Here is a 144,179-nt window from a genome sequence, read left to right as displayed (position 1 = left end):
TATTAATGTTCAGTCCCAGTGGTGTAAAGAAAGAAGTAGGCTTACTCGTTTTTATTTACTTAAACTTACAGTATCAGCTACTGCACTGCACTGTAGAAATACGTTATAGGCTACTTTCCAAGTAAAAGTCCCAAATTCAAAATGTAGGCTACTTTTTGAGTAAAAGTATAGGCAATTTACAAAAGTATTGTTATCAAAATATAGGCTACTTAAATATATATGCCTACATAATAAATATACTATAAGTTTTCAAATGTAAAATGTGTACAAATATTTTGACAATAGCAGATCTACAAGCTCACAATGCATGCCTCAGAAATGTAGGCCAAGGCTATGACAATTGATTAGATCCTTTTATTTTGGAGGCAAAATATCGATAGGTAGCAGGTGACATTTCATGAGTGACAGATCCGACACATACAACCATATCGCCCTATATAGGCCTAGCCTACCTAATTATGCACAAAATTAAGTTGACCATCTAATTTAGGGATTTGAAGAGAAAGAGTCAAGTAATTCTTTAAAATAACAAAGCCTTTGGTCGATTTGCTTTATTTCATATAGTCTGCCTCCACCTAGTGGTCGTAATAAATTACTACTACACACTGCAGTTGATGAGAACCGTGGCTTCTGAACTTAAACCATGTCAAAACCGCCAAAGGTTGCTATATATTCATGGGTTGCATTAGTAGTCCTAAACCTAAACCGGCCATATTGAGGACCAACACAGGTCCTGCATCCCCTCATCCCTATTTTGGGCTTTACATTAATTTCTTCTATATTTCTTCGCTTTTTACCCACTTTTTATTCCCAATTTAGTTATTTAGTAGTTATGCAAACTGATTCCTTCCCACACACATTTCTGTGTTGTCACTGCTGGACTCACCAAGGAGCCCCCACCGGGAGGATGTAAAGCCTTCATCCTCTTCCAATCCCATGTCAACAATATTACCAAAACAGCCTTTTTCCACCTCTGAAACATTGCCTGCCTCCATCCCACAGACCCACACTATCCCAAACTGCTGCAGAGACACTCTCCACTCAACAACGCCTTCATCACATCCAGACTCAACTACTGCAATAGCCTTCTTTACGGTGCCACCTCCAAAGTACTCAACAAAAACGTCAATATGTGCTAAACTCTGAAGCCCGCCTCCTCACAAAAACCCGATCAAGAGACCACATCACCCCAGTTCTCCATGACCTCCCAGTAAAACATAATTGATTTCAAAATACTGATCACCACCTACAAGGCCCTCAACAACCAGGCCTGCTATCTCTCTGAACTGGTCATAGGGCCTACCTCATGTTCCCTCCCACCCCCTCAGGTCTGGCAATGCCAACCTCCTGGAATTCACCCAAAACACACCTGGGGTGACAGGGCTTTCTCAGTTGCAGCCCCCACCCTTTAGAATCCACTCCCAACTCACATAAAAGCCGCCCCCACCCTTGCTGTGTTCCAAGCCTCCCTCAAAACCCACCCTTTTAGACTTGCTTTCTCCACCTAACTCTACTCTCCCTCTCTGACATTTTATTTTGTTCTGTGTCCCTGCTAATTTTCTTTTTTTCTTTTTTTTCCTTTTTTACTTTTAGCCTTTTACATTTTTCTCTTAATAAAGTTGTTTCTTTTTTACTTCTGTTTTGTAAAGCGACTTTGGGTACCTTGAAAAGCGCTATATAAGTCTGATGTACCATTATTATTAGTGTAATTATAATTTTAATTATCCTACTCCTCCCACCCAACACTCCCTGCTGACAGGTGCCACCACAGCCTGTATGAGGTTGAGGATGTATGCTGTTCATTCCGACCCTGGTTTAGTTGATGATTATTCTAACTTAACCTGGTTGAGTGAAATTATAGAGATGCACTGAGATGCAACATTTTTGGAAAATAACAGGAACAACATTTTTTCCATTTACAATTCATTTTATTTATGGTTTAAATTACTGTATAGTCTATCTAAATGACTACCGCACTGGTCGTCTGTTGCCAATACAAAGACAAAGGACTGTACTTGTTTAATATTTTATTCACAACTTAAACTGACAACCAGCATAAAAAAAAGTTCACGCACTGTAGATTTTACTGCAATCAAAGTTTCAACATGAAACACATAACATGTAAAAATAGCAGCACATCATTTGAAACAATGAACTATGGCTTTTGCTCATGCACTACTACTGTATGTTTGGAAAACTTAAAGCCTGATTTGTACTTAGTTGGTGTGTCAGTGCCAAGCATTGAAAATAACAGATCTACATGTGCGGCTGAGCTTGTCCATGACACTGGCACACGGCACAACTAAGTCTAAGTGTAAACCAGGATGCTGGAAATGCTCCTGTCTCTGACTTCCAGGCCTCAGCCAACTTTTTCAATATAGCATATGCTCGGAACGTTAAAGGACAATAAAGAACCTAAACCCCTCTATTATGGACGGGATGCTGAGGCTGAGGCCTAACGAAAGTGACAAGCAGAAGATGATCGAAAGAGGAATAGACTACCACACTGTACTGAGCTGTGTAGAGAGCCTTCAAAAAAAAGTTCAAGTTGAATGGAAGAATGAAGTTTACAGCGGTATTGTTGGGGGGGGGCAATACAGCATCCTGGGATGTGGAGACTTTGCGGCTTTCTCTGCTGCTATTGAGTATTATACATTTGATGAGCCATAATTTCTATGGACATTTACCACTTAAACCCTTGCATGGGGCAAACGGACCACAACGCCATATGTTCAGACTTCAGAGCATGTATACTGGTTATTCGGTGAAGATATATAGTGCAGCCCAAGGGAAACAGAAGAAAACTATGGAGGAGAAAAACAGACTTTTGTACCTAATCAAACTTAGCTACATCATGTTATCAGTGAAGGTCACATACTATCAGCAAAATGTTATCATTCAGAGGTGACTGCACATGAGCTAGCACAGTGGTTCTCAGTGGGGGGGCAGATGACACTGAAGTGACATGGTCTTTTAAGACCTTTTCAAGAATTTGGAAAATAAATAAAGAACGAACATTACTGTGTTAAAGGTAATGAACTATACTATAAGAACTGGTCAAACATTGGCCAAATATTTTAATAACATAACAGGCAACCTTTTTAAATGTGAGGCATTGTGAGCATGTAGATCGGCTATTTTCACAAAATGTATATGTTGAACCGAGTCAAACAAAATGTAATGGCTTGCCTCCTACAATTCCAAGTGCTTGTCAGGGTGGGGTGGGGTCCCCAGTTCAAATCTGATTATTTTGGGAGGTCGCAACCTGAAAAGGTTGAGAACCATTGAGCTAGGACAGAAAATAAATGGATGCTCTGTCTGAGAGCTTCAGTACAGCGTTACCCGCTGTATCACAGTATATAAGCGCAGGTGACAATAAAGGAATTGACATGATTCTTTTCGCCAGGTTTGTGAGATGCTACACAAGCAGAACAGAATAAAGAAAGAAAGAAAAAGAAACACATCTTTATGGTACACTGGGGGATCTCACACACTGGTCCATCACTGTCATTTGTACGTGTACTGTACACTGTTTGGCATTTGGCATGCATTAGGGATGATATGAAAATGTCATGTCACGATTATTGTGACAAAAAGAAATGCTATTTACGATATTATCGCGATAATCAAAATATCCCCAACATCCATTGTCCTGGGGCCGAAACATAAATCTTTGACAAAAAATAGCCGATCTACAAGCGCGTTGTGAGCTTGTAGGTCGGCTATTTTTGGCAAAGAGATTTGGTAGAGAGTGGGGAAAAAATAGCTGTATCAAGTTAAGTACGTAATTTACCTGTCCGTTTGACCAACTATAGAGGGTTTAAGTGGTACCGGATATGCAGCTCGGCAAATAAAAGGTGAATTGATCCCAGTGCATGATGGAGGACGATTCCACGATAAATTAAATCTCCACGATACGATTATCGTGAGTGTTTTTCATTGCGATAAACAAAAATAGGGATTATCGTCCCATCCCTCGCATGCGTAACACACAATGTGGTAATAGTGTGCACTCAACTAACTCCATGCAGGTCCTCCATGGTAACATACGCCACCTGGTAACAGAGATACAGCCACGTGTGAACATAATGACATGAATAGGGAAGAAAAAATTACGAAAAGAATTCCTTACGTGGATAATAAGGAAAATTACTCAAAAAGTTCACTCCAAATGACTCGATCAGTTATCGCCAATTCATCCGATCCTGAGAAACCAATCTTTTATGACCGAGTGGCACAATTTAAGTGGTATAAAAGTCAATTATATAGTATAGATATAGTATAATATCACTTTGCATTTTTGTGACAGGCTTAGACACGCTGAAAAACCAAGTAAACCAATAAAGTGTGTTTGGTGAACTGAATGATTGATCAACTTATTTGTCTTTTGGGCTGAAATTTATATTGGTGACTCATACTGTATATCTTTGTTTGTTTATTGGCTTTAAATACATTTTAGTTGTGTTCATCTGGTTGATTTTTGTGTTCATCTGGTTGAGATCTTTATTTTGACCATATAGATGAGGAAGAGCTCACTATTAAAATGGTGGTTAGTCTGGTAGATAAAGGCACCTGGCACCCCTAATAAAAAATAAACAAACTCTGTTAATACTGCTATAAAGTATCTCCTTAGACTGTCCAATTTACCGTCATAACTAGCTCTATACATACAGTAGGCTAATGTATGTGTGGCAGGGTATTGTAATCTGTTCTTTCTTTCTTTCTTTGGTCTGTGTCTGGCTGGCTCTCTGTCTGGTTCTCTTTCTGTCTGACAAAAACACCATCAACTTTGATGTTTTGTGAGCTGACCTGTACATGGCAGGGATCAGGGTAGTCACACAGATCATCTGGGAATGCGGTGCGGATCAACTCCTTCAGCTCTGCAGGGTAAACATAAGTGGGATGGCCAGTGCGCCCCTCCGTGACACCAACGCTGCGAAGCACCTATAACACAATGGAAATCACAAGTCCTTATTGAAGCACCTATAACACAATGGAAATCACAAGTCCTTATTGAAGCACCTATAACACAATGGAAATCACAAGTCCTTATTGAAGCACCTATAACACAATGGAAATCACAAGTCCTTATTGAAGCACCTATAACACAATGGAAATCACAAGTCCTTATTGAAGCACCTATAACACAATGGAAATCACAAGTCCTTATTGTAGGAGCTATAGAAGCACCTATAACACAATGGAAATCACAAGTCCTTATTGTAGGAGCTATAGAAGCACCTTATAACACAATGGAAATCACAAGTCCTTATTGTAGGAGCTATAGAAGCACCTATAACACAATGGAAATCACAAGTCCTTATTGAAGCACCTATAACACAATGGAAATCACAAGTCCTTATTGAAGCACCTATAACACAATGGAAATCACAAGTCCTTATTGAAGCACCTATAACACAATGGAAATCACAAGTCCTTATTGAAGCACCTATAACACAATGGAAATCACAAGTCCTTATTGTAGGAGCTATAGAAGCACCTTATAACACAATGGAAATCACAAGTCCTTATTGTAGGAGCTAGGAGCAGCCATACTTAGGGCTGTCACGATATGACATTTTACATGACGATTAATTGTCACTCAAATAATTGCCGATTAACGATTTAATTGTGTTTTTGTCGTTGATAATTACATTTCTGTTTGGCTTTTAGGCTTTGAAGTTGTACATGGTAGATATGACACATAACCTAAATATACAAAGAAATTACTGACATATTTGACAACTTACTACTTAAAAAATAACCTTGATAGTGGAAATAGCCGATCTACAAGCTCACAACGCGTCGCGATGCGACGCATTGTGAGCTTGTAGATCTGCTATTTCCACTATTTCGGACATTTTTCAACATTCACGATTATGACGATTATGACAAAATAATTGCGATAATGTCAAATAATCACGATTAGACGATTATGTAATAATTGTGACAGCCCTAGCCATACTGGTTTCAAACCAGCTGAAGAGCTACACAGTACAACACATTGTGATTGTACGTTGGCTATTTTTGCGAATCACCCTATGATTAAGTATAAAGGGCATAAGTGGTTAATAACATGAAGTCCTATGAGTGCCCATTCTGTGTTTGTCATAACAGAATATTTGGCAGGAATTGGCAAACATTTGTTCGAAATAGAAAAAGGTAAAGTTTGAGTAAAGATATTTGGTGAGAAGGGGACCAAGTATAGACCCCTTGACCCTTGGGTACCGTTCCCAAGGGGTTTATCTAAAAGCTAGTAGACATGCCATTTTCACCAAATCTTTCCCTATTTTGCCAAAATATGACATGACTATATTAGGGACGCTGGTGTTCATGTGGTTAATGGCAGTATTATTAGCCAGTCAATCAATAAAGCACATCATCATCATTATCATAGTCACTAGTGTCTCATCATTCCTCCCTCTTTCTCTCTCATAACATTTGTGGAAAAGCACAGATTTACATCTACTGTAGGCCTATATTAAAGTCATTGGATATTACTAACCAGCTTCCGCTGGATGATTCTGTAGGCTTTCTTGCGACGGGCGTGGTCGGTCCTCAGACGGCTGGCAGCATGGAGCACCGATGCTATCCACACAGGTAATCTGAAACACATCACGGTACTATCGTTAATCGCAATTATTTCCCCCACAATATTGTGACATGTCATTTTCAGAGATAATATGGACTAGTTTGTAAACATCTGAAGTTGCTCCTGTATCTGTTTGCCCGACCCTTGAGTCGTAGCAATACAGTAGCCTATATGTTGTACTTTGTTATGTTGTTATGTATGTCAGTGGTTCTCAAAGTGGGGTCTGGGGATTCATGTTATTTGTTTTCACATTTTTTTACATAAATCTTCTCTTCTGGGGATCCCGGTCACAAACTCTTTGCAGGTATACGGTCCATGGCCAAATACATACATTATCAATTTGGGCGACATGAAAAAGTTTGAGCCACCGTTATATGTTGTATTAGAGTGTTATACATGTTAGCCACTTATATATAACAAATACTTCGTTGACCAGGATTTGAGTTCTACGGAGATACGCATCCAGACAAATTTCAATGATTTCCTTTAACGTTTAACCTACCCAAATGAATGGCAGAGATCAATAAAGGCATCCATAGTTAAAGTTGAGAGCAGGCAATGGCAGGGTCAACTACAGGGGTCAAATCATAGAGTAAACATTGGTTAATTAAGCTGTTATGGCATACATGAACATCCTATAGGGAAAACTATATACGGTACCAGCAAGCAGGTGGGCAAACAAACAGACAAAAACATCTAGAAGAAAAGGTATTGCTGTACCTAGCAGCTTTTTTGTTGCAGTTTGTAGAGATTTAACTGGTATGAGAATGGAGACTCTTTAGACCAGTGGTTCTCAAAGTGGATTTCAGGGACTCTCTAGGTTCCTTACAAGTCTGTAACTTTGACAGTGTACAAATGGAACCAAATGTACCCTAACAGGTTCATTTGGTTCCATTTGTACACTGCAAAAAACCTTCCAATGTCAAAGTTTGAGAACCACTGCTTTAGACCACAGTCTGGTACTGCAGCACTGTTGCTTCAACACTAGAATGACTTTGGGGTAAAAATAAATTCTGCAGGGGCACTCGCGCTGGCCTACCGGTCCAGGCGCATACATACCACATAGGCTATGATGCCTGACAGCGTGTCGCGGGTTCGAGTCCCGATCCCGACGACCTTTGCTGCGTGTCACTCCCCATCTCCCCATTTCCTGTCCAGTCTACTCCTGTCCTATCAATAAAAGGCACACAAGCCCAAAAACAAAATCTAAAAAAGAAAGAAATCCTGCTCCCCAAAGATGCAAATAGTCAGAGAGACACATAGGCTATTGTGTGGCCTATATGTGTGTATATAGCTATTAATAGGCTACACTATATACCATATTAGCCTTACATTAAGACAATGCTTGCCGAGACGTTGGGGCGACGGGCTATGCGGAAGTCTCGGCAGGAATATCTTAACGTAAGGATAACACCATGTGTCTCTGACTGTTTTATTAGATTGAGTAGGCACTGAAACAGAGGGCACCTCAATGTAACTTTTCCCAAAATGTAAACAACTAAAGAATGTATGATTTGGAACATGGTCAGAAATAATGTAAAGTAGTCTACACATGATTTGAACCTGGTACAGTAGGCTATCAAACCTACATTTCCCTCTAAACTTTTGTTCTGTACGCAATTTGGCCAAGACAATTCACCTAGGTAAAACTGAATGTATCCTCTTTGGATCTAGTCAGAAACTTAGCCTAGTTGAGAACTTCACAATAGGTGACACTCTGATAGAAAGAAAAAAACAAATCTGCTACCTGGGTTGCATCCTGGAGGCTAACCTATCCAGTGAAAAAACTACAACAAAGGTAATCAAAAAAGTCAACCAACGAATTCGTTTCTTGCAAAGGGTTGCCCCGCTGATCAATATTAAATCCCGAAAGACACTAGGATGTGCTCTTATTGGGCCCCTCATTGATTACGGAGTCCTTGTCTGGTATCGCGACGCCCCAGCTGCCTTAAAGTTAAAGCTCCAAACAGCCCAGAACAAACTAATTAGGGTTGTGCTTGGTCTCCCTCCTCAGACCCACCTTACCGATCATCACCACGAAAGCGTGGGGTGGCTCAAAGTAGCTGACAGAGTACAGCATCTTGCAATGGGCCTGGTGTACAAGATACACTACACCTCCAAGATACAAACTACTTCTTAAAGGTCAAGGATGTTCACGATCACAACACCAGACCAGAGGCAGCTCCACTAATCATCATCAACGTAGATTTAACACTAAACAAGGCTCTAACTCGTTCTCCTGCTATACCATCAACATGTGGAACGCCCTTCCACAAGCCTTAAAGGAGAGCAAATCCCTAGCCTCCTTCAAAATTGGTCACCTTCAGACAGCTGCTACCCGTGACTTGTAAATAGACTAAGCCCCCAGCCCCCCCCCCCCCCCTTTTTCTTTTTTCTGCCTTTGTATTTGATGTTATGCTTTTAAAACTGATATTATCCTAGATAAAGTATGTTCTATCCGTCTGTCTTTCAATGTTATATGAGATACTTAAATTAAAGTAGTAGTTCCTGTGGAAATAAGCCTCGGCTTTCTAGGATCTCCTTTTAGTTGACCTTGTACCAGTGATTTGTACTGTCATGAAACTGTACATTTTTCTATTGCAAACTTCTAATAAATTATTCAATCAATCAATCAAAGACATGCAAATTATAAACTGTTTTTTTTTTCTTTTTTTTGTTTATTTGATCACTCACATACATTTATCAGGCCATACATCCACTTATTCTTATTCTATTGTTACAGGTGATCAAAAGGAAAAGGCCGAAGCTGAAAGCTTATGAATGCCTATCCTAGTATACATGGAGTAATTACAATGATTGGTTGTTGTAGAAATAGGCAAGTGAATTATGGCTGCACAGTGCACACACAAACACAAGCACGCACACACACACACGCACGCACGCACGCACGCACGTACGCACGCACGCACACACACACACACACACACACACACACACACACACACACACACACACACACACACACACACACACTGATGATTTAGAGCTGTAACTGCTCCAATAGTTTGCTGGACAAACCAGCCTATACTTTTAGTGAAACAAAAATTAGCTTAAACAGGGCGAATCTTCTATGTGAACTTTTGAGGCTAATTGATCATGCTAGCAGCAGAGAACAAGAAGGTTCATTATTGCTGCGTGTTAGCTTCAATTCCAAACTCCAGTAACATAGGCTAAAGCTAAGTAAAAGCATTAGTCTACTTTGTTTTTGTGTGATATTAGAGCCCGTTCTTACCTGGTGGGGTGACGTAGGACATTTAGTGCTGCTGGTACAGCCTGGTGGTAATTCCCCTACTCAGCCAACAGGTGGCTTTGTAGACTGATTGCTTTATTAGAAGCTTGCATGGGAAAAGCCAAAGGTAGGCGGGCAGGCAAGTACAGTTCAGTTCACGATACAAGGTCAACTAAAAGGATAAAGACCACAAGAAAGCTTTTGTGCTTTTTTGAATTTGGGTCCCGTTTTACAACTCATAGGTCTACTCATACTGTACAACATTAAATGACAGACAGCTGCCATACTGCGCCTGCCTACTGCTGTAAACATATCTAATCTCAGATTTCACACTTTGTCTACATGCACCTCCTATATATAGGCTTTATATATGTGTGTGTGTGTGTGTGTGTGTGTGTGTGTGTGTGTGTGTGTGTGTGTGTGTGTGTGTGTGTGTGTGTGTGTGTGTGTGCATATATACATATACATATACATATAGGCCTATACATAATACATGTATATATATATATATATATATATATATATATATATATATATATATATATATATATATATATATATATATATATATATTGATAAAGCAAAAAATGGAAAAGCAGCTGGAATAGAGGGCCTTTATAATGAAGTTCTTAAAGCTCCCAAGATATTGCCTGTTTTGTTTAGTTTATTTCAGACATGTTTTAAATATAGTATTATTCCTTCTCTTTGGTATAAGTCTATCATTAAACCAATTCCCAAATCTGCCAAGAATGATCCAACGGTCCCTCTAAATTATAGGGGCATTAGTCTCATGAGTACTGTTTACAAACTATATTCTAGTATTCTAAACAGTAGGCTCTCTTATTATTTGGAGGAATTTGATATATTGGCTGATGAGCAGAATGGATTCAGGAAGCACAGGGCCTGTATTGATCATATCTATACAGTATCCACAGTGATTAAAGGAAGAATTGAAGAGGGGAAATCTACCTATGCATGTTTTATAGACTTTCAAAAGGCTTTTGATTGGGTTAATAGAGATTTGCTTTTCTTTAAATTACTCCAGAGTGGTGTCGATGGTAGATTTTACAAAGCTATTAAAGTATTATATGAGGTTCCTGTAGCATCTGTTCAATTGAATGACTTCACTACTGGTTGGTTTTCAACACCATTTGGAGTGAAGCAGGGAGATGTTTTATCTCCATCTTTATTTGCTATCTTTGTTAATGATCTAGTCCAGGAGATTAAAGACTCCGGTCTAGGGGTCATGTTGGATGATGTTGTTGTAAGCTGTTTACTTTATGCGGATGATATAGTCCTCCTGGCAGAGTCTGGAGATGCTTTACAGAAGATGCTGAATATTGTTCAATTCTGGTGCTCAAAATGGAGGCTTATGATTAGGGTCAGTGACGTGACGCCCCAAAAAACATGTTTTTTAAAAAACTTTAAATAGCAGGCATAAAAATTATTTACTTTTGTTCTACTCACTCTCAACTTTATGGAAACACATTTTGTTTTTAGATATTTTATTGGAATCAGACTTTATTGAGCAGTTTGTTGTACTTGTGCCTAAAACCGTCATCTGGTGTGACATGACAATAATTGTTCATAAAATGAAAATGGAGTACACCTTTCTTAAGTTACTCACTTTATCAAAGTCCTTTATCATAACTAACCTGTGATCCACTATAGTTTTGTGAAAATTAATTGAATCTGTATATTTTTTTCATAATCAACACTCTGTGTGAGGCCCATGTTGTCGATCTTTCAACATATTTTAATTTTATTCTGACAAAAACTTTCTTTAAAATTACACAAATATTTGTGACTCTTCCTGATACTATTTTCTATGTAAACCATACACATTTTTTCGGTTTCATCATTAATAAAGGTATGATTTCTCACTATTTGGAATGTCACACCAGATGACTTAGTGTCACACCAGATGACCATATCTTCATGTGTCAAAGCAAACTGTGTTTTAACCTACCTATTAGTGAGTACTGAACTTTACTGATTGATTAAACAATTACCCAGGAAAAACAGCAACAGTAAAATTGCTTTAACATTAAATAACATGGCCTTAATATTTCTGAACAGGATAGTATTGTTGGGCCTTAACATAGGATAACAAAGAATTGTAGTAGTAGATGGATGATGAGGATGTGCACAGGAATGCTACGCACACCTAAGTCTTCTGCCGGCCCACGGCAGAAGGATCTTAAAGAGACAATAAGGTGCATAGCCACACTGGGAGCCAAGGCAACATTTTATTAACACCAATTATTGGAAACAACTCAGCATTCAGGTGTATTACTTTTTTCCGAAGTCTCCTGAACTTGAACACAGCATTTTGAGTTGAACAAATTTATTTACGAATCATGTCGTTACACCACATCTCCACTAGCTAAAGAGTGCTGGTTTGTGCAACTCCGAAAATAGCTGATCTACAAGCTCTCGCAGCACAATGCGTTGAGAGCTTGTAGATCAGCTATTTTCGCTATGTTTGTCTCGGGTCCTACCTTACCTCATTGTCCAGTCCAGTGAGTGAAAGTACAAAAGTATTAGATTAGATTAGAATAGACATTTAGACTGCATTGTACATCAGCCAGTCACATTTGGTGAGGGTATCTAGACATTTAGACTGTATTGTACATCAGCCAGTCACATTTGGTGAGGGTAGCAAACCGTTTGCCCTGTTGCGGTTCTGCTATGCCACAGACAACTTCCTGCTCTTTGTAGAAAATGCAGTCTCGCCCCTTTGGCCAGACAAAACCATTTTTCATTTTTCCAAGTTGATTCATGCAGTTTATCTCTAGCCCCTCCTTATTAATGGTAACAATCTGCCCCACATATGGCTTTCCCTCATATTTGATTATGACAAACTGTCCTTGTGTGTATTCATCTGAGGAGGTGTCTGAATCCTCAGCTTGGGCCTCTCCAATAGATGCACTTGTGTCCAGCACCTGAGTAGAAGACCTTCAGGAGGAGACATTTAAATGTAATTTATTTGTCAGGTAGATTGTTTTTAGTAGTAAAATGTAATTACTAGCAAGTCCTCAAGTTTGCCAAGTATGTTATACTCACTGAGCTCCGGAAGCTGTTTTGGGCCTGCAGCTGACCTGGGAAGGGGGCAGTTCCGCAGATGGGCCACCACTTAGTTAAGGAAGAAAAGGAATGAATGGATGACATAAGTTACTTTATTGTCATTAAACAGGTACAATTACAGGTATCATAAAATTGGCAAAGAGAATGATTTAGTTATACTTACTCATCACTTGTCTTGTCACCTGGCACCTCAGCCCTGGAGACTTGGTCGAACTGTAATTTCCGTGGGTTGTGACAGGTGCAGATCTGAGGAAACTGGCAGAAACAACTCAGGTCTCTGTAAACTATCTTTCCCGGGAAGATAGAAAGAACCTGGTGCGTAGTGCTGATGCCAGTCACTGGACGCACTGATGGAGGGACCATTTCATCCATGTTGGATATCTTCTCTTCTTCGATCCACATGACAGTGACTTTTTCAGAGGACTTCTGTAAATACTCACACAGATCCCTCGGTGTTTGTAGGTCACTGCCTCCGAGGACATACATGTCTGCCTTACGCTTCAGCACCCCTCCCACACCATCAGGTGCGCCCTTTCCATGGGAACGCTCTGAAAAGTTCCAGGTGACCCTCTTGAATCCCCATGTATAAGGAATGCTGCTCATGAGGAAGCAGTTTGTGCGATTCCGGTACTGGGTTGCTGGCCCATCACTGAGGACATGCAGGGTGTCAATTGCATTGTCTTGTTTTCCTCGGAAATCATCAATAACTGGCTTGATGTGTGCCCACACAGCACGCTCATCATGGCGTAAGGACTGTGAAATGGTGGCATAACACTGGGAGCCACTGACTGAGTAGGCAACTCCGGTATGCACTGTTGCCTGCTGCCTATTGCCACCAAAATGAAACGCCTGAATCTCTGTGTTTAGTTTACATGCATAGTTCTCAGAAAAGTCTATATGCAAGACCATTTCCTGGGTTGGATGCTCTCCTTGATGTGTCTGAACTGCTTCACCTGATGAAGCCAGTTGAGCTGATGACTTGCAATCGCACTGAGCCTCTGGTTGAACACATCAGTGAGTCCAAATTAATCAATTTATTTGAATTGTGCTAAATCTATAACTAGTAGTCCTACTTTTTTTCCTTCTTTTTTTTTTGTTTTGCTGTATCCAAGTAAGGATAAGAACAGCTATGGTTTTGTTTAAATGCCCTTCCTCCATATCCATTCATTCATCACTATACAGTATGTTTGTGTATTTTGGAAATAATAAAATCACATTTTCTGTACCACCCATTTTCTGTTGTCAAGTGTCTTATATTAACTGCTTATAACGGATAGTTATTATAAAGTGTTACCACAATATAAGGTTTAGGTTTCTGTGAAGGGGTTTCTGCTCTGTCTGATGAATTTGCTGTATCACCGAATGAAGCTAAATTAAATTATGTAAAAATGTTTAAAACGTTGTTTTAAACATGTTAAAATGTTTTAAATGGACAAAAGAAACATGGGACTTGTTATTTATTGTTATGTCTGTAGGAAAATACAGTATATATCATCTGGTGTGACAATCAAGTCATCTGGCGTGACAAGCAGATATGTCACACCAGATGACGAAGTGTCACACCAGATGACGTTTTCTGCATTTAGGACTACCTTGAGGCTACCAGGTACACATTAGCATGCTAACAACATGCTAGCTATAACAAAACAACCTAGATTTACATGTAATTATGACCAAAGTTTCAAATAACTTTTGCTTTATTAATGAAAAAGGTGTCACACCAGATGACATCCAGAAGTGCCACACTTGTCAAAGTTTCAACAAGATGGCATTTCATGAAAATGTTAAAATCATAACTCACCTCAGACACCTGTCTTGCAGTTGTGCTGGGAGTGCTGAATAGCCTTACAGAAGAAGGACCTCTCTAGCCCAGTAGGTGTCCAAATTATTGCCTGTTTAATTTTTCCAAACTAGTGTCACACCAGATGATTTTGGTTTGGGGGACAAAATCTTTTTGATCAGAAATGACTGAAAACATTATGCTTGGACTTTGAAAAGATATAGGCTCACAAATAGACATTTTTTTTTGCCTAAATTCATTTTTAAATGAATTTTAGCAATTCTTTTTCTTAGTTTTATTCAAGTTCCCACTTTGAGAAACAAGGTCGGGACAGTCACACCAGATGACATTTACCATGTTTGGTTGAAGATTCTGAAGAAATGAGGAATGAAATGTTTTAATCTTGAGTAAGTTCACATAAAGCTTAATGTCCTGCACAATATTCAGAAGGTTTTTGACAAATATATATTTTTTATTTATACATGTTTGACACCGAGGACAGCGAAAACGCTACGTCACGTCACCCACCCACTAATCAAAGTAAAACTCAGATTATGCACTTTAGAAAAAAAGGCACAGTAAGATCTCTTCAGAACTTCTCATTTGGTACCCTGTCTTTGGACTATACTGAAGCATATAAGTACTTGGGCTTTACACTAGATGAATTCATGTCTTATGATTCTGGAATTGCAATATTGGCAGACTCTGCGGGTAGAGCTGTTGGGTCAATAATTAGTAAAATGAAATTTTGTAAAGATATTGGTTATTCCACATACTCACAGCTCTATGATGCATGTGTTTGTCCTATACTCGTTTATGCTGCAGGTGTTTGGGGTTTTAAGGACGTCAAACAGGTACATTCTATCCAGAATAGAGCCATAAGGTGTTTCCTTGGGGTACATGCATTTGCCCCATCTCTTGCGATCCAGGGAGATATGGGTTGGGAACCGATGGAGATCAGGCAAAAGGGAGAAGTGATTCGGTTGTGGAACCGCCTCGTTAATATGTCAGAGAGTAGGTTAACAAAAAAGGTCTTCAACTGGGATAAGGCACACAATGGGCCATGGACGAAGGGAGTTTTTTCTATTCTCAGAGAGGCAGATCTGGCGTATGTTTTTCTTAATATGCTTTGTTGTAACATTAACTTGTTGAAACAAAAAATATTTTGTAATCACAAAGAGAAATGGTCAAACGACATATGGTCTAAGCCAAAACTTAGATCATATGTCCAGATTAAGCATTGTTTTGGTACTGAGCCCTATGTCAAATCCTTTTTAACCAGAAACCAACGGTCATTGTGTGCTCAGCTGAGAGCTGGTATCCTACCTCTAGCTATTGAGGTGGGGAGGTTCTCAGCTGTACCAGAAGAGAATAGGATATGTAATGTATGTGACCTGAAAGATGTTGAGAATGAATTTCATTTCATGTTTTATTGTACTCTATATGATGATTTGAGGGTCCCTTTGTTTGATGTAATGCAAAAACGAAAACCTGAGCTGTTCTGGGAAGATGATGGACAGAAGTTAGAATGGTTGTTTAATTATGAAGTCTTTAAGACGGCACATTTTGTTTCCCTAGCCTGGAGTAGAAGACAGTCTCAGCTCTTCAAATAGTAGCTTGAGTGTTAAAGTTGGTTATTTGTTTGATCATTGTTTGTGTGAATTGTTATGTCGGTGAATTGTTTTTGTTAAATGAAATGTAAAGTGTCCTGTAAGTCCATATGGGCTGGGCTTCCTTGGAAGCATGACACTAAAATAAAGAAAAATCAATCAATCATATACAGTTCTTACGTTGTTCCTTGGGGTCATATTAGCCAAGAACAGTTGAGATATTCTCTCCTAAATGAAGCGCATACATATCTTAGCCAGGTCCTATAGACCAGGGGTCTTCAACGTTTTCAGGCTAAGGACCCCTTAGTTGAGAGAGAGATGAAGCAGGGACCCCCACAACCCTTTCAGAGATTCCATATAGTTTCATGGTTTGACAGCACAATCATCAGCGTGTTTTGGATTCATGTCAGTTTGTGTTTTCAGATATTTAACCACTTGAACCGTCAACACTTAATACACTTGACCTTTCACTCTGTACTTAGTCTGCTCTTTTTCCCCTCTACACCAAAGCTTTTTGCCAAAAATAGCCAATCTACAAGCTCACAACGCCTTGCAGCGCGAGGCGTTGTGAGCTTGTAGATCTGCTATTTTTGGCTAAAGTTCTCAGAATATGGACGCTACAAAAACAATTTCTATCACACAAAGATTTGAGGACCCCTATAGTAACTCTGAGGACCCCCTAGGGGTCCCGGACCCCCTGTTGAAGACCCCTGCTATAGACTAAAAAGGATTTAACGTAGAGGTGGCGTTCCACAGCTTAGGGGCCCGGACTGCAAAAAGCCCAGCACATCCTTTGTGATAAGCTGGGCTGTGGGAGCCTCCAGGAGGACCAGGTCTGAGGACCTGAAGCTGCACACAGGCTTGTAAGGTTCGTCAGAGATATAACTGGGAGCCTGAGTGTCCATTCACATGCAGCTTTAAAAGTCAATCATAAAATCAATTCTGAAACTAACGGGTAACCAGTGAAGAGCAGCTAAGCTGGGGGTGATATGGTCATTAGAGTTGGTCAGCAGTCTGGCAGCTGTATTAATTGAAGAAGGGATATTGCTTTTTTGCAGAAGCCATAATGTGCACACCTTTGTGAGTGTTAGGTCAGCTGACACAAACAAAAACAAACACAAAGGATGACCACAGAATCTAAATAATCAAATGGACATGTGTGTAATGTATACTGAAATGCAAAAAGGAAAATGCAGAAAAAGTTGGTGGACAATGTTTTGTGTCCCTGTCAACTGATTTATGTAAATTAATGAAAGGCAAATGCTTCAACCTAGCTGGGAGATGTGTAACATCTGAACATTCAGATCTATACAGATCATCATTATTATTACATGTGTATACAGTATATGTAATATCTTTAAACTTATTTACTCTTTTGAATAACTTTTTTGAATACTTTTCAGTGATAGTGCTATGCATTCAAATACTGACATGGGTGAACTTGAAACTTTGTGCATGCATTTGTGTGCATGCCATCATCATTGCATGTCAATGAGTGTGTTTGTTCATCCTCTGCTAGGAAGGTAACGCTCTACGTGCCTGACGCCTGATTATGGATCCCACTGGAGAAGATGGATGGAAACAGTAGGCTATATAGCGCTCGTTTTCACCAGCGTCGGCAGATTAGCTACTCACCAGCGTCGGCAGATTAGCTACTCACCAGCGTCGGCAGGTTAGCATTTCACCAGGTTAGCATTCACCAGCGTTAGTTTTACTGAGGTTAAGGTTAGGGTTAGGGTTAGGGTTAGATTTAGGGTTAGGGTTAAGGTTATAAGGTTAAGGTTAAGGTTAAGATTAAGGTTAAGGTTAAGGTTAGGGTTAGGGTTAGTGTTAGGGTTAAGGATAGGTTTAGGTTTTGGTGCACCTCTGCCGCGGTCCAAGTGACAACAATGGAGCGCTGCGGCTCCCTACATCTGGTTCAGCCAATCACAAGCTTCAAAAATTAGTCCGGCGGGGCGTGGTTATCCATCTTTCCCAGTGGGATCCATAATCACTGACACACACACACACACGCACGCACGCACACACGCACGCATGCACACATTTCACCTTGTGTTTTTGATGATGGCTGGATATTCATGTTCATCCATCATGAGAACTGTCAGAATATGAGAACTATTTGCATGTCCAGCCACCACTGAACATTAAAAGGTGCTATACTGCATGTGTGGACAGCAGAGCACACAGAGAAGACGACTCCACAGCAGGGCAAAAAGGTTTGATTGCAAAAGGTACAACATTATGTATTTTGAGTTATATTATGAAGTTGATTTAGTATTATGTTGTAGTGTAATTTTCATTAGAATGTATGTTTTAGAGGTGATCTGATTATCATTATGTTAGAGATGTCTTGCTATTCAAAGTGTAACTTATCACTATATGTGCCTCTCTCTGTCTCTGTCTGTTTATTGTTACTTTTCATTTGTCCGTCTCTCTATAAGACTTTACTGAATTGTGAAAAGACAGAGGGTGCAAAGCTGCCAGGAAGATGAACACATCAAATGAGTCTGTCATCTACAGCAACGTGGACATTGTACAAATCTCCAGCACAACAGTCAGCCTGGTCCTGGGAGTCCCCATCAACAGCTGGGTTCTGTGGCTGGTATTAACCGGACCAGCTGGTACAATGGCCTCAGACATTTTCACACTCAATCTGAGTGTATGTGAGATCATCTTCAGCTTGTTATTTCTTTCCCTTTTTATCAAGCCAATTTCCCTGTTTGAAACATTCGTTTATGCTTTCCTGTTAACTGGACGTCCTGTCTTCCAGAGCTGTATGTGTGTAGAGAGATTCATGGCAGTGGTTCACCCAGTGCTCTTCCTCAAGTTCAAACCCCTCAGGTACAGGGTGGCTTGCTCTGCGTTGGCCTGGTTGGTCATCATTGTGGTTCCACTAGTGTACATGCTAATATGCATGCTTTTGGGTTTTAACAAGGTAATAATGTATTTTTATGTGGGTCAATGCCTATTTTTCATGTCAGTGATGCTAGTGTGCAGCCTTGCCGTTCTCAGGGTTCTGAAACAGCCCATGCCAGGGGAGATGGGGAGGGAGAGGGAGAGGGACAACAGCATGAAGAAGAGAGCCTTCATTATCATCTGCCTGATCATGGTGTCATTTTTAGGAAGTTTCTTAATTTGGTGCATTATTCTCATTTTTGTCATGCAAGGAAGTGACCTTGATTTTCTTTATATTATATCTATGTTTATTACTGTGGTCGCTGGGTTGGTTCAGCCACTGCTGTACCTCTGCCAAAAGACTGGCAAACTGCCCTGTGTTAAACCTATACAAGGTACGTAGATACTGTAATCACATAGTGGACTCCCAATAATTGTCTCCACCAGCCGAAGGCTGAGGGAGAGTATGTTTTCCCCTCCGTCCGTCCGTCCGTGCGTGCGTGCGTCCGTGCGTCCGTCCGTGTGTCCTCGCAGTTTGTGTGCAGCTAATCTCAGTCGCCGTTGGCCCGATCGCTGCCAAACTGAGCACACACACTCCCTGGATGCCAATCTAGAACCTCTGCCCCACATTTTTCAAATCAACCTCATGGTGGCGCTATAACAGGCCGATTTGTGTGGCCTGGTTGTTACCAGCTAATCTCCGGCGCCGTTGGCCCGATCGCTGCCAAACTGAGCACACACACTCCCTGGATGCTAATTCAGAACCTCTGCCCCCCATTTTTAAATCAGCCTCATGGTGGCGCTATAACAGGCCGATTTGTGTGGCCTGGTGGAGACCTGTGCTCGGAAGAGCACTGCTTCTAGTTATATCTGCAGTTATACTAATGAATCAAGTATAGTGAGGGGTCATGGCTAGTAGTTGTTCAATGATTAATGTAATTGTATATTGTGTTATTTTATTTTATATGTATATACTTTTATCTCTTTGCAATGTTTCTTAGCTTGTTTTGCTGTAACCTTTTAAGCACTTATTATTTTGTGTAACAGTGTAACCACAGTGTACAATAAATAAAGTTTATTACTGTTGTAGTGGGTAGACAGATATAATCCACATACTATCATTGTGAACACTCATAAGTATGTAATGATGTGTGTTTTAGCTGCACCAGTTAGTTGTTTCACTAAAGTCAGACTCACACACAGGTTTTTTTTTGTTTTAATTGTCTCCACCAGCCGAAGGCTGAGGGAGAGTATGTTTTCCCCTCCGTCCGTCCGTCCGTGCGTGCGTCCGTGCGTGCGTGCGTGCGTCCGTCCGTGCGTCCTCGCAGTTTGTGAGCAGCTAATCTCAGTCACCGTTGGCCCGATCGCTGCCAAACTGAGCACACACACTCCCTGGATGCCAATCTAGAACCTCTGCCCCACATTTTTCAAATCAGCCTCATGGTGGCGCTATAACAGGCCGATTTGTGTGGCCTGGTTGTGAACACTCATAAGTATGTAATGATGTGTGTTTTAGCTGCACCAGTTAGTTGTTTCACTAAAGTCAGACTCACACACAGGTTTTTTTTTGTTTTAATTGTCTCCACCAGCTGAAGGCTGAGGGAGAGTATGTTTTCCCCTCCGTCCGTCCGTCCGTGCGTGCGTCCGTGCGTGCGTGCGTGCGTCCGTCCGTGCGTCCTCGCAGTTTGTGAGCAGCTAATCTCAGTCACCGTTGGCCCGATCGCTGCCAAACTGAGCACACACACTCCCTGGATGCCAATCTAGAACCTCTGCCCCACATTTTTCAAATCAGCCTCATGGTGGCGCTATAACAGGCCGATTTGTGTGGCCTGGTTGTTACCAGCTAATCTCCGGCGCCGTTGGCCCGATCGCTGCCAAACTGAGCACACACACTCCCTGGATGCTAATTCAGAACCTCTGCCCCACATTTTTTAAATCAGCCTCATGGTGGCGCTATAACAGGCCGATTTGTGTGGCCTGGTGGAGACCTGTGCTCGGAAGAGCACTGCTTCTAGTCTTAAATTATTTTGAAAACTGGTTGCATCACAGACTACAGGATAATCTGATAATATTCTCTTACCATGTTATTGTCTCCACCAGCCGAAGGCTGAGGGAGAGTATGTTTTCCCCTCCGTCCGTGTGTCCGTCCGTCCGTGCGTCCGTCCGTGCGTCCGTGCGTCCTCGCAGTTTGTGAGCACCTAATCTCAGTCGCCGTTGGCCCGGACGCTGCCAAAGTGAGCACACACACTCCCTGGATGCCAATCTAGAACCTCTGCCCTAAATTTTTCAAATGGGCCTTTTCTAGCGCCACCTAGTGGCCGATGTTTCGCGTCCGTGCGTCCTCGCAGTTTGTGAGCAGCTAATCTCAGTCGCCGTTGGCCCGGTCGCTGCCAAAGTGAGCACACACATTCCCTGGATGCCAATCTAGAACCTCTGCCCTAAATTTTTCAAATGGGCCTTTTCTAGCGCCACCTAGTGGCCGATGTTTGCAAAACACATTTCTGTGCACTATTCTTACAGATTTTGTCCAAAAATCCTACAAATCGGTAGGCAGTATCTCGACAGTCATGTGATCGACACAGATCTGTCCGATTTGGCATATTCCATCCTGATTGGCTAAGATTGGCTTCCAAAGTTTGTAGGATTGAGCCGTTTTGAACAAAATGCCTCAAATCACAAACGCAAAGTGCAATTATCATGAAATCGCGCACACACGTTCACACTAGACCGAGGAAGAAATGCCACGTATTTTTTTTTAAATTCTTCTCTTTTTTTTATCTTACTTAGTCTTGTGTATCCGCCCCGTACAGGAAGTAATGTCACAACTCGCTGACATCACACTGACATCACTTCCTGTACAGAAAGATTACAGAAGGTCACTCAAGCGACAAGGTTTTCCAGGGTAAATGCGACCTTTGGTCGCAATAATAGAGAGCGGACAGCCCAGCCCCCAGCCATTCACTTCAATGCAAGTGCTCAGTGGCGTTTTGAAGCATGCGGAAGTAGCTGAATCCAGGTGCATTGTGGGTGAATCCAGGTGCATTCTGGGGGAAATTGGAACCAAATTTAGTTCCAAAATGTTTGACGTCGAGACGTAATGAGGTCACAATCGACGTCGACGTCCATTGAACCCTATTGTAGACCCCAGCGGCGCGCTCTTATGCTCGTGCATGTATGTTCCACCCCACCTGAAATTCCAGCTTTGGCCAGTAGGGCGGCCGCTTCAACATTTACAAGCCGTTCTGGGGGCTTGGTACAAAAATGCTCACTATACATTCGGACACTAGTTCAAAATGGCGGAGCCCCATTTTAGTACACTACATTAGAGAACTAGAAGCAGTGCTCTTCCGAGCACAGGTCTCCACCAGACCGTGCGTCCTGGTGAACTGATCGGTGGAGTTATAGGTAAAACCACAAATCAGCCTGTTATAGCGCCACCATGAGGCTGATAAAAAAAAAAAAATATGTGGCATTTCTTCCTTGGCCTAGTGGGAACATTTTGTTCAAAACATTTTGTTCAAAACGGCTCAATCCTACAAACTTTGGAAGCCAATCTTAGCCAATCAGGATGGAATATGCCAAATCGGCCAGATCCGTGTCGATCACATGACTGTCGAGATACTGCCTACCGATTTGTAGGATTTTTGGACAAAATCTGTAAGAATAGTGCACAGAAATGTGTTTTGCAAACATGGGCCACTAGGTGGCGCTAGAAAAGGCCCATTTGAAAAATTTAGGGCAGAGGTTCTAGATTGGCATCCAGGGAATGTGTGTGCTCACTTTGGCAGCGACCGGGCCAACGGCGACTGAGATTAGCTGCTCACAAACTGCGAGGACGCACGCAATCCTACAAACTTTGGAAGCCAATCTTAGCCAATCAGGATGGAATATGCGAAATCGGACAGATCCGTGTCGATCACATGACTGTCGAGATACTGCCTACCGATTTGTAGGATTTTTGGGCAAAATCTGTAAGAATAGTGCCCAGAAATGTGTTTTGCAAACATCGGCCACTAGGTGGCGCTAGAAAAGGCCCATTTGAAAAATTTAGGGCAGAGGTTCTAGATTGGCATCCAGGGAATGTGTGTGCTCACTTTGGCAGCGACCGGGCCAACGGCGACTGAGATTAGCTGCTCACAAACTGCGAGGACGCACGGACGCGAAACATCGGCCACTAGGTGGCGCTAGAAAAGGCCCATTTGAAAAATTTAGGGCAGAGGTTCTAGATTGGCATCCAGGGAGTGTGTGTGCTCACTTTGGCAGCGTCCGGGCCAGCGGCGACTGAGATTAGGTGCTCACAAAGTGCGAGGACGCACGGACGGACGCACGCACGCACGCACGGACGCACGCACGGACACACGGACGGAGGGGAAAACATACTCTCCCTCAGCCTTCGGCTGGTGGAGACAATGAGTGGCGTAGACAGAAATTTAATTTTAGTAGGCAAAATGCCAGCCGAAATGCCAGTCAAAATGCCATGGGGTACATTTCTTGCAATCAAATTTTTGTCTTAGGACTGCAACAAAAACAAAAAAAAATATTGTTGAACTCAAGTCTCCATGGTGTGAGTAATCAATAGAAGAAAAGTCATTTTGAGGGTGAACTACTCCTTTAATGAAATACATTTTATTTTGTATTTGTTAAACTTATGGACGAGGCTTGCTTAACAAGTTTTAATATGCTACAGCTGGAGAGACAACAAGACGTCAATTCTTAATCCAGCAGTGCTGGATTTAAACAACACAATGATCACGTATTGTGTTTGGAAGCTGTTTACTTACTACATTAAGGACTTTATTGATTTGGAACAGAGGATATCCTACAGGTAGGAGGAAAGCAGAGTGGACTTTGTTCAGTGTGTTATTGTCTCTGTTGTTGCGACTTGAGTTAAATGGCCCGGCAGCCCAAATTTACATTTCTAAAAGGGTAACACTTTCTCAATGGCCCGGCCGCCTACTAGTCAATGAATGGAACTGGTTGAGCGACATTCTATAGGCCTATGGTCCTCTCCACACTGTACTGTCCAGTCAGGTCTTTAAACAATGGAAATAGAGATTTATTTATTTTTAAATTTAGGCGAGATCAGCTCTCAGTTAGTAGGTGGGCGCCTTGTTCGCCTAATGTTCCCTACGCTTCTGTAGAGAATAGGGTGGATTTTGGCCGCAGCCCATGTATGGGTGTAGGTACTGTGGAAGCTCCATAAAAGGACACATGTGGACATAGTGACATCACAAGCGGCATGATGTAGACATCAGCAAAGGGATATAAGGCAACGTGTCAGTTGGCTGTGTGTCTGTGAGTCAAGTTAATAGCTGTAGATGAAAACCAAAATACAAGTCCAAAGGAAAGATGTACCACCCTAAACCCTTTACATGGTTTATTAAAAATCGCTGGATCATCCTTAGTACTTTACTAGGGCTTGGCTTTGTTTACTACCTATCTGTAAACTACCAAACGTCTCCCACCTGCTGCAAGACCAAGGAATTTGATCCACTACTGTTGCATCCGATAGATCCTGCCTCTGGCACCAGCAATGGACATGCCACCAGCACCGGACACGGATCCACAAGACCCATTCTTCACCGAAGACCGAAGCTCACCCCCAGGACTGTTGATGCCCCATGGCCCGTTTATCGCCCCAGCGACCCTAACATGAGGTATGAGTTGTCCTCAATGACTGGCCAAAGAATATCAAAAGAATACATTGAGGACCTGCCAGTGTGCTCTGCCATCATCCAGGGAGACATGGCGACCACCAAGAAGGATGAGATTTCTCGACTTCTGGGATCGAGGGAGAGACTGTCAAATGATTTCTACCTTAGCATGGCAAGGGACTGTGACGCTTACATAGAAAACAGAGGGTTTATCACGGTGCCGCTCAGTGCAGAGGAGAGGGACTTTCCGATCGCCTTCTCCATGGTCGTCCACAAAGATGTAGAAATGTTCGAAAGACTGTTGCGAGCGGTGTACCAGCCTCAAAATGTGTATTGTGTTCACGTGGATCAAAAATCAAAGGAGGAATTCCAGGAAGCTGTGAGGGCCATCGTTTCCTGTTTCCCAAATGTGTTCATAGCTAGCAAACTCGAAAGTGTGGTTTACGCTTCATGGTCTAGGGTTCAAGCGGATCTGAACTGCATGAAAGATCTGATGCGGTCTCCTGTCCAGTGGAGATATTTGATCAACACTTGCGGCACAGACCTGCCCATTAGGACTAATGCAGAGATGGTTCAGACACTGAAGCTTCTCAATGGAAGGAACGCAATGGAGTCTGAAGCCATGCCAGAACGCAAGAAGCCACGCTGGCAGTACCATCACACCGTATACCATGGCACCGGTACTGAGCAGTTTGAATATTCTAATGTTGTACATAAAAATACAGGAATCAGGAAGACACCTCCACCAATCAACATCCCCATGTTCTCAGGAAAAGCTTACTTTGCGGTCACCAGAGATTTTGTAGAACATGTGCTGGGGGACTTAGAGGTTCAGAATTTTATGGAATGGTGTCAGGATACCTATTCGCCAGATGAACATCTGTGGGCGACTCTCAACAGGATGAGCTCTGTGCCCGGGTCACAGCCTGCCCACAGAATTTCCGACCTGTCTGACATGAATTCCATTGCTCGCCTGGTGCATTGGAGTGATCTTGCTGGTGATATAACAAAAGACACCGCCTACTCTCCATGCACTTCGACGGTTAGAAGAGGGGTTTGTGTCTATGGGATTGGTGAGCTCCACTGGATATTTCAACACCATCACCTCATGGCAAACAAATTTGATCTAGAAGTTGATGACATTGCAATTAGATGCGTTGAGGCAATTCTCCGTTTCAAAGCATTCAGACACCTGCCCGTTGGGGCCAGTTGAAAATACCAACAATAGTTTGAAGTTGAACGTCTCTAGGCTCAACAAACGTCTTTGTCAAGGTTGCCATGCATCAGACCTTTCTTTATGCAGAGTGAGGAGTAGACATACGCGACGGCGTGTCTTCTCTGCTCAAAGGGAAAATCCTTGAAAAAAACTGACCCAAAAAACGGCCCCACAAGACTATGGTTTAGTGATGTCATCACTTTTCACACATTTGTGGGGGGCCGTTTTAGCCCAAGGAATGTTTTTCGGTGCAAAACAAATGCTTGCAATGGATTCAGAATCATGAAAAACCCCTAGTTTGACCCCTCATATGCTACTTAAAGCAAAAGTGCTTTTTTCTTGTATAAAGTTAATCAACTCTAGCGGCTGATAACAGCAACTAGGTTATCATACAAAAATATAATCTGCAGATATAGAGCTTTTCAAAAATGCATGGTAACCTTTGCCACCTTTTGGATACCGACATCTCGTATGGCCGGCTGCAACATATTCTCACCTTTAAAGCGTCATACAACCGACGCCTTGTCAAGTACTGTACTGCGTCGGACGAGGGGACGCATTGGGTATGCCTACTGTATCAAGGGTTGGACGAATTGGGTATGGCCAGTGGTCTAAGAAGAAAGAAAAAAAAAGTTGTTCCAGAAGCGAGATTTGATACCCCTATGAAGGGTTACCAGCCACCCGACGCTACCGTTCACGCCACTATAAACGACGTCTCAGGCGCCGATGAGCCCCGAGAGCCGCCGCCGAGGGAGCGGTAGCGACCGAGTCGCCGCGGGGAACAGTGCGAACTGTTGTCTCCTTAGCTCAGTCGGTAGAGCATGATGACAGCTAAAATCGAGACCCGGGTTCGATTCCCTGAGACTGGAAAAAATTCCAGTAAACATATGTCGGTGCATGCGCACAAGACTCTCCCTTCTTGTTCCGTTCTCTTCTGACCGTAAACGTTCCAAAGCGTTGCACGGGTGAAGCAGAAAGCAAGTTGGGAACGCGTCGGGTGGGTGCCCAAAACCCATGGACTATAAGGCACAGCTTGTGACGTGTCCTGCTATAATGCCATGTGCAGGCATTCACAAGGCCAGGTTTCTGTCTGGTAGAAATGAGGCCTTATCTACTGCCATGGAGCCTGTAACCTAAACAATGAGAATTGTTTTGGTTTATAAGGCTCAGCCTTATAAACGGTCCCCTCACTATGAGGATTATTAGTCCGGGAAAAAAACGGTGATTTTTGGCTGAACGTGGTTTCGTCGGTAAAAGTTTTTTTCTCAACTGATTCTTGTAGCTTGGGGTCACCTCTTAAGGATTCAAGAGGATGACCAGTGATATCCATTGAGCATTTTTTATTATTAATAATAAAAAATGCTCAATGGATATCACTGGTCATCCTCTTGAATCCTTAAGAGGTGACCCCAAGCTACAAGAATCAGTTGAGAAAAAAACTTTTACAGGCGAATCCACGTTCAGCCCCATTTTTCCCGGACTATATAGGTAGTATGGTGAGGTTCTATGTCTTTGCTTTGGGTACTAATTTGGTGTTCTCCTTTTCTTCACACAGGACTTGGGGAGCCGTTCATTGGTGGCCGTTAACTAAATTGGCAGGCACCTGGGCCCGGGTGCCAACGCCCTATAAAGCTCTGCTCCCCAGTCCTGTGACAGATCCCCTCTTGCTTTCTCCCCTGCACACCTCTCAACACTTTGGCTAACACATACGACACTACACGATCCACGCATCCATGCAGCATTTCACTACTGACTTTACTGATTACACACCTCATCTGTTTAGGTATAGTTTGGTTATATTGACTTTATTCTTAAATAAATATTATTTAAACTTTGTTTGACTGTGTCTCCCCCTTTTTTGTTGTGGTCTTTGGCACCCCTAGGCCAAGATCATAACAAGTGGGGGCTCGTCTCGTGCTAAACTTTGATTTGATATGCAGTAAGTTTGGTGAATCAAGTGATTTGTCCTTCTGCATTTGTTTGGTAGTGCTGCCCTGCAGTGGGTAGTCAACTGGCCAATTTGGGTGTCGGTTAATTGCTCGTTGGTCTGTAGTTTGGTGAATTGGAGTGAGGTCGTTTGGGAATCATGCCTGGGGATTCCCTTGTTCCCTGTTTGATCAACAGTCCGGTGAGTACAGAAAGCGCTGCTACAGTATGCTTTTTGGTCTGGACTTTAAAGTGGGAGATGCAGTTAACGTTTTGGGTTAAATTTGATGAGTTGTTGGTTAAAGTTTGATTAAAGTATTTGCTTAAGTTATAGTGTTTGGATAAGTTGGTATAGTGGGGAGGATTTTTTCCTGGTTTTTGGCTGTTAAGTTAAAGGGTTCCTGGCTGGTTTTGTATTTTGTATGCAAAGTTGGTTTGCCAGCTGGGGGACTGTTAAAGTTCACATTAGCCAGAATGGTTACTCTAGAGGAGTTCATAGACTCTCTCCCTCAGAGGAACCGATAGGTAGTATAGGCCATTTTTGTTAAATAAGTTCGCTTGGTGTTTTTGTCAGTCGGCATTGTTTTTATTGTTAAATACATTTTTGCCCATTTTCTGTGTGGTTCTGCTCTGTGTCAATATTGACTCGTAACTTAAAGGATAATAGTAAAAAGGACTTATTGTCAGTTTCTAAGTAAATGAATACATCTCCAACAGGTGGCAGGAAAAACTGAGTTGATTTGGTCGGTGGTTTGTAGCATGATGGTTACACAAAGCAGGGTCAGACAGAGGTTGGTTCCTCAGACGGTTGGTTCCTCAGACGGTTGGTTCCTCAGACGGTTGGTTCCTCAGACGGTTGGTTCCTCCAGACGGATGTGGTCCACCAGACGGATGCGGTCCACCAGACGGTGTGACCCTCCAGACGGTGCGACCCTCCAGACGGTGCGGTCCACCAGACGAGTGGTCCACCAGACGAGTGGTCCACCAGACTGAAGCTGGGAGGGGTTATGGGTGGCCGTAGTTCTGGCCCGTCTCAGAGAGGCGGCGCTGAGGCGCATCGGTTGCAGGCTCGGTGCACTTCCCCCCAGCAGGCCCTGCTAAAATGGCTGCACAGAGACTCATACAAACCCTGTACCAGGACATCATATTGATGCCACCATTCAACACCGTTCACACTAGGTGAGATGAAGTCTTATTTTAACACTAGTATGTGTATGGCTATTATAGAGATGGCCAAAGAAGAAATGTGGAGCTTGTTTGTGTATAGTAAGTTATGTACCAGCTGATGTATTGACCGGAGCATGAATTGACAGTTTGTTAAAGTTAATGTTTTAAGCATACGATTTGGTGCCAGTGGCATTTCGCCAAAAAGAAAATGTGGTTGGCTGACAAAAGCACTCACCAAGTATATGTAGTTTTGTTAAGTGGGATTGATATATATGGGTAAAACAGGATTTTAATTCTATGGAAGTGTAATTTGTAACTCAACTGGTGGGTGACATGGGTGCGTTTGTTTTAATGTACAGTAAAACAACGTGGCACAGTTCTTTTTTTTTTGTCATGGCAGAAGATGTTTTGTGCACGGCTGAAAATGGCTGCCCATAGGGTTGAGCTATGATAATTGGTCAGCTGTTTTGGGTGAAAGGCAGGTCTGTATGTGAGTACGATAAGTCCTGTTGGTGTAATTAGATATATAGTTTACATCACTGCTGATCCTATAGTGTGTAGTCCCGTAAATGGTTGCATTACCTGTGTTGCTTTTGTACCTAAGATGTCTCCTGTTTTCTTTGTTTTCTCCATTATAGGCCAGGCTGTTTTCGGTCTCTTAAATTGCTCCTGTGCACGAGGTTGCTGAGATTGTGGGCAGGATGGTGTGGCGAGGTGGAGTTAAGGTTAAAGTAGATGTTGGGTGGTATTTTGGTATACAGGTGTGATTTGTTAGTAATGCTATTTTCTAATAATCTGACCATTCCCGACGTTCGAGAGAGCGTTGTTTTTCTAAAACCTATTCTGGAGGATTTCTCCTCATTCCCCTCCTGTGTTAGGTGCTGCATGGGTGCCTCCTGCACCTAGGGTGTTGGCCCCTGCAGGGTTAACGTTTGAGATAATGAAATAATTAATTATGGTGCAAGCTAAGTTTCAAGCTGATCTGGAAAAAGTGAGGCTAGATACTCAATAGGCAATTGAAAAACTGACACTTAAAAACTGAAGTGGACACTGAAACTAAATTGCAGGTACAGCAGCACAGATTGGGTGTTATACCGATCTTTGTGTTAAGGCATTCATTTGTGAAATGGGTATACAGCCCATCCGCCGGGCTGAACGGCTGGGAGGTGGGGACGGAGGTATCCGGAGATGTCCACCAGGTACGTCAGTTTTCGAGGCGGGGAATGCTTTGACATGGTCAGGGTGGGCTTCGTTATACTTACCGGTAGTTATAACCCCACTTTGATGTATGGATTTCGGGTGGGCTTAACCCTACTTTGATTTCTAAATTTCTATAGGGACCAAACCAGACTGGGTTGGTACTCTTTGTTGGGCATGATGCGATGCCTGAATTTCTACAGGGTCCATGCCAGACGTGGTTGGTACTCTTTGTTGGGCATGATGCGATGCCTGAATTTCTTTGTTGGGCATGATGCGATGCCTGAATTTCTACAGGGACCAAGCCAGACATGGTTGGTACTCTTTGTTGGACATGATGCGATGTCTAAATTTCTACAGGGGCCAGGCCAGATTTGGGTGGTACTCTTTAAAAAAAATAATGGAGATAGGCTCCAGTGGCCCTCTTGGCCAGTCACGCAGCCCTTAGATGCATCAGTTGCTGGGGTGGTGGCTGGTGATAGGGGGGTTAGCCATTGGAGGGACAGTTTTTGTGGCCTGTTATATGTTGTTTCTACTGATCAGTGACCTGTTCTGTGTTCTCCCTATGCAGTGCTCAAACGTGAGGTTCGTGGCCTTGCGCAGTGGACGTTCTCTCTGGGGTCCTGCCGTGGTCTTTAAGCTCTTAAATGCTTCTTGCTTTTGTATCCAGTTGCTGGGATGAAGGCCTACGACAGGGCGGGAGGTTGGCCATTGGTAGAGTGGGTATGGGTAGTATACAGGAGGTAGTATATTCAGTATTTATATTTAGTATTTCATCTATTTAATATTTAAAGCTTGTTCCGGCGATCCCTTTGGGACCCCGTCTTTATGGGGGGGGGGGGTGTGACGGTCCCCTCACTATGAGGATTATAGGTAGTATGGTGAGGTTCTATGTCTTTGCTTTGGGTACTAATTTGGTGTTCTCCTTTTCTTCACACAGGACTTGGGGAGCCGTTCATTGGTGGCCGTTAACTAAATTGGCAGGCACCTGGGCCCGGGTGCCAACGCCCTATAATGCTCTGCTCCCCAGTCCTGTGACAGATCCCCTCTTGCTTTCTCCCCTGCACACCTCTCAACACTTTGGCTAACACATACGACACTACACGATCCACGCATCCATGCAGCATCACTACTGACTTTACTGATCACACACCTCATCTGTTTAGGTATAGTTTGGTTATATTGACTTTATTCTTAAATAAATATTATTTAAACTTTGTTTGACTGTGTCTCCCCCTTTTTTGTTGTGGTCTTTGGCACCCCTAGGCCAAGATCATAACATTGTAGTTAAGTGTAGCATATGCTTTGTAGAGGAAAAGTATAAATTGCTAGTGGACCAGTTGTTGCAGAAGAAGGTGTTGGTTGGAGGAATTACATTGACAACATTAAATAAAACTCAAGAGACCAAACTGTATTGCGAGAGATTGTATTGAAAAAGCAAAAGGAAAACTAGAAGCAGTGCTCTTCCGAGCACAGGTCTCCACCAGGCCAGGCGTCCTGGTGGTGCTACTGTATAATAGGCCAGTGTAAAAAGGGTGGCATATGTTCTTCACATTAGACCTTTCATGGCAAGCGGACGCTGCATGCATGATTTGAAGCATTGTGTTCAAAAAATGTGTTTTGCTAAAGTCTACCTGCTGGTGGCGCTATAACAGGCCAATGTGGCAATATAACAGGCCAAGGGTAGCATTTGTTCCTTCACATAGTGGGAATATGTGTGGCAAATTTCACGGTAATTGTCTCCACCAGCCGAAGGCAAGGGGGAGAGTATGCTTTCCCCTCCGTCCGTCCGTCCGGCCTTTTATAGCGCCACCTTTGGGCCGACTTATGTAAAACACATTTTTGGATATTACTCCTTGAGATTTTATCCAAAAGTCACGCAAATCGGTACACAGTATCTCTATAGTCATGTGATCAAGTCCGATCCGTCTGATATTTCATATTCGATCCGGATTGGCTAATATTAGCTTCCAAAGTTTGCAGGATTGCTCAGTTTTTGAACAAAATGCCTCAAATCATCAACGCAGCTTGCGATTACCGTGAAATTTGCCACACTTATTCCCACTAGGTCAAGGAACAAATGCTACATTTTTCACATTGGCCTGTTATAGCACCACCAGCAGGTAGACTTTAGCAAAACACATTTTTGGAATACAATGCTTCAAATCATGCATGCAGCGTCCGATTGCCATGAAAGATCTAAGGTGAAGAACATATGCCACCCTTTTTACACTGGCCTATTATACAGTAGCACCACCAGGACGCACGGACTGGTGGAGACCTGTGCTCGGAAGAGCACTGCTTCTAGTCTTAAACATGCACACAGTACAAAATGTTAAAACAATGATGCATCACACACTTCTATTCAGACTGTTGGGTTTACCAGTTGTTGGTTGTTCACTGTGAGGGTCCTTCACACTTGTAGATGTGCTATTTTTGAAAAACCTTGAAAATGTGTGCAAGTCTTTGAATATCTTTGACACGACTTCTAAATCCTTCCTCTAAATCAGTGGTTCTCAAACTTTTTCACGTCAAGGACCCCCAAAATCTAATTTATTTGGCCGCAGACCCCCATCTCAAAATATGTTGTTCCAGGGACCCCCCAGAAGCAGAGATTTGAGTTACAAAAGTTTGCTTTGAAAAATATATAATTGAAAGATTTGCACACATTTTCACGGATATCTGATATTTTTCAACAGTTAAAGCATTCAATAATTCTAGGCCTAAATGGGTTAAAATGTTTGAGTATAATAGTATTATGACTGCAAGTGCCTTCCTCTGTCTAACCTCCCCTTTATCAATTGTTTGTCCAGTTGCTAAATGTTATACACTGCTATGCATGCCACTGCTATACCCTGTGCCAACTTACCGGTATGCCACTACATAATCTACACATCACCCATCTGGGCATTGGCAGACGTAGGGACAGAGCTCAACATATCGTACATTAACAATGCTTTCATATCAAAATAATGTTGTGTCCTGTAATGTGTCAACAACACTATCTCACCTGGGATAAATAGGCAGCTACTTGTATATTGTTTGTGGAAACCAACACATACAACATTCTTCTTTCACAAGAGACAACAGCCGTAGCCACTTTACGTGTGAAGGTTAGCAACACAATGGTACAGTTAGTGAAACAACACAACTGTTGCAGCGACAATCATCGCACATCTAGTGTTCACATTCACAATAACAGTATGGGTAGGTCTTTCTACCCACTGCTACAATGAAAACATTATTCATTTTTGTAACAAAGTACTTTACAAAACAAGATGATTATTAAAATGAACAAGGCAAGAAACAGATAGATAAAACAAGAAAAATAGACAATAAAATAGTATACATAATTGTTAAGGATACGTAACATTAAATAGGGTCACCTTCTACGTGACCTCTCCCTGTACTTGAATGAATATAACTACAGATACAATATAATTCTTGGGAATTCACTGTGGGAGAATCTATGTGCCTTGTATAGGTTTAACAGAGGGTAGTTTACCAGTCTTTAGGCAGAGGTACAGCAGTGGCTGAACCAACCCAGTGACCACAGTAATGAACATACATATTGCTCCAACCAATAAATCCATTTTATCTAAGAGGCCATGAACACCTAACAGTTCAACAATGCACCAGAGAAAGAAAGTTACCACAAATGACAACATGATCATGCAGATGATAATGAAGGCTCTCCTCTTCATGCTGTTGTCCCTCTCCCTCCCCATCTCCCCTGGCATGGGCTGTTTCAGAACCCTGAGAACGGCGAGGCTGCAGAACAGCATCACTGACGTGTACAATAGGCATTTACCCAAAAAAACACAATTTAATATCTTGTTAAAACCCACCAGCATGTACAATAGTGAAAACCCAATGATGACCAACCAGGCCAACGCAGAGCAAGCCACCCTGTACCTGAGGGGTTTGAACTTGAGGAAGAGCACTGGGTGAACCACTGCCATGAATCTCTCTACGCAGATACAGGTCTGGAAGACGGGACGTCCAGTTAACAGGAAACCACCGGTGAACAATCTAAAGCGGAGAATGTCCTTGAAAGCAAGGGGAAGATATAACAAGCTGAAGATGATCTCACATACACTCAGGTTGAGTGTGAAGAAGTCTGAGGCCATTGTACCAGCTGGTCTGGTTAATACCAGCCACAGAACCCAGCTGTTGATGGGGACTCCCAGGACCAGGTTGATTGTTGTGGTGGTGATGCGTAAAATGTCCACGTTGCTGTAGATGGAGGACTCATTTGATGTGTTCATCTTCCCGGCAGCTCTTTTGTACAATTCAGTAAAGTCTTTCGGGGAGACGGACAAATGAACATACAAATAATAAACAGAAAGAGAGAGGAACATAGTGATCACTCAGAGTCGGACACACTTTGAATAGCAAAACATAATACTAATCAAAAGATATCTACAATATAATACTAATCAAAAGACATCTATAACATACTGTAATTCTAATCAAAACACACATGTTAGATATAATAATTGCAATCATACCTTGACCAGTGATGTCCTCTTGTCTGTGTGCTCTGCTCTCCACACATGCAGTGTACCACTTTTTAATGTGCTTTGGTGGCTGGATTACTGGATATGCAAATAGTTCTCATATTCTGACAGGGCATCCTGCTGTCAGTCAAGGCCATGTAGCAGACAGCCACCCCATGACAGCCACCCATGATGATGAGTTGATTGCGACCGTCAGGGAGCAGTTTACTATGAAAACCTCCACCGGCCGTCCGTCCGTCCGTCCGTCCGTCACACCTTTGTGACCATCAACAAACGTCACACCTTTGTTGATGTTTAAATCGAAGAGTCTTGGTCAAATACTTCTGTTGGTTTCTGCACTGATCATTTATACAATTCAGCTGTGTTTGCTTGTGTCATCATGATGAGGTCATAAATCAGCCATGCCCAAATATAGATTTTACGGGTTTACATGCTTACTCAGTTATTCGTTATGTGAAAGTCCTATGACGTCTATGATATCTGACATCATCATACATACATTCCCTTTTATGCCCATAAATGGAGATCCCCTCTGTAGAACCAGCCACTGACATCACTGTAATGTCAGGGGAACCAAATCCCTTTTATGCCCATATATGGAGATCCCTGTGATGCCAGGGGAACCAAATCCCTTTTATGCCCATATATGGAGATATGGAGATCCCCGTGTTGCCAGGGTAACCAAATCCATTTTATGCCCATATATGGAGATCCCTGTGATGCCAGGGGAACCAAATCCCTTTTACGCCCATATATGGAGATCCCTTATGTCATCAATATTAAGCCCATATCTGTGAATATCTTTGGGTACCAGATGTCTCCATATATGGTTAAATGGTCCGATATACATCACTGGCCAGAAGACCAAGAAATGGTGCAACCTCGCCCTTTGCTTTTCTCCCTATAGGCATCTTACTGGTAGGTAGTTTAATGAGGAATGCAGTATGGTGGTAGGTAGGTAGTTATGGCCTTTGATGTAAGATTTTCACTTTCTAGGATAACTATATTTGCTATTCCCAGATGATGCCCTTTTAGGGTACCCCTCATGCCCATATATGGAGATCCCCAGGCTTTACTAATTAACATAAGTTTTATGCCCATATATGGAGATCATTGTCCCAATGTCATCAGATATATGGGCATAAATGGACACAGGCAAACTAGATGGGCTGTATGGATATCCAGATGTGTGATGTAAGTGTTTTATTCCAAATGTGGCACCCCACAGACATATTTCCAGAAACAAAATCCCTTTCATGCCCATATATGGAGATTTCTGATGTCATCAATCCCAGGCCCTGTAAAAAACATGGTTGCTATGGTATGAGCAACTTATGTCTCCATATATGGAGATTCAACTTCAATGAGTAACCATGGCAAACTGTCAACTGCCCGTATGTCTTGATAATTGGTAAAACAAACTTTTGGCCTATTTGTGGAGATAAGCGACCAACGGTCGCTTATCTCCCGATTAGGGAGTCTTACTGGTATATATATATATATATATATATATATATATATATATATATATATATATATATATATAAATATATAAATATATATATAATACATACAATACACCATGGAACGTATGGCACATTTCAACAACAAGTAAATTCACAGTGCTGTTAAGTAAAGGAAACACATCATAAAAGGACATTCAACACGGTCATGTTGAAAGAGAAGATCTCTGAGAACACAGACCTGTTCCTGTCAATGCCAACCCAACGTCACGCCTTTGTCTGCAGAATTCAGCTTGATCTTTTACATGTCTAGTTGGCGACCTGGCCAACTCGGGAACGATGTAAATAGGGAATGAATGCCCCGCCCTTTAATGCAAACCCCATTATACCTGTTGTTATAGGACCCGTTTTGACCATCTGTCTGCCTGTGTCCATTTATGCCCATATATGGAGATATCTGTATCTGTCTGTCTGTCGGCGTCCATTTTATGTCCATATATGGAGATCACTGCAGATATAGTTCTGGGTCCATTTTATGCCCATATATGCCCATATATGGAGATATCTGTCTATTTGCGTCCATTTCATGCCCATATATGGAGATCTCTGTATCTGTCTGTCTGTGTCCCTTTATGCCCGTATATGGAGATCTTTGTGATTCTGCGTAAATTTTATGCCCATATATGCCATTTGCGTCCATTTTATGCCCATTTATGGAGATCTCTGTATCCGTCTGTCTGTGTCCCTTTATGCCCGTATGATCTTTGTGATTCTGTGTCCATTTATGCCCATATATGGAGATATCTGTATCTGTCTGTCTGCGTCCATTTTATGCCCATATATGGAGATCTTTGACCATCTGTTTGCCTCTGTCCATTTATGTCCATATATGGAGATATCTGTATCTGTCTGTCTGCAATCCATTTTATGCCCATATATGGGGGCATTCATTTTATGCCCATATATGGAGAACGCGCGTGCCCGTGGGACGAACGGTTCTCGAGATACGCGGATTACATACATACATACACACTCACAGAGATTTTTTGTTGACTCATGTGGCGTACGTGATGTCAGAGCCTTTTATGAAGTGATGTCACAATGAGTCAGAGCTTTCGCCGATTTCCTCCGGAACAGCCTGATGTCAACAATCAACCCCGCATAAGGATATTCCGAACGTTTCGCGCCGGTTCGGGAAAACCGCGCGTCGGGTCGGGTCGAGACCCGGCACTGCACTCCGTGCCGCGGCGGGGAACGCGCGTGCCGAATCTGAAGCCGGTGGGACGAACGGTTCTTGAGATACGCGGATTACAGACACACAGACAGACACGCAGAGACTTCTCGCATTTATAGATAGATACCAGTAAGACGCCCTAAGGACGAGAGGCGGCCTCACCCTAAAGGGCGAGGTCACGCACATGAGTGTGTGCACACTGCTGGGCGAGCGCTGACGCTTTGGCCTTTTTACCAAAAAAGAAAAAAAAAACAGACATCACAAGCTCTTTAAGTTGGACAAAATGTGGCCATATTTTCCCAAATATGGAGAGGACTGAAGTCTGACATAGACAGAATTTATTTGCACAGACCTGTTCTGACATCCAGGGCTGCTGAACGGCCAATGAATGGCCAAGACAGAATTAATTTACAATGACCTGTTCTGATATCAAGTAGCAACCTACGGTTGCAATAACACTCATTTTTCCGGTCAAATGTTCATTGGGTTAATACAACAGAGGTAAAGCAGCAACTGTGTTTGAATCTGTTCATAGCTTCCTTTGCCTGTTTTAATGTTTCACTATATTTATTATGGGAGAGACTACCCCAGTTTTAGCCCTGTACAACTTTGTGAGTATTTACTTACTGTAGGGCAGCTGACACAAACAAACACAAAGGACCACAGAATCAAAATAATCAAATGGAGATGTGTGTAATGAATACCGAAATGCAAAAAGGGGGGGAAGGCTGGTGGACAGTGTTTTGTGCCACTGTCAACTGATTTATGTAAAGCGATGAAAACCAAATGATGCTTCAACCTGGGAATTATGTAGCTGAGATCACTCTATTCGGGACATTATTACATTATGTTCATGTGACCTCTTGTCTTCAAAGTAACCAATGTATTTTTTGAATAAGTAAGTGATAGTGCTGCCATGCATTCAAATACTGAAGTAGGTTCACTTGAAAATGTGTGCATGCATTTGTATGTTTGTAGCCTGCAGCTTGCTACAAACAAAGCCAAACCTTTTTTTGTGCGTGCGTGCGTGCGTGCGTGCGTGTGCATGCATGCGTACGTGCGCGCGCGTGTGTGTGTGTGTCACCATACCAACTTTGATGAGGCAGTATTGGGGTGTTTTAAAAACATAGGCCTATACTGTATATATTCTTTAATTTCCGCTTAAGTTAATTATCTATGACAAAAGTTTTATTTTGGACATTGTTGGTTTCTGCCCAACAGCAGAGATATACTGTATGATTATTGTGCATTACATCTACAAGTTCACTGTTTCAGTTTATCTATGTTTTTCTCCAATTGCACACTGTTGTTGATGATGGATGGACTGTCAGAAAAATGAGAACTATTTGCATTTCCAGCCACCGAAGAACTTTAAAAGGTGCTACACTACATGTGTGGACAGCAGAGCACACAGAAAAGACGACTCCACTTGCAAAAGCCTTAAGGTATACCATTATGTGTTTTGAGTAATATTATGTACCGGTAGTTGATTTAGTATTATGTTGTAGCCTAGATGTCTTTTCATTACTTTATGTTGTAGCGGAATTTTCATTAGCATTACTGTATGTTTTAGAAGTGTTTTGAAGTATTACTGTATGTTAGAGATGTTTTGCTATTCAAAGTGTATCTAATCACTATGTTCCTCTCTCTGTTTATTATTTGTCTGTTCATTTGTCCATCTCCCCAAAAGACTTTACTGAATTGTGAAGACAGAGTGCATTCAAAGCTGCCGGGAAGATGAACGTGTCAAATGAGTCCTCCTCGACCTATAGCAGTGCAGACATTTTACAAATCTCCAGCACAACAATCAACCTGGTCCTGGGAGTCCCCATCAACAGCTGGGTTCTGTGGTTGGTATTAACCGGACCAGCTGGTACAATGGCCTCGGACTTCTTCACACTCAGTCTGAGTGTATGTGAGATCATCTTCAGCTTGTTGCATTTTCCAGCTGTTATCGGGGATATTCTCCCCTTACAATTATTCACTGCTGGTTTTATGTTAATTGGACGTCCTGTCTTCCAGAGCTGTATCTGCGTAGAGAGATTCATGGCAGTGGTTCACCCAGTGCTCTTCCTCAAGTTCAAACCCCTCAGGTACAGGGTGGCTTGCTCTGCGTTGGCCTGGTCGGTCATCAGTGGGGTTTCACTATTGTACATGTTAGTGGGTTTTACCAAAATATTGCGTTATTTTAATTTTGGTACATGCCTATTTTTCATGTCAGTGATGCTGTTCTGCAGCCTCGCCGTTCTCAGGGTTCTGAAACAGCCCATGCCAGGGGAGATGGGGAGGGAGAGGGAGAGGGACAACAGCATGAAGAGGAGAGCCTTCATTATCATCTGCCTGATCATGGGGTCATTTGTGGTAACTTTCTTTATTTGGAGCATTTTTTCCATTTTAGCTTTACACGGCCTCTTGTTAGATAAGTACCCTTTAGTTATAGGTATATGTATGTCTATTACTGTGGTCACTGGGTTTGTTCAGCCACTGCTGTACCTCTGCCAAAAGACGGGCAAACTTCCCTGTTAAACCTATACAAGGCACGTAGATACTGTAATCACAGTTGGAGGAGGAAACCGGCCACTCTACCCCAGAGCCACTGCCGCCCGTGAACTCACAATAATTATAGGCCTATCTGTAGTTATATTAATTCATCAAATATAGTGAGAGGTCATGGCTAGTAGGTGTTCAATGATTGATGTCTCTTTGCCATGTTTCTTTGCTGTCAGTATGTTGTAACCTTTGGTTTGTGTTCAACAGTGTAACAACAGTGTACAGTAAATGTTTACAGATATAATCCAGATGAGATTTATTTTAATTTTAATTTTAAATGATTTTGAGAACTGGACTGATAGCATCCCCCACTACAGGATAATCTGATAATATTATCTTACCATATTATTTTAAACATGCACACACTACAAAATGTAAAACAATGAGTCATCATACTCCTTCTTAGGGGATCCTATTCAGGTTTGCCAGTTGTTGGTTGTTCAGTTTGAGGGTCCTTCACATTAAAATGTTTGAGAAACGCATCTCACTGCAAGCGGTTCAATGCTCGCTCGCTTCCACGATAGGCGCATGTTCATTTAGAGCAAGGCAGTCTCTCAGAATAGCCTTTTCCTCTCATCCTTTGACCTTTCTATTCATCTACAAAATGTTTTTAAACCCACCAGTATGCAGTGAAACGCCAGGTAACGTTGCTAAATGTTATACACTGCTATGGCACAGCTACACCCTGTGCCAACGTATGCCACTACTCTACACATCACCCATCTGGGCATTGGCAGACGTAGGGACAGGGCTTAACATATCGTACATTAACAATGCTTTCATACCAAGATAATGTTGTGTCCTGTAATGTGTCAACAACACTATCTCTCACCTGGGATACATTGGCAAGCATATTCATCCACTGTAGGACAGGAAATACATTATGGATAGGAGAAAATAATGTATACCAGGGCAGGAATTTCAGGGAGGCCATGAAGGCCAAGGCCTTCATTGCCCCTCAGTTTGGCCTTGTGCCCCTCCAAAAAATGGCATGCCCTGAGGCCACAGTGGCCTTAATGCCCCAGCTGACTGTACCACTTTCTTCTCTGTCTCTTTCTTGTCAATATGTAGACGCCAGTGTCTCTTTCATGTCATGTAGACAACGGTATCTTTTTTTTTATTCTCGTCCACAGTATATCTTTATCCATGCCTTACCTCTTATCGCTATACACGTCTTTGCATTTTTTTTTACTATTTTGAAAAACATTTTAAAATACTTCAAATAGCCTATGTAAATCGGCACATTGTGAGCTTGTAGATCAGCTATTTGAAATATTCAAAAATGTGTTTTTTCTTATTTTATTTTTTTTAATGGTTAAAAATGCCAAAAAGGTTTAGGGATAAGGGGTACTTCTGGAGCTCATTGGAATGAGTCCTTAGGGTGCCCTCACACCAAAATACCTATGAGAGTGGAATCCGCGTTCCGCCAATGCATTTCAATGAGAAGGGAGCGTTTTTTGCAGAAATCCTCTGCTGGCATGAAACCGCTTCACTCTCATTGAAATGCATTGGCGGAACGCGGATTCCACTCTCATAGGTACTTTGGTGTGAGGGCACCCTTAAACATTTTTAGGTCAATTCAAGACAATGGTTTCACACTTTTGTTTTAGATTGTATGTAACTGCTTTAATTAATATCTGTTTTAGTCTCTTGAATATTTATTTTTTCTTGTATTCTGTCTTCTGATTTATATTTTAATATTGCTCTATGTAAATGTATATTGCTGTTGAATATTGTATTGTATCTTGGCTATATTGCAAATGAGGGCCTGACCCTCAATTATGCTCAGAGTTTAAATGAATGAATGAATGAATGAATGAATGAATGAACTTTTACTTCAATACATTTAAAATAAGAAAATATTATGTTATTCAACTGGATTATCATTGGACACCTCTTTACTCAAATCAAATATAGAATATAATTGCAAGTCACACATCATGATATTGGTAATATCCACAGATTCCACACTGTTCATATTCAAAATAGGCACTCAAAATGCCTGCTGTCCATTGTTGTATGCTGATGTATAATAAAATAGGTTTAAGGTTGTTAAACTGATTTTGCTATATCCATCTGGATGTGCTTCATATTGCTCAAGACTTTCTCTTGTTTGATCTGGTGGGCTTTATCCTTTATTTCAGTTTGGTTCCTTTTGTTAAATGTCTTGACCCATAGATTGAATTGATTGAATTTCATTGGAATTAAGACATTTTGCTTAATATCCTCTTAATACCCGCTCAAAGACCCCTGGACTTTTGAGAACCACTGGCGCCAGTACACCTAGAAACGCCATTGCAGAGAACCATAAAATAAAATGTCTTCCAATCCAATGAATAATGTGATTTTAACTTAACAGTTTAAGAGCTGCATTTCTCAAATGCCCTTTGACATTAACACTCTTATAAATAGCCCAGGTTTTTTTTTTTGTGCAAAAGTCTAAACTTCTTTGCCAAGAATAGCAGATTGGATGGCCCACTTGCAGCGCGAGGCGTTGTGAGCTTGTAGATCGTCTATTTTTGGCTAATGTTACACACAGAATAGGGATACTATAGGGTTCAAGTGGTTTGTGTTGGAAAAATAAAGTTCCTATCACACAAAGATTTGGAGGACGAGCTGTAGTAACTCTGAGGACACCCTAAGGGTCCCGGCCAGACCCCCTGTTGAAGACCCCTGTACTAAGCTCTACCCTTCAAGCAAGTATATGTTAAATCATCTGACATTTTTTTTTTTTTGCATTCGAGACATTGGCATTTGACTAGGTGCCGTTTCGATCGATTATTCGAGGTCAGTTCTAACACACACACACACACACACACACACACACACACACACACACACACACACACACACACACACACACACACACACACACACACACACACACACACACACACACACACACACACACACACACACACACACACACACACACACACACACACCCCTGCCTATAACCATTATTATAGCCTAAACATCAAATTTAATTTTATTAGATTAATTTAAAACACACCATCCTTGGTTCTGATGACTGGTACTCCTTCCTGGCACTAGACAGATGGAACTAACCCAAGCAGAGCTGAGGAGACAGTCAAGAGAAACTCCCTGGCTGGAAGAGTTAGCAATCAGAAATGTAAAAATGTAGTTTTCAGAACTCTAGCATAGTGGTTCTCAGGGGGGTCCCCAAATTATTTCGGGGGGTCCCCAGATGATTACCTTAATGTGCAACATTGTTTTCTCCCTCAACAGTAAACAAACCAACATAAAGTTTAAGCGTGTAGACTGTAGACTATAGAGGGTATCTGCACATTTCGAACATTGGCCAAATTGTCAAATATTAGAAGCAGAAATTGTGAGAATAGCCGATCTACATGTTATACAAAACGCGAAAAAAGAGAAATGCTTCTGGGAACCCAGATGATACAAAACGTAATGCCTCAACTCCAAGTAGAGAACCACTGCTCTAGCAGGCTAGTGGTACTCATAGTAGTCTCAGAGGTCCTTGAGGGGATTCCACGGGGTCCCCAAGGCTATTTGAAAATAGACAATTTACAAGCTCATAATGTGATAAAAAAAAAACTAAAATTAAGCATTTTTGAAACATTGTCAAGGGCTTGTCCCTGGCACCAAATATTTTCAGATGGGGGACCGTGGCCAAATGTAATTATTTGGGGGTCCTTGAGATGAAAACATTTGTGAACCACTGCTACAGCACAGCTGAATCTCAGACATGTGCAAACAGAACACATTTGGGGACAGTGTTTTCTTTCCTTTCTATTCTGCACCCAAACGATGTCTTGTCCAAACCATTTTTTTAAAGAACAAGGTCAAATCATCCTGGAAGAACCGGGATGGAAACACCTTAGTGACATCATAACTCTGAAGGCCTTTCACCTTGTCCAGGACCAGAATGTTCCATTAGGGAAAACAGTGATTCCTGGCCAGCCAACCACTGGACAGCATTCAATTCAAGACATGTGGAAAAATACAGCATTCTAGATTAATAACTTCAAACCCAGTGAGCCATAGAAACCGTTTTGATGTTGACAATGTCAACTTGTGACATTTTTAATATCATAATCCATGTAAGTGCATTCAGTTACCAATCATCACGTAAAGTACAGGCAAAGGACTTAAGGCAGTGCAATGAACAATACAGAGCATGTGTGTCTGCTAAAACCCAGTTTCCACTGGAAAACCAGTATATTTCAGGTCAAATATTGTACATTAATTGCCAGTATAGGCAGGGAGACATTGGCACATCAGTCAAAGTTATTTGGATGTGACTATATCCACAAGAGATGAATTAGTGTTAGGTATGGACACGTCATCGATACTGAAGATATGGATGCGTGCAACACTGCAATTTCCTTTTGAGAATCGTTCCCCACATTATAATACTTAAGGTTTATTTACTTTTATATTTTTTCTTATGAAACTGAATGTGCATCTATAGCCCTCTCCTCATAGACACACATGCATGGTGGTCACCATATCACACACAATCAGCCTCACAAGGTAGGAGAACAGATCGAAAGTGTACTGCGTATGCGTGTTTGTTAGATTTTATTTTACTAAAAGAAATATTGGGGTATTTGATTATCCCATGTTTTCAGCTGATGTGATGCATCCTAAAGAATGTCCGCTTAAAAGTTAAATCATAAATTGCAGGCATTACAAGCAAGTGGGAACTGGGGTTTATTTGGGCAAGACAAGTCTTTAACTCCAGCAATGCGCTCTCTGACCCCTCAGGTGCGTTATCCATATAACTATTCAACAAATAAAACCATGGAGGGTCAGAAATAAAAGTCCATATTTTATTGTACCATAATATACCTCACACTGACAAGACGACAGACGTTTCAACTATCCAGCCTTCATCAGCCGAAAGACAACTCCTGGTATTGGCGTACAAATACAAGAGGTAATGCAATGTTGTAGAGGCACCATAGTTTGCTGGCATTTCTCCTGGCCATGCCAGTCATTTTGGATCATTGCGTCCACGGCAGACGGTTCAGTATGGCTTCCCTCCCATAGCAGAAAGCATTTCCCTCCTTTCCTCTGCCGTGGGCATATCCGGTTTTATACCACTTCTTCTTCTGTCCAACATTATGTCATGCTGCGTGGACAGAAACACACAGAGGGGTTTAAAAGTACAGCACTCCACACTCCTGCTATGCTGCTTGTGCAAGGAAACAAACTACGGTAGATATTTGCTTGAAACAAATCCTCTGCTAAATTGTGTGAGTCAACAATCTGTTTGGAGAGACCATAGGGGTGATAGCAAAAGATGATGCCTTAGTCCAATACGTTCAGTGGAAGGGGGGCGCCATCTTGTGACAACCGCCACTATTACAATAAAAAACAACGAAGTTCATTTCCAAGAATGACGTTTTATTTCATCTCTTATTGATTTTTGCAATGTTGCCATCTTTCCTCTTACTGATGTTCGGTTTGTATGTTGTAAATGCATGTAAACATTTGCCTGATGATGACCTTGAAACATTGTGCCATTAATCCGATTGTTTTAACCTCCTTTATGTTTTCCCTCAATGTACCCTAAGGCAGCGGTTCTCACTGTGGCTCAGAGAGGTCCCCAAATTACTCCTACAACTAGGTACCCCTGGCCCATTCAATTAGGATTATTTTGGGGGTCGTGGCCTGAAAAGTTTACAAAACGCTGCTTTAAGGGACTGTATCTGTGGCATTTCTTCCTGACTGTAGTATTAATGGTTTCCGATGGGAACGCTTTGTATTTACACATTAGAAGTACCAGCAGCATGAAGAGCATCTAATCTGCACTAAGCCATGCAGGTTTGGCATTTTTATCCGTATGCAAAATTGGTGCTTATTTTCACTAAACCTCAGGCAACAGTGCAGTAACTGAACAAACATGGCGTCTTCCCTAGACCTATATTTTGAGGGTCAATGATCATAATGAAACTATTCTTAAAGTTATCACATGTACCTGTGCCATGCCGAAGGGCAAATGAGTGTTGCCAGTGTTTTTTTGTTCTTTCTTTTTTCTTTACTGACTATATCTACTGCATAGTACTGTGTTCTATTCGTCTGTCATTCAATGTTATATGAGATACTTAAATGGTTTCCTGCTGAAATAAGCTTAGTCTTTTCTAGGATCTCCTTTTAGTAGACCTTGTACCAGTGAACTGTACGGTCATGAAACTGTACCTTTTCCTATGCAAACTCCTAATAAAGTCTTCAATCGATCAATCAATCAAGCCAATATAATAAACATTTTACAAATTATGCCAACTTATTTTAGCCATTTGCAAAATAATTGTTTCCACAACAACATAAAGGTATGCTATACACTCAATTAGTTCCAACCTGAGAAGGCCTGGTGTGAAAACCTGAAAAAAGAAGGAAAAAAAGGGGGGGCCAGTAGGCCGGAACGAGGCTCGAACAGTAACCATACTTTAGGCTCATACTTTGGTCATCAAATATTTTATGTGCACTATCCAGTGCACATAAATGTGATGGTAAAAATGTTATTATATTGTAATGGCAGCACTTATTTACACACCAGTATGCCACAGGTACATGCAGGGGTGAAATGCTGCGGGCTCGGTTAGGCTCGGCGAGCCCAGACTTATCAAGCTGCACGCACGCAGTCAAGATGTGTGACGGCGTGGTCAACACTTCAATCAACTACCTAGCTGCTTTGCATAACAATACTCGGGTAGGCAGGCCTCACCTACGTCCTCATTTACACTGTATACAGCCAGCAGGACGTTCGCCTAGCATTCTTTGCAGACTTTACTGTGTGTGGGTGAGTCTATGTAAAGTTATTTTATATAAAACTTGAAAGGAAAATACATTAATTCAAACTAAAATAAAAACAACAAATTAACAATGTAACTAAATAATAAGAAATATAATTACATTAAAATGCCTTGTGTTGAATACAGTATTTCAACTAGCACCAAGTGGCAGGCGCGTGCACGTGACGTGCACATGCGCGCGCACGTGACGTCATGTCATCCATATCACACCACTGGGTACATGTGATCACAAGAGTAGTTTCATTATGATCCTTGACCCTCAAAACATAGGTCTAGACGCCTTATTTGGCTGATCGTGAAAATAGATGTTTTGATAATGGCACACATTTCTCTATGCTGTTTCTCACAGCTTTTTAAAACATGCGCCTCTCATATTGTAAACATTGTCATGCTTCCTCCAGCGGGCATTTGAAGCTGTCACGAGCAGCTGTGCAGTGTGCACCAACGTTGTCACGTTCCGAAGAAAAAAAGAAACCAAGACTTTATTTATTCAGGGAAGTTTTGCTGGGAGACTTTGGTTATGGCTGCAGTGCATGTTGCGTCAGCAGTAACGTACCATGCTCCTCTTTTTCTGAGAACAAAAAAAACTCAGTGTTACTGAGCCTCTACAACTATGAAACTGTGATGTTTAAAATCACGGTTGATAGTAAAACAGAGCTCATGTACAAAAGTAAGTAATAATAGTAAAAGCAGTTAATAGTCCCACCTGTAGTCGCATCCCCCAGGTTGAGGTCTACTGCTACAGTACAGACCAGGCCTAGAATTTCATCGTTTTAGGGGCACGGCCATTTGGCGGTGGTGTCAATTCTTTTACGGCACAAAGGCCAAATGCTAGGGCAGGAAGGCCATCAAATAAAACAAAGTTTAGTCCATTTAAATAATTCATTGAATTTAAGGGTGAAGGATGATTTTGAAATGTAGACTGAAGTGAAAAAAAAAATGAAAAAAAAAAGATAGTAAGTACGAAAGCTGAGAGGGAGAAGGAGTAGATGGAGCAATTCATAACCCATTTTTCAAAATTGCTTTAAAAGTCAAGTGTAATTATTGTTATTATTTCTATGGCCATTTCTGAACTTTTGTCTACTTCCCGACCTTCTTCACTTTCTACTTTTAGCAAATGATGGCTTTGAACTTTACAAAGCACACAAGATAATTAGAGACCGTGAGAAGAATTGTCACATTGACATCATCCACCGGTCAGTATTCTTTTGCTTAATGTCAATGTTAATAGAGCTGTGAAGTTTGACGTCATTTACACATCCTACCTGGTTCCAAGCTCACAACGTGCCGATGTAAATCGTCTATTTGAAGTATTTTAAAATGTTTTTCAAAATAGTAAAGAGAACAAAGGCAAAGAAGTTTATAGCGATAAGGGATAGAGCTGATAATCTCAACGAAAGACACTGTTGTCTACATGAGAAGAAAGAGACACTGATGTCTACATATTGACAAGAAAGAGACAGAAAGGAGAAAGTGGTACAGTCACCTGGGGCATTAAGGCCACTGTGGCCTCAGGTCATGCCATTGTTTTGAGGGGCACAAGGCCAAACTGAGGGGCAATGGCGGCCATGGCCTTCATGGCCTCCCTGAAATTCCTGCCCTGGTACAGACAATAAGCTGTCTCACCATTTAGGTCAAACTGAGTCAGTACGCTTTGGGTCAAACACACTTCGAAATTGCAGCTAAGGAAGATGACACCTACTTAGGCGGCATTCTTGACAATAAATACGCAAATAAAGTGACATTCGTGGTCAGTGTGGATACTCATTAAACACGGCAGGTTAAATTAATTAAACTTTATATATAATAAACGCTCCCGGTGTCTATGGCCAACAATTGTATTAGTTGGCTTAAGCCTTGTTCATACATAATATCCAAAAATAAAAAAGAGGCGACTGATTTGAAATCTGTTTCTTCTCTTGAGTATTCATAGTTCTCAATACAGTAGGTTCCATTTTGAGAACATACCACAAAGCTGACCGTGTAAAATGCATGGAATATAGTAATTGCATTGCTGCGATGCCATTTACGGTATATTTATTATGATTATTTGCACCGTTTTCAATAATTCATAAATAAAGTAATTGACAATGATTTTCAAAATGGAATCATAAACTCATACTGAGTTGCTAAAATATTTTTCAACAGATTTCCCAATTATTATTATTTTTTATAAATATTGATTAAGAAAATAGGACACTCACCCAATATTTTCTACAGTTCTTGTATCTCTGGAAATATGCTGAACACATACTCTTGTTGTAATTGTTGACATTCATACATTTCTGAGACCCATCACTTTCCTAGAAAAGCAGTAGAAGTAAAATTATTAATAATTTAATTTAACACTGAAAAATCTTACTCATGTTGCAGACAGATTGGGAAATATTTCTCTTCAAATCGCCTTACTTCAATACATGGGTTTATGTCTTGATCACGAACTTTTCGTGCATTTTTATTATCCATTTGGATCTGTAAACAGAGATGGAAATATTAAATTAAAAGGTTTAGTAGTTGTACAAAGCGTTTGCATAGTATATAGAATTAACATGCATTACGGTTATAGCTTGAACACAACAAATATAAACAAAATTATGTGACATACATTAGAGTACATTATGATAGTAAAGCAAAGCTATTTTCCATGAAATACCAAAGACGAGTGTGGTATTATATTTACGAAACTTGACACAGGAAAACACACATGGAGACGACATGTATCTGGTCTTCCTATGTACGGTTTCCATTTTTTCTTAACCTCGGTTTAGGCCCCCCCCAAAACCCCGGTACACGGTTTTACACGGTTTTACAATCTTATAGATTTTAACGAGATAAAAAAAAAAAAAAAAAAAAAAAGATCAAAGTGCTTTATTTATAAAGCAGATACAAAAGTTACCCACAAAAATGCAGTAAATACTATTGGGCTATACTAAAATAAATTGTAAATAGCCCAAGTCAATTTAATTTGTCATAGGTTAAAAAAGTCCTTACGTTGTCACTACACTGTATGTTAAAAAAAAGCAGCTGGGTTGGGCTGCGATATCTGAATTTCCCCTGCGGGATAATATAGGTAGCTATTATTTTATTATAGTATTGTTGTTTTGTTTACAGTTGAGTGAGAAAACAATGTTGCACATTAAGTTAATCATTTGGGGACCACCCAAAATCATTTTGGGACCTCTCTGGGGTCTCGACCCACAGATTGACAAACACTGAGGCATTTGCCTGGCTGTGTGTACTGGGTCAGAGGTGTCAATTGGGTATGGCAAGCTATGGCAGCTGCCATACCCTTGGCTACAGGGGGAAATAATAAAATGTACTGTAATCGTGCCCGTTGCTAAGGTATGGCAACCTGACTGGTGTCTTGCACACGCGCGAGGGCGCGCATGCAAGACACCAGTCATGTTGCCATACCTTAGCTTTTTCTGAATTGACGCCGCTGTACTGGGTGCTGTGTCAAGCGGCAAGCGCACACACTGCATAGTAAACACTGATGGAGTAGAAGACTTCTTAAAAGTTTTTAGATTAATATTAGACAATTTGCTTGCATACAGCCGCGTGCCGTTCTGCATCGATTCACTGACGTTACATAATTGTTACTTTTAGCCTACGTTTGTTGTTGTTTTTCCTCCTGAAGGAACGTGGCTAAATCGTTAGCATGCTAGCGCTTTAGCCCCGTTCCTTTAAAAGCTGATCTACACAAGCTTGTGGCTCGTCGACCGTGCAACGTGTTGTGAGCTTGTAGATCCACCGTATTTAGCTTCAAGCTAAGCCTCGTGCATTTCTTTAGAGACCAGGTCTCCCTCCAGTCCAGCCAGCTGCTACTATTATCTGTGTCTCCTCCTTCAGGAGTGATTTCTGCTGCTTCCATAAACACGGCAGATGCGGCAGCGGCGCACATGTCACGTGACGGTTTTCGGTTTTGGCTTACGAGACCGTCAACATTTTATAACACCGTATCAAACCGAAACACCGAAAAACCGTACAACTCTTCTGGTCAAGGTGCTACTCGCAGCCAGAAAAAAAGCAATAGCATATGCACGTCCACAGGGACCCGCCCCCCTAATCTAGACACACATGCACATAATGTAGGAGGCAGCAGGATGTTGTGTTGTTGAAAATGAGCGCTTTCAAACTCTGACACTTGGAAAAATAATCACCTGCACAGAATGTCTTGACAGAAAGTAGCTCATAACATGTCTATGGTGGATTTTTATGAAACAAAAACTTTGCAGATAGAAAGAGGATAATTCAAGCTTTCAGTATGCCGCAATGTTGAGTTTAACTTTGTTTAATGCAGTTAGATAGGACTTTTCTGTTTGGATGTAAGGGCTGTCAATGGCAAAAATCTCCATGTAATGGAGAGATTTACACAGGAGGATACAGGAAGAGTTGTTCCTTGAATAATGGGAGAAATGGACTGAATACACGACCCTGAAGAATGACACCACAGAGACAGATGATTAAAAAGGACTCTAATATGATAATGAAAATGATAAATGTTGACCCTGTGAATATGTGTGCATGTGACAAAATAAAAATGTAGTTTAAAAACAAAAAAAAGCTAAGCTATTTTCCAAAAATAGCTCCTAAGAAGGTTTTGGAAGGACTGTTGTTTGATCTTTTAAATCAGGGGTCTGGGACCCTTAGGGGGTTCCCAGAGTTACTACAGGTGGGGTGCCAAATCTTTGTGTGATAGAAACTGTTTACATTAACCACTTGAACCCTAGCATCATCTTTCTGAGGGGAACATTAGCTGAAAATAGCACATCTACAAGCTCACAACTAAGGCCTCGCAGCTTGTAGATTGTCTATTTTCAGCAAAGAGGTTTAGTGTAGAGGGAAATAATAAGCAGACCAAGTACAAGCTTTCTAGAAATTCTAAGTATTGAGGGGTTAACTTGTTAACTGAAAATACACATTAACATGAATCCAGCGCAATGCTACACAAGTATATGAAATCTATGAACATTTTCATCTGCAACACAATGTTATAAAATATGTAGCGGGGGGGGGGGGGGGGGGGGGGGGGGGGGGGGGGGTCCCTGCTTCATCTCTCTCTCAGCTAAGGGGTCCTTGGCATGAAATATGTTGAAGACCCCCGTTTTAAATGTTAATTCCTACTCAATCCAACCCAATAGCCCCTGCAGACAGACCTTACCGAAGTAAAAAGTTCATATTAATGTAATCTGTTAATCCTCATTATGTTAAGGGGTCTGATATCATATTTTTTTCATGATGTGAGGCATCATATATATATATATATATATCATACATGGAGATTGCCTCTACATCTGATTCCCAGATGATGCCCTGTTAGGGCAACCACACTAATAATAGAATCCCTTTTATGCCCATCAATATTAACCCATTTAGGCCTGAACACATTATGACGCAATATTTTATGCTTTAACTATTGAAAAATAGCAGATATACAAGCTCACAGCGCGGCACCGAGTGCCGCGCTGCGAGCTTGTAGATCTGCTATTTTTGAAAAGTCGTGAACATTAGAATTTTGACCCGATTCTATAAGTGTCTTTTGAATCCTTCCCTTGGGCGTCTTACGGGTACGTTTCCAATCCGTCAACAATATGATATTTCTGTGAATGGATCACCTCAAATAAACCATCTCTTCAGGCTATGGAAGAGATTGTGTAGATTTTGGCCACCAGGTGGCCTACTGTACATATATTCCCCCATGATTTCCTTCCAACAGCACTACTAGATCAGTGGTTAATCTCAACCTTTTCAGGCCGCAACCCCCAAAATAATCATATTTTAACTGGGGACCCCCCCCCCCCCCCCCCCCCCACCCTGACGAGCACTAAGAGTTGAGGCATTACATTTTGTATAACACAGTTCTATTGTGAAAAATAACAGATCTACCTTGCAAGGTGTTGTGAGCATGTAGATCGGCTATTTTCACATTTTCTGCCTCTAATATTTGACAATTTGGCCAATATTTAATTTGTCAATTTAGAGGTCGACCCCCCAAAATGGGGACTTGTGGAAATATATACAAATTATTTTGTTATGCAAACACAGGGCAAAGTTACAGATTATTCCTTTAATGGTTTCATGACAGGTTTTAAGCCCATGCTCGGAACACTTGCTTACAGGGCCCACCTGTATTTGTGAAGCCTACCACATTTCTATTTCCATTTGGTTCTCATATATAAGGGTCATAAATAATTTCCATGAATAAATAAAAAGTTAAAGTCAGGAAAAAACATCTACAGATCTGCTATTTTTATACCTTGGGTTTAATTTCTCTTTTGGGTCTTGACTCTTGAGTCTTGAGTTAAAAAGTTTGGTAACCACTGGGATATTAGTTTAGTAGCCATCAGAAACAACTTTCATACAGAAAAAGTTAATAAAAGGCTTGTCTCAAATGTCTAAAAGCGTGAACATTGCTTGGCTAGATAGTAAACATCTTTGTCCATAAAGTCTTCACCAACACTTTTCAGAAAAGGTTTCACCATGCACATAACTTCAATCTTAACATAATTATCCTTATGCTTTGGTTATTATAATACAGTAGTTAAGTCGGTGCTCATACATTTACATGCAATGATCTTATCTGTTGTTGTTGTGTGAATGTGTGTGAATGTGAATGTCTTTGTCTTTATGTATTTTATGTAAAAACAAAACTATTAAATACAAATATATTTTAAAAAAAATATGTTGTTCACAATTCATTGTGTGAGTGTGACGTCACATAACTGTACATTTGCTATTGCTAAAACCAATAAAAGTGAAATGCAAATTAATATGCTCACAGATCAAGCATGTAGACATAAATGTAAAGCTGACAGTAACAACCCTCCCCTGCCCTTAACATAGGCACATATTATAGAAGCACAAATATAATAATTGACACACAACCCTCCTGCAACAGAACTATGCACTGATCTCCAACCACTTGCTAATTATCACAATAACAAACGTATTGCGTTGACCTTCATTGACGTTAGCAAATGCATCGGGCTAACGAAGGATATGTTGCGAGTTGAAAATAACTGCCACGGCTAAATTGAGGCTAATGACACAATGCTGCAGATAATAGCTAGGCATGCATGGATTCATACTTTTGCAATTCCCAGCCTATTCAGAAGTAGGCTAATTAGTGGAAAACGTGGTACTGGGCAACTGAAGGTTACACAACCTGCCGAAAGAACAGCATGAACAACAGAACAAACACATGATATTACTGACTCAAGTTTACTGCACAGAGTCACTTACCTTTTATGCCTCGAAAGGTTGCTTCGTTTTTGAGAAAGCCTACAGTGTAAAACCATTGCTTATGCAACCTACTACCCAATAACACTACATGATAGTGCCACTAGCACAGGTTATGCTGTACTGTGTTCTGCCTACCCACCATATTGGTTACATCGATATGTGTGACCTACCGGATCTTGCGACTCCAGAGGTCACTGTTTTGTCAGGATCGCCTGGCTTCAGCTTGATTGATTGATTGAATACTTTATTAGAAGTTCGCATAGGATTTGTATGATAGGAAAAAGTATAGGAGAAATAGGACATCACAGTTCAGATGCAAGGTCTACTAAGGATTTAAACCACAAGAAGGCACAATGGCTGGTTTACATTTGGGTCCTTTTGCAATATAATTCTTAAAGGGGTGTTTCACTTTAAAACACTGCTGGGGAAATTTTAACGTTCACTCAGGCTTTATGGGCCACAGACCGTATGTTGCTTGATATTCAATATTTAGATATTGATATTCATTTTTATCAGACACACCAGGACACCCCTCGATAATGTACGAGGGCCGTGTTTTTTAATTCGTTTTTTCATGTATATTATTATTATTATTATTATTATTATTACACTTATTATTACCCTTATTATAGCATTCTTTTTCATATAAAATATAGAATAGAATGAAGAAAGGATTACATTAATTATATATAGGCCTATCAGTGACCACAACCAAGGGCATGTAATGCGTTTTCTGTGAATCCAACATTGTTCACAGAAAACTGAGTAGAGTAGACTCAGTAGAAATAGCAAGAACACGAAACTCAAAACAACCAACCAACTAACTAACTAACTAACTAACTAATAACCGACTCTAACTAACTAACTAACTAACTAACTGACTTGTTGCTTGCTTGGGCTACTTACTTGATAGATATAGATATATAGATATATAGATAGATAGATAGATAGATAGATAGATAGATAGATAGATAGCTAATTTAGATAGATAGATAGATAGATAGATAGATAGATAGATAGATATAGGCCTACTTACTTACTTACTTACTTACTTACTTACTTACTTACTTACTAGGCTATACTTTTACATTTTATTTTAATATTTATTCATTTAATTTCACTGACAGAATTTGTCACTTTCGGTGATGATGGGGGCAGCCATGCAGGAATTATGTAAGAACGAAGCCCCAAAGATCAAACATTTTCAACCTGCCTGCGACCCTCCCCCTGCACAAAAAAGGCAGTAAACTTGACCCTGGCAACTGCAGGCCAATCTCAATCCTTAGTTCCATCTCTAAGGTAATGGAAAAAATTGTCTATGAACAGGTGGCTAAATATCTTGAAGAGAATAAACTGATCTACGAGTTCCAGTCTGGCTTCAGAGAGTCCCATTCCACAGATACATGCCTCATCTATTTGAATGATTACATCAAACGTGAAATTCACGATGGCAAATATTGCGGCATGGTCATGCTGGACCTCCAGAAGGCATTTGACACAGTCGATCATTATATTCTAATTGAAAAACTCAAAGCTATTGGTCTTGACAGCACAGCAGTGAAATGGATGCACTCTTACTTGGTGGGGAGGGAACAGATGGTGGAAGTCAACAGAACCCTGTCCCCCCCCCCTCCCTGTAAACTGTGGAGTACCTCAAGGGAGTATACTAGGACCACTGTTGTTCTTAATATACGTAAACGACATGTCATCTGCTTGTGACTGCAATCTGTTTCTGTTCGCGGTTGACTCGGCTCTCCTAGTCTCAGGCAGAGACATATTGCAGGTTGAAAAGGCCCTTAACTGCGAACTAAACATGATCTGCACCTGGCTCAATGACAACAGACTCTCAATTCACCTAGGTAAAACTGAATGTATCCTCTTTGGATCTAGTCAGAAACTTAGCCTAGTTGAGAACTTCACAATTAAAGTAGGTGACACTGTGATAGAAATAAAAAAAACACATCTGCTACCTGGGTTGCATCCTGGAGGCTAACCTATCCAGTGAAAAAATGACCACCAAGGTAATCAAAAAAGTCAACCAACGAATTCGTTTCTTGCAAAGGGTTGCCCCCGCTGATCAATAACAAATCTCGAAAGACACTAGGAGGTGCTCTTATTGGGCCCCTCATTGATTACGGAGTCCTTGTCTGGTATCGCGATGCCCCAGCTGCCTTAAAGTTAAAGCTCCAAACAGCCCAGAACAAACTAATTAGGGTTGTGCTTGGTCTTCCACCTCAGACCCACCTTACCGATCATCACCACGAAAGCGTGGGGTGGCTCAAAGTAGCTGACAGAGTACAGCATCTTGCAATGGGCCTGGTGTACAAGATTCACTACACCTCCAAGATACCCATGTACCTGGCAAACTACTTCTTAAAGGTCGAGGATGTTCACGATCACAACAGAGGCAGCTCCACTAATCATCATCAAAGTAGATTTAACACTAAGGGTCGATCCATACCGTTATAAGGAGCCTAACTAATTTCGGTTCGGCAGTAGGCGAACCCAAATATGGTTCGCATCCCCCGGTTCGGGGGGGCCGTCAACCGACTAAATTCGGCTCTACGGTGCTGACGAAATGTTGTGACCTCCCGACTTAATTTCGGTACTCAGCGGTGTCTTCTCATTCATTCATCCCGGCTTCACGTTCATATTCTCGGCTGTGAATCAAGGAAACAGCCGCCGTTTGTGTGGGAGACACGCCGACTTCCAAATGCTTGTGTGGCCGTGTATTGGGCATCAGAGAGCGGATACTGGAGACGAAGAGTGGTGGACTGGGAGGCGCGCGCGCGACACACACACACACACACACACACACACACACACACACACACACACACACACACACACACACACACACACACGCCTTTGCTGCGTGTATCGCTGCTAACGCGTCGCCGACCGTTTTAAAGAGAAAAGAAGAGCTTAAACACAACTTTGCTAATTGCTAGTGTTCCGTGTTGATATGTTTTTTTTCCACGACGAGTTGTGTGACTGCGTGATGACATGCATGCAGCAAGGGAGGCGGCACGTCTATAATGTGAGCTTGTAGATTAAATGTTTTTGACAGAGCTCGAGCCGAGCGTTTGTGAGTGTGAATGAGAGAGAGAGAAGAGACCCCGCTGGTGCTGCTGCCTGCTGGAGCTGCTACTCACTGGACCTCCAGTCATTCAGTGTGCACTGTGCAGCGCGAGGGCAAGTCAGATATGTATATCCGCCCTGCAACGCTCATTCATCGCCATCGGCCACAAACGTCGTCATGCCACGGACCTCCAATATTTACAAGCGACTTGGGCACTAGCCGTTAAGAAAGTATGGATGAACTCCCCCCGAACCTAAATAATTTCGGGTTGGGGCGTCCTCCTGAACCGAAATTAGTTAGGCTCCTTATAACGGTATGAAACGACCCTAAACAAGGCTCTAACTCGTTCTCCTGCTACACCATCAACATGTGGAACGCCCTTCCACAAGCCTTAAAGGAGAGCAAATCCCTAGCCTCCTTCAAAATTGGTATGAAAAGTCACCTTCAGACAGCTGCTACCCGTGACTTGTAAAGTCACGGGTATTATGCTCCCCCCCCCCCTTTTTTTTCTGCCTTTGTATTTGATGTTATGCTTTTGAAACTGATATTATCCTAGATAAAGTACTATGTTCTATCCGTCTGTCTTTCAATGTTATATGAGATACTTAAAGTGTGGTTCCTGTGGAAATAAGCCTCGGCTTTCTAGGATCTCCTTTTAGTTGACCTTGTACCAATGATTTGTACTACTACTGTCATGAAACTGTACTTTTTTTCTATTGCAAACTTCTAATAAATTCTTCAATCAATCAATCAATCAATCAATCAATCAATCAATCAATCAATCAATCAATCAATCTCAGCTTTCAAGCTTTGTTTGCAAAACAGTGACCCCCGGCGTCGCAGAATTCGAGAGTTGAAACATTGTGGTGTAACAGCGCTAATGTCAACCTGCGGTGGTTGTTTGCTCTGCTCTGCTCATGGACGCTCACAACAGCGCACGAGGAAAATCACACATTCGGTTACCAAGAACTGACAGCTCGCGCGGCCAATGGGACGAGCCGCACACGGACGACGACTGAAGGTCCAATAGAATGACACTTCGGCGGGCCAATGGGATTACCGTGCTGACATCTTAGCCCCACCCACTGATGTAAATAAAACTTTAAAGTGAAGTTAAAAAACGATTGACAGTATCTCTGTCGAGTCCAAAAATTGAGTTTTATTAAAAGGGACTATAAATGACACCGAAATGAAAGTGACAGCGCGTTTCACAAATCACAAATAAGAATTGGGAGGAAACAGTGGTGGAAAAAGTACTCTCTTTTTTTTACTTAAGTAAAAGTATCAATACTGCAATATAGAAATACTCTGTTAATATATATATATAGGGCTGACGTAGTTCACGTATGTTTATTAATAGCCTAATAAGTAACTATGTAACTAAGTACAATATTTGAATCCGAGATGTAGTGGAGTAGGCCTAGAAGTAAAAGTAGGCCTATTGGAAATTATTGGAACGTAAATACTTCAAAACTGTTCTTAAGTACATTATAGCTGCACAATCGTTAACTTATCGTATCGTTATCGAGGTTCCAAGGTATGACCATGCGCAATATCAGTATCGATTCGAAAAAGACAACAATCGGCGATATATCGCCCCATATCGTTGCCTTTTGCCTTTTGCTACACTTTAAATAGAATATCAAATAACAAGTGAGGAACTGGGAACCCAATAGCACAGAATCTATTGACTTGTTATTATGCTGTTTTTTGAATAATGCTTAGTTTTCACTGTTGCAACACTTCAAATATTGAATATGAATTGTGTACGGTAACATTGTAGCCTACATCATATCGATATCGAAATATTTGGCATAAATACCGAGATATGACATTTTGTCCATCTCGTGCAGCCCTATGAAGTACTTGTACTTAGTTACTTTCCACCACTGGGAGGAACTTGGAGTGGGCGTGTCTAACGCTGTAGTTCGGTTGCATCGCAGCGCATACACACAATGGCTGCTGGAAAGAGGGGAAAGCAAACAATTTTCAGGCCCGCCGCGTCCAGCGAAAAATATGAGAAAAAAATTATTAAAAATTCGGAAAACAGCTGAAAGTCGAGAAAAACCCCACGGAAAGGATGTTAAAGCGCCCGGGGTAAGTTTGGCGCGAATTAGGTAAATTGTTACCCGGTTCTTGAATTAAAATATCGGGGTTATTTAAATTATGAGAGAGAGGGGGGGTGGTGAAGCTGTGGGGGGAGAAAAAAGTTTGTGTTAATCAGTTGAACCCAGTTCGGGACCACAGAGAAACCCAACTATAAGTCCTGATATAAAAATTAAAATAAATGATGTCACTCGTCGCGGTAATGTCACACCGCGTTCCCGTGGAAGCCAACGAGCCGAGGCACCAGTAGAATGAAGAAAACTTTTGGAAAAACTTTCCTAAACTGAACTAAACTTGGTTTTAGTTTGGTTATTTGTGAATATAATAACAACGGCGCTTTGCGAGGACCGCCGACAGGAACACACACACTGACACATACATACATAGCCTACACACACGCGCACTTTCAATTCAGTAATAATGTCAATACTGTTAGCCTACACTCTGCTGGACACGTTCGGGTTTAATGGTATACCTCTTAATAATATGTAAACAGTCAACATAACCTTATCTCCTTTCCGAATCGCTGCCGCCGAAATGCGGCCAAAACATGCGGACTATTACAATTATACATTTTTATTAGGCTTTCCTATGGCAATGGTTTTCAACTCTTGTCATATCAAGGTCCATTATTTATTGTGCATTTGAGCCACGGACCACCAGCTGATGACATACAGCCCCTCAGACTCAAAACATAGAACGTTTTGTTGCCACTGGATAAGATGTTGTCCACAATTCCATCCATGCTGTATTGATGTGTGTTTGTACCATGACAGGCAAACCTTGATCAAAATAACAAATTCTTCTACATTCTCTAATTGTGTAGACTTCTTGTAAATTATTATGCAGATGTTTGACAATAATGTTACTCTTGAGAGCGTAAAATGAAACCAAATGGACCCATTTCACACTCTCAAGAGTTAAAGATCTATAAGGGTCCATTTGGTTAAGACTCCATCATTTAGTTGGGGGCCACCTGGAAGCCCCCTCAAGGACCCCCGGTGGTCCCCGGACCACTGGTTGAAAACCACTGAGCCGCTTTTTAACAGGAACCGATCAACAAGAATCGGAAAGAAAGGGTTTGCTTGTCAATAAACTACCAAAATGGAGGGAGAGAGAGAACTCAAGGCAAACTAATTGGGTAGTGCTTTAAGGTTTTGATTGAGCCACTGCAGCCTTGTTCTGTGCTGTAAACAGAACATCAGGGCTTTGTGTGCGTTTATGGCAGGTTGCAAAAAGTGTTATCATAGAGTAATAGCTTATATTATGACATTGTAGCCTACACTGTTGATGCCTGCATGCTGAGATAATTGTATACTGGGCTGCTGGTTTGTGTGAAATATTCAGAAAGTTTAGCTGGTTTGTTGTAAGAAATCTTATAATTTCTAAATGGGAATTTGTTTGTCATTGCATTGTTGTTGAGAGAAAGTGGTCGTGTTTTGAAGCTGTCAAAACATGGGATGCATGTGCTGGCAGTTTCTTTTCTTTTTTTTTGATTTTTCATTGCTGTGATTGGGCTATTCTTTTATGAATCAGCTCTTGGTGTTGCCATGATGTTGACTGACAGTTGTGGGGGACACTAGCTCTCTGTGGCCACATTTAAACTGTATAGCTACAGGTTAAATGATCATTTTCAGCATTTCATTTAATAATTTATCTGCCCTTTACATTGTGTTAAACTTGGTGTTTTTGCAGTGCAACTCTACATGTTTTCTGAGTAGCCTATGTGTGTTTGCTTGCTTGTTTGTTTTTGTCTTTACCTGCTTTAACAATTTAATTGTCTAATTTATTAAGCTATATAAAGCAACTAAAACATGGCATTGATTTTAAATGACATGGGGCTCTCAGGTACCTATAATTGTGACTGGTTAATTTATTTTTTGAAAGTGATTAAATCATTTAATTATATTTGCTTCATTAGAAAACCGAGTGGAAATATATCTGTATTCTTGATAGACCGAGGAAGTGGAAATGTTAGATTTCCCCACCCTCAAGGCTTTTGTATAATTAACATCACTGTATGTCAAATTGATATATGCTTTGACAACAATATCATTGGTTTTGAAAGCATGTCTTTCCTATGCACAGGTGACTGTCAGTTATAGTTCACTGACTCACCCTTTCATATATTGCCATTTGAGAATGTTAGCTGCTGATAAAGTAGTTGCTGGAGTAAATTTTAGAGCAATAGTCTAGTTTGAGATGTTTTTTTTTATAAACATTTTTTAAAGGTTTTATTGGATAATTAATTCATTGTGATTGTGTGTACATTTACATCATATCTGAGTAGAAATATATATTATTTTATTTACTGTACAATGAAGTACAATCACTAGTCTGAACTTCTTCTTGATTTCTGACTTGATTAGGGCTGTCACAATTATTACATAATCGTCTAATCGTGATTATTTGACATTATCGCAATTATTTTGTCATAATCGTCATAATCGTGAATGTTGAAAAATGTCAGAAATAGTGGAAATAGCAGATCTACAAGATCGGCTATTTCCACTATCAATGTTATTTTTTAAGTAGTAAGTTGTCAAATATGTCAGTAATGTATTTGTATATATAGGTTATGTGTCATATCTACCATATGCAACTTCAAAGCCTAAAAGCCAAACAGAAATGTAATTATCAACGACAAATACACAATTACATCGTTAATCGCCAATTATTTGAGTGACAATTAATCGTCATGTAAAATGTCATATCGTGACAGCCCTAGACTTGATTACAAAGCACCTCTATATACCTTTAGCTCATAATAGTCTAATTACATTTCTAATGACAACACCAAAATTGCTAACCTATTGTTAATATTGATTGAGAGAGCTATCTTTTTAAGGATTAGGATTTTGATTATTTAGTACACAATGTTTCTGTAAAAAGATTTCAGTAGGCCTACAGCAAATGTTGACACATAAATATGTTTATATATTTGATTTCACTGTGGTGGTACAGTGTAAAATGATATGTAAATAAAGTATGTATCATAATGAAATTTTAGGTGAAGCCAAACAAAACCTGAACATAAAACTATACTGTATCATAATCAAAGTTAATGTGAGTTTTACCCAAGTGTGAGTCATGAATATCTGTTAAGATAAGTAATACAATATATACTCATCCTACTGTATAAGTAGGCTACTAAATGGTACCTTCAGCACAGCATATAGTTGTCTGTCTTAGATATTTTACTTATATTTCATTATAATCTTAAAGAGACAATATTGTTGTTCAGTGCAGAGTAGCATTCTCAATCTAACTCTTACAGGAACTGTAAAAAGAAAATCTAAAAAAATAAATACTGTAAATCTAAATAAAATAATTACCCAAACCATTTCTATATTCCCAGAGGTTTGTGAATACGCACCTCCGAAAAATGTAGGGCAGTTGCACGACAAATCAAATTGAATTGAAGAGAGATACAGTATAAAAATCGGCACACTGCAAAGTAGAACTCTCTAAGTGGTTGACTCATTTGGGTGGCTCACGGCTTCTTCAGAATAAAAGTTCCAGTGCATGCCCTGTAGTCTGTCTTATGATGTTTGTCTCATGTTATCCTTTCCCTTTGCAGTGTTTCCAGCCATTGTGCACTGTATGCTTTCTAACAAAACCGACGTGTACGCATTCTGAAAAGTGGAAAATCAGAGTTTCAAAAACATGTTGGTGCTGTCGGGCAGAAACCCCTTATCTCCATATTCTCTAACCTTTTGTGTTCTCAGCGCCCTGCTTGATCGTACAACAGCATGGCACAAAAGCCTTAAAAACAAACTGCTTGCAGAGCTACGCTGACACTTTTGCTATTTCTGAATTTTGAATCCTGAAAAGTAACAGTTTTGGACATATGAGGTTTCCACCCGACAGAGACGATATTCAAGTTGATATTTCTTGTGCTTGGTCACTCTTAAATCAGGCCATATTGACAGCTTCTACAGTAAACTAGAAGAGTGTGTGTGTGTGTGTGTGTGTGTGTGTGTGTGTGTGTGTGTGTGTGTGTGTGTGTGTGTGTGTGTGTGTGTGTGTGTGTGTGTGTGTGTGTGTGTGTGTGTGTGTGTGTGTGTGTGTGTGTGTGTGGTAAATGGTGCATTTATATAGTGCTTTTATCCAAAGCGCTTTACAGAGATTGTGCATTACATTCACCCATTCACGCACACATTCATACACCGGTGGCGGAGGAAACCATGCAAGGCGTGTGTGTGTGTGTGTGTGGGTTGGTGCCTTGCATGGTTTCCTCCGCCACCGGTGTATGAATGTGTGCGTGAATGGGCAGACTCTGAACCCCACATTGCTCCCGGTGAGCAGGTTGGTGCCTTGCATGGTTTCCTCCGCCACCGGTGTATGAATGTGTGCGTGAATGGGTGAATGTAATGCACAATCTCTGTAAAGCGCTTTGGATAAAAGCGCTATATAAATGCACCATTTACTACACACACACACACACACACACACACACACACACACACACACACACACACACACACACACACACACACACACACACACACACACACACACACACACACACACACACCATTTTAAATGTCAATGTATTATGTCTTCTATATTTCTGTCAATCTCAAGACAGAGATTGGTGAGAACAGGTGAATTACTGTAATTATTGTAATTCACTAAGCCTTTCACAGGTAGCAGAGGTGAATAGGGCCACCCTGATAGGGCTGTATTTGACTTGAGCTACAGGTTGACAGGCTATTCTTCACAAACTGTATGCATCCGTCGCCACTAATAGTCCGGCCAGTCATTTTTGAGAGCACTTACTGTGATTGGTTCCCTCTTGTGAGGAACACAGCCTGCATGTGGCCAGCATCATATTTGAGGAAAAACAAAGAAATTCAGCAGCTTTAAAGCTATGCCAACGACAACCATCAGACAGTAGAAATGTAGTGGAGACAAAGGGACAATACTTACATTTGAAATGTAATGGAGTAAAAGTCATCAGTTCAACATTACCTTCATATAATTGGTCCTCACTCATGTCTAAAGATGTACCGTTACCAGTTTACTCTTCCAGATACCGATTCCGGTACCCATAAACTGCGTACTGCTCGATACAGAGTACTGACCCGATACCGGTGGGTAATTCTCGGGGTTCCTTGAGGGGTTCCAAATGGACCCTTACAGGGTCTGTAATTCTCAGAGTTATGGTGGTCCTTGAAATTAAAAGATTTGAGAACCACAGATCGAGGGATAAATCAAAATGACATCAATATTATTGTTCTGCTACAATAGTAAACTAATAAAGTAACTAACATAAAACAGTTGTGCAACATCAACTGAAAATGTTGAAATATTACTATAAAAGTATAAGTTAACTGTATAAGATAGCAGAAATGGACAGGCACCTGCCTACCAATGAAATCAACGTCATCGAAGGGGGTTCATGCCAAACTAATTGGAAAACCGCAGCCGTTCTCATCCTGTAAGCTTAGCATGCGGAAATAGAAGTCATTGTTCTTGCGTTGTGAGCTTGTAGATCGGCTATTTTTGGTGAATGTTCCCCCCAGAATAAGGGTGCTGGGTTAAATGCCAGTCATAAAGTTATTGTCAATCCGTCCCAATGAAAACTTGATCTTCTCAAGTTTTGCCCATTATGACTTACTCCTACTGTATCTCAGGGGGAAAGATTTTAAAATGTAAGTACCACAATTTGACATAATCGTAATAGGATGCAAGGTGCAATAAAGCAGGGGTTCCCAAACGTTTTTGTCTCAGGGCACCCCATGAATATTTTTTTAATCCGAGGCACCCCAACATTATAATTTTCACTCCCAGCACCTCATATTTATAGCATATCGTCGTTGTCGGGTGGAAACCTTGTATGTCCAAAACCGTTCGTTTTGTATTTATCATCTATAAAATGTACTACACTAGTGAAAACAGCAGATCTGCAAGCACACAACGCCTCGCATCGCGAGGCGTTGTGTGCTTGTAGATCGGCTGTTTTCACTAGTTTTGTGAGACAGTCTTGTATAATGAAGCAGGGTTTTGCTTTACCAAAAGACGTACACATTTGAAACTTGGAGATACAAGGTTTCTGCCTGACAGTGACAATATTTTAGTGATTATGTTGCGAGGAAAATGTTGAGATAATAGCCATTTTGGTTAGAACTGACTGAAAATAACTTTAAAATCATACTAAATATTTTTTCAAGTGTCCAAATAACTCCCAAATATTATCAAATGATCTCGCGGCACCCCTGGACTGCCGTCGTGGCACCCCAGGGTGCCCCGTCACCCACTTTGAAAACCCCTGCAATAAAGTAACAATATTCATCAGGGGTGCCGTGGATGAAAAGTTATTTACAGGCGTGCCTTGAGCCAAAAAAAAGTTTGAGAACCATTCAAGGATCTAGGGCGGTTGAAAGATGATTGACAGATAATTCCCGTTTGAAAACTTGATGTCACTGGTAGTCACTGGACAGGTTCCTGAACTGTCCACAGCCCTCCTCTGAGACACAGACTAACAGAAATTGTGCAATTCTATAATGAGCGTTAGTGAGGACAAATTATATGTAGAACGGTTGAAAATGGGTGAAGTGGTCCTTTTTTGGTCTCCTTTTTTTATATTAACCACTTGAACCCTAGTGTCCATATTCTGAGAACTTTAGCCAAAAATAGCAGATCTACAAGCTGAGAGGCGTTGTCAGCAAAGTGGTTTGGTGTAGAGGGGAAAAAGAGGAGATTAAGTACAGAGTGAAAGGTCAAGTTGATTAAGAATTGACGGTTCAAGTGGTTAAATATCAGAAATCACAATTGACATGAATCCAAAATACACTGATGAATGTGCTGTCAAACAATGAAACTATATGAACTCTATGAACAGGTTGTGGGGTAGGGTGGATCTTAAATGACCTTTTTTAGATTTTCTTGAGTCTCACCCCCCAATTATGTTCCAATGTACAAAAAACTGCTTTGGTTAAAATTTGGTTGAATTTCAAGCATATTTAGAGGTAGCTCAATCAAGTCAAAGATTGTACATTTTATTGGTCAAAATCGAATTGCACTGCAGGCACATTTAAGTTATACATTACACATTATTCTTATACTAATCACAGAAATTATATTTTTTTAAGCTTACAAATCTAAACACAAATCTGATTACATGTTTGTCATATGTCGTACCAGAATTAATGTATTGTAGGAAATAGCAAAGCAAAGAATGACAAATTGCTATTTTTCATTTAACGTGCACAATGACATGTCTTTATTGCTTCAATCATACTCACAACACACAACAAGCACACAGCCTCACTTCCTTGTTTACCCCCAAAACCCCTGAAAGTCACTGCAGTATTTAATAGTAATTCAGTAGTTACTGATCAATTAAAGTTTGTTTACGGCTATCGGGATACTTGTGCCGATGGTTCTGCACAATTTGCAGCAAGTATTGGAGTTGGGACTCATCTTTAGTAATGAGACCACAATATTCTTGTATTAGGGCAACCCCACGCTCTGCATGATCATTGACAACATTCATCGCCTTCACTACAGCCAGAGCTTCTTGGTAGTCCACCCTGGGCTCCCACTCATCGGGATCAACGTCAAGGAAGTCATCTGGGAGATCCATCATTTTGAAAAGCACCTTGGATTTGGGAGACACAAAATCTTCAATGTTCTTCCTTGCAATTGTTCCAAGGTCAACAGTAATTCTCTTCATATGCCCCTGTTCACCATAAGTGATTGGAAAACCTTTGAGAAGCAGCTTTAGACACCTCAGCATTTATTGATGAACCGGATACCTCAAGCAGCGATGTATCTGGTTCAGAGCTCCAGTAGCTACCCATCATGCCCGTTGGATGGCAAAGGTTATTTATTGTTTGAAGATCTGGATGTTTCATGGCCAATTCAAACTGACCCTCAGGGAAGAAAAAGCATGCATGGATTTGTGCATGTTTACAGTTTGCATTTATGTGAAGGCATGGATGATGGCACCTGTTGCTGTCAGCGCTCCACTAAATGACTTGGCAGCTGTTAAAATCGTTGCTGGAATATTCATCAATAAATGCTGAGGTGTCTAAAGCTGCTTCTCAAAAGTTTTCCAATCACTTATGGTATTTGGCTCCAGAGATCGTCAGACTTGCAATGTTTGACAGTCAATTGAGCGCGCAAACGAAGAGGCTGATGGTGAGAGCCATGAAAGATGGAAATGAAGATGATTAACAGGGGCATATGAAGAGAATTACTGTTGACCTTGGAACAATTGCAAGGAAGAACATTGAATATTTTGTGTTTCCCAAATCCAAGGTGCTTTTCAAAATGATGGATCTCCAGGTGACTTCCTTGACGTTGATCCCGATGAGTGGGAGCCCAGGGTGGACTACCAAGAAGCTCTGGCTGTAGTGAAGGCGATGAATGTTGTCAATGATCATGCAGAGCGTGGGGTTGCCCTAATACAAGAATATTGTGGTCTCATTACTAAAGATGAGTCCCAACTCCAATACTTGCTGCAAATTGTGCAGAACCATCGGCACAAGTATCCCGATAGCCATAAACAAACTTTAATTGATCAGTAACTGCTGAATTACTATTAAATACTGCAGTGACTTTCAGGGGTTTTGGGGGTAAACAAGGAAGTGGGACTGTGTGCTTGTTGTGTGTTGTGAGTGTGATTGAAGAGTGTAAAATAAAGACATGTCATTGTGCACGTTAAATGAAAAATAGCAAATTGTCATTCTTTGCTTTGCTATTTCCTACAATACATTAATTCTGGATTGACATATGACAAACATGTAATCAGATTTGTGTTTAGATTTGTAAGCTTAAAAAAATATAATTTCTGTGCTTAGTATAAGAATAATGTGTAATGTATAACTTATATGTGCCTGCAGTGCAATTCGACTTTGACCAATAAAATGTACAATCTTTGACTTGATTGAGCTACCTCTAAATATGCTTGAAATTCAACCAAATTTTAACCAAAGCAGTTTTTTGTACATTGGAACATAATTGGGGGGTGAGACTCAAGAAAATCTAAAAAAGGTCATTTAAGATCCACCCTATTGTGGGGGTCCCTGCTTCATCTCTTTCTCAACATTTTCAGTCCTTGGACTCAAAATGTTGAAGACCCCTGATGTAGTAGAGTGAAAACGGAAGAGTTATTAGTGCCCTGAGGACTCTGCTTAAGAAAGTAAACGGCTTAAGTGGTTAATCAGTAATTGTTGTATATTAGTACTGTATAGCATTGTGTGCACTTATACTGTTTAACTTATTTTGTTCTTCTCTACTTGGATTATGTCCTCTGTTTATGCAGTTTGTTTTGATTTGGCTTTATTTTGAGCTGAATTTAACCCTTTGTTTTGGTCTGGAAATCTATAGATTCTTTGTGAGATTATCCTTGTCATTGATTCATGCAAAGTTAACATCTTTCAATTTAGCCTAATATGGCATCTATATGAGCTGATGGCTAGATAGGGGAAAAAAACAACATCATTTTGACATTTGGCAAAGTGCCAGGCCTACAGTATGTATTCTTTTAAAGAAGAGCAATAAGGCTCATAATTGTACACTTTGCACAGGAACCACTTAATTAACCACACAAATAGCAAAGGTAATATACAGTCATTTATATGCAATTACTTCCTATTGCCCTCGTGGTGCCATTCTTAACCTCAGGGGTCTATAGGCTTCCTACTTTTACCCATATCGAATCTCGTCGTGTTGCAACGCTTTGTGAGCTTGTAGATCTGCTATTTTCCCTGACTTTTCGCCCGGCGCAGAATAGGGACGCTAGGGTTCATGTGGTTCATATGGCCACCAATTCCTCCTGAACTGCAGACTATAAATGAGCATAACAAAAGTAAACAACAGCTGATGTCACAGGAGCATATGCTAGCAATTTACAATTTAAGCATTAAGCAGACACTCTTATCCAGTGAAGCTTACACGTGCGAGATTGGAATAAGCACAGTAAGAGCCATTTACACTGAGCACTATAACTATAAATATAACTATAAAAATATAGTTTTAGAAATCCTTCTAAGTCAAGTGGATGACAGAGTTCTCACCGACTATAAAATAATGGCACTTAGCATGAATTCTAGTCATCAACAAACAACAAGGTAAATAGTCACTTATTGTCGTTGTCGGGTGGAAACCTTGTATGTCCAGAACCTTCCTTTGTTATTTTAAAAACGATTTAAAGTTGTGAAAATAGCCGATCTACAAGCACACAACGCCTCACGCTGCGTTGTGTGCATAGATCTGCTAGTTTCACTAGTTTTGTGCAACATTCTGTATGTATAGGGCTCCTATTAGACGAAAACGCGGTTCACTGTAAACGTAATGGTTTATATTCGTTTGTGGGGGGTCATTTAGACGAAAATGGCGTCTTCGGGGGGTGAAACCGTAACAAAGTGAACCCCCCCTCTGAAAGTGGAATAGGTAAAAACGCTTTGTATCTCCCGCTTTCATCTAAATACCGTAAACGCAGCAAACCACTGAAAATGATAAGATGTGGGACGTCCTAGGGCTGTCCCAGTGGTCTAAACTAAAGTAACTATTAAGTACATTTTTGCTAACGTTAGCCCTAATTTATACCGTAGCTATTTGAAAATAGCCGATCTACAAGCTCACAACAACGCGTCGCGGTGCTTGTGAAAATAGCCGATCTACAAGCTCACAGCGCGTCGCGGTGCGTTGTGATAATAGCCGATCTACAAGCTCACAACGCGTCGCGGTGCGTTGTGAAAATAGCCGACCTACAAGCTCACAAGTTGTGAAAATAGCAGACAACTGCAAAAATAGCCGACGCTGAAAATAGCGACAGTAGCCTATAATGTTTATCATGACTCGATCCAACATCTATAGCTCGTCGCCGTCTGTATGTACCCCCTCCATAAGCTGCAGTAAAGGCATTGACTCCAGTCCTCTGTGTTGAAACGAAACGTGAAGTGAACGCCTTTTTCTGTATCGTATCATAAGGAATAAATATCCCGGAGTGTGTATGGTACATGTGTCTGTTCCGACCGTCTGGAACAAACTTTTTAAGCATTTTTAGCCAGCCAGCCAGTCTGCCTGTGCTGTGTGACGGCAGTGAGTTGTGTTGACTGACTGAGGACGTAGAGGCGGGATGTTCGCGAACGAATCGAGTCTTTTGAACGGCTCTTTGATATGAACGATGGGATCCGGTTTGCAGTATAGGGAGCCGTTCCTTTCTAATGAACAACAGTGGTGGGAAAGGTACAACAATGTAGAAATACTCTGCCACAACTAATAGTAGCTAGAAAGTACTCATTATTCAAAATGTTCCATTTCACAATTTTTCCAATGAATAAAATGTAGGGAGAAAAAAACATTTGAAAATAGCAGATCTACAAGCTCACAGCTTGTAGATCGGCTATTTTCAAATGGCAGGTAGGCCTATGTAGGCTACCTATTATGTCCGAAATAAATGTATATAGGGTTAATGTATAAGTGATAATTATAATCAAAATCTACAAAGTAACTACAACTAGTGACTAGAATGAGCCAGTCTTTTGAACGGCTCTTTGAAAGGAACGGATCCCAGAGATTCGGCTCACTTCAAAGAGCCATAAATCCCATCTCTACTGAGGAGGACCAGAGAACGGAACTTGGGCAGTGCGGTCATGGCGACATGCGCCACCTAGCGACCTGGCATGCAAATTACCGCGTTTATGGACAAATTGCGTTTTCATCTAAAGACCACATAAAAAATGAAAACTAAACGGCTCTTAGCCGTTTATAGTGAAGCCTGTTTTCGTCTAATAGAGGCCTTAGAAACTAGGATGCTGGGTGTAGTGGCAATTTGTCTGAACCATGCAGGTAAAAAAAATAAAAATAAAATCAAACCAGCCACTGAGGCACCAGGTGTAGAATCTTCCACATGACATTATCATGGATGAAAATGAGCCCAGTGTCCAGTCAGGCATTGCAGGTTTGTGATGGTGTTTTATTCTATGTTCTTATCGGGAAAATAAGCAGACATGATGGAAAAAATAACTGCCTCTGTCCGGATGCGAGTAAGAAACTGTGTTGACTGCCGGATAATAATGAATTAATAACGCTATACCTCTGCCAGCGTTTTGACAGATTTTACCTTATATTTCAAGAGAATTTATTTTCCAACACAGATAGAGAAAATGACGCAGATATTCCTTCTTAAATAAGTCCCATGTTGCCTACTGATTCTTTGCCCTGACTACTTCTCAAATAAATCCAACCTGTGCACCTCATTTATATGAGACACTTTGCTGAATGGTGATGTGCATCATATACAGTATGTATGCAGTATTTCACACATGTGAGAAATTGTGCCGATCTGTCATCTTCTCTTCTCTTCCTACTCTTCCTCTTCTCTACTCCTCTCTTCTTCGTTGTTGCTGTTATTCCCCAGGCCCTTGAGTCCGGGCGGTGTTGAGCACATAAAACTGGATAGAGCCCTTCCATCAGTAGCAGTCGGGCCGCGCGCCCCGGTCCATGTAGCTGGTCTGCCTTAGGGTGCCATGGCCACAGGAACCCAGGGCCAGCGCGACCACGTCCTGGAGAAAGCCAAGCTCACGCCGGCCACCGGGAGGCGCAGGAGAGCCGAGGGGAAGCCCAAGAAGAACTTCCCTTGTCAAGCGTGCCAGAAGGCCTTCAACAGCGTGGAGAAGCTGAAGGTGCACTCGTACTCTCACACAGGAGAGAGACCCTACCGCTGCTCCCACCCCGACTGCACCAAGGCCTTCGTCTCCAAATACAAGCTGCTACGGTACAGACTGCCAGAAGGTTGCAGCCTCCGGCATTCACGCCATTTTGTAGTCAAAGATGTTGATTTGATGATGATGTTATTACAGTGGTGGAAGAAGTTCTCACATTTTTTACTTGAGTAAAAGTATCAATACTGCAATATAGAAATACTCTGCTGCATTCACACTGAGAGAAGCCAAGCTAATGGTTGGCTTGGTAATTCAATGTAATCTCTATGCAAACCAGCTTTTAAAATTTCCAAGCTTTTTTTCGAGCATGGAAATTTCAAAAGCTGGTTTCCATAGAGATTACATTGAACTAGAAAAACTGTTCCTTCGAAACAGTGTGGGCTCGCTTCCAACCCAAAACAATAATAGTAAAAGTGTCAAGTTCCCAGGCAATGCTCTCTTTAATTTTACTGACGTAAAATGGTAATGCAAATACAATGTAGACAAGCAGTGTTATTACATGAACTTAAAGGACCAGGTCACCTTTGGGACAACCAGATCTTATTTTATTGTTGTGTGGGGACACGATCAACACAATGTTGAGTTATTCTTTGTGTTCAATCTGTGTTTTTAGATATTTTAGTATTTCAGTATGCTACAACTGGTCATATGATGCATTTTGCATCATATGATGCATGAGATGATGCAATATCATGCTACAAAGCATCATATGACCAGTTGTAGCATGCTGAAATACTAAAATATCTAAAAACACAGATTGAACACAAGAAATTACAGGATTGTGTTGATCGTGTCCCACACAACAATAAAATAAGATCTGGTTGTCCCAGAGGTGACCTGGTCCTTTAACGGTATGGACAATTAAATCAAAATAAAATTAAAATATAATGTGGACGGGTAACCAACAACAAAAGTTCGAGACCAGTAGAGTGTGTGTGTGTGTGTGTGTGTGTGTGTGTGTGTGTGTGTGTGTGTGTGTGTGTGTGTGTGTGTGTGTGTGTGTGTGTGTGTGTGTGTGTGTGTGTGTGTGTGTGTGTGTGTGTGTGTGTGTGTGTGTGTGTGTGTGTGTCCGTCCTAGGGGTCCCTGAACTACACTTTGCAAACCAGCAAACCACATCAAAGTAATAGTACGCAGATGGTCCTAATATTGACAAGCTTTTTAAAAACAGCAGATCTACAAGATCACAACATGTCGCAATGTCACATTGTAGATCAGCTTCTTACAATTAGACAAAGTATTAAGTGATTCATCTACCGTATGTTTTGTATTAATAATAAAATCTGCAAAGTAACAAGTAACTAAAGCTGCCAAATGCAATTGCAGTGGAGTATAAGTAACAAAAGTGTAAAGTAAAAGTTGGTATACAGTACGGGACATGCTGATCCAAATGCATATGGGATATACTAGGATTCAAATGCAGACAGGCTGAAATTCATGGCTTTTAAAGTGTTTGGGGTGTGGTTTTGCCAGGTGGGTCCACTTCGGTTGATCGTCTGATTTGGAAACGCATTGGTTGTGATATCTCCCTGACAACCACACAGAGTGTCCCTGCGGGTTCTAGGATATATACTGTAAATCCCATCGCCCGGGAACCTTATTCTTTTTAAGTTAAATTTCTAAAACACTACAAAACATGTGTCAAAGACAAATACAAGCAAACGTCTCCACAGTAACACAGTAACAGTTGTTTGTGTGTCAGTGTGTGTGTATGCGTGTGTGTGTGCGTGTGTGCGTGCGTGCGTGTTAATAATTATTATTATTATTAATAATAAAATCTGCAAAATAAAAAGTAACTGAAGCTGTCAAATGCTGTATTTATAGTAGAGTATAAGTAACAAAAATGGAAATTAGAGTAAAAGTACCTAAAAATTGTACTGTAGGTACAAGTACTTGTTTGTATATACTTGAGTAAATGTACTTGGTTACTTTGCAGCACCACTAGCCTTACATTAAGACGTCTCTGCCGAGACTTTCGCATTGTCACTGCAGGGCCGACTTATGTAAGGCTACATCACCACAGAACAGCCAATGACAGCCAAGCCTTTAATCACAGCTGTGTCAATCAGTAGAGTGGAGAGGGACATTTATTTATAGTTTTAACTATAACTATAGTTTTATACATCACACAGCTTAGACATTTGGATCAAATCAGAAAGCAGACCTGTGTGAACACATTGATATAAATAGCATATCTGAAGTGTGAATATTGCAGCCACAGCGACTTAATATAAACATGGGTCCCTTTCCCCTGTCTCACTCTCTCCCCACTCAGTAAACCCATTGGAAATGCATTGGATGCTTAAAGTTAAACATTTTTATTTTTTTATAATTAAACTACAAAACATTTCAAAACCAAAAGTACAAGCACACGTGTCCTCAGTAAGCTGAACACATAAAAATTTGAATGGTGTTTAAAGGTGTAAGCGTTTAGGAGATGAATCGCGCCAAAGTTTTGAGGAGATACTGACTGACTGACTATAAATAATGAAGATAACATACGTGTGCTCGCCTTCCAGGCGAGCCCACAATTACCAAGCCAACCATTAGCTAGGCTTCTCTCAGTGTGAATGCAGCAAGGCACCCACACCAAAGTAGATTCCCCATTCCGCCAATGCATTTCAAGGAGAATGGAGCATTTTTTTAAAAGATCCTCTACTGGCATGAATCCGCTCCACTCCCATTGAAATAAATTGGAATCCACTCTCATTGGTACTTTGGTGTGAGGGCACCCTTGCCCTCACACCAAAGTACCTATGAGAGTGGAATCCGCATTCCGCCAATGCATTTCAATGAGAGTGAAGCGGTTTCATGCCAGCAGAGGATTTCTGCAAAAAACGCTCCCTTCTCATTGAAATGCATTGGTGGAACACGGATTCCACTCTCATAGGTATTTTGGTGTGAGGGCACCCTTACAAGAAAAAGTCCAGAATTTGTACACAATGTACTTGAGTAAACATACAAAAGTATTGGCATCAAAATGCAGAATGTCCCATTTCTGAACTAAAGTTAATGTGTGTTATTATGTAATAATAATCAAAATCTTCAAGTAACTAGTAACTAAGTGTTCAAATAAATGTAATGGAGTAAAAGTACAATATTTGAATCTGAGCTGTAGTGGAGTAGAAGTAAAAGTATTGGGAATTGGAAATACTCCAGTAATATACTACAAATACATAAAGTACAGTACTTAAAGGTGATACACCGTGAAATTTCACTTTTCCTATTTTAAAACCTTTTTTGGGGTCCCACTAGCACCTTCTATCCTCACAAAGTCCCATTTCAGACCGATGTGTCTTTCTCTGGTTTTGAGAAGGCGAAGGTTAAAAGTATCCCACGGGTTCTCAAAACAGGCTGTTCAGATTTGCTGCCGATTGTGACGTCATCTGCCGATTGTGACGTCATCACAAAAAAAAAAAAAATCAAAAAAACGTTTTTTTTTTCAAAAGGATTTTGGGGGGGGTGGCGCAGTTCAGGCCAAAGGTGGTACTGCAGCTGAAATGCTCTGAGAGCCATTCAAAAATGAGAGAGGCTCTCTATTCAGGAGTGGTAATTTAGCCTCAAACCTTTTGAAAAACGTTTTTGGGACATAAACAATATGACATAAATACTTTTTAAATGCATGGTGTATCACCTTTAAGTAAATCTACTTGGTTACTTTACACAACTGGATGTTAATAATAATTAATGAGCAATAATTGATAATGTCATTGCACGCTGTGTGTGTGTGTGTGTGTGTGTGTGTGTGTGTGTGTGTGTGTGTGTGTGTGTGTGTGTGTGTGTGTGTGTGTGTGTGTGTGTGTGTGTGTGTGTGTGTGTGTGTGTGTTTTGTGTTGAATAGCAAGCCAACATGAAACACTCGTTCCGCAACAATAGCGGATCTGCAAGGTTGTATATTGGCTATTTTCAAAGAAGAGATTTAGTATGAAGGAAAAATAATTATGGGCCTAGTTTATTACCCTGGGGGACACCGGTCAACTAAGTATTTAGTGCAGGGTTTTCTCAAAGTGGGTGCCGTGACAGGGGTGCCAAGAATACTTTTTATAAGAAGTATAACAAGTTTCCTAATGGAAAGTTTTCCTCATGACATACTGCATCTTAGAGGGAAAGATTTACACATTTACCTAGCGTGATTTGACGTAATATACGATAAATGTAAGGTGCTATGCTATAAAGTAACAATGTTATTCAGGGGTGCCATTGATGTAAAAGTCATTTACAGGGGTGCCTTGCGCCAAAAAAGTTTGAGAAAAACTGATCTAGGGTGTAAGTGATTAAAAGATGATTTGCTGATAAATCTTGATACTCATAGAATGTATCTGTGTTCATAGGCATATGGCAACACACTCGCCAGAGAAAAACCACAAGTGTTTATACTGTGAGAAAATGTTCCACCGCAAGGATCACTTAAAGAATCACCTGCACACTCACGACCCATACAAGGAGGCGTTCGCCTGCCAGGAGTGCGGCAAGAGTTATAACACCAAGCTGGGCTTCAAGCGCCACCTGGCCCTGCACGCGGCCAACAGCGGAGACCTCACCTGCCAAGTGTGCCTGCAGCCGTTTGCCAGCACCGGCGTGCTCCTGGAGCACCTCAAGACCCACGCCGGGAAGTCCTCCGGCGGGACCAAAGAGAAGAAGCATCGGTGCGAGCACTGTGAGCGCCGCTTCTACACCCGCAAGGACGTGCGGCGCCACATGGTGGTGCACACCGGACGCAAGGACTTCCTGTGCCAGTACTGTGCCCAGCGCTTCGGCAGGAAGGACCACCTGACGCGCCACGTGAAGAAGAGCCACGCCCGGGAGCTGCTGAGAGTCAAGACGGAGCCGGCCGACCCGCTGGAGCAGTTCGCCTGCGACCTGGTGTCCGGGGACGTCAAGGGCGAGCTGCCGGGCACGCTGGCGCCCAGGCAGCTCCAGCTCAGCATGTACCCCGTCCTGGACGCCGAGCCCCTGCCCAACCCCATGCTCCCCTTCTCTTTAAAGTACCCGCTGGGCCCCAACTTTACCTCATACGCTGCCTCCGCTCAGGAGCGAGAGCAGAACCTAAAGGGAGAACTGGAGACGTACCTGATGGAGCTGCAGAGTGCCATGCCCTCCTCCTCGTCCGCGGCCGAAGGCGCCCCGCTCCCCGGCTCCAAGCTGGAGCTGGAGCTGCAGGGGAGCATGCTGGAGGAGCCGAGCGAGGAGGCGTCGCTGTCCAAAATGGCCACGCCCGTCTCTGCGGCCGCGGCCGTGGCGGGCGACTCGCTGGCCTCGTCCTCCTCCCTGCTGGACTTTTCGCAGCTCTTTAACTTCCTGCCTCTGAACGGGCCGCAGTACAACCAGGCGGGAGGCAGCGGGGGGCTAGGCATCCCCTATCCCCCCGCCGAGGAGCCCATGTCCTTAGTCCAGCTGCCCCCCCAGCCCCCGGACGGCCCCGAGGCGGCAGACAGCTCCCTGCAGGGGCTGGCCGCTTCCTTCATATCCAACCAGGGCACACCCACCACCCTGCCCCGCTTCCATCATGCTTTCCAGTGATAGAATATACACTGCCACCCGTTTGCTCGCATGCACACACACACACACACACACACACACACACACACACACACACACACACACACACACGCACACACGCTCACACGCACACACGCACACACGCGCACACACACACACACACACACACACACACACACACACACACACACACCATCAACACTCAGTCTATTCAGTACAGTTATTGATGCCAGTAAAACACATACACACACACAATTGCATATGACATGATAGCACTTCTGTCCAGTAAATATGATTACATGCGCAGACACTGGCATAAGTGATAGATGTATATGCGATGATCGGCACTGAGAGAAGTACACACACACACATACAGTACACACCTCGACAAGTGGTTTGTCAGCAATTGAATGGGTACTGTTGGGATATTTTAGATTTGAGAATAACACAGATCCTATCATTACAATGTTGTGAACCCTCACCACCAACACCACCACCACCACTATACTCAATCATCTTTTTGGGGGATTTGGCGTTTTCATATAGATGAATTGAAATAGTAATAAGATTGCAGTGGGTTTTTTTTTTCACTCTATACCTAACTGCCCCCCTTGCTTTAGAGTTGATTGACTTTAGCGTGCAGATTTTGCATTGTTTATTGTTTTTTTTTGTTTTTTTTTCATATAGCACTTTGAACTATTGTGATGTTAAGTCATCACAATTGAACTTTTGTCATATATGTCTTCGTTATACTATTTGTGGTAAGTTTTTAAGCGATCCACAAACTCATCCTTGGTTTTGTTTTTGTTTTCTACACTAGGTACTGAGTAGCAACTACTGAGCAACAGTATTACGGTTTTCATATTTCACTTTGGTAGTTGATCCATGACAAAGTTTCACCTCAACTCTTCAATAGGGCTGCTTTTCTTTTTGTCATAAATGTAAATAATCTCTTTATGCCCCGCCCTCCCTGGCCCCCAAATCAAAGTCAACCAAATGCAAACACGCATGGCTGCTAGTTAATGAAATGTGCAGTGTTACCCATTCATCAGGCTCCAAAACAGCAACATATCTCAGCCTGTATGGTCAATGATCATTTAGCTGTATCGGCCACATTATACTCACTCCCTCTTAAGTAATTCTAATCCGATGTATACTTCGTCGTACGTCCGAAAACGGCGTGCAACACCATTATGACGGAGCATAAATCGAGCATTAGAGACGGCAACAATGAAACATATCTTCGTTGTCGGGTGGAAATATCCAAACCCTTACTTTTGTTATTATTTAAAAAACGATTTAAAATAGTGAAAATAGACAATCTACACTTGTAGATCTAATATTTTCAGTAGTCTTCTGTAATGGCCTTGTATGATATGAAGCAGGGCTTTACTTTACGAAAAAACGTACACATTTGAAACCTGGCGATATGAGGTTTCCACCCGACAGTGACGATATACGGTATGTTTCCATGCTGAGATCTGACCATTCACACTCTGCGTCTGGACTGCGGCACACAAAAACTATATACCGTTGGCTTATCCAAACGGCTAGCAGAAAGCGATCCATCCCAACTTACTGACTGGAGGTTTTTAACCTATGGCCATCAATCAGCGCAGAGGAACTGTGTTCTGCATAATCATGGCGTGTTAGACTATAGTTCAATGTTGCGTCCCTGCTGATAGTTTTGAACATGGCTACTGACCTGTTCCCTGTACCCCCCCCCCCCCCCACCCCTTGTTAATGTCATTTCGTTTTATTTATCAAAAGGGCTAGTTTTATACAGGAAATAAAACAAGCACACAGTCTCCTTTGTGGGCAAATGGAATTGATAGAAATGGGTTGGTTGGCAAAATCGCACACATGACATGAAGTATCGCTTACTAATAAGCTAGCGTATGTTTATTTTTTTTGGTAAAGCGGCATCTAAGAATTGCGTCATCCTTTTGCAACTTTGTTGAGATCTACATTTTAACTTTAAACCTGACTTTAAATGTATACTCCCCTCAGCCATGCCATACGTTATCACTAGTATTTTTCTGGCCAAATACAATACATACTGTACAAACAAGACAATGAGCACACAAGCCATTATCCAAATATACGGCTTATAAAGCAGTAAAGTGAAAAGCTTGCATTGTTCGTATATACATAGGTCATAATGAACAGTGAGGTGGTCAATATTGAGAAATAAACACTGACAGGGTGATGCAGGTCTTGAATCACCCTCTTCTTTCCTTTCGGCTGTACCCTTCAGGGGTCGCCACAAATCATCTGCCTCCCATCTCACCCTGTCCTCTGCCTCCTCTTCTTTCACACCAACTAACTTCATGTCACCACATCCATACATCTCCTCTTTGGGCTTTGTCTAGGCTCCCTGCATGGCAGTTCCGACCTCAGCATCCTTCTACTGATATAGGCCTACTCACTATCCCTCCACTGTACATGTTGAATCACCCTGAAGGGGTTTATTTCTCAATAACGACTGCCTCTCCTCTTTTATCAATATTTTGACAAGTAATGTAGGTAGGACTGGCTTTTTGGCGGTATCATCTGAGCAAAGACGGTGTCTATCCCTCTTACTAGAGGGATAGACACTAGATACTAGACCCTGGGAGCTTGTAGATTGACTATTTTTGCCGAACACTAGAGTTTAAATTGGGCATCAATTACCCAAGCCGTGCTATTGATACACTGAGTTGGCGGTGCCTAGGATAGAACCTAAAATGTTGTGCTTCAAAGGTGAGAGCTCTACTACCAACTGAGCTACCTGGACCACATTTGACACAACAAGAATTCTTTCCAAAATAAATGTAAAGGACGTAGCACCGGTCTGCTTATTGAGAAATAACAAAATTAAATGTTGTTATTGACCATTCAGAATTGAGCATTCAAGCTGTGTAATAATTTTTATTAAAATATACTTGTGATGGCATAAAAGTAATCTATACAGACAGAATATCTGGACTGAATGCGAAACCGACCCTGATTTGGAATTTGCATAGGCCTAATTATTCCCATATTTTTGGCTTTGTTGTAGCCCAGTGTCTTGTGAATATAAGAATACTTTCAATGTGTGTGCACACTGTGTGAGTGAGAGAGTGAAAGAGGGAGGGGCTCAATTCAGACACCGTTGTAGCTCCTTTCGGAACCTCTCACTCCACTGCTACGCAGCTCCGAGATGAGGTTCCTCCCCGACGTATGCCAGAATCTTCTGGCTGGGTGGACGATCCGCCGGCTGACATAATGAGCGATATAAAGTCTTTATTTCAACCCAGTGCTTCGATTTCTTCCACGCTAAAGAAGTAAAGCGATTAAAGATCAGCAGAAACCCATCACTTTTTGGATAGAAAGTTCACCAAAGGTAAGAAGTGCTCGCTAACGGAGGATCGTCCACCCAGCCGGAAGATTCTGGCTGCGTAGCAGTGGAGTGAGAGGTTCCGAAAGGAGCTAACACCGTTGCATGACCCTATCATTTGGACAGGTGTCATTCAACAAAAATATGTTTTTTTAAAGTGTAATAATCATGATTATGAATGAGTACTTAATTATATGAACGTAGAGCAGGGTTGTGATGGAAAAGAGTGTGTGTGCTGCTTATAGCAAACCTTCCCTGGATAAAAACAAAACAAAAGGTTAAAGAAATCCTTGGCCAAAGCATGGGTGATTTACTATACTGCCACTCAAAACTACATCTGAAATCCTAGTGCTACGAGCCCCACGTGAACTGAGAGACCTACAGTATAATGCACTGTGCCAAGAGTCAGCGCTCCTAGTGTCCTACAGTGAATGGTGTCAGGAGTTTACAGTTAGGTAGGGGGCATTCATTCATGTACAAGAAAATACATTTACAAAATGTTTCTAAAATGTTCTTAAATTGTACAATAATGTAAAACCTTTCTTTTTAAATAGCGAAAATAAAGGACTTACAAGCCTGCAAGCTTGCACAGTAGCTACACGCTTAATTGTGAGCTTGTAGGTTATTTTCTTGTTGCAATGATACTGAACAGTGACAAGCCGAATCTATGCTTTGGTGAACACATTTCATGTCGCTTGACAGAAATGACAGACGCGTCAACCCTGTTTTCAAGTGAAAACGTGCCCTATTGATTAGTGTAACACCCAGTATTCGAACCCAGGTCTCCCGCATAGAAGTCTAACTTGACCAAAGGGATATCCCTGTGGACTAGGGGGAGATATTATACTTTTGAGGCCCTCAGGCTGAGGCAGTGAGTCACTTCTGCTACACAAGCATGAATTGGCCCCAACGTTATCGAGGATAAGAATAGGTGAAACGAATGGAACGGCACTTTGGAATTAATTCATTAATGGCTGTTGTTTTTGATCCTTTTAAGTTCTTTATTCCAGAAGATTAATTCAAGTTGTCTGAACCGCCACTGACACTTGCTTATTAGCCAACAAAAAATGTTAATTCAGACATCAGGCAAAAAAAACTAAAAACTAAAACGGATTGGTACCTTGGCAGTAATATGGAAGCGCCAGTCACATTAAATAGAATGAGCTCAAATCACTAAAATGGACTGTGATACATAATGTAAAGTTACTTATGACTGATACATAATGTAGAGAAATCCTTACCAGCATGGCAAAAAATATATAGCCTATATATTAGAAAATAGACATGATATTCTTTTTTTTTTCTTTTTTTATGTTCCATTCCAAGCAACTCGAATTTCGCAGTACAATCTTTGTTTGTCTTAGTTATTGAAAGCAGACTTTATCCAAGTGCTCATTCCCACCCAAATGTCCTTTGTAAATGAAGCAATGTACCGTAGATATGCTGCTCACTCATCAGCACGGACAAAGTCATAACCCAACGCACAAGCCACCGACGCAGCAACTGCACCATGACCCGCTTTTGTTGTGAGCTGCTGCGTCTATGTTTTTAGTTTAGTTTATCGTGCATACTGTACACTATCAGCATGTGCCTAATAGTGTTGCCATTTACCTCACATCATCATACTCTCTTGCTCCGAGAATCAAAAAGGTAAACCATAGTGTTAAAAATTCTCCTATTCCTCTCATGACTGACGGGACTCGAGGAAACATGAATGGAAATAGTACAATATTGTTTTAAGGGTCGTGTGTTATGTTTGAAATGTGGAGCTGAATGTGTCATGTTTTAAAGCATTATGGAAGTTTGCTATATTGTATCTTGTGAAGGTTTGTGGTTCTACAAGAAATGTTAGCAAGCCGCTATATGGTAATTGTTTTTTTTGTTTTTTTTTGGTAATCATAGCACTTTTTGTACATTGAATGCCTTTGTTTCCTCCAATACCTTTTTTGTTTAAAACCTTTATTACAAAAATGTGTAGATGATATATTTAGCTCTTTAGAGAACAATAACATGTAAATACAATATAAAATGTTTTATTTTTACAGGTACAATTTTGACAGTGTTTTTCCTATCAAAGTGTCATTTTGCTTTACTTGCACAAGTGCTCTGTGTATCTCATTGAGGAGTCTTGTAACAGTTAGTGTTCCCTAGTAACCCTACCTTGAAATTCAGATTTCTTATGTTTTAATTTAGATGATGCTATTTGTTTGTTTGATTCAGCCCTATAGGTGAGAACACACAGACAATTGTACAGCATGCTGACTATAGCACTTAGGCCTATATACTATGTCCATATGTTTAGTTGTTGTTCAAAAAGTATATTTGATTTTGTTAAAAAGAAATGACGTCAGCCTTAAGTTCAGCCTTCTTATCGTTTCAAGTCTGAAGACTGTTTTCAAGAGAATAGATCTAATCTATAATTTTCATTATGAAGCCCAGCTTGTTTAATGGACAATGGTAACACACTGGCTGAATCCACATAAGCCTTGGGGACATTTTTATTTTAAAACCCAGTTATGCGGTTGCAAAGAAAATTAAGCTAATTTAGGTTAAAGTTCAAAGAGCAAAAGCTACATCTGGGTGTAGATCAGACCTCTTGTGTCTTATTCATCCAGAAACCTCCCTAGTCCAGTAGCTACTCGTGTAACCAATCACATACATGAACCTCAATTGTCCAAATTCACATGCATGGCTGCCATTTTGAGTCATACACACTCGGAGGAGTGGGTTTTCTCACCCGTGAGTATGACGCAAGAGAAAAATGGCTGCCGAATGAATATAAAACTATACCTCCAATTGTCCCTGCATGCCTCCCTGGAGGTATGTTTGACATTGGAGAGGTGAAGTCAGATGCGCTAATGTTTTTTTTTTTTTTTTTTTTTGCTCAAGCTCAACTGATATATTGCTTTGGCTGATATTTATTTTTACTACATTTACTGATGTGCCCCGATTGTCAACCACCTTTAGCCTGGTGTCCCTATTTTGGTCATTAGTCGAAAAGGTTAAATCTGTGTCAACAATTGCTGATCTAAAAGCTCACATTGGTTCACAATGTGAGGTGTTGTGAACTTGTAGATCTGCTCTTTCTGAGAAAAACACATTTTAATATGTGGTTTTCTTGCAAAACATCGGTCAAAACATTGGTAATCAGTGCTCTAGCTACTACTTAGTAGAGTGCGCTGCCTCGATGAACAAAGCAAGATGGGAGATGCTCTTCAGTGAGAGACACAGACCTTTAGCAATTCATGTCAAACTTCTTTATAAGCTTCAGTGGTACCAGTGAACCTTATTGAATGTGTATGTAAGAAACACTGCAATACTGCAATATTTTCTTTTTTTTTGTATTGGATTGAGCTGCTAACATATACTTCTAAAGCTCCTTAAGGTGCTACATACCTCTTTTCTAGTTCTTAATTGTATCGTTTTTACAAAACAAATTATCCGGTTTTAGCTGAACAGTCGGTGGTGTGTGCCTGGTTGTACTATATAGCTCCATCTGTTTTTGTTTTTTTGTACTGTGACTTTTGAAGTCTATTTACAGACTTGCCTGTAATATCACATGCTTTTTTTTTCTCTCTTCACCTGTGTGTTGTGGTTTTGGGGGGTGGGAGATGTTGAGTCGTGTGGAGACACTCCACAGAGACAATGACCCTCGGTGAAGATGACGATGAAGATGACTCCGCATGACACAATTATATATATATATATATATATAATGAGGAATTTCAGAGGCAAACTGCATTCCAGCCATGTTGGTTTTGTTATTCATTTGCATTTCAACAATGCCATCCTGTGATAATGATGGACTCGTTGCTAATCCTCTATATTTTACTTCAAATCTATTTTACAAACTACTGTATTTTTATAAATATAGGCAAAAATGTAATTCACACAAACATATATAAATATATGTTTATAAGTAAAATAGAAATTAACGCTGCAGCTTTCGATTGAGTTTTTAACATTGACATCATCCAAAGAGGCAGATTATTTATTGTCTGGCAGAATAATCTGATCTGATCTTCATACCTTGCTGCTACGAGAGAGAGAAGAGCTGCAGTCTTCAACTCCAGTGTTTTTACACAATGTAATGAAAGTTCAATAAAGAAAAAAGAAAGGATCCAGCATGACTGACTGGTAATTCCTAGCGCTCACACACTGTGTGAATGGGAGACACTGAGAAAGAGAGAGAGCGAGAGAGAGAGAGATGGGAGTGAGTATAAGGGGGATTCTTGTGAGTTAATCTGTACATTTCAAAGTCATTTTCTAATGTCAGAGAACCACTCCGTATTGACTATTGACGCATTCCAGGAGTGTGCCTCAAAGTGGGGACATCAATTTATTCATATTATACGCTATATATAGATTATTAGAAATACATTAGCCTATTCATCATCTATCTATTAGCCAAATCTGTGTGTTTCTGTGTATGTTATGCCTGTAGCAAATTACGGGCCATGGGTCCGTAGCAAATCAGAGAGGGGCAAAGGGTGACGTCATAACATCAAGGCATATATAAAGGCCACAGATCAGATTGGCTACGGGCACAGACGGCCCTGTTGCCAAACTGATCTGTGAGTCTGTGTGATAAAGCTGGTGGATTGGTGAGCTTCGGCTGGGTTGATCTCCATGATTGGTCAAGTTTCACGTGACGACATAACATCTTAGTATAAAACGGGTGAAGCAGGTGCAAACCTCTAGTTCCATTAAGGGGGACTTCTCTATCCCAGTATGCATGTGTGTACATATATGGATAATGGAAGCCCCCCATTGTTTCAGACGGAGGTAGGCTACAGCAGTGGTTCTCAACCTGTGGGTTCGGGAGACCCAGGGGGGGTCCCCAAATTATTTTCGGGGGGTCCCCAGATGATTAACTTAATGTGCTTTCTCACTCAACAGTAAACAAAATTAACAAACCAACATAAGGTTTAAGTGTATAGATAGAGGATATCTGCACATTTCTAAAGTGACAATTTATTGACTTTTTATTACCTCTAAAATGTCAAATTGAACATTGGCCAAATTGTCAAATATTAGAGGCAGAAATTGTGAAAATAGACGATCTACATGCTCACAACGCCTCGCATTGCGAGGCGTTGTGAGGCGTTGTGAGCATGTAGATCTGCTATTTTCACAATAGAACCATGTTATACAAAATGTAATGCATCAACTCTTAGTTGAGTTGATGCATCCCTGTTAAAATATGATTATTTTGGGGGTCGGTGCCTGAAAAGGTTGAGAACCACTGGGCTACAGCAGCAGAAACACTATTTACAATTACAATGCTGTGTTAACGCATCAGGTTTTATTGAACTAGCAAACCAGAAGTAATTGCAACCACTTCAAACAGGCTACCTTAAACAAACATACTGCCTGCTGCTGTCTACTACAGTTTGGGACAATGTTGGTGTGAGAAGGCTATATAATTCATCAATATCATCTATCTATAAATTAGCCAAATCTTTATCCATCTATGTGTTTGTGTGTCTGTGTTTATGTCATCCAAGGGGAAGACCCTTGAAAAAACACAGGGTGACATCATCCAATGGGAAAACCCTTGAAATAACACAACGTCATCAACTGATGACATCATCAACAGCCAATGAGGGACCGGCATTCTTGGTGACGTCACCACAACAAGTGCGGCCTGATATAAATTACAAGGCGTGCTCTGCTGGCGCACAAGTAGGCCATACGGGCCATACATAATGTAGTCAAATCTATTTATGTCTGTGTGTGTATCTGTGTGTGTGCGGTAGCCAATCGGAGAGGGGAAAGGGTGACGTCATCACATCGAGGCATATATAAGGAGAAGCTAACCGCTGCAGCCTGCGGGAAGTCTGCAGCATGTCTGCAGACGTGGGTCTGAAGACCCGGGTTTGCAGACCCCATACTACTTGACTTTACTGCCCCTAGTGCTTCGGTGACTGTGCAGACATTGTAGTCACTTGGACAGGGCGTTTATCGTGGGCTTGCCCAGGCCTTACGGCCTGGGCATAAATAGAACGATTGCATTCACCACGGCTTCGTAACTCGCGCGGCGCTCCGCCGGCCGCGCGGCCCTGGCCCGCTCTTCGCGGCCACTCGCGCCTGCGGCGCTCGGGGGCGAAGAGCAGGACCAAGGTCCGCTGGCCTTCGCGCCGCTTGCAATGTCGTGGACAATCGAGCGGCTCCGCCTGGAGCTAAGGCTGCCACTGGGAGCAGTAGAGAGGTTGACCTGGGTCTGCAGTGCTGGGTCTGCAAACAGGTCTGCAGTGCAGACCTGTTTGCAGACCCAGGTCTCGCAGACGCCTTCCCGCAGGTTGCAGCAGTTACTACTTGTATATAAGGGCCACGAGAGGGGCCGTCTATACCCGTAGCCAATCAGATGGGTATAAACGGGCATATGTCAGAACATCTTGAGGATTGGTGGATTGCTTCACATGACATTACAGCCAACCAGGCTATAGGCCCATTCCCACTGGGCCAGATAACAGATAAAAAAAATCTCTTTCTCCAGATATTTTTCCATTCAAAGTGGATGGTAGATACAGATTAAAAAAAGAATTGCCACAGATAAAAGTATCTGTGGCAAATATCTGTGGTAGATTTTTTGCCAGACCCATGAAATGGGTAGGCCTACATAAGCAAATGTCGGTCTGTCCCTTTTCTATATAAAGGGTATATATGATGATGACATGATGATGACATGCCTACAAAAGGCATGATGTCATAAATGATGATGACAGACAGGGGGTCTGGCACAACCAGGTTGACCTGGTCTAGTTTTATCTGCATCTACCATCCACTTTGAATGGAAAAATATCTGGAGAAAGAGATTTCTTTTATCTGTTATCTGGCCCAGTGGGAATGGGCCTTATAAATGGGCCAATCTCCATGATGGTCAAGTTTCACGTGACATTGATATAAATCATTATTTGCTGTCAGTGCGGGGTAGAGTAACAAGTACATTTACTTGCAAATCTGAATAGGCCTACTTCCATTTTTGAGCGGTGCGCCTGGAAGGAGCTATAAGCTGGCTTTGTCCGGTTCCCAAAAAATGTCCGGCCCTAAAGTAATCTGAAGTGTGGCCTACATCTGCCCTAGATATGACCTACATCTGGGCACAAACTGCTCAAATGTTGTTGTAGGAAAATGTCCGGGCACTAATGTAAACTCAAGCGTGGCCTACATCTGGCATAGATATGGCCTACATCTGGGCACAAATGGCTTTTTTTGTACATCAGTTACATCCAGGGTCCCAGTGATGGCTGAGTGGTTAGTGTCCAAACCTAGGACTCCGGAGGCCCCAGAGGTCGCAGGTACGATTCCCCGCTCCAGCTATCACTGCTCCCCTTCCCTCGCGAACCTTGTGGGCATCACTGGGTTCAGCTGGGTTAAGCTGGGAAAAGAAAGCAGCTGGGTTGGGCTGCAATATCTGAATTTCCCTCGCGGGAGGAGTAGGTATTTCTTCTTATTCTTCGTCCCATTGGCCAAGCTCCACAGGATGCGCTGTGATTGGCTAGCGGGACGCTTGATGAAATTAACTCATAAATAGCAGCGCTCACTTCACACTATAGAGTGTGATTTCTTAGTCTACTCTACACCTCTATACCTAGAGCAAATATTGTATTTTCTTTTACTCCTCTGCAATTATTTGACAACTTGGAGGCCTAGTTACTTTTCCGATTTAGATTATGAATACAAAACATGTAGGCTACACTGACAGCTAGCTATTGTTAAAGCTACCCAGCAGCACATCAAGTTATTAAATCAGCCCATCTGCAAAATTAAAGAGATTAACACATTAATGTATTAATAATCACATTCCAATAGGCACATTATTAGCCTACAGTAATTATATGAGCCATTCTTCACAATGATGTTTTTACATTTGGTATTGCTTACTAGCCTATAATATAGGACACATTGATAGCATTCGCCTACTTTTGTACTTTTATGGTAGATTTTAATCCAGGACTTTTACTTGTAGGCCTTTTTCGATATATTGTGGCATTGCTCCTTTCCACATAGGCCTATGCCTATACTTAGCCTACTTACAAAATAAATAAATAGCCTACACAAATAAATAAATACATCTAAATACTTCCATCAGTTTACTTTTTACTGTCCTGTCCTGACAATCTGAGACATACTCAGTCTGTCTGACTGGGTCCCCATCCGGAATCAATGGGGGTATATTTACTATAATCACATTTTTGTCAACAAATACAAAAAAATATTATTGAACTCAAGTCTCCAATGCCATGGCGTGAGTAATCAATAGAAAAAGGGGGGGGGGGGAGTCATCATTTTGGCTTTTGGGGGTGAACTACTCCTTTAAGCTGGGTTTCTGTTTTTGACCACCACCTGATTCGCCCGCGGCAAATTAAAAACTATGGCCGCGGGGCTGTGCGGATTCTTCAGGCGCTCACTTGGATAGGTTGTTGTGGCTGCTCTTGTCACTGTCAGTCTGTGTTTGTGTTTGTTTGTTTGCATGCACGAGGTGTGTGTGTGTGTTTGTTTGCATGCATGCATGAGGAGGTAGCCGCCTAATCATGCCGTCTCCCATCCCCATCAATCGATTCCTGCAAAGGGACCACTCTTTGGACCTGGGTCCGTGCAGCAGTCCGCTGTCCAAAGAGCCCACGACGCGCCACGGCTGCACCTTGCAGGTGCCCTCCTTCCAGAGGCGTCCTCCGCTGCACGGCGGGGAGAAGAAGCCCGCCGCCCGGCGCGGCTGGTCGAGCGTCATCTTCTGGAAGGAGCTGCGGCGCATGGAGCCCATCGCGTCCGGCGGCTTCGGCTCCGTCTTCAAGGCGGAGTACTTCGGGGAGCGCGTGGCCGTGAAGAAGGTGAACAGTGGTGTAAAAGTAACTAAGTAGCCTACTGTACTTAAAGGAGGACTTTGCAGGGTTGTCAACATTGGACGGTCAGAATCCAGGAGATTTATATTTTGGGTGGTGCGCGGAACTCCCCTACCGGGGTCTGGGGGTCCTCTCCCCAAAACCTCTTAACAGATATATATTTTCCTGTGTTTTGTTGAATTTTGTGGATGTTTGATAGTTTTATCAGGCGTGCTTTACTAGCACTGGTACAATTTCAGCCTTAAAATGCAAAATGTAGGTGAATATTAATGACTTCTCATCTTTAAGTCATTACATGTATGATCTTTCTTGCATGCATTGCCCCCAACCTAAAGTGGGGGGTCCTCCCCCAGAAAAGATTTAACATAGTAGATGTAATTTCCTGTGTTCTGGTGAATTTTGTCCATGTTTTATACGTTTATCAGGCTTGCTTTACTAGCATGGGTACAATTTCAGCCTTAAAATGCCAAATGTAGGTGTACAGATTTGATGACTGAACCAAAGGACATATTTAATGATGACTTCAAATTATTACTTAAGTGAAATGTGTCTGATCTTTCTTGCATTCTTTGCCCCACCCCTAAAGCGGGGGTCTGGGGGTCCTCCCCCAGAAAAAAATTAACATAGTAGATGTAATTTCCTGTGTTCTGCTGAATTTTGGGAGTTTGATACCAAATCCAGGAGAAATCCAGGAGATTTGCCAATCCAGGAGCATGCCAGGAGATGGGGTCAAAATCCAGGAGACTCCTGGGAAATCCAGGAGAGTTGACAAGCCTGCGACTTTGCCACCTTTCAACCTATCTTCATATAATAGGTCCTCACTAATGTTCATAATAAAATTGCAAAAAAAAAAAAAAGGGAAAAAAAATCTACTTGGTCCAAGTCTATTGGGAGCGCCGTGGAAGTTCAGAAATCCATAGTCTTGTGTTTTTTTTAAACAATATTTTTGAAAACATATTTTTAATTTTTATTATCGCAAGAACTATAGCTTCCACTTTACATTGCAACTTTTCAGGAATAGAAAGCCTGCATTTTCTATTAGCTTGGACCGAGTAGATTTTTGCAATTTTATTATGACCATTAGTGAGGACCTATTATATGAAGATAGGTTGAAAAGTGGTGAAGTAATCCTTTAAGCAGAGATTGATTGATTGAAGACTTTATTAGAAGTTGCATAGGGAAAGATACAGTTTTATGACAGTACAGTCATGAACTGTCATGAAATATCCACTGAAATATCCACTGTAGCCCAAATAGCTCCCTTTTCTTCATTTTATTTTCCTTTTTGAGCGGTGGTCACAACGCTCCTATACGTGGCCGTGTGTGTGGGTCTGTCTGTCTGCCTGTCTGTCTGTAGCCTGCCCTGCAGTAACCTTTTCTGACCACACATGTTAAGGGAGGGGCGCTGTTGTTCAGGCCAGGCCAGACCAGGCACACACACACACACGCGCGCGCGCGCACACACACACACACACACACACACACACACACACACACACACACACACACACACACACACACACACACACACACACACACACACACACACACACACACACACACACACACACACACACACACACACAGGGGGGAAGGGGGGGGGGGGGGACCACCGCTCAGTTCACACGGGTGTGATTTTTTCCTTCTTTTTGAATGCCTTTTACCTTTTGTTGATGATCCTATTCAAAGTAGGCTACTGTCTATCCGTCTGTCTTTCAATGTTATATGAGACTAGCCCAGGGCTACTCAACTTAAGATAGCTCAGGGGCCACTCAGCAAAATACAAAAAGTCAGAGGGCCGCAGGCTAGAATGACGGTTGTATTTTGGACATTTAGTCTAGACAATGATTTTGTAACACACTGCATGAGTAGTCTAAAAAATAAGGAAACGCACTAGAAAACAGCCACATTTCCATCTGTAAGGACAAACCTCAAAGAACAAAAAGAATAAATTATTAATGATGAAATTATAAAGTTTCTTATTTTGGAACAAATAAAATAGCAAAAAAGTCTTGTATAAAACAAAACATTTGTCTTAGTGGTTTTGGAGATTAACTGAAAAGTTATCCACACTGAAAGTAGACAAAATATATATTTTTATTGGTATGACCATGGCGGGCCGCATAGACATGCTGCCGGGGCCGCATGCGGCCCTCGGGCCACAGGTTGAATAGCGCTGGACTAGCCCTTACCCGTTCAAAGATATGAGCTCCAAAATGATGTGCAGTGTGTGGGTTATGGGATGTGCACTGTGCACACAGTATATGAGGGATGGAAAGTAACTTTAACTGGTGCTTGCATGATGTACTGTAGGAGCATCAATGTAAGAAACCCGTTTCGTTTAATGGCTACAGAGATACTGTCCCCCCCCCCCAGCCCGCCCGCCCACCCGCCTGCACACACACCCGCCTGCCTGCACACACACACACACACACACACACACACACACACACACACACACACACACACACACACACACACACACACACACACACAGAGCTGGTTAAACATTTTGCCTCAAGCTAGATGCAGAATAGATGTGCCTCATGCTAGATGCAGAATAGATAGTAGATACACCATAAAAAAGCTAATATACAGCATACGATTTGTGAAAGTGACAAACGGGCTTCACAGTTATGTCAGGTGTGTTCATATGCTTATGGTGATGCGATTTCAGATCAATTGCTCCAGCCACTGAGGAGAAACGCTGTGACAGACACTCACTAAGACACTCACTCAGACACTCACTCAGACACTCACTCAGACACTCACTCAGACATTCGCAAAATTATATGTTAGATAGGCATATAGCCTACATAAAGTGGTTCCTGTGTAAATCCAAAAAGCCAAAAAGCTTAATGCTTTGATCTCCTTTTAGTTGACCTTGTACCAGTGATTTGTAGGCCTACTGTCATGAAACTGTACTTTTTCCTATGCAACCTTCTAATACATTCTTCAATCAATCAATCAGTTCACTGGTTGGTACAAGATCAACTAAAAGGAGATCCAAGAAAGGCTTATTTACCTTGGAAACTTCTTTTAACTCATAACATTGTAGGCTACTATGCAGAGGATATCATCAATAGGAAAAACAAAAGATAAATAAAAAAGTTTAAAAAAAAGTACAGAGTACGTAGGCTACTCGACCCCAGTAGCCTACTTGAGTAATAGTAGTGGAAGTCAATTAAAGTAGCCCTTTTTGGGAGTCGGGAAACTAGTTACCTTTTTTGTATTTGGGAAGACATATCCAAATATCGTACTTTTGCTCAAATACATTTATTTGAACAATTTAGTTACTATCTAGTTTGTAGATCTTGACTATCATTACAAAACACATAGTCCTACTACATTTAACTTCTTCTTTCGTATATCATCAGATGGCCAACTCAGTGTCCTGCAGCCACGCCCTCGTCTCTGGTCCCAAGTCAAAAAGACCAGCTTCTGAGGGTGGGCTGTATAGGGGGCAGCCGATAATAATGTGCTCGGCAGTCTGTTCAGGCTCGCCACACTCGCATGCCGCACTGTCCGTTAGGCCCCACTTCTTCATAGAAGACTTAAAGCGCCCGACTCCAGTGCGCAGACGGTTCAGCGAGGTCCATAGATGGCGTGGCATATCCTCTCCTTTTACACCACCTCCTGGGTCCTGGATGTATCGCTGCATACGGGAGGGCCCAGTTGTCTCCCATGAACGTTTCCAAGATGCTGCCAGCCAGGCGTCTCTGGACAAGTCCTCAGGGATAGACTGTAACATTTCTTGTGCTGCCTTGTTGTAGGGATGGCGAGACTTGAGCCTGCCTGGTGGTGCCGGTGTTGTTGTGGCTTTGTGCAGGATGTGCCAGTCATACTTCTGGGCTTTTCTTGCCAGGGCGAGGGTAGCCGCATCCCGTCGGAGACTGGCTGGGGCGATTCCAGCCAGGACTGGCAGGTAGGACACAGGGGTGGGTTTCAGACAACCAGTTACTGTCCGGAGGGCGCTGTTGATGACAGTGTCGACCTTGTTGACATGGGGACTTCTGCTCCAGACAGGGGCGCAGTATTCTGCTACGCGTGGATATGCGTAGGGTCTGGGGGGAAGCTCCCCAAGTTGAACCTGCTAGGCGTCGGATGAGCGAGACCCTTGCTGTTGTTTTGGCCTTCACTTCATCCAGATGTTGCTTGTAGGAGAGTGTTCGGTCCAAGCATACACCGAGGTACTTGGGGGCTTGCTGGAACTCCAGGCGGTGGTTGCCAACATGCACATCCAGTTCCCTTCTTGCTTCCCGGTTGTAGAGGTGGTAAGCTGCAGACACTGTTTTGCCCATGCTGAGCTGAAGATGCCACTTCTGGAGGTAGTTTGCCAGGATGCCCATGTCTCGGTTGAGGCCATCTTCCATCGCCTTCCATGTTGGACGTCGAAGCATGATGGCCAAGTCGTCCGCATAGCCGTACTTGGTGGATGTTGTATCTGGCAGGTCATGAATGTATATGTTAAACAACATAGGTGAAAGGACGGAGCCTTGCGGGACACCGTTCTTCAGCCTTCTGAGCCTGCTGGTTTGGCCATCGCTGGTCTGTAGGATGAAGCTCCGGTTTGATATCATCTCCATGATGAACCTCACCATATGCCGGTCTGGGATTGTCCTCAGCAGTTTCAGGTGTAGTCCACAGTGCCACACAGTGTCATAGGCGGCTGTCAGGTCCAGGAATACTACTCCGGCTTTCTCGTTGTCCTGAAAGCTGTTCTCGATGTCCTGAGTGAGTAGCGTAACCTGGTCTACTGTTGACCTGCCTCTGCGAAAGCCGGATTGTTCCGGGGGGAGTTGTGTGTCCACCACTGGCTCGATGCGGCTGTGTATAAGCCTCTCCAGGATCTTATATGGGACACATAACAGGGAGATGGGCCTATAGGACTTCGGGTCTTCGGGGGGTTTGTTTGGCTTTGGCAAGGCTATGACTGAGGCACGGCGCCAGGTCTTTGGGATCTTGGACCTTTGGAAGCATGATGAAAGGAACGAGCAAAGCCAGTGAGATGTTCTTTCACTTTGGTGTATGACAAACTCTGGATGGATATTGTCTCGACCTGGTGACTTGCCCGGCTTCAGTTTTTTCATTGCTGCCCTTAGTTCGGCTGTCGTGAAATCTCCCGAAAGATTAGCATCAACGCTGGCTGCCCTGGAGAGAGATGATACCTCACACGATGTCAGTCTTGTGAAGTGTTTGTCTGCCCCAGGGAAGCGGCCATTTTTTAGGAGCTGGGAAGCGATGGAGTCGGCTGTCACTGGACACCTGCGGGGTGTTGTTTTTCTCCCCGAGAGCAGGTTGATCGTCTGCCATGCCTTCCGGCTGGAGTGGGTGAAGTCGATAGCTTCCACAACTTCAGTCCACCTAGCCTTTCGGGTGTCGTCCAGCTTTTGCAGCAGAGTTGTTGCTGTTGCGTCCATTTCTTCCCTGGAGCTCGCCTGCTGGTGTTGACGCAGCAAGCAGCTGCACTCCTCATCCCAACCTGGGATGTAGTTCTTGTTAAAGCCACGTGGGATGTTGTGCTTTGCTGCCCTTAGGAGGACTTCACAGTAAGCGCCGTATGCAGCATCAACATCGGCTGCTTCTGGGTCCGGGAGACCAGCAGTTCTTCTCTCCGTTTCCGCCATGAACATCTGCCAGTTCGCCTTCCTGAAGTTCCATCTCCTGACCGGTTTGCCAGCTACTGGCTGTACCAGTGATGGTACTTTGATGACTGATGGTCGATGGTGTGACCGAGGGAACCTGTCCAAGACATGTCTCTCCGGTATCAGGTCGTTATTACGACATACAGCAAAGGCAAGGTCTGGATTGGTGTACGAGTTCCAGCGAGCGGAGAAGAAGCTCGGGGGCTCTTTTGGGTCGAATAGCAGCAGTGCTTCAGTGTTAGAAGCCCACTCACTCAGTACCTCACCATCTTGTGATGTGTTGTTGTAACCCCAGTCCGTATGTTGGCAATTGAAGTCACCAGCATAGATGGCAGGAGCTGTCACAGATGGAAGTGATGTTATTGTAAGCGCTGTTGGTGGTGGCTTGTATACATTCACAACAGATGTTTCTTGGATTTTGGTGACCAGCCACTCAATGTTGCTTCCAGGTGGGGATTGACTGGTGGCTGACCAGCTCAGTCCTTCCCGGACAAAGGTTGCTATTCCATGCTTTTTGCTGGGGATGGATCCAGCAAGGAGGAAACCGGGCAGCTTGAGGTTGTCGTCTGAAACCCAGTGTGTCTCTTGAAGGAGAACAGCTACCACTTTGTTGGTATCGGCGAGGTGTCTGATGACTTCGAGTTTGGCGATGGTAAGGCCCTCGACATTGAGTTGGAGCACCGACAGACCTTGGTTTTCGACAGTGGGGGTGTCTGCCTGTCCGAAAGAGGACGTTCTCTGCCTTGGTCTTGACCTTGGCTTGTACCTTGGTCTGCCAGCTCGATGATTCTTTGGCGACATTGGTTTCGCAAGCAGGTCTCTCACCCTGGCCTTGCTACTCACAGAGGAGACCGCGTGAAGGTTGTCGTCCATCTCCCCCATCTACTACATTTAACCACTTCAGCCCATATACATTTTGGCCATTTGAAAATAGCTGATCGACAAGCTCACTATGTGTCGCTATGCGACGTAGATCTGCTATTTTCAAAAGATTGAAATAGGCCTACATTTGAAAACTTGAAATGGAACATTCTGCATAATGAGTACCTTTACTTTTGGTACTTTAAGAACATTTTGAAGACCAGACTTTTACTTATAACAGAGTATTTATTTTCTACATTGCAATTTTGGTACTTTTAAGTGAAACATTTGAGTAATTCTTTTTTTGGAAGGTGAAGAAGTTGGCCAAGAACAAGCTGGCGTCCCGGCAGAGCTTCTGGGCAGAGCTGAACGCGGCGCACCTGCGCCACGAAAACGTGGTGCGCTTCATCGCGGCGACGACGTGCTCGCCGGCCACTGCCGAGAACCAGGATAGCATCGGCACCATCGTGATGGAGTACGCTGGCGAGCAGACCCTGCAGCGCATCATCTACGGCTGCGTGGAGGACGCGCTAGGCGCGGACAGGTGGTTCAATGAGCGATCATCAATGCCATTGGTTGACATGAAGAAGTTTGAGAACCACTGATCAATGTAATGTGTCCGTGGCAAATTTTACATTTTAGACTTTACTGAATGTCAGTCTCCAGGTTTTCTTCAGAATATGGAAGACTCTGATTTACTCTATGGCAGTGGGCAGTGGTTCTCAAACTTTTTCTTGCCAAGGGCCCCCAAATTGACTCAAATATGGACCCCCATTTGAAAAGATAAGCCAAGGACCCCCATAAGAAGATTTCTAAGGCTCTATAGCAGTGATTCTCAATTATTTTAACTTCAAGGACCTCTAGTTGGACATGCATTAGGCAAAGGACCCCCATTTCATGGCCTTTCTATCACTGGGACCTCAATGTTACATGCTAGATTTCTTGTAGGCCTAGAATACTATTGTAATCCTTTTTTTTCCCTTCTTTTCTTTGTAAGATATTTTTGGGGGGCGTGTCTGCCTTTATTGATAGTACACAGTAGGAGATAGACAGGAAACAGTGAGAGAGAGACGGGGAGCGACACGCAGCAAAGGTCGCCCAGATCAGGACTCGAACCCGTGAGCGTGACACACTGCCAGGTATCGGTATCGGAGTCTATGTGGTATGTGCCTGGACAGCTAGGCCAGCGGGCGCCTCGAAATACTGTAATTTTGACTACACCACAATAGGATAGGACTCTTGGGACCCAAACCTACAAAAAACATAATATGAATGAACATAAATATGTCCTGTTTCAAATATAGTGACAATAGCCTGTCAACAAGCTCACAACGTGTCACAACGTTGTGAGCTTGTAGATCCATTTTCCCATTTATTTTTACTGTTTGTGACATGGGACGTTCTTAATGTCAATACAGCAGTGCATTGGTAATTTGTTCTTTTTTAATACTTCAGTATATTTACATGAGCAAATTATACTTTGTCCACCACTGCAGGTGGTGCAGGTACTCCAGCCAAATCGTCCGAGGCCTCTGCTTCCTCCACTCCCACGGGATCGTGCATCTGGACCTGAAACCGGCCAACGTTCTGGTGTCCAGCAGCGACGTGTGCAAGCTGGTGGACTTCGGGTGTTCTCTGAAACTGGATGGTCCCAGAGGTGCCGACGGCGAGGTGTCGGAGGTGATGAGGCCACAGTTTAGTCAGATAGGGGGCACATACACACACAGGTAAGTTGAGTGGGCATCTGAGAAGTCTGGCCACATCAATAATAAATTGGATATTTCTTTCCAGAATGTCGAAAAATAAGGATACATTTATGCTTTGGGAAATGGTCTGAAATAAGGTTAAGTATGGCATGATTGGAACATTTGACATTTAAAGCCTAATATTCCAACAATTGCTACAAATTGCTATAGAACTTGTCATTGTGGCATAAACAATAAGTTAGTAGGGTAATGATGATTGGTCTGATAATGATGTACGATGCATGTTCAAATCTTGTATACATTATTTCAGACCATGTTCCAAAGCATACTTTTATTCTCTAAATAGCCAATTTCACTTTGAGGCGCCCACTCTTCCTGTGTCCCACGCACAGGGCGCCCGAGCTGCTGAAGGGGGAAGGCGTGTCGTGCAAGGCGGACATCTACTCGTTCGCCATCATCCTGTGGCAGCTGGCGTCCAGAGAGCAGCCCTACGCGGGGGCAGAGAGGGAGTACGTCATGTACGCGGTGGTGGCCTACGATCTGAGGCCGTCGGTCAAAGAGCTGCCGTTCTTCCAGACCCAGCGGGGGGTGGCCTGCAGGGACTTGCTGGGCCAGTGCTGGAGCGGAGAGGCACGCTCCAGGCCGAGCGCTCGGGACGTGCTGGTGCAGCTGGAAAAAGTGCAATCCCCTGACCAAAAACAACTGGAAACTCCTGCGATCACTGTGGAGTCATGAGTGTGGACTCTTGAGTGTGCAAAGGGATCCGTTCAGTTCCATTTGTGCACTCTCGGAAGGGTCCATTTGGTTTTGATTTGACTGTAGGGTTGTCTACTGGATTCTGGATAGGTTTCAGAGACGCATCTCACCCACATCAACTATGCACTTTGTTTTGTGTGTGTGTGTAAACTGAACTTATTAAAAATGTTTGTTTTGTCCGGCAATTCTAAACAATTTTAGTTTATTTTCATTTAATGTCAAGCTAACTATTTTAGTTGTTTTGTTCTTGTTTTCATTTGTCGTTGTCATTTAATGTCATAGTATTTTATCAATTTATCAGTGAATTGATTTTTTAGAAACATGTTTGAAATGCAGCAATTTAGTGTTTTAAAATATGGGATTTCATTAAAACATGTTCATACTTAAATTGTTGGTTAATGTATTTATTTGTTTGTTATTTCTTATTTGGATGTCCTATTCATTGTATAGTATAACAATCCAATTGTCTACCTACAGTGTGCCAGTTAAAGGAAAACGTACTAATCTTCTAGATGGAATCATTTCTGTCTACTAACTTTGTGTGTCTCAGATGAGGGCTACTGAGTAGACAGAAATTGTGCCAATAATGAGATTTGGTGAGGACAATTTTATATGAAGATATTGAAAATGGTGAAGTGCTCCATTAGATGTTGCCCACTACACCGCCAAGCTTGCCAAGTGCTCCTTTAATCATAAGAGTTTTTGGGGAACGTGTAAGATGAAATGCCATATCCTATTTCTACACTGGTGATTAACTATGCACAACTGAAATTGTCATTTAGGTTTTCCACTATCACTTGGATAAAAATGTCAGAGCCTTGAGGTAGCCTGGGGATCCAGACTTTTCAAGAAAGAAAAGCCTGGGATAGCACCCCTGTAACTGTGGCTCACGTCATTTTAATTGTATATAAAATGTATGTAGCCGTTCAGATATCTTATTTTAGTTCAGTATCAGTATTGTTCATGTGGACTGGTTTGTTTAGTTTTAACCATTAAAATTATAACACTTCCTCATTTACTCAAAGCAGACAGCAGCAGGAGTCATGTCTCCCGCCGCGTCCATTTCGAGACGCCGGAGGAGCCGATGAGATCTGTCGGGCCATAGAATGTCCGCGTTAGGTTAGACTAGAGCCTTGAGGCCCTAGTCTTGATGTAAAGTTCAGGTAGCAGTTCCTATGGTACCCAGTTGTCTCCAAGGCGACACAAACAAGTGGTCATACGGTATGGCGAATCAACTGGCTCAGCTCGTCTTCCGTCACGGATAGGAAATAAATCAGAAAATTGCTGTTTGGGGTCACCCTAACCCAAGAGAACTATAAAGCCATCATCAGATCATGAACTTGGAGTGTGTAATACACAAGTGGGGTTCACAAATGGGAGGGGTTCAGCAGTCTGATCATTTCCCCTCTTTCCCCATGGTTTGTTGTTTTTATATAGTTTACCACCACAAGGTTTCATGCGGCCAGAGAGAGAGAGTCTGACACACACACACACACACACACACACACACACAGTTTTGGTGCCCAGTATGTATTCCCGGTGCCCATACAGGTTGTTGTAGATAGGGAAACACATCTATTTTGTGAACTTGTGTGCCAAAACAAGCCCCAAAGACCAAACTTGTGACAATTAATTTATGTTAGTATCAGTGCTGCTTGATGCTGTAGGTGCTCAAAGTGGGGTCAAGTCAGGGTCAGGGTTTCCGGCCTCTAGGGCCTACGGGTCTGTGTAAGTCTGAGTGTTCAAATGGAACCAAATTGACCCTTAACCATTTAAAATTGTACACTTATCAGAGAGTTAGGGGTTCTTTGAGATGAAAAGGGTTGGACAAAATGGTGATAATCAAATAAAGTGAAACTGCCTGCTTGACAAATACTTCCAAAACATCAAGGATGTCCACAATCACAACACCAGAGGCAGCTCCACTAATCATGTTCAACCGTTCTCCTACTATACCACCACCAACATGTGGAACGCCCTACCGCAGGCCTTAAAGGAGTGCAAATCCCTAGCCTCCTTCAAAATTGGTCTGAAAAGTCACATAGGCCTACAAAGTAAAGTTTTATGACTGCTTTTTATTTTCTCCCCTCTTGTTCCTGACAATTCCCTATGCAAAGTAGCCTACTCTGTCTGTCTTTCAATGTTAAATGAGATACATAAAGTGGTTCCTGTGTAAATAAGCCGAAAAGCTTACTCTCTTTTTAATTGACCTTGTACCACTGATTTGTGCTGTCATGAAACTGTACTTTTTCCTATGCACACTTCTAATAAAGTATTCAATCAATAAATCAATGCTTGGCGTAGCCGCTTCTTTGCAGATAGAGGGCGCTGTGGTTATCACCTCCCCCTTTCCCTCAAACACAGAGAAGAAGAGTGAAGACACATTTATGCTCAGCCGTACAATGGTGTCGAGCGCCGGAACTAGCTGATCTACAAGCTCACACTGCGTTGCATCCGCGAGGCGGTGTGAGCTTGTACATCAGCTTTTTCACACCAAGGTACGACGAAGTATGGATTGGGCTTCAAGGCCCGGATCTTATTATTATAGCTCTATGGCCCGGATGTTTTTGTACTAGTGTTGCCAGATCTCACTGGAGAAACAAGCAGCCGGGTCTATAAAAGCTTCTTTTTTTTTTTACTTAGTCCTATTGTAAAACACTGTTACAAATTAAAGTATGGAATTTGGAAATGTAATTAAAGTAAAAAAGTAGCCTACTTACTATGCAGAATATCCCATTTCAAGTTATCAAATGTATATATTTATATTTTGAAAAAAGCACATCTACAAGCTCACAATGTTGTCTAGGCTTATTTTATAAAAAGAAGGAAAAAAATATAAAATATACATCTACGAGAGTCTTGATCTAGCCTAAGTCAAGGCCAGCCTTGCTTATTGTAAGTCGCTCTGGATAAGACCTAAATACTTAACCCTTAAGTGCTGTTCGGGTCATTTTGACCCGTTTTACATTTTCATTTGGAAAAAAAAGGTAGAAGTTTACATTTTTTCCACCTGAAACTCACTGGCCTTAAAGATTCTTCTGAGATGAACATGTAAAAAACATATTTTTGCACTACACCCATGCTACACCCCCCCCCTCATATTTTTTGAACCTTTAGTGCTGTTCGGGTCATTTTGACCCGGAAGCACAGATGCACAGAAATACACTGTATTATGCCAAAACACAGACACACGGGGGGGGGGGGGGGGGGGGGGTTAGAAGTGGGGGTACTTCTAACCCCCCCCTTCCGAAGCCCCATTCCGAACTCTCCCCCCCGATGCACAGAAATACAAGGAATCATGTGCAAACACAGATACACAATCACTGCTGTAATATAAAGTAACACTGTAATTCAGGGGTGCTGTGGATAAAAAAATTGTTTACAGGGGTGCCCTGAGACCAAAGTGTTTGAAAACCTCTGTCCTAGTGTATATGTTCAAGGGTATATTCATATGTGACACTCATGTGTGTTCACATGTGTGTTCAGCTCTATGTGAGAATGATGTCCTGTATCTTGAACCACAAGTATTAAATTAATGGGCATGTTGAAAAAAAAGAAAAAAGAAAGTTTATAAAAATATTGTCTGATTTTCATTTTTTTCCTATAAGCATGGGCAATATTGCCCAGTATTAAATAAAGTAGTTTTTTTTACATGAATTTCAGCTGAATCAGTAAAAACGCCTAGCTCTTTAAGTGTTTAATGTGATATAGCAAAGCAGAAATGCAAACATTTACCATATATATCATATGAATTGTTTGGTCAAAGTCAAAGTCAATGTATCATGATGATTTGTTAAGTTAAAATTTATATTAGTGTTGGTTTTTTTAAACCAAATATCCCCCGGGTCAAAATGACCCGAACAGAACGAAGGTGTAGTGAATCTGAACAGAACTTAAGGGTTAAGTTGTAAAATTGTAACTAGTCTTTAGGAAAAAAAAGAAAGAAAAAAAACAAGAAAAACGGAAAGAAACAAGCCCAAAGTCGCCTGTAATAAGCGGACGTGGCAACAGTGTTGGGTACATAAAGGAAGCGCAGGCCTCGGTTCAGTCTTTCCGTCAAGAGCTTCGTCGTGTCGACCACGTTCCTGGCTCACCGCTGTTCTTCTACCGAATAAGTCGGTCAGGAATCAATAAAAAGTCATGGTAGGTGTCCCTTTACAAACACCAAAACAACTTCAATGTCACGTCGTCGCTGTGTTTTCGGCATGTCGTTGATTTAAAGGCGAAAATGTTTAATTTCCCACCACAAATAAAAGCGGAAAATGGCACCTTGGCGGCTCCAGCTTGAACGCTGTGTTCGCCGTACGACAAGACTGCAGCACAACTTTTAGTATAAAATAAAGCTCATGTGTTAAGTTGTAGTTTAAATGCTTTCAGTTCAAAAGGGGTTTGGAGTCTTGGTTATTTTTTTGTATTGCCGTTGAGGTTTATCTTGGTGAGCTCACTGAGCTGCGAGACACTTTAGCTAACAGATTAGCCTCACATGTGCCGCCTAGCCCATGTCTGAATGGAGACATGTTCCCGTCTGTGTTGCTGCTGGTGATGAATTTATAGAAACTCTCGTATCACATTCTCTTATTGATGAACGAACACGATTTGCAGCCAAACTGCGTTACATTTCACTCGCATATTAGTAGGCTATACTAGTTGCTTGTCATAAGGTGGTAAATGGCGCCTTATCTGAGCGCTTACAATGTGCATCACGTTAATAATGACCCATTCACACACCGATGGTCCAAAGTCACTGCGACACGGATACAAGAGTGGGCACTAAGGAAAAGTTGCACCTGGATGTGAGATGTGCTATTTTGTGGAGAAAGGATATGATTATTTGAACATGCACATTGATTGATTGAAGAATGTATTAGAACTTTGCAATAGAAAAAAGTACAGTTTCATGACAGCACAAATCACTGGTAAAAGGTCAACTAAAAGGAGATCCTAGAAAGCCAAGGCTTATTTCCACAGGAACCATAATAGTATCGCACACAGTGTCAAGACTTAAATTTACCCATAAGTTGATGTCCAACATTAATAGATTTACACGTTTTATAACAATTGCAGGAATAATAAACCTTAAATGTCAAATGTTCTAGTCTTGTGTTGCCTACTTTAAATTAATTACTGAAGAAGTGTTTGTTTTCCAAATAATTAACCAAGCCAAGGGGAGCAGTCCCAAGTGGCTGCTCTACAAGCCACTGCTGTTATTTATGCTGTCAGTGCCTGTAGGAACTGTGCTAGACTTGTTGTTGGTGTTCCCCTGATACTCAACTTGTTATATTGGAGACAGATTGAGCCTGATGGGTTAAATTTTAGCATTTCTCTTCCTTCAGGCTTTCAAAGACTCTGGTAAGGCACCTGTGGAGACCGAGGTGGCCATTCACCGCATCCGCATCACATTGACCAGCCGCAATGTGAAGTCTCTGGAGAAAGGTAACTTATCTTTACATTGTCACTTCGGGGGGGACTGCTGGGAATCTTGATCTGGACAATGAGGATAAAAATTATAATATGATAAACCGTGATATTCGTATACGCTATTCTGAGCCAGATGTCAAATCTACTGCACCCGCAGCTTGGCATTGGTCTTTTTTTAACGTGTATAATTTTTTATTTTTAGTGTGCGCAGACTTGATCCGTGGTGCCAAGGAGAAGAGTCTCAAGGTTAAGGGACCAGTGCGCATGCCAACCAAGGTACTTGGAAAATATTCTTTATTGCCTGTATGCAAAGGAAACGACTTGACCCATTAAGACCTGTAAACGTCTTCTAAATCCTAATGGATTTGAAAAACTTCTTTCTTTATCTGTGGTGCTCAAAGTTTAATGTCAAGCACCCATAGAATTGTATGCATTTAATTACACAGTGTATATATGCACCCCATCTCAAAATATTTTGTCCCAGGGACCCGCAAGAAGCAAAGATGGTTACAAATGTTAGCCTTAAAAGAATATACGTTCAAGGATTTGCATTCATTTTCATGTAAAAAAAAAAGGCAGAATAGCAAAGTCTAACAAAGTGGTTGCATGTTCCTGGCCTTAATGGGTTAACATTTATTTGTCAGTAGCTACTTGTCTTATTTGGGTATTTTTGGGTCTGGTCCCAAATTTGGAGAAGACAGATGAATTGTTTTGACAGTAAAAAATATTCTATTCAACACTTAATTGTTTGGGAAAACTAAATGTAGGAACTGGTTCTCAAGTTACGGACCCTTATGGGTCTAATTCGGTCTTGAGTGGACAAATGTAAACAAAGAGGACAGGGTCCTCCTTCATCTCTAGAGTTATGGGGAACTTGAAATGAAAATGGTGCTCTAAAATCAAACCGACGTAGCTAGACTAATACAAATGTCCTATATGGGAATAAAATCTTGTGCAATTAAAGATGTATATGTGTATACACGCTCACACTTTTTGTGAATTTAAGGTAATACTACTTGTCAACCAGCAGGTGTCCTACTGACTGCTTCTAAATTTCTCAATAGAAGAGTAGGGAGACTGCCTCCAACCACTGCAGATGTGCTAGTTGTATGAGCACTTAAAGACAGTGAGATCAAAAACATGTTTTTCACACTTTTAGAGCATATCTGTAGTCATAATATGGCCATACCTAACACTAGATGCCAAACAAATAGAAAATAAACTATTTATATCGAAGGTCCCCAAATAGGCCATTCTTAATTACTTCCTGTGAACAGAAATTCAAAAAGTGATGACATAGACAGGTCCGCTTGCATATAAATGAACCTTTGATTACATTCACTTGTTTGTTTCCCATTGCTGGCTCCCATAGCCAGATTTTAAATCCCATCGCCTGAAGGGCTGGTCCCCTTGGATTGGTTCAGAAACACACAGGCTTCCTTTTCAAACTGGATCTTAAAATACCCCAAATAGTCATTTCATTGGGTCTTTAATGATAAACATTGGTCAATGTTTTGATTGGATTTTAAATTGCTGCTTTGATTCATCTGAACTTGTTAAATTTGTGAGAAGTCTCATTGCTGCCACGGTAAGTGAAAGCGCTCTGTCATTTTTGTAGCTAACGCCAGTTTCCCTTGTCTCCTTTCCTAGACTCTGCGCATTACCACAAGGAAGACCCCCTGTGGTGAGGGATCGAAGACCTGGGACCGTTTCCAGATGCGCATTCACAAGCGCCTGATCGATCTGCACAGCCCGTCTGAGATCGTCAAACAGATCACCTCCATCAGCATTGAGCCTGGTGTAGAGGTTGAGGTCACCATCGCTGACGCGTAAACCATGTTACAACCTGTTGTTCCAATAAAGGCAGTAACGAACGTTCAAACCTGTCTATTCCAATAAAGGCAGAGAAATAAGATGGTGGTGTCTTGTGTAGTTACTGGCCGATTACTTGACCTAAACACCATTTATACTCTAGTCAAAATCCTTCATCTCAAGGACTCCCAAATTGATGTATTTGGTGGTAGTAGATCTGCTATCTTTGAATGGCCAACATATCAAGTGGTTAAAATGACGGATGCTCTATTGACTACTTTTGCTGGGGAGCCTCTGGAACCTCCCCGGACCCCATTGAGAACCAATAATCGGGTTTAGTATGACTGTCAAATAAGCAATGTGTTACAAAGTGTTGGCTTGTTTTTTTTTTTTTTGGCGAGCGAACAACGAAGGCCACTTCACCTCTGGGACAACCCAATCTTATTTTATTGTCGTTTGGGACACAATCAACACAATCCTGAGTTATTTTCTTTTGTGTTCAATCTGTGTTTTGAGATTTTAGTATTTCAGCATGGTTGTCCCAGAGGTGAAGTGGCCCTTTAAGCTTTAATACTGAAATGCTTGTATTGCCAACTAGATGATACAACTAATTTAGTTTTTTTGCATGGTTTGCCACCATCCACATCTGATTTAGTGGCTAATTTTAATGTCAAATGGGATATGGTGTTATTGAAATTGAAAAGTGTTTGAGACAATCTCCTGATTCCTGTTCTGGGTGTGACCAACATTTACAAAATTCATAATTTGCACAGTACTGTGTAGGTTTGGACAATGGTATGTATACAGTGAAAACTTTGCTTAAATTATTGGAAGCAGATTATCAACAATTTAGATGAAGCAGCAATAAGAATGAAACTGGAGAGTTACTGGAAGTAAAGTAGGATGAAGATGGTATCGTGCACCCACTAGAAAAATACTTAAATCGGTTTCTAGATTGTAAGGAAGGTGATATAATGACAGCATATGCATCGAGTCATTTGCACACCAGCATGCCACAGGACAATTTGATAAGAATAGGTTCATTGTGATCCTTGACCCTCAAAACGGGTCTAGCCTACTAGAGATACCTTATTTGTGTAATATTGGCTGATTTATAGTGACAGTAAGTGTGTACACATATTTTAAGTGTGTACACATATTCTATCTAGAAACTGATTAGAAGAAGTATATTTCCAGGGGTGTATGGTAACCTCTTAGTTCTTCCCAATAGACTTATAAGAGGTAAGGCCCATTCCCACTGGGCCAGATAACAGATATCTGGAGATATTTCTCCAGATATTTTTCCATGCAAAGTGGATGGTAGATACAGATAAAAAAAAAAGTCTACCACAGATATTTGCCACAGATACTTTTATCTGTGGCAAATATTTTTTGTATCTGTATCTACCATCCACTTTACATGGAAAAATATCTGGAGAAATATCTCCAGATATCTGTTATCTGGCCCAGTGGGAATGGGCCTTAAAGGCCCATTCCCACTGGGCCAGATAACAGATAAAAAATCTCTTTCTCCAGATATTTTTCCATTCAAAGTGGATGGTAGATACAGATAAAAAAAAGATCTGCCACAGATAAAAGTATCTGTGGCAAATATCTGTGGTAGATATTTGTTTTATCTGTATCTACCATCCACTTTGAATGGAAAAATATCTGGAGAAAGAGATTTTTTTATCTGTTATCAGGCCCAGTGGGAATGGGCCTTAAAGGCCCCTCTTAGTTCTTCCCAATAGACTTATAAGAGTAAAGGCCCATTCCCACTGGGCCAGATAACAGATAAAAAACATCTCTTTCTCCAGATATTTTTCCATTCAAAGTGGATGGTAGATACAGATAAAAATAGCTGCCACAGATAAAAGTATCTGTGGCAAATATCTGTGGTAGATATCTTTTTTTTTATCCGAACCAAACAAATATGCTTTTATAATTAGACTGGCATTAGATATCTAGCACTGGGTATCTGAACCAGTAGGCTTACTTTTGAGTGTATGCTTGGCTGGCCTATTTACAGTCTACCAACAGGGTAACACTTTACAATAACATGATACAGTATATGAATGATAAAGAAAGATAGACTTCTTTTTTTTTTCTAAACCAGAAATGTAAGGTCAAAATAGAATCCAATTGATTCGTTTTGAAACGCCCCCTCTTCAGGCTTATAGGTTGTTTCTGATTAGTTGATTTCCCAGCACCTGCTTTCCAACAGTCTTTGTTTGCAGTTGGTTTTCAGTTCAACTCACTGTAAAGCATACAGATCTTTTTAAACAGTTTTTAATTGTATGCACAAAATGGACATCATTGATTTGACTGTTGATGACAACACTGATGCAAATGTGTGCAATGATGGACCAAACAACGGTATTTCAATGCAGGTATGTTTATCAGTCTCAAGTCTTGGACCCTATAAACAAACATATAGGTCGAGAAAGCTTATTTTGGCTGATTTATAGTGACAATAGATGTTTTGACAACTTTGTTTAGAAAGAAAGAAGTCACACAGTTAATTCATCCACAAATAATGTGTTTAAACAACCAATGTGTAGACTGTTAGACTGTAGCCTATCAGGCTTCCTCAGGGTTTTGTCAATTTGTGGCTGAGCTGTGTTCTGTCAGAGTAGGCTACAGTTGTAACTCAAGACCGTTTCACTTAGACTAGAGCAGGCCAGCAGGAGTCTTCAACAGGGGGTCTGTGGGGAACTGGGGATACTGCAGGGGGTCCCCGAAATCTTTGGAGGGAAAAAATAAAAATGATTATATATTTTATTTTTTATTTTTTTTAAAAAGAGAAAATGTAATTTGTCTTCTCTTTTGAATAGCTTGTAGGCTATATACATGATTATTGTGCAATTGACAGATTGTTAGTGATAGATTGATAGGCCTAGTATTGACATTGGTTCTCAGTTAAAAAGGTAAGTTTATAAATGGCAGTGGTATGGCCTCTTGTAAATGCATGTTTAAAGTAAAAGCATGACTACGGTATATTCTGTTATTTTAATAGCATAGTATTGAATGCACAATAACATGCTATGTTTATACGGGATGGTGTTTTCCTCTGGTGTTTCAGTCCGAGTGTATCAAAGGGTGCGTTCGGAAATGCGCACCGGGTGGACTGCGCGGGCGTTTATCGTGGGCTTGCCCAGGCCTTACGGCCTGGGCATAAATATAACGATTGCATTCACCACGGCTTCGTAACTCGCGCGGCTACCAAGGTCCGCTGGCCTTCGCGCCGCTTGCAATGTCGTGGACAATAAAACGAGCGCACCCTTTGATACACTCGGACTGAATCACCAGTAGAAAACACTCTCATGTTTATACACATGAAACACAATTTTATTCATAAATATACAATATATTGTAGTAGCCCACCCTACGAGGTAGGGGGTCCCTAGCTGCTCCATCTCCCCATCAGTTTGGGGGTCCCTGGCCTGAAAACGTTGAAGAAGACCTCTGGACTAGGGCGTTTAACTGGTTCAGTTGGTTTTGGTACCCAGAAATATCAGGTGCCCAGTTTGTTTTGTTGGCCAGAATCACCTAGTGCCTGCTGTTCCGAGATCACTTAATTTGTGAGTTGCCCACTGGATGGATCTGTATCCAAGGGAATCATTTATCCTTTTGGAAATTATGGTTTGAATCATTCAACTTCAATAAGCACTCAAGTGTGATGTTGGAAGCCTCATAATGATGATTGTCTTGTTTTGGGTGAATATATGGTGTTGAACAGCAGAATGATGTTTGAACTGTTGTGCTGTAGGGTGACATGATCTGTGATGCTGAACAGCAGAACCTGAGCGTCTACCTGAGGGTTCGACCCTTCTCCAAGGAGGAGCTTGCTGACAATGAAAATCAGGTGAAATGTAAATTAGAATCTTGAATCTTCAGTGTTAATTTAAAGGTGCACTAAGTGATTTTTGTCAAACGAATGTTAAATATTTCTACATGTATAGTTCATCCAAATAGGACAGAGAACTCATTCAGGATAAACAAGTGAACTTGTAAGTGATGAAACAAATTAGTTGTCAAAATTAGAACAGGAATGCAAGCTAATAAATAAATAAACTTTGCAGGGTTCTCTCTACTGATTGGATTAAACCTTTAACTCACCAGAGGTCCAAGTTTCTATAGAGCTTATATTTATACTTTTAAAACTTATATATTACTTTTAAAACGTATATTAAAGGAGTAGTTCACCCCCAAAATGACTTTTTTTCTATTGATTACTCATGCCATGGAGAGTAGAGTTCAATAATATTTTTAGTTTTTTGTCACATTCCTAAGACAAAAACTTGATTCGAGTAAATTTACCCCCATTGATTCCGGATGGGGACCCGTTTCGAAACGGGTCCCCATCCGGAACGAATGGGGGTAAATTTATAGTTATCACATTTTTGTCTTAGGAATGCGACAAAAAACTAAAAATATTATTGAACTCTAGTCTCCATGGCATGAGTAATCAATAGAAAATAAGTCATTTTGGGGGTGAACTACTCCTTAAATAATGGAAATTCGATTGAGCTCTGATTGGACTGAAATAAACCTGCCCAAACCTGGAGTCCTAACGTTACAGATGACTGATGTCACGTTTTAGATAATGGTAATTTATTTTGTTCTATTTCTTCCAGAGCTGTGTGGTGACTGAGGACGGTCAGACTGTGGCGTTGCATGCACCTAAGGGCTCTGCCACCCTGAAGTGCAGTGAAAGGGGCGTTGGTGCTCCACTCCACAAATTCACCTTCTCTCAGGTGAGACAACATGGACTTATAACAGTGGTTCTCAGTGGTCCGGGGACCACCAGTGGTCCTTGAAGGGATTCCAGGTGGTCCCCAACTAAATGATGCAGAGTTAGTAACCAAATGGACCCTTAGAGAGGCTAAATCTCATCAAATGGTGGTCTGTGGCTCAAATGCCGAATACATAATGGACCTTGACATGAAAAGGGTTGAAAACCAAGGACTTGAAGTAATTGTGGATCTATAAAATTATGTTTAAAAAAAAAATGTTTAAGAATTCTCTGTATGTTGAAAGCAGTTTGCACGATGAAGAAGCTGGAGAGTTTTGGTTTTCCTGTCCTGCTTTTTTAGATCTTTGGACCCGAGACGAAGCAAGCTGATCTCTACGAGGGCACCGTTAAGAGTCACGTGTCTGATTATCTGGAGGGGCAGAACGCCTTGATCTTTAACTACGGTGTGACCAGCTCCGGAAAAACCTACACTGTCCACGGTAAGATTTTGGATATAATTGTTCGGCATGAATCATTGAAATCACAAAATTTTCCAACGCTATTATTATTTCTTGTTGATGCTAAATGCTGAAAAGCCCTGGTCTACTCACTCACTACTACTATCTCCTGAGGTGTGTTGTACAGCATGTTAATCAGTATGTTTTTCTGACTATTAAATACTTTATTCCAGGGGTTTTCAAAGTGGGCGTCCAGGGGTGCTGCGAGATAATTTGATAATATTTGGAATTTATTTGGACACTTGAAAAAATATAATTTAGTATAATTTTAAACTTGAAGTACCAAGTTATTTTCAGTCAGTTCTAACCGAAATGGCTATTATCTCAACGTTTTCCTCGCAACATAATCACTAAAATATCGTCACTGTCGGGCAGAAACCTCGTATCTCCAAGTTTCAAATGTGTACGTCTTTTGGTAAAGCAAAGCCCTGCTTCATCATACAAGACTGTCGCACAAAACTAGTGAAAACAGCCGATCTACAAGCACACAACGCCTCGCGATGCGTGCTTGTAGATCTGCTGTTTTCACTGAGACAAAAAAGTTTGGGAACCCCTGCTCTATTCCACTATTCAAAATCCTCAATTCTTTCTGGCCTTCTATTAACAAAAATAATGACATATTGTGACAATGGAACAACTCTCTGATGAAGCTGTTAAACACATTCAAAATGTGGCTGAAGAATCCCATTTTTGGGACTTCAATTAATGTCACTAAATGTGCTTCAGGAAGCGCAAAAGAGCCCGGGTTGCTTCCACGTGCGCTCAGTGCCATCTTCCAGCACATCAGAGGGCGCCAGTATGAAGGGATGGACCTGAAGCCATACCGCGGGAGTGATGCCCAGAAACTGGGACATGACCAAGTCAAACAGGAGAGGATCGCCAAGGCTTCCATACTGAAAGAGGCAAGATGATTCCCAATGTTCACTTATTCCATGTTTTATCAGGTCACGTGAAGGGAGAGTGTTTTCTGCTAGTGTTTCAGTCTGAGTGTATCAAAGGGTGCGTTCGGAAATGCGCACCGGGTGTGTGCTCAGTGTATTGAATGCCTAAACCCAACCCTAATCCTAACCTCAGTAAAACTATGCCTAAACACAACCCTAACCCTAACCTCAGTAAAACTAGAATCAAATTCTTTGATAGAGCGTTTTGGGTGCTTGTTGTTTTCTTAAAGTGTTAAGCCGCAGGGGGGTCCGGGGGGGTAATCTGCCTAAAATGTATATTTAAAACATTAATCCACTGTATTGCAACACACCATGACGCATTGCCAAATGGGAAATGTTAACTTCAGCATGTTTAAACCACTCACCGTTTTTTTGTGAGCTTAAATCCAAAAATGTCCAACTATTATTTGTTTATTATTATTTTCACCTGCTTTAACACTCAGGACGCCACCATTCACTTACGCTTTATTTTGAAGAGCCCCGGAAGCTCCGTGCGTGTGCACGTGGGTGTACACTGACGATCCAGGAAGGAGATCTGTTTGTTTACAAACGGTCGCGAAAACTAAAATCCTAACCGGGGCCGACCATCACGGCATAGTGTCGCCGTGAAGACAAGCTGATCTCGGCCTCCTCTGCGTTATTTGCACCTTATTTCGAGATAAAGCCGTTTTTATGTTTCAGTATAGAATAGGAGTCAATGGCGGCCGGCACAAAACGAGGGAGCGCGACTTTTGCCGAGGAACACCGAGAGAGGGCTAGTGAGGCAGTGGTGCTCGTTTACACATATATGCTATGACGAGAGCACTGAAATACGCTAAAATACATGCAGACAGGCTGGCTCCGCCCGGCCAAATACCTTCCGACACAGATATCGCCCTTCCCAAACCAAAAGAGGGGGGCTACTTGGAGCGACTAAAAAGGAGGAGCACTCGATTCCACATGTTGGACGGCTGAGCGGCCGGCGCACTATATAGAATACATGGAGGCAGCCCGCGTGTCCTCATCAGGGGAAATGTATCCACTGTACCCTGCCCACGTGACTGCCAAAGCGACGTCCGACCCTAGTTATTGGTTTTGGGTTTCACCCAAAACAACTATGCCTAAAACTAACCCTAAAGATCTTTGCACACCGCTGCGTTTTTCGTTGCGAAATGCGTTTTTCCAGGGCAAGGAGAGAGAGAGATGGAGAGAGCAAGGGACCGAGTGGTGTGCGAAACGGGCGGCAGTGTGCAAACGTGACTGACATAACGTGAGGTTGATTTTTTTTTTATTTGCGCGCTCCGAAATTCACTCCAATATTCGGTCCGAAAAACGCAGCAGTGTGCAACCAGCTTAACACTAACCCTAACCAGACCCGGTGCGCATTTCCGAACGCACCCTTGACCCTTTGATACACTCGGACTGAAACACCAGCAGAAAGCACTCTCCCCCACGTGAAAGGCCATGTTAACCTGCTCTTTCTCTGTCCAACCTTTTGTTTTTAGGAGACTGAACTTAAGCGTAAGAGCAGTATTTCATCCCGTCCCTCGTCACGTTCCTCATGTCGGTCTCGTTCCTCCTCCTCGTCCTCGATCAGCAGTCTGACCGCTTCTTCAGATCAAACGGGTATCTCACAGCAACTCACTTCTCCCCAGAGTTACAGCCACACTATGGATTTCTTAACAGTCCACGAGACATTTATTTTCATAAAAGTGTAAATTTAGGCCACTGTTTGCCTCCTATTCTTCCATTATCTTTGCATATCGATTGCAGACAAAATGTGGCAAGTCTGTATTATCATTTTTACGTGGAGGGTGCTCACAAAAGTAATCAGCTAGACGTGAAGGCATAGCACCAATGCTAGCCTCCATTATGACTCGTCAGAAATGTTAATGAATATTCATTATTTGATCTCTGAATTGCAGAACATATTATTCAGCATAATTCAGAGCTTGCGAGTGAAAGCTTGACACTCTGATCTAGTCAAAAGGCCTATAGTTTTTAATAATAGCCTATTAAAGTTGTTTCCTCCTTTCCCTTATGTAAAGTGACTTTGTGTACTTAAGAGAAGTGTTATATAAATCTGAGCTATTATTATCATAGACTCTTATTTTTATTAAACCTGGTAAATACCCCCCTTTCAGTGGCGTGCAGGTGTATTTAAAATATACTTTACAATTCTGATTTTGTAATCCCCTTTTTACTTGGTGCTTAGATGTGCTTAGTGTTATTGCTATACAAGCTATTAGATGTCATAACAGTATGGAAGTCTATGTATGTAGGCTACTGTTTTAGTCAAATGAGGCATTTGCACCCTCTACCGGCTGACAAGCTCATTTCACAAGCCCTGTCAGAAAAAAAATAATGGAATTGGCTTGGTTCGAGGCTTAACATAATTGTTATAAATATATTTATAAAAGTCTATGGCGAAAATGAATGGGGAATATTAAGTGACCCCAGGAATCCACTTCCGCTGCGATGCTCTATGTAAAGTGACTTTGTGTACTTAAGAGAAGTGTTATATAAATCTGAGCTATTATCATCATAGACTCTAAACCTGGTAAATACCCCCTTCCAGTGGCGTGCAGGTGTATTTAAAATATACTTTACAATTCTGATTTTGTAATCTCCTTTTTACTTAGTGCTTAGATGTGCTTAGTGTTATTGCTATACAAGCTTCTAGATGTCATAACAGTATGGAAGTCTATGTATGTAGGCTACTGTTTTAGTCAAATGAGGCATTTGCACCCTCTACCGGCTGACAAGCTCATTTCACAAGCCCTGTCAGAAAAAGATAATGGAATCGAAGTGGTAGGCAGCTGGTCAGCGTGGGTGCCTACTCAACAAGCTCTTTATATTTCTCCCCATGCACACTAATAGTTTCTAACTATGAGCAGAGAATACAGACATTACTGCATTACGGCATGCCTTTCCTTTTGTTGGTACAAAGACATTCTGTAAACTGTCAAAGGTCATAGTTTTCTGCTGTGATTTGGTTCCTTTGCACCGGATAAACTCTGCAGCAACCGTGTTTCATGGCCAGGCCAGGTTCCCATGTTTGACAATGGAGCGTTGGCTTCAGCCAGGAGGTCACTGTGGTGCCATGTTCAGCCCGCGGTGGCAATTTAGCTGCCTTGACCCCTTGACTGGTCAGCTGTCTTATAACCCTCAGGAAGAATTACTATGAAGTGTCCTTTTCTTGGGCAAACATTGAGAATCTGAGTAGGCTACTTAGTCTAAAAATACCTCTTCCCTCACCCAGGGCAAATAAAGGCTGGTTATGCCATAATGAAATATATTCATTCCAAGATTATTATTTTTTTTTTAGAATCAATGAACAGGGGCGCCCGCTGGCCTACTGGTCCAGGCGCATACCACTTAGGCATTACCACATAGGCATGGATGCCTGGCGGTGTCGCACGTTCGATTTCCCGATCCGTACGACCTTTGCCGCGCGTCACTCCCCATCTCTCCCGTCAGTCTACTGTCCTATCAATAAAGGCATAAAAGCCCAAAAACAAATCTTAACAAAAAATAATCAATGAACAGTGTATATTAATGAATTACATTGACAACAACCTAATGGATAGTGCAAAAATTATAAGCTAAAACTGAACCAGCGATTCTCAACATAAATCCCATTGTCGATGTTGAACATCAGAACAATATTGAGGTTGAAAATCTGAATGTTCCCTTTAATGTCTTGGATACTAACAGCATTAACATTTTCTTTTCCTCCTTTCCCATGCCTTCCTCCCTTCCTGTCTAGCGGAGTTGGGGAGCGCCCCTGTAGACCCAGATGGCAGCCAGTTCGCCTTATGGGTCGCGTTCTTCGAAATCTACAACGAGTACGTCTATGACCTACTTAAGCCTCCATCTTTCTCAAAGACCAATAGGCGTTCTGCTCTGCGCGTATGTGAGGACAGCACTGGATACACCTATGTTAGAGGTACACACACGGCAACTCGACTTCCTTTGTATGTATATATTATTCTCTTTTTGCAATAGCTTTCGACACTTTATGTTTTATTTATCTTTTTGTTTGTGCTTGATCTTTGGACTGTATACTACAGTACTCTTTTTCTTTTTCTTACTTCTCTGTAACTTGTAACCTTAACTGCTGTGCTGCCTCTGGGCAACTGAATTTCCCCCGTGGGATAATAAAGGTATCTATCTATCTATTTGTTATTTTATGTGCATGTATTTGCCACCTCCATATTGAACTTTCTGTGTTTTTTTTTGTTAATTCGTAAATGAATTTCATTATGGGACTTCTCTTTAATTATTTAGATTATTTTGTTTACCTCTAGATCTTAAGTGGATCAACATCCAAAACCTGGAGGAAGCCTCTAAACTTCTTCGATTTGGAAACAAGCACCGAAGTGCTGCATCCACTAAGATGAACCAGTCCTCTAGCAGAAGGTAAGTCTTATTTATCTTGTATATTTATTTCTCATGCGAGATTGACTGAATGCAAATACTGATATGATTTCCTTTTCTCCAAATGTCCTTTAAGTCATAGCATATTCACCATGAAGTTGATGAAGATCGAGGGTGCTACAGTCCAGAGGATTTCAGAGTGAGTGGTTTTGCAGTGCAAATATGAACAACAACAAACGGGTCACAAACTTAAAATAGAGTATTTCTGCGCTGCAAGGTTGCAGGCAGAGCAAACGGGTAATGGGGCCGGCCCGGGCCGGCAGTTTCACAGAAAGGGTCTCGACTCTCGTGCAGTCTGTTGTACTGCATTTAGGAACATTTTGTGGGCAAATGGGCTCAGGTCAAGAGACACACAGATCTGTTAATTACACATGTTTTTTCCAGGTTCTCGCTGTGTGATCTAGCCGGCTCTGAACGATGCAACAAAGCCAAGACATTTGGAGAGAGACTGAAGGAGGCGTCGAATATCAACAACTCTCTATTCATTCTGGGGAAGTGCATCACTGCACTTCGCAACAACCAGACTGACAGGTACACTACAGCTGACGTTCAGTCGACATCCTAGTGGCTTCATCTAGGCCAGGGCTTATGCAGGTTGGCTACGTTTTGGATGAATCCATTTTAGATGTTGTGTCATGCAGAAACTAGGTAAACAAAAATTCTATTCTCGTTGCACTCTGCACACCCACTCCTTGGCTGCCAAACCACAACCTCCACCCCTCATTTCTCACATGCCCCTCTTCTAGCGCCACCGTGAGGCCGATTCTTGCAAGACACATTTTTGGACACTGCTCCTACAGATGTTGCCCTAAAATCACACGAAGCGGTGCACAGTATCTCTACAGTCATGTCATCAAAATGCATCTGTCCCATCTAGCGCCACCATCTGGCCGATTTTTTTAAAAAGCACATTTTTGGACTCTGCTCCTACAGATTTTGCCCTAAAATCACACAAAGCGGTACACAGTATCTCTAAAGTCATGTCATCAACATGGATCTGTCCCATTTCCCATATTCCCTCCTGATTGGCTACGACTGCCTTCTGAAGTTTGTGTATGCAACCTGACGGTCGCTTATCTCCCAATATAGGGAGTCTTACTGGTAGTTAGTCCCCTGGTGCTAAGTGAATGCTCTGTATGTTTGACAGGGTTATGTTTGTGATGATAGCATACTGTACATGGTCATGTGGACACTGGACACTATGCGTAGGGTTCTCGCAGTCTCAGACCGTAGCCAGCCATCTACTTACCAGCTAGTCATAATTTCGGCACTTCCCTTGTTGCCAGTGTTCCAATAATGGATATCTGTTAGCAGAAGACAGATTATCACAATGCAGTAGACAGCAAAGTTCTAGTGAAGGTTAGACTCTAACTCGGTTCATAAGGCAGTGCACTGGATATTTTAGGATGTTAAACCTACTTTGCGGTACCATATTGTATTTTATTTCAAACACAATTGAGGTGAAATGAGTTGTGTCCATATGAATATGTTGAGAATGTTTGAGCCCAAAATTACTTAATAATTCTAACCAAGTGAATGGAATATGATGCTTAATATGGACCTAGTTAAAGAGTATGTGTGCTTTGGTAAATATCTGTACTTCTCTCGTTGACATTGTCTGTCAGGATGAAGAACGGCTACATTCCATTCAGAGAGAGCAAGCTGACCAAGATCTTCCAGAACACTTTCTGTGGGAACGGGAGAACATCAATGATTGTTAACATCCAACCGTGTGCATCCACCTATGATGAGACCCTCCATGTTATGAAGTTTTCCGCTATTGCCAGTCAGGTGACATCATTACATCCTTTGGCCAAGTGCTACCCGTGTTGGTGAAGATCATCCAACAAAAGCATAAAGTTATGGGCTGCACTGTAGTGTGGCGTGTCTCTTCCATCGACTGGAGTTACAGCAGCTTCCTTTTTAAATTGTTATAATTATTTAAACAATATCTTTATAGTTCTAGTGCTTGGTGACATAGACCCGTGGTTCCCAAAGTTTTAGTTTGAGACCCAAAAGAGAGATGTCTCCCCAGGACCCAAACTAGTGAAAATGGGCTATCTACATGCTCACAAGTCACAACACAATGTGCATTGTAGGGGGGCTTGTAGATCTTCTATTTTCAATACTTAAAGCTTTCATGGAATTATTTTGGAAATCTATGAAAGCTTGTGAATTTGGGGGATTTTTATTTATTTATTTGATCTTGAAATAATAATAATGTAGACAAACAAAATGTAGTAAACAAAAGATAAAGGGGTATTTACACGCCACCCATAAAAATTGGTTCGAGATCCACTTTGTTCGTTACCTGAAGTGAATAGTAACTTGATGGACAGGACACCATTAGGGTGGTCTGACTCTATCTGTTGTCATCTTGTATGTATATCATCTTTTGTTGCGTAGAAAAAATAAATTTCTATACAACACACATACAATTAATTTTTATACAAAGGAAAAGAGGACGTCAGGATAGCGTAGCCCAGTGGTTCTCAACCTCTGGGTCGGGACCCAAAGGTTGGTCCCCAAAGAATTTTGGCGGGTCCCCAGATGATTAACTTAATGTGCAACATTGTTTTCTCACTCAACAGTAAACAAACCAACAAAGTTTTAACTGTATATAGAGGGTATCTGCACATTTCTAAAGTGACAATTTGAGGACTTTTTAATACCTCTAAAATTACAAATTAAACATTTGCCAAATTGTCAAATATTAGTGGCAGAAATTGTGAAAATAGCCGATCTACATGCTCACAACGCCTCGCAACGTGAGGCGTTGTGAGCATGTAGATCTGCTATTTTCACAATAGAACCGTGTTATACAAAATGTGATTCCTCAATGCTTAGTGTTTGTCAGGGTGGGGGGGGGTCCCCAGTTAAAATATGATTATTTTAGGGGTCGCGGCCTTAAAAGGTTGAGAACCACTGGCGTAGCCTACGCTTGTAAAATGCTAATGTTGGCTGTTGTCCGCTACGCAGGTGGTCCAGGTGTCTCTAGCCGAGCCACTAGAGTCCCTGGCTCCTCGTCTGGTGGGTCGGGACGGCAAGCCTCTGCTGAGGCAGGACAGCCAGGCCCTGTCTGAAGACGAGCTGCTGGATGAAGAGGATGAGGCCGACATGTCCATTCTGCCTCAGGAGGTACAGAAGATATTTAATTTTTTTTTTGTCATTAAATTTTTTATTGTTTTCCACAATATATAAAAAACAATAACAACAACAACAATTTACAAGAAATAATCAACTTCAATATCAATGCCCCCTCCCAACCCACCCCTCCATTGTCCACGTACAATTCACATATTCGATCCATAGAATTATCTATTCAGCAGGTTTTTCAGTTCCATTATCAAGTCCGTCCACAATGTCAGTGTTCCTTGTTGTGCCTGATTGATCCTTGCAGAGGAAAGCTCGAGATAAGAAATATCCAGAAAACTCCTCAGCCAATGTGTCTCTGAAATGTCATGAGGAGGATTCCATCTCTGAACGATAATCTTTTTGGCTGCAGTCAGACCCGCAAGCCAAACTTTCCGGGTCTTTTCCCTAAGATGTAGTTTAGAATCATCATTCAAAAGGTGCACAAATGGGTCTACTGGAAACTGTACTTCTGTTAGGTCCGATATAGTCCGTATGACCTTTCCCCAAAACTCAGAGATTCCCGGACATTCCCATACCATATGAACAAATGAGCCCAATGTTCCCGGGGCACAGAAAGTGCAGTATGGGTTTGGTGCCAATCCCATTCGATGCCTGATTCTGGGTGTTACATAGGCTCTGTGACAAAACTTGAAATGTATGTACTGATGATTTGGGTTTTTCGATGCCCCAGCCACATTATCCCAAATAGCATCCCAGTCCAATTCTAGTCCCACATCTGTTATATCACTATTCCAGGCCGTCATTCCAGCTGAGGGAGAACATTTCTGAGAATTTAGATGATCATACAAGTATGACACAATTCTTTTAGGAGCTCTATGAAACCAATAAAGAATGGGATGATCTTTTAGTTCTGCACCCCAGGGAACACTATAGGCTCTGCAAGCAGATCTCACTCTAAAATAAAAGAACAGGGAATTCCTATCAATACCATATCTTGTGATGAGGTCTCGAAAGTCAAGGATATTATTCAACCCATTGATATCTTGAAGAGTCCTAATGCCCTTCTCTTCCCAATTCCTATTAGTAAAAGGTCTCCCTCCAGACAGTATGTTATTGTTATTCCATAGCGGAGAAGATTTACACCATTTACTTTCAAATCCTATAAATTTCTCTACTGCTCTAAACACCTGAAGTAGACATGTAAAGATTGGACCATAGTACAAGTTACATTTCTTAGTAGAAATACCCATTAGGAGGAAATCCTTCATTTTAGTCTGGTTTAGTAGTTCTCTTTCTAAATCTTTCCATGATGAGTCATTACCATCTTCCATCCAAACATTAAGACTTCTCAACACAAACGACCAATGATACAATTTGAAATTTGGACATGCCCATCCCCCCTCAGGTTTCCTGTACTGAAGTACTGACCACTTAATGCTCGGCTTTTTGTTGTTCCAAACATATTTCCTCAATAAGGTATCCAGCTTCTTCCAATAGCCCATAGGGGGTGCCAATGGGATCATTGAACTAACAAAATTCACACGGGGCAAGATATTCATTTTAACCACCGCTATACGAGCTGGTACCGATGAAGGTAGATGCTTCCATCTATTGATATCATCTTCAATTTTCTTAGAAACCAAAGTGAAATTTGTTTTAGCTATAGTTGATAGTGATGTACTTATTTTAATACCCAAATAGGTCACTTCATCTGCCACAACAATCTGAGGAGGGATGACAACTTCGTTTCTGTCCACATTCACAAGCATTAAAGCAGATTTTGATAGATTAACCTTGTAACCCGAAAAGTATCCAAACCTCTCCAGTAATTCTAACACTATTGGGAGCGATTGTTGCACCTCTGCCATGTACACCAACGTATCATCTGCGTAAAGAGAAATAGAATGCGATGTTGCACCTACAGTAATAGGGGAGATTCGAACACAGCTCCTAATCAGTTGCGCCATAGGTTCAATGGATAAATTAAACATTAAAGGGGAAATTGGATCTCCTTGGCGAACTCCGCGCTTTATATCAAACAGTTCTGAAAAACCTCCTCCAACATTCACCCGGGCTGATGGATTAGCATATAAAGTCTGAATCATTTTAATAAAATTTTCCCCAAATTTGAATTTCTCCAACACCTTCCAAAGATAGGGAAACTCCAGCCTATCAAAGGCCTTCTCCGCGTCAACAAACAATAGGCCACACCCCCTTGGGATCTTGCCTGATGCACCCAGAATGTGGAGGAGTCTTCGAACATTATCAGCGGCGAGACGGCCCTTTAAAAAACCAGTCTGATCTGGACTAATTAGTTTCCCAATGACTGTCTCAAGCCTGCTGGCTAGAACTTTAGAAAATATTTTTAAATCAGCATTAATCAATGATATAGGCCTGTAATTTGCACATTCCAAGTGGTCCTTTCCAGGTTTTGGGATAAGTGTAATCAAAGCTGTGTTCAAATCTCTGTGAAAAAAGCCCTTTTCAATCGCATAGTTCAATGTTTCCAACCATAGTGAGCCAATGACCTCCCATAGTTCTAGATACAGCTCTACTGGAATGCCATCAATGCCAGGAGTACGGCCCTTGTTAGTATCCTTCACAGCTTTGAGTAATTCCTCTAACGAAATAGGCGCATCCAATTTTTCTGACTCCTCTGTTGTTAAGCTAGGAAGGTCTAACTCTTCAAAAAATCCTGTAAAGTCCTCTTCTGTAGGAACTCTGCCCCCTGTGTAAAGCTCTCTAAAATAATTCTTAAATGTATCATTTATATCCTCTGTTGAGGACACTAAACCCCTATTGACACATCTAATGGATGGGATAGCCCTTTTGGCTTCTTGACGTTTAAGCGTTAACGCTAACAAATGACTAGGTCTACTTCCCTCTGCATAATATTTATGTTTAGTAATATGAATCATGTATTCTGCCCTGCGTCTTAATAAATCGTTTAATTCTGCCTGCTTAGTCTTGAGCTCATTTTCGGTTGAACTGGTGTAGTTCCCCTCAAGTAGATCCTCTAAGTCTTTACATTGTTGTTCTAATCGAGTAATGTTTTGTAGGCGGGTCTTATGCAAATGTGAACTAAACCAGATTGCATTACTTCTAATGAAACCTTTGACCGTCGCCCAGACTACAGTCAAATCAGTAACACTATCTTTGTTTATGGAAATAAACTCGGTCACTTTAGATTTCAGTTGCGTAATGTATTCCTCATTTTTCAACAAAGTACAATTAAACCTCCATCTGGACGCTTTGTTTTTAACATTTGCGTAATTAAATGACGACAATATGGGGCTATGATCCGACAGCAGCCTAGGCAAGAATTCAACCGGATGCACCGAGGTTAGCAGGCCAGATGAAATTAAAATATAGTCAATACGACTGAAGCTTTTGTGTCGAGGAGAAAAATAGGTGTAGTCCTTCACCAAGGGGTTATGCATTCTCCATACATCAACTAAATTTAGATCTTTTATGAAACTTTTTAACGATTTGGACGCAGAATCTTGAGGACCCACCAGATTCGTAGAGGATTTGTCCAATTTACTATCAATCACTGCATTCATATCTCCGCCAATATATAACTGATAGTCATTTAGCTTCAGCAGCTCTGCAGTAATTGAGGGGAAAAAGTCTGCCTCAAAATTGGTTGGAGCATAAATGCTGACAAAGGCAACTTTTTTACCTTGGATGGATGTACAACTGTATGCTAATCGACCCTTCTTATCAGAACCTATTTTATCAAACGTTATATTAATGTTGCGTTTCGTTAGTATCATCACCCCTTTTGTACGTGAACCATCCGAAGAGGCCACTACTGATTTATAGAATCGATTTTGCATTCTGGGGGTGTCTTCCAGTTTGAGATGCGTTTCTTGCAACATTGCGATGTCAATTTTCTTCCTGCGCAAATAATCTAGGACCTTTGAACGTTTTTGTGGAGTATTTAAACCTCTGACATTAAATGATAAAATATTAAAGGATTCTAACTTTCCCTGTACCTGCTGCGAATAATTAGTGGCATTTGGAGGAGCCCTTCCCCCCACCCCCCTCCCCCTCCCTCTATTCAGTATTCTCCTACTACCCCCCTCCCCCCTCCCCTGACTATGTAACATCAGTGAGCAACACTTAACAATGTCTGACACTGAACCCCTTATGTCCCCTCCCCTTATAATCATACAGTAGAAGTTACCCACAGACATACATTGTATAAAACAATAAGAACAATGGAAATAATTAAGAATATCCAGCATGCTTGGAAACGTGTCCAGAAAACATCCTCAAATCACCCACTTAACCCTGTCTAAGCATAACTTTAATTCCCCATTGAGGCACGTACTCTAGATGTGAGCGGCCCGAAGGGCCGCGAACTTCCATACAACGTACGGATCGCGGAAATTCTAATAATCTGATTCAGAAACCCCCATTATGTAACCAAGCATGCTAGTCTGTTAAACATTGCCCCAAATAGTAAATAAAGAAAGTAAGGATAACACAAAAACAGAGCATCCTTATGTGTTCCTATCTAAGCTCTGTTCAGATCTTGTGATCATTATTAACACACATAACTGATTGTCCCTTAAGAGTAACCACATGACGACCACCCCGATGTACAATTGAAAAAATGAACGAAAACAGCACCGGAGTCAAAACTCCCATACTGTCCTCGAGATACTGTTTAAGTCAAAACCGCGGCTCCGGTCCACATCGACAGAGGGAGCCTTCCAGCTCCCCCCGACGCTGCAGACCAGAGCCGCAGTCAAACACAAAAGTTACACCAACTTGTCTCCTTGTCCAAGTAACACACACCCAAAAAGAAAAGAGAAAAACAAAAGAAAATGTATATAAGGATAAAGCTATTAGTTACTAAAATAATAAAACGGACGGCATTTAACCGTGAGCTTGTGTAGCAATCCCCGAGGCTGTCTCACTTATTATCCAAATAACGAAAATGATTTAAAAATAATAATACTGACGGCATTTATCCTCGTCCTTTTACTAGTCTATGTTAAAATCTATATGAATGTCAATGTCCTTATTAAATAGCCTCGGTCTTCTCAAACCAGAAAATAATAACAAAAATAAAGATGATAATACAAATAAAAAACAAAACTAAAATTAAACAATATAGAGCCCATAAGGACCCCCATCTGTTCATTTGCCCATGTCTATTCTCTTTCCAATCGCGTGGTTAGATACAGCTCACCCAGTCTCCTTTACGCATCAGCTAACGGGCAGCAGCTCCTCTCCATTACGCATTGGGGGACAACGGTCCCTCATCCTCTCCTTCTACGTCGGCGATGTCCTCCTCCCCCGGCGCTCGGTCCCTCGGTGGCGATGTGTCTCCAACCTCGCGTGGATCCAGGATTGCCCTCGCCTCCTCCGCCGATTCAAACGTCATCTTCTTGCCGTTGAAAGTCAGCTTTAAAACGGCTGGGTAGACGAGGCGCGTCTCGATGCCTAGTTGCCACAATCTGGAACGGGTTTCTTGGAATGCACGGCGTGCCTTGGTAGTACCAGGGCTATAGTCTGCAAAGAAAAGAAGCTTGGTTCCATCAGGGAGAGTCGGTTTAGCTTTCCGAGCTCCATCCAGGATCGCCTGCCTGTCGGGGAAGTGAAGAAGCCTGAAGATCATCGTTCGTGGTCCCGACTTTCTATTGGAAAAGATTCTGTGCGCCTTATCCACTGTCACCACAGCATTACGCAGGCTCTTTAGGGTTGGAATCCATTTGGGCAACATTTTCTGGAGATAGCCTCTCGCATCCTCACCTTCTGCTCCAATTGGCAAATTGACCAAGCGGACATTATTTAATCTTGAACGATCTTCCAACATATTAAGTTTCATCTGAATCCTGGACATCTCGGCAAGGTAGGCATCGTGGTTCTTCTCGCCTTTACGCACGTCCACCTCCAGGCCATCCACTCTGGTCGACAGCGTGTCAAACTTTTTAGTCTGAGCCCTCAGTTGTCCCTTCAGTGCTTTAAGCATATCACCATTCTCTGTCAAACTCTTCTGAATGGGGTCTAGAGCTTGCCCAATTGCATCTTTCACGGTGGAATTCACCCTACCCTGCCACGATGCCATCTGCGTTTCAATTGTTTGTTGTATTAGCTTAGCTAGGTCCATTGGTAAAACGCTAGCATGCTGCTGTCCTCCGTCTGAATCTTGCTTTTTCGGAGCAAATGGGTCGCTGATCTGTTCCATAGTGTGAACTTGGTTCCTTAAGCGTGTCAAAGTTGAAAAACTGGTGGTCTATGAGTCGGAAAATATATAAAAAAGAGGAAAGTTTTTCAGCGCTCAGTGCCGTGCGGCCATCTTGCTTCGTGCCTCACGTGACTCTCAGAAGATATTTAATTAATGAAGATAGCTCAACTTCATTGGATCCACTAGAGTGCGACATTGTACACAAATCCTACAAATAGACTCCTAAGTGGGCACCGGCTCTGAAGGCAAATCTCGCGCACGTCCTGTTTACTGGTGCTATAGATCCCGCGAGAGTGTGTTGCTGGGACAGCTAAAGAGCAATATCAAAGTTGATTTTCTCCTTTGTTGTGTTGTTGAAAAAAGCCACTTTAGTATGACAATTTTGTTAATATTATGTGGCTTGTGAAGATCAGGTCCAATATTTAGTTCAGTGACCATAGCTTCTGAACTATTATTTTGCTCTGTGTTCACGTTAGCTCTCTCATTGTAAATGAATAGACTCCAAACATGCTTCCGCCTCCTAAAGAGGTATCCACCTACGTCACGCAGAAACGGGAAGTACGGGTCTAATGCGCCCTCTTGCTATCGCCCTCTTGGGTACAGATCAACATGGCACCACTCCTGCAAATGCATCTGTAATAAGTACTTTGCCTTTAATTGGACCACGAGATAGATAGATGGAGACACATCGCTGACGAAGGTCTTATATAAATAATAATAAGCTTTATTTGTATAGTGCTTTTTAAGAACAGTCACAAAGTGCTTGACAGAAGAATCAGCAAAATCAAACGAGAATCAGCAAAGCAGGCAGTACAACACAGATTCAAAATTAATAGATGAAAAAAACACAATAATGGCATGCATTAAAATCAGGACAATCAAGGGAGCTAAGGGTTGAAGGCAGTTCTATAGAGGTGAGTTTTCAGGAGAGATTTAAAACGGGGATTTAAAACGTTTGCTGCTTTTTTGCACCTTTCACTTTGAGCACAGAGCGCTTTATGAGCATGTTTAAATACGTATATTTTCTTAGTCTCTGTCTATGGAGCCTTCTTTCGAGGCTTTTGTAGACTGTGGATCTTTTTTGGAGAGTTTTCCTTTGTTTTGGAGACCAGCATCCACCGCACCTGCAGTCAACCATGAACAAAGGCAACAGTTTACCCTGGACTACATGACACTCTCCACATTTTCCAATAAATTCTCCAATGTTTTAAAATGTTGTCCTGTGCCATTCCCTAGGAGCTTCTGACGGCATGCGAAAATCTGCGGGTGAAACTACTGGCCGAGCGGAGAAAAAACCTGAAGCAGGAGTTTGAGATTCGCCAGGAGATGGGGGATGCCATGATGAAGCTCATGTTGGAAAGTAATGAACTCCACAGGTACATGGCCGCTTTTCTCCTGAACGGTGACGGATAGACTGTATGTACCCTGTACATGTTGGGAGAGAAACGTCTTATTGGTTTGTTTGTACCTAGGGCTGTCACGATTATGACATTTTACATGCCGATTATTTGTCACTCAAATAATTGCGATTAACGATTTAATTGTGTTTTTGTCGTTGACAATTACATTTCTGCTTTTAATTTGCACATGGTAGATATGACGCATAATTACTGACATATTTGACAACTTTATACTTAAAAAAGAACATTGATAGTGGAAATAGCCGATCTACAAGCTCACAACGTGTCGCATCGCAACGCGTTGTGAGCTTGTAGATCTGCTATTTCCACTATTTTTGACCTTTTTATTTAAATATATGAACATTTTTCAACATGGAAGCGATTATGAAAAATAATCACGATTATGTCCAAAAATCACGATTAGACGATTATGTAATAATTGTGACAGCCCTATTTGTACCCATTCAGACTGGGAACGCAAATCTGTGTCACTTTAGATTTGAGCCACTTTAACCATTATGTTATGCTTTAACTATTAAAAACAAGCAGATATACAGTACAAGCACAGAGTGCCGCGTTGTGAGTGAGCTTGTAGATCTGCTATTTTTGAAAAAGTCTTTGAATATTTTGACCCGATTCTATAAATGTCTTCTAAATCAGTGGTTCCCATACTTTTTCATGTCAAGGACCCCCAAAATTATATGTATTTGGCCACGGACCCCCTTATCAAAATATTTAGTTCCAGGGACCCCCAAAAGCAAAATTTGGGTTACAGATGTTCGCTTTAAAAATGCATATATTCAAAGATTTGCACACATTTTCACGATTGTTCATAAATGGCAGATCAACAAGCTCGCAGCCGCACTGTGAGCTTGTAGATCTGCTATTTTTCAATAGCTAAAGTATAAAATAATTCCAGGTCTAAATGGGTTAAAGACTGGTCTTTGTTTCCTCCCACAATTTCTAAATGCTTCTGTCATACATTATGGAGAACGGAAGCTCTGAAAATGATCGGAGGATTAAGCAGATGTAACGCCTCCGTTTAGTCTTTACAGATGAAGTCGGTGGGTTGAACGGTTCTCGAGATGCGTGGATTACAGACATGCATACCGAAATTTGGTGGTTTATTGTGAGATATTTTGATGCCAATACTTTGGTAGTTTTACTTGAGTAAAGGTTGAATACGGAACTTTACTTTATTGCAGTATTTTTACATTGTGGCATTTCTACTTTTTACTTAAAGGACAACTCCGCCCTAAATTACATCTAGGCTCATTTTCCTACTTGTATTGATCCAAAATTATTGTCCATGGGGTCTATTAGGCACAAATGCTGCTGTTGTCCAGTTCCCCCAGCAGAGCCCAGCAGCTCTCATACAATAGAGTGGAGCCAATATCGCTTTTACACTATTTGTTGCGGTCAAAAGTGATTTTCTTTATTTTTATGAATGTGTTACTAGTTGTCATTACAAACACATCTGTAACCTGGGCACTTAGGCCCGGAAACAGGAAGCCTGACAACGCCACTCTGGGAGTTTCACCCAAAGAATACCATATAGACCATATATATTGAATACCAAAACCACAGGTTTTATGAAAGAAGTTGAGCAGAGACGTGTATTTCCAGTTGAAAACGTAAATACGTGTTTTATTAAGTCAAGCAGAATGATATAACTTACTTAATATCAAAGGGCGAGCATGGGTTAGAAATATATATATATTTATTTCAATATCAAAAGGTTATATCGTCATAAAGTGTGACTTTATTACAAGGTTATCATATCAGTATATCAAGGGTTAAAAGGACATACGCTACTACTGTGCCAAGCAGGCTATAAAGCACTATACCGGTGGGTGGGTGTGCAGGTGTCCAACATAAGGAAGGGTGGCAAGGAGTGAGGAAGTGAGGGAGAAAGATACACCGCCACCAGGGAGCGCACACGTCAAACACTCGCACTGCAAGAGAAACAAACAAACTATTAGACATTCAATAAAAGATATGAAAAGCATGCAGCAAGTTATCATGCACAGTTAAAAACACTATAAAACCTCCCAACTACAACACCACTGGTGACCACCCCCTATCGGGACTTAACTCTGCCCACCCTTCCACCGGTAATGATATATGTCAGCCCTATTTGTTTAAATAGTAAAGTAACAAAATGAACAGCTGGTTTACACAAACAAAATATAATTAAACAATAAACCCAAACAAAATAACTAAATTAAAGAGGACAAAAACAGCAGAGGCCAACGGGGCTTCTCCTAATAAAACAAAAGGACATCATTAATATAAATTAATCACAAGTCAGTGTCTTAACAATAGAAGCTACAGTGCGGCAGCCTTACCTATAACAGGCAATAGCACAGCCAAACATATGGGCAGACACGGCACAGCATGGCGCAGCACAGATGAGCAGCGCTGAACAAAAGAATACAATTAATACTTGGTCGATGCCTTCATACAAACTATACCACTGCCTTAGGCTGCCTTACCTCTAGCCATAAATTATAACTACCAGGAGAGGGTGCTAATATGCGGAGGTTATGTCTCTCCTGGAGTTATAAGCCAGAGTCATATTAGTCCATGGGCCAGACGGGTTGTCGGTATCAAAAAGGTGGCAAAGGTTACCATGCATTTTTGAAAAGCTCTATATCTGTAGATTATATTTTGGTATGATAACCCTTTCTTAGACCCAGCTAAATTGGTGTTATCAGCCGCTAGAGTTGGTCCCATTAACTTTACATTACAGGGAAAAAAAGAAAAAAATTAATCTGCTTTAAGTAGCATAAGAGTGGTCAAACTAGGGGGTTTTCATGATGCTGAATCCATTGCAAGCATCTGTTTAGCACGAAAAACATTCCTGGGGCTAAAACAGCCCCCACAAAAGTGATGACTCATCACTTTTCATCACTAAACCATAGTCTTTTTAGCCCAAGGAATGTTGTTTGTGCAAAACAGATGCTTGCAATGGATTCAGCATCATGACACACCCCTAGTTTGACCCCTGACACCCCTCTTATGCTACTAAAAGCAGATAATTTTTTTGCTTATTTTCCCTGTAATGTTAAGTTAATGGGACACCAACTCCAGCGGCTGATAACACCAATTTAGCTGGGTCTAAGAAAGGGTTATCATACCAAAATATAATCTACAGATATAGAGCTTTTCAAAAATGCATGGTAACCTTTGCCACCTTTTTGATACCGACAACCCGTCTGGCCCATGGACTATATGGCTCTCGCTGGTTGAGCCCCAACGTCCATACTACGCTCAAAACATGTGCATATCAATAAGTTGCTCACCGATCCGTCGAAACAGCTTTATATCTACCGGACGGCACACTCGTTGGCATGTGTTAATCCATATGTTTCTAATAAATTAATGTTTACTAAAACTTCTCCGAGACTCACGTTTCCTCGTCGCCTTCAGAACGCTTCAGAACTACAGAACGTTGGAATACTTCCGCATACAAAAACGTCATGTCCTAGTATGAGCGAATCGCAACGGCGATCAACGTCACGTGATATGTTTGGCCATTTTTACCCAAGCAGTTCAAAAACAAGGAAAGCGATGAGACTTGGTTAAGTTTTAGTAAACATTAATTTATTAGCAACATATGGACTAACACATGCCAACGAGTGTGCCGTCCGGTAGATATAAAGCTGTTTCGACGGATCGGTGAGCAACTTATTGATATGTACATGTTTTGAGCGTAGTATGGACGTTGGGGCTCAACCAGCGAGAGCCATATGACTCTGGCTTATAACTCCAGGAGAGACATAACCTCCGCATATTAGCATCCTCTCCTGGTAGTTATAATTTATGGCTACCTTACCTCTAACAGGCAATAGCACAGCCCTGCATACAGGCAAGACACGTCACAGCTGAACACAGTGCTGGACAATAAAATACATAATATTGACTCAATGATTTAACCATCATCACACTAAGATATGCGCACCGTGACTACCTTACCTCTAAGTAGATACAGCTAGACATTACACTGGGCAGACAGACGGCATGCCACACACCAGCTGAGCTGGACAACTTGCTTGGAGCAAACGGCAAAGGTAAGGAGGGGGGGAAAGCAGTGAGCACCTGCAAAGTTAAGAAGTCAGGTTTTGTCTGGCTCACAGGCGCTAAAAAGCAACAGTGGGTTAAGTAAGTAAGTTAACAGTCACATAATAAAGAAATACCTTAAAACGAGACGCTCCCGCACGCAACCCCCGACCAGACAGAGAGACAGACGCCAATGAATGAGCAGCCTCGTACGGCTCCCTACTAATCGGCCCGGTGATTGCGGTGGGGGAGGGCCGTTGCGTTGCTAGGGGCGACCAGTGTAATCTCAACCCACTACACATCCATGCCTTGTTTGTCCCACACAAGCCACCACAATCTCATAAATCATGTTTTGGGGCGAGCATTCGGCACAACTGCCAATCAAAGTGACTGTACTGGCCAATCACAGGGCATCTTTTCCGGGACTTGGCAAAACACATAAAAGCATAACATCTGTTTAGCATAGGGTGATGGCTTTTGTGGGACAATGATGGCATGGATGTGTTTGTAATGACAACTAGTAACACATTCATGAAAAATAAAAACACTTGACCACAACAAATGGTGTAAAAGTGATAGGCTTATAGGCTCCACTCTGTTATGAGAGGTTGGGGTTGGGTTATGCTGGGGAAACTGGACAACAGGGGCATTTCTGCTTAATAGACCCCATGGACAGTCATTTTTGATCAATATAAGTAGGAAAATGAGCCTAGAAGTGGTTTAGGCGGAGTTGTCCTTTAAAGGGGATTGTTCACCCCCAAAATGACTTATTTTCTATCTATTACTCGCCCATGGAGACTTGAATTCATGGATTTTTTTTTGCATTCCTTAGCCAATGATTTGATGACTGACAGCAGTTCCATATGGAGACAGACAGGAGACTTTGTGTAAAACTTTGACTTAAACTGTTGTGACTGTAGACGTAAGATGGCGGAGCAGAAGGAGAGCTATCAGGAGAGGATGGAGGACACCATGGAGCTCTACAAGGACGTAGTCAAAGAGCACGCCTACCAGGCTGCTATGAACCGCATGGAAGACCACTACGTGCCCGTCGACGAGTTCATCGATGAGCAGGAGAAAGTGGAGGTATACACTTCACACGCTCATAAGTTCTCAGTCTGATTTTCATTCATGTCATTTGGATTCCATAGAAATGTTACGCTAACCTGACTGCGCCAGATGATAGCAGCAGTGCGTTTGCCTGGCTGCATACCGCTCTGCTTAACTATCATCTGGGACTGCTCCGGCAGACCCGATGTAAGGGGCGGGCCATTTTTTCAAATTCTTTAGCAGGTGATTGATTGGATGGGGCCGTCTCTCTATCACAGTCTGGGAGTGCCAACTCCAACCACTCATATTGGCTTGTCTGCATGACGTTACACCCAGAATCCGCCTCCTGGGTTTCCACGTGGTCTGCAATCAGACTCTATTGGCTCAGAGCCGCTCGGAGCCCGCCCGTAGCTGCCGCTGATTGGTCCGGCCCGGGACTTTACGAGTGTTATCAACTCTCACCGAGAGATCTCAGATGGTAAAGTAGGGCGGTACGCACTACTGCCACCATCTGACGCAAGTCAGGTTAGTGTTACGCACCACACACCGAAAACAGGCTATCTAAACAGATTTTTCTAAACGGTTATTGGTTTTAAGATTTAAGAGCATTTGAAGTGGTAATTTGTAATAGAATAGAATACAGTACATGTCCAATCTTCCAGAAAACCCAATTGATCTAGGATATTCATAAAAGCAAAGGTAAAAGCCTCAATCTGCAATCTGCAAAGCGGGCACTGACAGATTGGTCAGCTGCCATATCGTCCCTGTATGGATAATACGGAAGTGGACCATTTGCTGCAGACTAAAATGTCACCACGAGTGCCCTCGCTGTTGAAATAATTCACAATGTCAAACATGGACAAAAGTCGGTCGACAAACAGTTTGTCAAAAAAAATGGCAGGTATAAAGGAATGAAAACTGAGTGGGGGGGAAAAGTGACCTTCGTCAGCTCGAGTGGCTGCTTAAATGGCGAGGCCACTCAGGCCAGCCATGTTTTCAATGAACTCTCAAGGTTCCTGTTGGAGCCTTCGTTGGCTTTGTGTTTACACTTTCGTTTCTCAGAGAATTTTTGTCTCTGAGTTTCATTGATTCCTGGATTTCCGAATTCATCCAAGGCTCTGAGCGGGCTTTAACCCGGATGGTTCTCAGAGGAGTCATGGTGTTTGGAGTTGTAAGGAACTTTAAAACCCAACCATGCTTCATCTGTGAACCTGTGAACTTACGAGTTCCGGGGACCAGTCTATGTTCATCAGTTTGTGATTAACGGCTTCACTAGAGTAGGTTTTAAGGATTCTAGCTTAGACTGTTTTGTGACCGTCGGCTTTAGATTTATGTATTTTGTGGTTACAGTAAATCATAATGATCACTTAGACCGCATACGATAGCCCCACTCGTGGTGATTTTAGACTTGTCCGTAGTTACAAGAGATCTATTAATCTATTTCTTCAATTAAAGTATTGCTCAAATGCTATTTTCTCATTCTGTCATTTTCAGTCTCTGGCATGAATCCCTCGTTTATGACATACCCATAGCTTTATTGCCTCCAATATCCAACCTCTGTGAATAAATAACAAAATGTCCGGTTGACAATCTATATTTATTCAGCAGAGATCCATGTTTTGATTTCCCAATGTTGAAGAGTAAACTTGGCCATCATTGCTGTCTCTGTAGGCTCTGACGCGTAAGCTGTGCGAGCTGGAGAAACAGCTATCAAACACCAATATAGTGCAGCCTCCATGCGAGCTGGAGAAACGGCTGTCAGACACCGGGACAACGCAGCCTCCATGCGAGCTGGAGAAACGGCTGTCAAACACCGGGACAACGCAGCCTCCAAATCCAACACTGGACAAGTGCTGCCAGACGGACATCCAGGAGACTACACAGACTGCTGAAGCAGGTTCGCATTTCATGACTTTCTTAATCATGTGCCCATGGTTAAACGTATAAACACCCATGTACTTGTTAGCGAAAACTATACTTATGGTACAAGAACACAAGGCGTCGCAATGCATTGTGAAGTTGTGATCAGAATTTCTCATTATATATATATATATATATATATATATATATATATATATATATATATATATATATATATATATATATTTATATTTTATAAAGGTTGTTCACACCGACACAGTATGTCCAAATATGGGCTTTCCAAGATATGGGCTTAATATCGATAACATCAGGGATCTCCATACATGGGCATAAACAGAACAAGGACTGAGAGACTGACACAGTTCTCTATATATGGCCATTAACTCTTCTACTGCTAAATCTAGGCTTTTTTTATTGTCTGTTCCCTGCCATCAAAATACCGTACCATTGCGATTTTATAGAATAATATCCATCCATTATTTCCAATCGCGGTGCTGTGTAAAAGACGGCTGCGGGTCTCATAGTGTCGCGAACAGCCACGGCACCACACTTCCCAAAATTCCAAAACTTTGTACTTCACAGATGCAGAGCGACACGAACCGCTTTATAAGCAGAAATGTGCGGCAGAGGATATCTGCGAGGATAAACAAAAGGTAAAAGGACCACATTTGAATTGTGTAAACAAGTTGTGGTCTTTTGGCGATATTCAAGCTATATTCAACTGTGATTGGTCGCCAGTTTATTGTACCTCAGATCAGGGGCGTCAATTGGGTATGGCAGGGGTATGCAGCTGCCATACCCTGGGTCCAGGGGGGAGAATAAAAGTTACTTTTAAATATAAATCCATGATTGTCTCTTTGTCTATCTGTTCTGGTTATTATGTTGTTAAATTACAGTAAAATAACTACAAATGCTAAATGTAACAAAATGGTCACTTTAACAAGGTATTATAATTATATTATAGGTATATAATTATATATTATATGCACTTCTTAAAATATATGTATCATGCCTGTTGCTAAGGTATGGCAACATGACTGGTGTCTTGCACGCGCGCCTTTTTCTGAACTGACGCCACTGCCTCAGATTCTACACATTGCGGGGTATTTTGTCTTCCAGCTGATCATGTCTCTGGAGAAACGACTGGGGACTCTGAATGAGTCGCTTCAGATGGTCAGAAGTAACCTTGCGGATGAAACGGCTAAAGCACAGGCTCTGCAGATGGCGGTCGACGATCAGGTGAAGTGGACTCATTTTGTCTGAAACGCACAACCAACTTTCACTTCTTAAACACCAGGATCCTTTTTCTGGGGCTCATATTCACAGAAATTGGATTGTGTCAGTATAATAAACAATTATTATAGTGTTTTACAACCATGACAATTATAATTCACTGAGTCTTGTGTGTCCAGTAATTATGATGTATTATAATACTTTACCTAATAAGTCACTGTAAAATTGTCGTGATAGTTATAAAGCATTAATAGTAATTATGAGCTTGTATAAGTATAATTATGTTGCAAGCAGATTATGATGCATTATGAGCATATTTATGCATATATGAAATGCAATGAAGTGTGATGAAGTATCCTTAATCGCAAAATACCTGCCAATGATTTAAACCTGAAAATCTACCAATGGCTTAAATTCCACTGTATTAGACAAAAATGACTTCAAACATGACAATGGGAGCTTATTACAAGTATCTATGGGTTGCAAGTGGTGCAGACACACCCCAGGGAGAGGATATGATTTCCATGGAACACATTACCGTTTTTGGATGACGGATGACATAGAGCGCCTTAAAGGGATATTCCACTTTCAAAAAATATTTTGGTCACTTTATCATCTAATCAGGCTTTTATGAACACCCTGAACAGTTTTTAATTTACTTCATTCAATATTTAGACATTTGATGTAAATGTTATCTGCCCCCCCCCAGGCTCAGGGCCTCTCCACATACACACCCATTGTAACTTCAAACTTAATTTTAACCATGATGATTAATTAAAAACACCTTTTTTCTGGTGACTCATAATACCCTCCTAATACGTGAGCAGGCTGTGTTCTCTCAATAACCTTTTTCATTTATTTTTAATAATTATTTGGGAAAATGAGAAATTAAATACAAAACAAAATTATTAAAAATAAATGAAAAATGTTATCGCCTGCTCACGTATTAGGAGGGTAGTATGAGTCACCAGAAAGAATAATGGGTGTTTTCATGAATGAATCTATCATGGTTAAAATGGAGTTTGAAGTTACAATAGGTGTGTATGTGGAGAGGCCCTGAGCCTGGGGAGGCAGACCCAAGCAAGGCAGAGATTTTTTTTTGAAAGTGGAATATCCCTTTAAGCGCTAGTCCAGCAGCGCCACCATATGTCTGTTTTGAATCTTTATTTTGAGTGTGGCTCTTCCTGTTTTCACCTGAAGGAGAAACATGCAGAGGATCTGAGGAGGACGAACGCTGACCAGGACATGGAGATCACGTCGCTGAAGGAGGACGTCGCCAGGCTGTCCCTGAACGTCCCCGTGCAGCCCAAGCCTAAACGAGGCCTACTGGCCAACATCAAGCTCTCAGTCACGTCCCCGAAGACCAGCACACTCGGCCGATCGCTCAGGAGGACGGTCAGGAACACATCATCAACCAAGAAGCTCAGCAACTAGAACCCTTTTTTATTTTCCTTTTTTTTTAAAAAACCTTTTTAAGTTTGCACTTTTACGTTCAGCGTTGGAATACTTTTATATGTAATCTTAAAGTTTTGAAATAAAACATTTTTCGTAAAATTGCAGGTTTTCCATTTGTTTGGAAAAGGAGCCTGTAGAGATGTTAAGTTTAACTTTCTTTTTTTTTTTTTTTTAAATGGGTTTACGAATGCTATCTGCTTGAAGTTGGTGTTTGCTTTTTAAACCTTTTGGTTAACCTTTTTTTAAATCTATTAGTTTAGTTTCTGTTCTGTATTTTAGTTTTAGTTTTTAATTTTCTCCGCAATTTATTCCATTATGCCATTTCCCCCATATACAATAGTACGTTTCACTGCCATTGGCCATTTTCACAGGTTGGAAGCCGGCTAGGGAGTAGAGTTCTCAAATTCTTCCCGAACCTGACCCGACCCAACCTTAACCCCACACCTTGCCAATTTCAGCCAATCAGGAGAGTATAAATCATTTTTCAGCTACAGTTTTATTGTTTCAGTTCAATTTTGTCTGCTCACTTCTTTAGCATTCCCTCCAAGTTCCCTTTGTTTTTTCCTACTGTATATTGATTGATTGAAGAATTTATTAGAAGTTTGCAATAGAAAAAAGTACAGTTTCGTGACAGTACAAATCACTGGTACAAGGTCAACTAAAAGGAGATCCTAGAAACTAAAAGCTGAAGTTTATTTCCACAGGAACCACACTTTAAGTATCTCATATAACATTGAAAGACAGACGGATAGAACATAGTACTTTATCTAGGATAATACACCAACACGGAGCTTTGTCATCAGCGCGTCATAGCTGGGGGCGGAGTCAAGCGTGGGGGAAATATTTAACAACCCCCATTAGTAGAATGGGGTTTTCCGTGTTTTCAAATCCGATGTTTTAATAGTATAGCGATGTTTTAATTAATTGCAATGTCTTACATTGATTCCTTGGTTGCCAATGGACAAAAAATGATGCATTTAAAATTAAACAGCTTTGGGATTAAATATTGTCTGATATTATTAAGGACAGGTCGCATCATCAAAGACCATGGGTTATCTAGACTATCCGTCTGGTATTAGACACTGTTACATTTTTTTTATGATAAATTAAACTTATCGTATCAAAAAACGAAAAGCATTAATTAATCAATGATGGGTATAGAGCACATTAAATGAATTCCAGTTGTCTACAGCCATTAACAGATTGTTATCATGCAAGGATTACACAGACACAACGCAACACAACACAATCCTATCCTAAATAGTTTCAAACCTGCAGCAGAAAATACTTTTAAACTGGCGTCGATCCTGCCATATATTCAAAGATCAGGTCTCTATCCTACTTGAACTCACTACGATGTGTTCTATAAACAACATTGACGACTTAACGACTGTTGTTTTTTGATATTAGAGTAAGTTTAATTGATCATATATTGTAAGGGTGTCTCTACTAGGTGATTAACTTTTTCGCCGCCGTTGACAGTCCTCACCGTCATTGAAAGGGTTAATACCATGGCGCCGTTGACGGTGAGGACTGTGAATCTTACTGTATATACAGTAAAGATATTATTACTTACTTAATGTCGCTCCGGTCCCGCTCGCATCGGTAATGTCGGCGATTTGTTTACAACGCACGTTGGGCGTGCACGCGAAGTGAAGCTCCTCAATGTTAAGTCAATGGAGAGGCCCATAAAGAAACTTCATTTAAACAAAATAGCCATTTTGAGACATTTTGCAGCAGATCTAAATGTAAACAAGGCACAAGGCAGGGCGCAGCCATCTTGCCTCTTCTTGTCCCACACTGTCATGTGACTAGATGACGTAATCGTTGCCGTCAAGTGATAATCCAAAAAACAAAAACAACCCCCTTCCGGCCCTTCAAAATAATAGCGGCGGCCGACGGAGGAAACGACGTGGCGCCGAGGCACCAAGCAACCTTCAGATTAAGAGGCAGTAGATGTTTAAAGAAGACATAATGTAAACAGGTTTTGTAGCATAGAGGGAAGAGGGGGATCACGGGTGCTTATATTGTGCAACTCTGACACATGCACGGGGGATAATCTGAGTCTGATTATAAACCACTTAATTACATTGATTCCTTACTGCAAATGGACAAAAAACTATCTGCAGTAGCATCGGGATTAATTGTTGTCCTTATAGGACTGGTCGGATCAATGCCATGGTTATCTGACTGATTTAATCACCTGGTAAGAGACACACTTTCACATTTTCATGAACATGATCAATTACACTAATCACAATATCAAAAAACAAAGGCCATTAATTCAGCAATGATGTTCATGGAACACGTACGGGAAGGACACAGGAGGAGGATGCCATTGTAAGTGTATTAGGCAATGGGAATGGGTTTAGACCATATTCACGTTTCAAATCTATTGACGACTAATGGGCCTGGCTGTTGGATTTATATTGTGGCACGTTTAATTGATCATATCTCATATTAATATTAGTGTCTCTACCAGGATTGAAATGAACACTGCATGTGCAAACATGTTTTTTTGTAACACAGGGAGTAGAGTAGATGGAGAGAAAAACAGATCTCCGATCTCAACTCATGCTTGTGTAACTTGGATAGCCTACAGAAACGACAGATCTCCATCTCAGTCAGTGCTTGTGTAATTTGCGGGGAATATATTAATCTGACTCTGATTACAAACCACTTGAACTCCGATTTCTATATCCTATATGCCAGGGAGAACATAACCGGGGTCCAACCTAGCTTGTTGATTTTTGGCACGGCATAGATTGGCAAAAATAGATTTGGTGTAGTAGACTGAATATCTGGTCAACGTATAAAGAGTAAAATTTGGGTCCCGTTTTATTCCAGAGGTTTTGATGAGGCAGGAGTAGTAGTTTAGACGAGGTGGCGAGGTAAAGTAGCTCCGTGCTGCACAGCGGTGCGTTCAATCAATCAATCAATCAGTCATCCATAATAGGCTTGTTATCTTAATAAGTGAACTTTCCGACGGCAAGTGAGCGATTGCGTTCCAGAAGTCCTTCTGATGGATTTTTCTTGGCTGTCGAGTGTTTTATCGTCCAAAAAAATCGCTCTGAACGTGATTAAAACGATAGTGTACTGTTTACGCTGTATCAACTCAATGGGGAAAGGCGGTTTGTTTTCCCCCACGCTCAAGGCGGATGTGACGTTTATGGGCGTTCCTTTCTAGCTCCGTGTTGGTGTATATCAGTTTCAAAAGCATAACATCAAATACAAAGGCAGAAAAAAAGCGTGGGGGGAGCATGGGGGCTTAGTCTATTTACAAGTTACGGGTAGCAGCTGCCTGAAGGTGACTTTTCATACCAATTTTGAAGGAGGCTAGGGATTTGCTCTCCTTTAAGGCTTGTGGAAGGGCGTTCCACGCCCTTCCACAAGCAAACAGTTCTTGCTCCTGATTGGATGAAATTGGTATCCTGACCTGAAAATGTATTTTCTGTTTAAGTGTTGGAGAGGAGAGACCCCTGCTACTGAACAAACACTATTGCAATGATTACTATATGAATATAGAGATTTGCAAATATCGAATTGCAAGAATGAAAGCGTTGCAAATTCATTAAGGCCCACCTGTGAAACTCACTCACTGCCAGGTGGCGGATGACTCAAATCTGGTCTAGTATAAGAAGAGATATGTGGTTGACTTTCCTTTGTCCTCTCTCTCCCGGTAACGGTAGGGGTTAGCGTGAATCCTCATACTAGGATACACAGATTAAGTACTTATCCACCTGACCATCCATATTTTGACAGGGATGGCTTTACCCGTGCGTGCGGAGGACCACGATATCCCTCCCAGTTCTGCTCCCTGCTGAACAGTTAACCAACCCATAGGCCAGGGGTTCCCAAACTTTTTTTTGTCTCGGGGCACCCCATAAATATTTGTTTTAATCCGAGGCACCCCTACATTGTAATTTTCACTCCCAGCACATCGTCGTGGTCAGGTAGAAACCTTGTATGTCCAAAACCGTTCGTTTTGTATTTATCATCTATAAAATGTAGGCTACTAAACTAGTGAAAACAGCAGATCTACAAGCACACAACGCCTCGCATCGCGAGTGTGCTTGTAGATCGGCTGTTTTCACTAGTTTCGTGCGACAGTCTTGTATGATAAAGCAGGGCTTTGCTTTACCAAAAGACGTACACATTTGAAACTTGGAGGTTTCTCCCCGACAGTGATGATATTTTAGTGATTATGTTGTGAGGAAAATGTTGAGATGATAGCCATTTTGGTTAGAACTGACTGAAAATGACTCTCTTCAAGTTTAAAATTATACTAAATATTTTTTCAAGTGTCCAAATAAATTCCAAATATTATCAAACGATCTCACGGCACCCCTGGACTGCCGTCGCGGCACCCCAGGGTGCCCCGTCACCCACTTTGAAAACCCCTGCCATAGGTAGTGGTGCATTGCTCAGTGCACTACTGTGTACCGCCAATCTTTCGAACGGGAGCACATGCATTGAGAGAAGTAGGTTGGAGTCTTATTATTTACAACATAAGAGTGAACGGAAACTCAAAGGGACTACAGTTAAAGGGATATTTCACTTTCAAAAAAACTTTTTGTCATTTTATTGTCTAACCAGGCTCTTGAGAACACCCTCGACAGTTTTTTTTTAATTTCTTCATTCAGTATTTAGATATTTGATATTTAATTTCCCCCCTTCCAAGACCTTCCCTATACAAACCCATTATAACTTCAAACTTCATTTTAACCACGATAGATTCAATGAAAACAACTGTCCTTTTTTTCTGGTGACTCCTGACACCCTCCGAATACGAGAGCAGGCCATGTTTTTTCAATATATATATATACCGGTATATATATATATATATATTTTTTTTTTTCATTTAATTGATCCTTTTCTCAAACTCATAACATTGAATGACAGACAGAACACAGTACTATGCAGTAGATGGATATCAGTGGGGAAGAAAAACAGTTTTAAGCAAAAACAAAACTGTTTTAAGCAAAAACAATGCAAAATAAAGTATTTACAAAGAAGGGTCAGGGGGAGGGTAAGGTTAGGCTAGGTTTAAAGTTACCAGTTTCGAGTGGCAGCCGCCTGTAATTGGTTTTTCAGAGCCGTTTTAAAGGAAGTTAGGGATTTACACTCCTTTAAGGCCTTCGTTGGGGCGTTCCACATTTTAGAGGTGTAGGTGAGAACGAATTTGACCCTTTGTTTGAGTCGACTCTGGGTTGAACATGGTCTGTGTGGTGCTGCCTCTGGTGTTGTAATTGTGGACATCCTTGACGTTTTCGGTACATTGGTATATAGTGGTGTAGCGTATCTTGTACACCTGGCCCATTGCAAGATTCTGTACGCTGGATGCACTGTGTAAGATTCGAAACCCAGTCTCCACCGTGGCACTTGACCCCAGCTGTGTCACCCCGATGCCAGCAATTTGAATCTTACCCAGGGCTTTGGAACCTTTTTTTGACCATTAAAGGAGTAGTTCACCCCCAAAATGACTTTTTTTCTATTGATTACTCATGCCATGGAGAGTAGAGTTCAATATTGTTTGGTTTTTGTCACATTCCTAAGACAAAAATTTGATTCAAGTAAATTTACCCCCACGGAATGAATGGGGGTAAATTTATTGTTATCAAATGTTTGTCTTAGGAATGCGACAAAAAACTAAAAATATTTTTGAACTCTAGTCTCCATGGCGTGACTAATCAATAGGAAAAAAGTCATTTTGGGGGTGAACCACTCCTTTAATGCTTCATGTCTCTGTGTGTGCGTGTGTCCCACGACCACATGCAGCTGGTTCCCTTTTTATTTCCTTTCTTGCCCTGCTGCAAGACGGCCTGAATCCGCCACTGCTTTTCAGTTCTATGCATATAAAGTGCCATTGATAAAAGTCACGTAAGGGCATTCATGGCTGATACACTGCATGTGAACCTCAAACGAACCTTGTCAAAGGAACCCACCCATTAGGCAGATCCTGGGGGGAAATGAACTACACAATGGACCCTGGCGGGACAAAGGTGCCCTCTACAGATGGTGCATGGCCTATTACCAGGGGCGTCACAAGGGGTAGGAAAGTGGGACTGAGTTACTGGGGCCCAAGGTGGAGGGGCCCTAGTAACTTTATCTATTGAAAAATAGCAGATATACAAGCTCACAGCGCGGCACCGAGTGCCGCGCTGCGAGCTTGTAGATCTGCTATTTTTGAAAAGTTGTGAAAATGGTGTGAAAATCTTTGAATATATGTATTTTTTAAGCGAACATTTCTAACTCAAATTTTGCTTCTGAGGGGGTTCCTGGAACTAAATATTTTGAGATCGGGGTCCGTGGCCAAATACTTGGGGTCTCATCTTGGGGGTCCTTGACATAGGTTTTTTTCATGATTTTTCAAAAATAGCAGATATACAAGCTCGCAGCGCGGCACTCGGTGCCGCGCTGTGAGCTTGTATATCTGCTATTTTTCAATAGTTAACATTCATTGGGGGGCCCGCAGTGAATCCTTGTACCCAGGGCCCAGAATTTGGTGTGACGCCCCTGCCTATTACCCTATTAGCCTGCTATTGTAGGCTCCATATTATAGAAGTCTTATTTTTTAATGATCCAAAGCCTGCATTGTTGTAAAACAATTAGCCAAAATGTGAAACATTTCATTGGTTTACCATTCACTTAGTTTGATTTGGTTATAGAATACTGATGTTTGATATTCAATAGTGAACGGAATGACTTGCAGTAGACCAGCGGTCTTCAACAGGGGGTCCGGGACCCCTAGGGGGTCCCCAGAGTTACTACATGGGGTCCTCCAAATTTTTGTGTGATAGAAACTTTTTTTCCTCTTTTTTTTTTGAACCGCTTGAACCTGCAAGTGTCCATATTTTGAGAAATTAAGCCAAAAATAGCAGATCTACAAGCTCACTAGCGTGAGCTCGTAGATCGGCTATTTTTGGCAAAGAAGTTTGGTGTAGAGGGGGAAAAAGAACAGATTAAGTACAGAGTGAAAGGTCAAGTTTATTAAGTATTGACGTTCAAGTGCTTAAATATCTGAAAACACAAATTGACAAGAATCCAAAATACACTGATGATCGTGTCAAACGATGTAATTATATGGAATATATGAAAAAGTTGTGGGGCGGGGGTCCCTGCTTCATCTCTCTCTCAACTAAGGGGTCCCTGGCCTGAAAACGTTTGAAGACCCCTGCAGTAGACCAAAATGGGATGTGACAGCACAGCGTGTTGGGGGGATAACCGCCTCAGT

General features: G+C 41.6%; 6 protein-coding genes across 6 annotated transcripts; 5 read left to right on the top strand and 1 right to left on the bottom strand.

Moving 5' to 3' along the window:
- Nucleotides 1–24,887: 24,887 nt before the first annotated feature.
- On the top strand, nucleotides 24,888–26,081 carry LOC308306661 (beta-1,3-galactosyl-O-glycosyl-glycoprotein beta-1,6-N-acetylglucosaminyltransferase 3-like; the record flags this gene model as incomplete). The annotated part of the gene is made up of 1 exon (XM_080751702.1): nucleotides 24,888–26,081. One exon carries the CDS (start codon nucleotides 24,888–24,890, stop codon nucleotides 26,079–26,081), a length of 1,194 nt encoding a protein of 397 aa, XP_080607828.1.
- Nucleotides 26,082–44,932: 18,851 nt separating this feature from the next.
- Nucleotides 44,933–54,323, bottom strand: chchd7 (coiled-coil-helix-coiled-coil-helix domain containing 7). Its single transcript, XM_080752255.1, has 4 exons — nucleotides 54,187–54,323; nucleotides 49,354–49,416; nucleotides 49,149–49,247; nucleotides 44,933–45,260 (listed from the first exon to the last, which is right to left on the bottom strand). The coding sequence occupies exons 2-4, from the start codon at nucleotides 49,408–49,410 to the stop codon at nucleotides 45,156–45,158; spliced, it is 261 nt and encodes an 86-aa protein (XP_080608381.1). The 5' UTR covers nucleotides 49,411–49,416; nucleotides 54,187–54,323; the 3' UTR covers nucleotides 44,933–45,155.
- Nucleotides 54,324–71,956: 17,633 nt separating this feature from the next.
- Nucleotides 71,957–77,572, top strand: plag1 (pleiomorphic adenoma gene 1; the record flags this gene model as incomplete). The annotated part of the gene is made up of 2 exons (XM_080752254.1): nucleotides 71,957–72,107; nucleotides 76,384–77,572. Exon 2 carries the CDS (start codon nucleotides 76,388–76,390, stop codon nucleotides 77,570–77,572), a length of 1,185 nt encoding a protein of 394 aa, XP_080608380.1. The 5' UTR covers nucleotides 71,957–72,107; nucleotides 76,384–76,387.
- An 11,874-nt stretch (nucleotides 77,573–89,446) lies between these two features.
- mos (v-mos Moloney murine sarcoma viral oncogene homolog) lies at nucleotides 89,447–98,702 on the top strand (the record flags this gene model as incomplete). The annotated part of the gene is made up of 4 exons (XM_080751701.1): nucleotides 89,447–89,743; nucleotides 96,573–96,805; nucleotides 97,758–97,988; nucleotides 98,360–98,702. 4 exons carry the CDS (start codon nucleotides 89,447–89,449, stop codon nucleotides 98,700–98,702), a joined length of 1,104 nt encoding a protein of 367 aa, XP_080607827.1.
- Nucleotides 98,703–102,770: 4,068 nt separating this feature from the next.
- Nucleotides 102,771–106,056, top strand: rps20 (ribosomal protein S20). The gene is made up of 4 exons (XM_080751985.1): nucleotides 102,771–102,866; nucleotides 104,057–104,156; nucleotides 104,344–104,417; nucleotides 105,792–106,056. Exons 1-4 carry the CDS (start codon nucleotides 102,864–102,866, stop codon nucleotides 105,972–105,974), a joined length of 360 nt encoding a protein of 119 aa, XP_080608111.1. The 5' UTR covers nucleotides 102,771–102,863; the 3' UTR covers nucleotides 105,975–106,056.
- A 3,672-nt stretch (nucleotides 106,057–109,728) lies between these two features.
- Nucleotides 109,729–136,924, top strand: LOC308306659 (kinesin-like protein KIF20A; the record flags this gene model as incomplete). The annotated part of the gene is made up of 17 exons (XM_080751700.1): nucleotides 109,729–109,818; nucleotides 110,591–110,710; nucleotides 111,050–111,188; nucleotides 111,933–112,108; nucleotides 113,632–113,752; nucleotides 115,896–116,075; nucleotides 116,437–116,548; nucleotides 116,643–116,705; nucleotides 116,951–117,097; nucleotides 118,192–118,357; nucleotides 119,546–119,704; nucleotides 127,101–127,240; nucleotides 132,247–132,412; nucleotides 134,048–134,273; nucleotides 134,840–134,910; nucleotides 135,377–135,496; nucleotides 136,691–136,924. The coding sequence occupies 17 exons, from the start codon at nucleotides 109,729–109,731 to the stop codon at nucleotides 136,922–136,924; spliced, it is 2,430 nt and encodes an 809-aa protein (XP_080607826.1).
- Between the last annotated feature and the right edge of the window lie 7,255 nt (nucleotides 136,925–144,179).

This window comes from Nannobrachium achirus (genome assembly GCF_963921795.1).
Source record: "Nannobrachium achirus genome assembly, chromosome: 21".
In the NCBI taxonomy this organism is placed as follows: domain Eukaryota; kingdom Metazoa; phylum Chordata; class Actinopteri; order Myctophiformes; family Myctophidae; genus Nannobrachium; species Nannobrachium achirus.
The sequence above is the reverse complement of the archived record's forward strand: the minus strand, read 5'-3'. Positions and strand labels throughout refer to the sequence as shown.

What these genes read in the sequence shown, in the direction of transcription:
- chchd7 (XM_080752255.1), bottom strand. Translation starts at nt 49,410, where the DNA reads ATGGATAATAAAAATGCACGAAAAGTTCGTGATCAAGACATAAACCCA. An exon ending in ACATAAACCCATGTATTGAA is followed by an intron (nt 49,248 to 49,353) that starts GTAAGGCGATTT and finishes CTGCTTTTCTAG; the next exon opens with GAAAGTGATGGGTCTCAGAA. An exon ending in AGAACTGTAGAAAATATTGG is followed by an intron (nt 45,261 to 49,148) that starts GTGAGTGTCCTA and finishes CTGTCCACGCAG; the next exon opens with CATGACATAATGTTGGACAG.
- rps20 (XM_080751985.1), top strand. An exon ending in TGTGAAGTCTCTGGAGAAAG is followed by an intron (nt 104,157 to 104,343) that starts GTAACTTATCTT and finishes TTTTATTTTTAG; the next exon opens with TGTGCGCAGACTTGATCCGT. An exon ending in CAGTGCGCATGCCAACCAAG is followed by an intron (nt 104,418 to 105,791) that starts GTACTTGGAAAA and finishes CTCCTTTCCTAG; the next exon opens with ACTCTGCGCATTACCACAAG.